Raw genomic sequence first — 121,896 nt, 5'->3', positions numbered from 1 at the left:
GACGTAAAACATGTTAATGCGCGCATTCCAGGACAATTTGCAATGTTTCGGTAATATTTGTGAGAGAGGGAAAGCGATTTTTAAGTACAGAATTGCAGAATGACATTATATGATAAAGAGGTTATCACGCTTGTGTGTTTTGGCGATGGTAAATATCCTATATTAGGAATAAACACTATGTATTTAGCTCGCCAATGCCCGCTAAATACAATGTTTATTCCTAATGCAGGATATTAACCATCCCCAAACACACAAGCGTGATAACCTCTATATATAATTGTAAGAGGCATGTGCATTTGCAGCTATTTATTAACAATTAAACTTACAAGTGTATCACACATTGTGCTATAAGATGTAGTATGGACAAGGCTATTTTGGGTCATCAGCCGACCATAAGAATGGAGACCTAGGTAGGTAGAACATTGCAACTGCACACACCGTGTACTTAGCTCTCAGATGGATAATCTTATCCCGATAGACGCTACTAATATGTACGAAAGTCCAGAGGTACATACACATCATGTATGTACCTCAAAACTGACTATTATTGAGATATGATTTTAGTTTGTCCGCAAGTTCTTGCAGTTGACTAGGATCCACTGCGAAATACCATTTTGCAAATCAGGGTAGCCTCGGAATATACGTTTTGAATTACACTTGTGATGAAAACACTATCTAACGAAAACTTGTATTGTCGTCTGTGTTTTCAAACCCAAACAAATAAAAATTTCAAGCAGTGATCAATAGCGATACAACAACTATTTGTGCTTCACGATTGATATTTTACACTGAACGTTCCAAATAATTATTCAAAATGTAATCAGATTGAAACCAACATTTAAAACCTAATTCGTTATATACCAGTCGGCTGCATTGTGAAGGGATAGTAAAACTATAAATAATACATAAATAAATATTCTCGATAAAGACGATAAACACATACCTGCAGTTGCTGCGCTTGCTGATAGGATCAGTGTCATGAGCAACGTTGTTTCAAACAACGACATCGGAGGCGACATTCTGACTACTTCCATGCACAAAGTCAATGTAGTTATTGCAGTGTATGTGTGGGTAAGTGGACTGCACAACGCCGTGTTGTCATGGTGGCATCAATACGTTCCTCCTGACGCTATTGGTGTTGATGTGGAGACAATGAAACGTTGATGCCATTCAGATAGTATACGGCTTAGTGTGCTTACTTCAGCACACTCTTGTTGAGCAACATATAATCAAAAAAACAAAAACGTTGATCCGTTTGTCTGATACTCTTTACAAGTAAGTAATTCGGTAATTAATGCTTAACGCCGCAAAAGCGATCATGCAGCTACGCAGGTATGCAAACGGGAAATGAGAATTTTGATTACTCCAACCTAGACTATGAAAAAAACATGAAAAAAAGTAGAAACTGTTTTTCGAATCGATATACAGACGCCATACATCTATCACTTCGTCACAGGCAGACATGACCCAACGCGCACCGATATGCTTAATCCAACTCCTCAGATCTTCAGCCTGTGTCTTGTCATTTGCCTTCAAGTTTGTTGACACCTTCTCCGCATACCAATCAGTGAACTGATTCATAAAAAGCGATCCCAAATTGCGTGGATCGATGTTCATGATGTAAATCACAGGATTGTCTGGTCGAGACTCGATTATTTACAGACCGCCGTCATATAGTTGGAATATTGCTGAGTTCGGCGTAAAACAACAAACTAAAATCATAATGTTTGTGAACACTATTAATGCAAACGGGAAGTAAGAGATTTGTTTACACTAGCTTGGGGTGTCTACTCAGACCAGACTAAACAAATGTTTAAATTCAACCTCATGGCAAGGGGCAGTTTATCTTCACACGCCCAGCACATGCGAGTTCACAAGATATGGTTCATAATGTCCAAGTACATCTCTCTGTCTGCAGCAGTTCCGTTCCTCGCAGCCAGTGAAGTGCAAGATGCTAGGATGGGGATCGTGGAAGATTTTCCTGCCATTAGACAGACACAGGAGTTCGTCGCTATGTGACCAAAACTTGGGATGATGACCATGGACATTTCTGCCTTGGGATCTGGAACCGCCATCACAACCTCGATTCTCGCACAATCATTCGGAGGGTTGGCACTCTCATCGCAACAAGGTGGCCCAGAGGGCAGATCCTGACATAGGTGCTCAAGGTGCTGAGGAGATTGGAGAAGACCATGAGAAACAAGTATGACAAGATAACCCATGGCGCCAACTCCACAAGAGGACTTACAGTGAGACTGACCAGAGTCTGACAAGACTCAAAGACCACATCGGAGCAGTTTTGGATACTCCTCTGAGTTCCTGACTGCCGCCGGACATGTTGTCAAGATCTCTTCATGACTTCGAGTGTGCTATTGTATGTCTGAAATATCACATGAACATAACATTTCAAACATCCTATACTGTTTGGTACAGACCGGTACATGGAATGGTATTTTTTGCAACCTAAAAGCATTTATTTTTCGACACCTACCAAACCTTCACACGATTAGCCTTGATATTTGCAATGAAAATGAAGTGATTATGAAAAGACATAAATATGTTTGAACTAACTAAAATGAAAATGATTACGTTCAGTGAGTGAGCTTTTAACATTATTCCAGTTATATGACGGCGTGTCAGCTTAACTGATTACTTTGAGTCACAATTTAACCTAGTCAATGTAAACTTACCTCTTACGTCACAGAATAACATATAAATTCCTTATTAGCAATGTTAATGCGATCTTACCTAAATTATACAAAGACCACGTTTACTTTGTAAACCTGTTCTCCGTATGAAACTTCAATTGTTGCCATTGACATTGTTTTTGTGACTTTCAAGCGTCGAAATATTTTTTATTAATTTTTTCACATCATTTAATGCTTCTTAGGTATGTTCTCTGTTTATATAACATATGTTCTGATACAGAATGAATCATATTTCGTTTTTTATTATCCCAGCGACGCTTTCAGAGGGTCCCGAGGGTTACTGAAGAAGTGAAGCAATTATGATAATCAGGGAATCTGTATGATTCCCTCTCTAAATGTATTCCTTTGAAGGACTGTTAATAAGTTTGGCTTTTGGTATTGGTACTATTTTTACACCACAAGGTAAATCATTAAAAGCCTTGTCAACCGGTGCATACATTGAAAGTGGTTCAAACGATATTTAGTCCCATATTAGTATAAACATTGGTAAATTTGCACCAGCAGAAACTAACAGGCAACCTCTGGCCTATGTCACCGCCAAATGTGTCACCGCCAATTACGAAAGTTGAGTGCATTGCAAAATTACGATGTCACTCAACAGGTATACATATCAATATTTTTACACCACAAGGTAAATCATTAAAAGCCTTGTCAACCGGTGCATACATTGAAAGTGGTTCAAACGATATTTAGTCCCATATTAGTATAAACATTGGTAAATTTGCACCAGCAGAAACTAACAGGCAACCTCTGGCCTATGTCACCGCCAAATGTGTCACCGCCAATTACGAAAGTTGAGTGCATTGCAAAATTACGATGTCACTCAACAGGTATACATATCAATAGAATCAATTTCGTTGTATAATGTAGAAATGGGTGAATTTGAAAGTAATAGTTGACTTAGTTCACTATAACAAGTGAATTCACTAAAGTGGATATTCGAGCTGTCACAATTAATTCAAAATGTCAACGCCAGTGATTAATCAGTCTCGACTATCCGATTCCAAAATGGTGAAGTTATATGAATGTAAAATCATAAGTGAAAACAGGTGCACCCGCAAAAATTCAATGTAGGATATACACTGAAATGCACCCATTATCCCCTACTTTTGTCCATTATAACCGCGCCTGATCATGATGGATAATAGAAAATATAAACATCAAGTGCTGGACAAATTATACGTAATCGATGGTTTATGACAGACACCTCATTAATATACAGTATTTATACCGGCTTTCATCGTTTTTAGAATAAACGCGTGCCTCAGGACTTCATTGTAAAGCTTTAATTGCAGCAGGTAAGTAACAAAAAATAGTTAACTGTATGCTAAATATTGAATTGATAATGAGAATGCCGCACACTAATGTATTTCACGTTGACTCGTCATGATGAGTGGCAATGATCAATACCATCTACACAAATATGTTATTATCCCAGCGGCAAATTTAGTTGTGCTCTGAAGATCAATAAACCTACAAAATATAAAATAATTGTCCTCAAAGTACTTCAGGGAGACTGTGAGTCACTTTATGTAACTGTAATATGTGAATGAGATAGGAAATAACAAGGTTATAAAGTAATTAGCAGTTTGGGTAAATAACATCTCCATACATGTGCTTCGACGTGACAATATCTTATATCGACCTGTGAAGATTCGGGATAGAATATGTCTTCAGCAATCTATGCTTGCCGTAAGACGCGACTATGCTTGTCGTAAGACGCGACTAACAGGATCGGGTGGTCGCTGAGCGATGCTCATGGTGTCAATCACTGGATTGTATGGTCCAGACTAGATTTTTACAGACCGCCGTCATATAGCTGGAATATTGCGGACTGCGGCGTTAAACAACAAACAAAACAAACAAACAAACAAACAATACCTTACATCGAAAAACAACACAGTGTGGCAGGGTGCAGATGGGCCAAGCGTCCAAGAAAAAACAATTACTTGTAATGGTGTTTCTTTTGTCCGTTCGTGAATCTATTATATTATGTGGCAGTGAAATATGGTTTGTGAATAGATTTGATAAACTGTAAATATAACTGCATGTGAGAATGTTATTAATATCAACCTCTGGTTGTACCAACTGTCATGGAGTTGAAGACACAAGCTGAGTTCAATAAAATCGTCCGAAAACAGAGTAGATTGTACGATACAGACTATATCATGAGAATGTGTTTACGATTCACTATCAAAAGGTGACAGTACCAGAGGAGAGAGGAGAGCGGGTCCTGCACAACCGTTAGTACTCATCACAGACACATGCAAAGGGAAGTCAATTGTTCACCTGAGTTAACATGTACAAGTCAAAATTGGGAATTGCACCTGACATCATTTTGTCACTGATGCAGTAAACTTGGAAATGTCCTCCACATGACCACCATAAAACGTTTTTAAAAGCTTTGAAACGTTTTGCTGAGGCCCTGAATAGTTTGATTTGAATATGGGTTTAGGTTTAGGTTTCATGGATTTTGTCTGGAGACAAGATATTTCTTTTAGCTGCATGAAAAATCCCTAATATGTTTTATATATATTTAAAACTACGACCGTGAAGTGTCTTTTACAAAAAGCACCTTCTCACAACGCCGGCAAAATATGATTTCTGATATTTCAACAGTAAGAAGGAAACATTTGTTTTTCGAAAGAATGGTCACCACTTCTTGGATTTTTCCTAAGACCACACAGAAATTTTGAAATAAATCTGTACATGTTATGTTCAAAATACCACATTATAATTTATTGTTGGCCCTGCGTACCTCAGTTTTGCAACGTTCAAAACTAAGGTACGCAGGATCAACAATAAATTAACGTGGTATTTTGAATCAAACACGCAGCTGGTCAATGGCTCTATTAGTATGATCCCGTCCTGGTTTCGGTATCGGAACAACTATGCTGGTAACTCTTGTATTAATTTACAATCACGGCATATCATTATCACTGAGATGCTAGTAATTTCGAATCATAAATCCTTCTGGTGTCATTACGCTGTTACACCAGCTAGAATAGCATACCTTATGTGAATGGAAATGCGAAAGAATTTGGATTGCATTGAATAAAAGCGACAAAACTCTTTTCATCTTCATGAGAAATCTGTGCTAAAAGCAGGAGCAACACAATTAATTGATAATAGATATAAGAAATCTCCGCAAAAAGCTCAATTCATTTAAATCATTCAAATAGTGACGTTACCTGGTGTTCGCTATAAGGTGAGCATATCCTCCCCCATCGTTGACATTCGTTACAAAAAACATACACCTGGAAAGGCAAGTCAAATATCATTTAAAGAATGATTGGATGTTCGTTTTATAACGCACGTTACTTTTCCAGGTATGTAAGCACCTGTCTACACAAATGGGATACGATAACATACATCAACCAAATCAGCAAACCTGATCACCTGGTCGCGTCAGTTGCCCCAAGACTAATTCTAACACGAAGTCATGGGGGAAACAAGAACAGGAATTGCATCGGACATACGTTTCGTAACTGAGGTGTCAAGTTTGAAAATGTCCTCCACAAGTCTACAATAAATCGTTTTGGAAATTTTAATAAAGCATTGCATGTTGTAACCCTGATCAGATCAACATTTTGAGCAAAGCCGTAAGGAATCTTTGTAGTTTTGAAAGTCGTTCCTAAATTATTCATTGTGATATATAATTGGTGCGGAAACAGATAATCAATAAAAATGAAACAGTATTCCTCTCCAGATTAAGTGTTTGTGATGGACATTATTCAGTCAGTACGTGTTAGTGCCACATTAAAGACGCATATTGATCTTTGTTATCCATTTTATCTGACTTTTGATCAACAGTTTTACTGACGTATGTGTCAACATAATATTTATTGGTACATCTTTGAATCTGAGTTACTAAAACGTTCGTAAATAAAACGTGCTTACACTACACGATCACCATAAAAGCTCATGTCCATCATTTGAGTTGCAGTTAATGACTACATAGAAATGGGAAATCATTTGTATTTCTACCATTAACACTGATTGAACATATTTATTATGGTGTTGGCAGTCACAGTGAGGTATGTGTGAACAATAACAGAATATAGCAAAGCTGTGGCCTGCCATTCGAATTAGGACAATCACATTTCTCTTAATACATGTACTTGGTGCTATAGTTAGGATTTGAAGAATAATCGATAATGACAAGAGACTCATAAATCAACTATAATATTCAAGTGTTGATACCTCAGCAACATGACCTTATTTAGAGTAAAAAGATACGGAACACTGACATTATCACATATGACAGCATATTATCAAAAAATCAAACACATAACTGAACATCTGAAAACAAATAGGTACCGTTAGGTTATCTCCGTAATCAGACATGAAGAGAGGGGGTTAGACAGTTAGTTAGGGGGTTAGACTGGAAAGTAGACGAGTGTGTGAGTGAGTGAGTGAGTTCGGTTTAGCGCTGCTTGTAACAGTATTCCAGTTATATCGTGGCGTGGCAGCTTAATGTGGGAGGAAAGCCCGAAGTGATGCAGGTCTCAGACGTTTACCACTTCGGTGAAACCCACGAGCACGGGTATGGTGCTGACAAACCTAGAAACATAATCGGGGCGAACGTGGATTCGAACCCACAATCATAGGTTTCCGGCGTGCCCAAGGGACGCAACTCTGCACAGCGAATCGCGGCGCCTTAGACGACTGGGCCACCCGTGCCCCCACGAGCAATCTTAAATGTCTCATCATCAAGTCGTGTCTATTGAATCCAACGATATTATATTTCCTTGGTGCCAAATACTAACTCCATTGCAACTGCTTCATCAACAGCAATTGCTTATTTTCAGGAAATGTTCCTGGCGGCAACCCATCAATGAAGAGGAAACCAACTTACTGGCAGATAGAACTACGGGGCTCCACGTCCTCACCTTTAAGGGTGCTTGGGATCATGGGGTTTGCGAAGCTACAGGACCTACTGGCAGCTATTAAACAATGTGATTGTAAGTGACCAGGCTTTAAGGATGGCCCTGTGTCCACCAGTGGTGTAATGAAGTGTAGTAAACGGAGTTTCTATGTTCATGTTCTATGTTCATTGTTCAATTGTGCACATAAATACGCTCATACCACGTATTAACCTTGTTTGTTTGTGGCTTTACGCCACACGCTGTATTCCAGTTATATGACGGTGGTCTGCAAATATTCGAGTCTGAACCAGTCTGTTGGCGACTTTCCTCGTGTTATTGTTATGTACAGTTGATCAATGATGGATACCATTGACAAGTTGTTGTGCTTTACAGATGGACCAGGCAGGCTTGGATGTGAATATGGAGAGTTTGTAAACTAGAACGCCAGACAAAAATGCCTAAACTGCCTAGAAATAAATTCACACTAGTATGAAAATAACGGGTAAGCAAGAAAGGGAAATGAGCACAAAGATGATGCCTGCTTCTTGCTCAAATGGCATGTCCCCAAATTTCACACAGATGTTATCAATGAGGAAATCCTGCATTTCACATTTTGCTTCAGAGAAAACAGCTCACGGATAGATAATATGATGGTCGAACGATTTTCGAACCAAGAAGTTCCTCTGATTTCTTCTGCGAACGTTTTTGCTAAGCTCTTTTGCACCATTAGATATATAACATATTAAAGGCATGATACAGCAATAATTGATATATTAATGGGACATGTTTTCAAAGAATTGGCCCTCATGAAACAGCTGGGATATTACTGGAAGGAGGCATATATAACATTCTTTCACAAACTCTAACAAAGGCTTAACCAGTCATTAATTAATTAATCACAGTAACCATGACTGTGACGTAATAAACATGAATGTTAATTAGCAGCAAATTTCCTTTATTATGTACTTACAAAATACACATTATAGAATAATTGGATGATCAATAAAATTATTGACATAAGTACATCTGATTAGCACCACCCGGGGCTCCAAGCGTCTCCATACTTTCTGGGGTCAGATGCAGGATCCTGTCTGGGGAAATTGGCTGGCATCATCGTTTTCTTGTATTCCTCAAATCGGGCACGTAACTTTGCCACCATGTCCGGCATCTGCTGTGCAAAGTCGTAGTGCTCAGTCGGATCCACTGGATATAGATCAGGGTATTTGTTAACAAGGGCCAGAGAGCTCGTAGCAATATGATTTCATCTTGATATGTAGCTCTAGGCTCTGGTAACAGTATGCAGTATGTGGACTGGATGAGTCAGCCAGTTGGGTTTTACGCCGATTTAGGCAATATTCTAGCAATATTAAAATGGGGACTACAGAATAGTTGTTCACAAATTGTACCTACGAGGAATCGTCACGATGAGCGAGCGCCTTAAACCCCAGACAACCTCACAGGATTATGTGTGTGATGGTGATGCTGCATGTAACGACAGATACATTTAATGACAACCTAAAGCGAACCGGGTATTTTGTTCTACTTGGTATTGAATGCACACTATTGGGGGATCGAGCCATAACCAAACACACAATAAGTTGATCATCGGGCAGAGCATATATGTGCTCATATCTACTGTGGAGGCAGTGGGGGGATCTTGTAAAGACTCGAATTTTACTCAGACCTTTAAGTTAATTGTGTACCTCGAATGTTGAAGAGCTGGACTGGTTCGTCTCCTTTGGTGTAAACTCTCTCTACATATATGTCATCCTGGGTTCTGTTCATGGGTTTGTGCCAGCCATCAGGACCTCCAGGGTACCCCAGGATCAGCTTGTAGTCTCCTACTCTGAGACACAAGAATACAGACACAGATGCCAAACATGGTTATTTCTTTGATAATCATTTGACTGCATTCAATGTCATGTGATATTGCATTTGAAGAAGGTAGTTGATCAGTCATGTGAATATCCAGATCACTTAGGTAAAAGCCTGTTGACCGTAATGTTTTTAAAGGAAAAGCATGTATGAACTACCTTATTCCTGCATGTCCTTCCACTGGAACTTCAAAGTCGTCAATGTTGTAGATAAACTCCGTCCTTGATGAGGGGAGACCGTTTCGAATAGAATCCCAGTGACTCATTCCATCAATGTTAGTTTCTGTACCCCAGATACAATGTAAGGCAGTAAACATTACATTGCCAGCGATTGTTCAGTTTATCAATTTAACAACTCACACAAAATCATCTCGCTGATTCTTTCATGACTGCAAGTGTGACAATAATCAGGGACATCTGAAAGAGAATCTCCCTACCTGGAGTTCCCCCAGCAGCAGACACTAAGGTGGGCTTCCAGTCGACAGCGTGGATCATCCTGTTTAGAGGAACGAGCAATTCAAATATGAAATAAGCCACATGCTTAAATCCACAAAACATTGACTACAGCATTTCAATTAGTTTTAGTTTATGCACTAAATAATCAATAAGGGGTATACAAATAATTTCATTAAAATTCAAATATACTATCATGCAGTAAAATTACTACAGCGAGATTACAGTTGTGTCACAACATGTCCATATGTTATGGAATCATGAACATTGATATACTGCACATACTACTTTTCCTGCATTCGGGTTTCGATACGGAGTTAGATAGAGCCGACAGTCTATTACTGACTAACCATATGTCTGTTGAAATACGAACTTGGATTATCATTTTTTTTTATATTGGAACGTCATCACCGGAAGACTTTAATTAAAACACGGATTCTTGAGTTGGGTCTGATTGTATTATGTGGTGTTACCCATCGTATGTAGTCCCTCTCTTCTGGAGTCCAGCACCGTACATGAAGGATGTCCCCCTCGTTCCCCCCTCCCAAATTGTGTGCTTCCCTCCTCTCAGGGGCCAGTTATTGGCATGCCCATCAATAGGGCCTCCATTCTAAAGGATCAATATGTTTTATTCCAATGGAGCATGAAATGATTAGCAATTTCATGAAAGATATCCATCCAGATAAGAAATTCCACATATAAGGAAACTTTACGTAAGCCTGTTTGAATAAATGAAGCAAATATGTTCAAACAGTTTCAATGTGAAATGTGTAGTATTTCTAATGTTTCAGAGAACTGATTTGTGTCTTGTTGAATTTTAGCCATGGAATTGCACTTGTTTTTATTCATGATTTGATACCCATTACCAATGAATCAAAGATGTAATTTGCTGCCTAATATTGCATTGTTTCGGCAAGGTATATTTAATGATCAAGAATAACCATAACTAGTTATAAATAGTTAATTGAACATTCACACTGATGTGACTACTTACATCTGTGGTGAATAGAATCAGAGTATTTTCAAACAAGCCCCGATCCTTAAGGGCCTTGGTAACATTTCCCACTGCCTCATCCAAGGCAGACACCATTCCTGTTTGGAATGACAGTCGTGGGTCAGTGGTTTGAACAGTACTTCAGATATGTCATGGTGTATGAACTGAATGCAGGTCTACAGAGAAGTGTACAGTTCCAAGGACTCGAACGCCCAGTCAGAGGATCCTAACTCGCGTAAGGATACGACTCAAAACTCGACAATAGTTATTGTAAAAGTAATATAAATTTGATCAAAACAAAAATTGATCGACATGCTTTCCGAGATACAGAATATGAGGATTCAAAAGGCAGTTGTTTAAATATAATATTAAACGTCGACACCAGAGAATAGTCAGTCACGAAAAAGATGGAAAATGCAGACATAAACTTGCATACCACTTAACGTTCTTCGTCCTTCATTAATCACGTTCGGGTACATATCCTCATACTTCTTGGGCACCTATGACGTCAAACGTTTGGGTACATTCTTTGGCAAACGGAACATGTTCATATGCAATGTAATGCCATAAAGATACATAATCACCCTCAGTGACACAAAATCATGTCAGCAAAAAAAATTAATTGAAATTATAATGAGTTATTCCAATCGTATCTATCTATCTATCTTTCTATCTATCTATCTATCCATCATATGTACACCATTCTAAAATAATAAAAGTGACAGGAATGTTAAAAAGACTGATTTTTGCTGGAGAATGCAACTAAATTTCTTAGATAGTTCATAGAGACATGGCCATGTTTAGCATACACTTGGCTGAGTCAATATCACGTATTCAGCTCACAAGAATGGTTGATGGAATGTAGTATGAAGACATTTTCAATACTGTGACTTTCATTACCTCAAGAGGAGCATGCACGTTCTGATAAGGGAGGTACATAAACAGAGGCTGTGATACATTATGTCGATGGATGATGTCAACGGCTCTCTGGGCAAAGGTGAACTAAAATGATAATAGGAATGTATACAATCTTCAGACCAATTAACGATTTGCCGATGGTTTAGATATGTTACAAAAAGTATGTGTTTGAAACGACAAGTGGGATTGATGTTAAAATTGTCAACTGCAGTTAATAACAAATTGCCCTCGCATACTTACAGCAGAATATTCTCCAGAATAGTTTCTTGCCGGAAGTTCATTGTCCCTGTAGTCTAGATACCCTCCTGAACAAATATGAAGTAAACTTACATCAGACTATCTGCTGACAATGTTTAATTGAAACGTACATACATGAAACCAAGTTTTTAATACACTTCCTGACAACACGACAAGAATAATAATTCGCACCAACAGTGTGAGTGAAGTAGTCTTCAGCCGCGTTATAGTAACCAAAGTAAGTATCAAACCCTCGGAACGTTGGCGTACACTCCCACTTGCAGAAACCCAGGTGCCATCTGAAATTGTATTGCATATAATATTCATACACTTAGTAATGCAACTTATGTATCATAATGCATGCACTGTGGATTTAACATAAACACTTCTCAATGAATCTTAGAATGAGGATACACATCCCTGGTTGTTATCCAAAGGTCTAGTTATTATATTATGTCATGCTTTCATTTGGTCCAGTTAATGTCAATAGTTGTAAGTAGCTTTACTGAAACACAACACCTACTTTCCGATCATGTGTGTAGCATAGCCGAGTTCCTTCAGTTCCTGGGGGAGGAATGTATAGTTGAGGGGCACACACACCGCTTGGCCATTCATCAGTACCCTATGCTGAATATGATTTTGTCTGTGTGAGAAATTCTTCCATGTTCTCAGGTGATATATAATGAAATTCAGTTTCATCAGGAACGTGAATTATGAAAGAAGACTAGATGTAAATGAGTCATTTCACCCTTGTGGTAACGTGTAAGCAATTTAAACAGTACATCTTGTGAGATATTGTATTCTACTATAGAGCAGATCGAGCAATGAGTGAGATGGGATTAAATTGGAAATTATCCCTCACACGTTTTCGGGGATTTCCCGCATGTGTCTTGATCTATAGTGTGACGATCTTGCTCAGTCCGATTATGCACGTCAAGATAATAATATTTTCAACGACATAATTACCTGCATGCCGACATGGAAAGGAAACATTCCACTCATAAAGGCGGTTCGGGAACTGAAACAATGAGTGTACTGATACCTACATGTACATACCTGTATGTAGTATGGACATATTGTTACACAGGTAATTCAACAATACAGATCCACCTAAAACCAGTTCATGCTTAATTTGTATCCGAAATTGTTTTTTGTTTTGTTTTTAAAAACATATATACTTTATGTTTTGAATCTGATTTGGAAATTCGAAACTGCAGCATACAACGAGTTTTATGGATAAGTGTATCTATGGTCTGCGTGAACATGAAGCAAATTAGTTTGAGATAATTGTCTGCTGTTAGTTATTTCTGTTTGTGTCATATTTTGTATCATGCAATTGAAGATGCAATCAAAGTATTTTCTTATGTCTCAATAATTAAATTTTCGTTGTGCTCATTGTTATTCCTTCATTCTGATTAGCTGAATTGGTCACGTGTCATTGCATTCATTTCCCAATGAATGTAACAAATTAAGCCACGCCCACCGAGGCGTACAACTTTTATTACTATGGAATGTCAGGGAATCCCAATATTACAGACGAGTGAATTCCCTTTCTCCTTATGGTTATCGTCATCACAGGACAATTAGCGAAATTCAGGCATATTCATTGTCTACCCTTTCAGGCCGAAAGTCGAGTAGGAATGAAACAGCAAATGTGCAGGCTCGCTTGCATGTTTTTCCCCTGAAGACGTAGGTCCACAAATTTCGTGTCTTTGGGTTTCAATTCGAACCAGTCTTTTTCCAACTATGTCTTCCCAATCTCAGGGAACTAATATTTGAATATGACGGTACCTGACCATGTCATTTGAAACAGCCGCCTTCTCCCGGACATATTGTTCCGGTTCGTTATGACCGCCTCCGTGGTCTAGTGGTAGAGCGTCCGCCCGGAGAGCGGAATATACGGGGTTCGATCCCCGGCCGCGTCATTCCAAAAGACGTTAAAAGATAGTACTTTTTGTTACCCTGTCTGGCGCTCGGCATTTAGGAGTTAAAACAAGGACTGGTCGGCTCGGAGTCAGTATACTGTGTCTGAGTGGGGTATTCATGTTAAACTGCGGCATGGTATCTCAGTGGGCTAGCACTATAAATCAGTATCAGTCCGGTCTAGTACAAGCAGCCACACACACACACGTGCATGCACGTCACTATATAAGTGCAATAATATTGGACGCGACGTTAAACCCCATTTCACCTCACCTCACCTCCGGTTCGTTACAGTATGACTGTTGCAGTTCTTTTCGCGGTCAATACATAGTCAATCCTTAATTAAAATAATATGACAACAAATTACGGGCTACACAGAGGCTGGACATATGCATTTTCGAAGATGATTCCTTCTGCGGCCAGTCTGTCGATGTTTGGGGTCTTCATGTCAGGATTCCGGAAACCAACATCATTCCAGCCTGTATGAAAACACAGTTTTCCCTGAACATTCGGCTTTGGCGTTTTTAATTAGTCACCATGTGAACATCTATACTTTAAAATGAGACACATTTAGAGTGACATATTTGAGGATGCATTTCGCTTCAAATAATTTTTTTTATGCCTGCACTATCTACACTCACCTAAGTCATCTGCCACAATAAAGACGATGTTAGGACGCTGTGCACGTGCTGATGACAATGATAGGAAAAACAGGAACAGAGCAAGGAGCTGTCGAACATCCATTACTTTCGTTTGTCAAACAGAAAAAAGACTGCTTTGTACTGTCTGCCTGTATATAGACACTTCAGTGTCATAGACCAGACTGATAAAGCATATTTATATCTCAGCCCTGACCTACATGCTCTGGTATTTGAGAAAATCACGTTTATTTTAGGGTATTCGATAACATAGGAATGTTTTAACACACTTAATGAGATTTAGGGAACGTCGAGAGGTATATATAAAAATTGGATATGTGTATATATATACGAGTGAAATATATGAGGAGATGAGTACTAAATCGCATAGATTGGTAGCAACGACTATGACATACATTCCTGTTAGATAACAAAAGTATGTCGACATTTGTACTCTTCAGTGAACCACAAGCAATGTCCAGCTATATTCCGGCAGCATTTGAAATAAATATTCAGCCTGGACGAGATAAACATGTGCGTGATATTGTGAGAAACGCCACACACTGGAGGGTTTGAATGGCAATGAGTTTTTCGTCACCGAGACGGACCCTCATATGAATTCAGTAATTTAGTCGTATTTTGCAGCATGCAGAGGCTTCGAGGTCCCTATTGAAATCTTGAACCACCACCGGACCCCCCAATCTGTGACACGTAATTGCCTAACCTTCGGAACGTATGGTTCTCCAGGTTAGTAATGTGAAGATGTCTTTTGGGGCTAAGTTAGGAGTTAACACTCCTTACTTACACGGTGATATAAATACAGGTACATGTAATCACTTTCAAATCTTAAAATCACTACAACCTTTGAAAATCAAGTTTGGATGCGAGAGAAATCATGCAAATCGTTTTTTAGCTTGGCAAGGCAAATGAATGGATTTGTCTGTTGTGTACACATATGCCATATGGATATATTGATGGTGTAAAACAATGTTGAACAGATCCGGCTGTTTTCTTCGACTTTGTTATCATATTTATGTTTCCTATATAATTTCCGTATCTTTTTGCAAATGTCCTTTTACGTGCTAAGCTTTAATTGCGTACAATGCTTGTTCAGAATAGCCAATGGATTTCTGACTCCGAGACAACGACTACAACAGTAGTCACGTCATCAAAATGATAAAGGCTAAATATAAACATCACTCGACAATGAACTCGATTATCAACCAATACAGATTATACAGATTCTATCGGGCGTAAGAGGAAGCCGGCGGTAACAAAATTATGAATGGATCGCTGAATTGGTTGGTTGGTTGGATGGTTTGTTGTTTAACGCCGCACTCAGCAATATTCCAGCTATTTGACGGCGGTCTGTCAAATAATCGAGTCTGGATCAGACAATCCAGTGATTAATATCATGAGCATCGATCCACTCAATTGGGATCGATGACATGCATTAACCAAGTCAGCGAGCCTGACCACCCGATCCCGTTAGTCGCCTTTTACGACAAGCATAGGTTGCTGAAGACCTATTCTACCCCGGAATCTTCACGGGTAGCCACGCAATTTGGATACGATGACATGCATCAACAAAGTCAGCGAGCCTGACGACCGCTCCCGTTTGTCGCCTCTTACGACAACATAGTCGCCTTTTACGGCAAGCAAGGATTGCTGAAGACCTATTCTACCCCGGATCTTTACGGGTAGCCACGCAATTGGGATACGATGACATGCATCAACAAAGTCAGCGAGCCTGACGACCGCTCCCGTTTGTCGCCTCTTACGACAACATAGTCGCCTTTTACGGCAAGCATGGATTGCTGAAGACCTATTCTACCCCGGAATCTTCACGGGTAGCCACGCAATTGGGATACGATGACATGCATCAACAAAGTCAGCGAGCCTGACGACCGCTCCCGTTTGTCGCCTCTTACGACAACATAGTCGCCTTTTACGGCAAGCATGGATTGCTGAAGACCTATTCTATCCCGGATCTTTACGGGTCTAATCGCGGCAATCCCGGCAATGTTTAGCCTACAGATGGAACTCTTTTGACTAAGAGAGAGGAAAGCGTCCGGAGAGTGCAGACGATAATAAACGGCGGAGTGAGCTCTCGGCTACACAGGGCATTACAGAAGCATCGAAAAAGAGACGGCCAAAAAGGAGGAGTCTTTATTACTGGTGGAGCTAGTTGCAGCCACAAAGGTGGTGCTTGAGGGCAAAGTTGGACCTAGCATCACCTCCTGGCGTACTGAGTGTTATTTTGAGGGGTTTACTTGACATTTAGCTGCTGTCATCCCTAAATTTACATACATTTGTAGCAGACAAGGATGTAGTGTTTATCAAGGAATACTTGTGATGGAATGATAACCTAGACGTTTTCCAACCTTCCATTATTACACTTCGTATGTTGAATATCACGGGAATAATACATGTCGGGCATATTGAGACATTCAGACCCAAACAATTTCTTTTCGTTTTTGTCAAGTTGTACTGTGATATTTATCATCTCCGTGGTAGGCCTATTGTTTTATTGTATACGGAATGTGGAGATTGTGTTGCCAACACAACTCTGTACCTAACATATCCGGTGATTTTGTACCCAAAACAGTATGTCATTTTGTACCAATTCTGTGTTGCATCAGGCGAGGGTTTCTAAAACATGGAGTAATTTTAGTATCCTTAATTTACATTACTCGCTCCATCACTTTACTATCACAATTATACAGTTAATTAAGGTTTAACTGATTTAACTAGCCTCTTTTTTTACAGTAACAAGATGTCACTTTCTTATAGAGACAAATCAATGTCTTCCTGTGCATCAATTAGTAATATATATAGCTATGGAGCTCAGGCAAGCTCTATTGCTGCAAAGTAACATTATGAAATTGATGAATTTATTTAATTATATTGATATTCTATGCACTATGGATGTAAAAATATATATACTAATATATACTGAAATTCACCAAGGATTTTGGATCCAAATCACTTGGGTAAACATTTGTTTTGGATACAAAATCACATACAATTCTTCCTTTCATTGACATACTGCACTTTAGGGATGTCAAAATACGACTTTCCCCTACCATGATACAAATCGCAATACTCTGTTCACGATACAATATGTACCGCGATATTTCAATGAGCATTATTCCTATCAAAAAGGCTTAAAACGTCATGAGTATCTAGTCTCATATTGAAAACAGAAATGTCTTATTTCAATCAATACATTATTTCAGAAAAAGAACTTAACTGTCATCACCACTCAGAAATTCGTAAATGTGTCTTAAATTTGTTTACATGTACGATGTAGATATAGCATAAATTAATAAGGATAAAATACATTGCCAGCAAAGTCATTCAATTACTGTTTTTAATCGATACAGGAAAGTGGCTATGGCGTACCAAATCGTCTGAGAATATTAACGATATTTTGTTGAATCATGACATTCCTACTGCAAATTACAATTTAAGGAAAGAATCGAAATGGCTGAAAATGGAAACATGTCTTTTTTTGGCCTTATGTTATTGTCAAAATAAAAACATACGTATACAGTACTTACACTTGATAACAAGTGCCAATGCAATATATCAAGTCTGAACACATTGATTGAATATCTCAATGTAATTTGATGGATTTGTTATATTTACATTACACATGATTACAGACACCTTCGATGCCAGTTTTATGCGCAAGAGGACCAGGGAGGAGGTGGGGAAAAAATGAAAAAACTTGAACAGCCTATCCAAGCAAGCTTTCTCCAATTTCAGCAAGCAAATCATTGCTACGGGTAAACGTACTTATGGTTACATTACTTTATTTTAGTTTAGTTATTAAGTAGTTTTGATTGATTACAAAAATAACCAAAAATTATATAGTTGATTAATAATCTTAAAGTGAAAACAAATTACCAACACAAGCGAATGTCAATGTTTCAAGGTAAAAAGAGTATTTGCCTCTATACTTTGTTTGTTTTGTGATAATTGCAATGAATAATCGAAATCGGTAGATAATCATATAAAAGTAATGGGGAATACAAGGAAAAGATGCTACATGTACATGCTCAGCGATAGAAACTAACATTTTTAATTCATTAGTTACTATAATGATAACATACAGCAAACACCTTGAAATGTGACAAATGTCTCCCAGTCCTGATGATACCTTAGCTACGGGCCGTTTGGCAGTAGGAGTTGTGCCAATTTCTATCGCTGCTTCTTGTAATGTGTGTGATTCATAGAGAATCTCACCCGAGTGTCTTTTGATATCAAATATATCAACACGAGTTGATAAAAGTGGAAAAATTCCGAGGCTTGCCGAGGATTTTTGCCACTTTTATCAACAAGTGTTGATATATTTGATGTCAAAAGACACGAGGGTGAGATTTTATTTATCATCCAACATCATTCTTCCAACTTTTTCAATTTGGAGACAGTAATTAGCAGTGTCTTCAGTGTAAAAAGTACTGCTAACAGCTTCAGTAGCAGAGCCATTAGTGATGTCATTTGATTGTGACGTCATGGTAACCAGTGATGTCACAATGGTCTGCAAAGCATTGTGATGTAATTTCATTGCAGCGATATCTACAGTGTAGATATCGCTTGATCTCATCCAAGCGATATCTCCTGTGAGAGCCAGTTTTGGATGATAAATTATGCTTCACATTTTTCATACATAACAGATAGGTGAAAATAAATATCAATTATTTATTACAAATGAATATATATTAAAAAACATCTTGTTTTGCACAAACATATTTTTTTAACTGATTTTCTACTTTAATATATTTTAATTTACGACCATTAAGTAGGAATTACACGGAATGTTGCCCTATTAATACTTTTCAGCAGAGATGCGTACAGTTACTCTTTCATTTCATTTTTATGTTTGAGACAGACCTCCACCTCACCAGGGGAAGGCACTCTTTTGCTTAGTGCTCGTAGTTAACTGAACGAAGTAATATTTAAACCTGTTGTAGTGTGTCTGTGTTCCTTGGAGAGGACGCAAAAATGGTGTCAGGATCCATCTCCGACAAGGGTAGACACTGTCGCTAAGCCAATGAGAGCTGACTGGTAACCAGTTCCTCTCAAACATCCGACATAAACCTCTTGAAGTCAAGATGCGGGAGTCGTGTGTTCACCCAGGATCTTTTAGGGAAAATGGCCGTATGTATAAATGGTCCCAGACAATTTGATGAAAATGACCACAAGTTTTAGGGAAAACGGCCAAAATTTTCGTTTCACTTGATCGCATTATATGAGGGTTTCCATACTATATTATTTTGATTGGTTAGTGTTTTGATTGAGTGTAGTATTCGATAGGGCGTGGGCCTGTGACGATTAGAAGTTTGCTGTGTCTGGTTGTCTCAGCCATTTTGAAGGCTATATATATATATATATATATATATATATATATATATATATATATATATATATTTAAACATCGTTACATATTATTTGAGCCAAGTGAACTTCAATCAACATTTTGTTACAGCTTACTCTATTCAATTGAAGGTCAACCAACATATTGTTAAATATAATTTGCTACAAATGAATCGAAGATCAACACCATCCGGGACTCCAGGCGTTTCCAAAATTTCTTGGGTTAGATGCAGGATCAGGAGGAGGGAAAAGGGCGGGGACCATCTGCTTCCGGTAGTCATCCATCCGGGATCTTAGTTGGTCAACAATGTCCGGCTTCTTTGGTGCATAGTTGTAACGCTCAGTGGGATCCGCTGTAGGATGAGATCAGAATATTCATTACATGACAGATTGTCATGTATGTATATGATGACGACTTTTAAAAAATATATTTCTTATGTCTTTCTATATTGAGCAAGGTGAATCGTGCCTAAAATTTTAATAATGGTTTGAAAAAATAATTTGTGTAAATGTATAGGTATTATTATTTTCTGCACCTACAATGTATATTGAACAGCTGCACTGGACGGTCGCCTTTAATATATATCGTTTCATCATAAAAATCATCCTCTGTCTTGTTCATAGGCTCGTGCCAGCCATCAGGTCCTCCTGGGTAGCCCAATATCAGCTTCCAGTCTCCAACCCTGCGAACAGACAATACCACACAGGTTCACATGTAATCAACTGCACACTTTTTGTTCATAGTATGTATTGTTAAGAATAAACGTATATAAGACACCACTCCGAAATGAATTCCAAAGGTTAAATTTAGTCCAGCTTTGGAAGTCTCAGATACCTATTAGCATAGTATGTGCATAAGTACTTCTCTAACTGTTCGTCCCTTGTGTTGATACATCATGGACGGATACAGAGGGGGGATGTGGGGGTGCGCACCCCCCACCCCCATCCCCTTTTTTTTTATTTCGAAAAAAGTCTTTATTTCTGTATAAATTACCACCAAAGACAATAAATAGATCTTTATTGTGCACCCCCCCTTTTAAAAAAAGCTGTATCCGCCAATGTACATACCCTGCAAATGATGGATGCTTTGAAATCTAATACCTTATTCCAGCATGCCCTTCCGTTGCAGGTTCAAAGTCGTCCAGATTGTATATGAACTCGGTCCTTGACGACGGAAGGCCATTCCTGATAGATTCCCAGTGGCTAATACCGTCGATTGACGTCTCTACAATATTGGTGGATTAAAATCACAAAAACGAAATTTCGTCGAAAAGCAACATAATCTGGTCTGAATGAAAATAGACCATATGTTTTGTCCTTTCAAATTAAGTTCATCGCATTGCCAGAGTTTACATTTTCTCATCTATTCGTCAGGGCAAAAGATATATAATAAACTTTTCCGAAAAGGAAATATACATAATGTTATTTATATTGCCTGAAAATGTGCGGGCAGTTTAGTCATGAATGTAATGTTGTACGAGACGCTGGTTACATTGCTTAAGGGAATGAAATAATCTTTGTTGGAACATGCCAGGTTCACACTCGAAGAGTGAGTGAGTGAGTATGTTTTCTACGCTGCTTTTAGCAATATGCCGGCAATATGACGGCGGGGGACACCAGAAATGGGCTTCACACATTGTACCCATGTTGGATTCGAACCCGGGTCTTCGACGTGACGTGACAAGTAGGCTACCCGACCGCCGTAAAAGGCGAATATGCTTGTCGTAAGAGGCGACTAACGGGATCGGGTGGTCAGACTTGGTTGATACATGTCATCAATCCCAATTGAGTGGATCGATGCTCATGATATTAATCACTGGATTTTCTGGTCCAGACTCGATTATTTACAGACCACCGTCATATAGCTGGAGTATTGCCGAGTGCGGCGTTAAACAACAAACAATCACAATTATTACCAGGAGTTCCACCAGCTGCTGACACCAAGGTTGGTTTCCAGTCTACGGCATGCATCATTCTGTAATAACATGGGTCTGCGATTAAATGTGGGTTTGAGATATTCTGTACTGTCTGATCTCTGTAAACCAACAGCGTTAGTTCAGAGGAGGATTAATCTCCTTTAAAATAATACCATTCTTCTCACAGATGTCTACGAACCCATTATAAGTTGTCTTGGTTTTCTTTAGCCCGGTGCCATACATGAAGGATGTCCCTCTCGTGCCCCCCTCCCAGATTGTGTGCTTCCCTCCTCTCAGAGGCCAGTTGCTTGCATAACTTGCTATAGGACCGCCATTCTGGAGTGACACAAAATTGCTATTATACACCTATTACCATTCCAAGGTATAATGAAGTGCAATTGATCTCTGAAATCAGCTTATTCTGCACAATCAATGACACAGCCGTTCGAGTATTTGTATGATTAACGTTGATTGACTATGTACTCATTAACGACAACTTTCATCGAGAAGACGACCTTTCTTACATCAGCTGTGAACAGAATGAGTGTGTTTTCAAACAACCCCTTCTCTTTAAGTGCCTGTGTAACGTTTCCAACTGCTTCGTCGAGGGCAGACACCATTCCTTAAAATAGATGATATCAGCATTCAATTCTGTAATCAAGCATTTTGTTATCATAACATCTATTCGCATTTCAGCAATGCCCCAACACAGGCACATTATACTTACTCCTTGGCGACAAGCCCTTGCTTTATCCATTTAATGCCTATCAAGAGCCAGGATAACAACAAGCAAGTACCATATTTTAAGGACCATATCATTTGGCATGATGGAGACAGGCTATCGAATCTATCTATCCACTTCACGGAGGTGGAACAGGGCACGCGTAGAGGAAAGTGTGTAATTACAGCTTGACCAGAAATTGAGTACCTGAGTATGTTCTGCGACCTTTGTTTATCACATTAGGATACATGTTGAAGTACTTTTCGGGAACCTGAATTTAAAAGATTGGCAAATAAGAATATGAATCATCATGAGTATCAAATGTCTCGTGAATTTGCAATTATTTTGTGCGACTGATAAACATTTCAACTAGTTGACTCATCAAGGCACACTTTCAAGAAAACTAAAAGCATTTGCTAAGCATATTGTACTGTCTAGACTTTCTCAATTCATTTTGGCTACTACTGCACCCCTAGGTCTGTTTATCTTTATGGCCAAATCTGTTTGCATTCCTCTCAGAAGTCGCATAGATCTTGTTTAAACTAGGATTAGGCCCATCTTCTTGAAAAGATAAGAATTATTCCATTTTTCGGAAGATGTGACGGAAGATGCACGTTTTTGTCTTGTAACTAGTAAATGGTGCTTTACCTCAATTGGAGCGTGTACATTCTGATAGGGCAGGTACATAAACAGAGGCTGCGAGACGTTGTGTTGGTGGATGATGTCAATAGCTTTCTGGGCGAATGTGTACTGAAACAGAGAGACAAGAAGAGTATATCAGATACAGTGTACTCCATGCTCCTCCTCTACAAAGTCCGGAAATGCTGAGCATTATATTGCTAATGTTTTGTATCATATTTTGGGTGTTGTAGGGTAGCCGAGTGCTTTAAGTGTTCGCTCGTCACTCTAAGGGCGCGAGTTGCATATCCCACATGGGTACATTGCGTGAAGCCAAATGTTGGTGTCCACCGCGTGATGTTGCTGGAAAATTGCTAAAATTGGCAGAAAACCATACTCACTAACTCACTCAATTACTATTATGCTTTTAATCGCTTTTCGTCATTGTGCAATTTAATTTAAATGTTGTAGACGACCATTTGTTAAAATAGAAAGCGTATCTGTTTCATTTGTTGGTGCAAGTTGTAACACTCACTCATTGACTACTAACTCCTTTCGTTCTAAATTCTGTAAAAGTTCTTTCAGAAGGGAAACATGTGTAGCTAAATGTAGCCAAGCGACTTGTTTTATACATATGTACAAATGTCCGCTGGCAATTGGTTGGAACCCACCACAGTATCACTCACGGATTGATGCATTTCATAACTATGCCAAACTCAGTGACCAATTCTGCTCAGGAAATCCCCAAACACTTACTCAGCGTCACATATTTTGTACAGCATCACTGTTGTAACGCTGATCTTTTATAATACCTGGTTTGACAGTACGCTCACAGTACAAAAAATAATTAAAATGATAGTGGAAGAACAAAGAATGAAATATAATGTTAATATTGCGTATATGTTATTATACGATTTCAGTTGTTGAGTTACGTTCAGTCAGAAATATTCTGGTGTACAAGGATATTCCTTCCCTCGGAATATCCTAGCCCCACTCCCCATATTAAAATATTTTAGCCATTTCACAATCATTTTCCGTCAGAGTGACTTAAAGTTATCAACAACATTTCATTTTCATGTTGCAAATTAACTGATGGACCCCATTCAGAACCTTAACCTATAGATTTTTATATCGAGATGACAGATATCATATCTGACAAATTATGATATGCCATACATTGTGATATAACAATATCCTGAATCCGCATTTAACACTTCAGATAATTGCATTATAAATGTTAAACCATGTTTCAGTGCAATTATCATGTTTTTGATGGAGCAACTTTCAGTGACATCTTCAATATATCTATTTTGACAAGAAAAACACTTGAATTTCAGTTGGACTCAAGGAGGTAACTCAGCATAAAAACAGGTGTTATTGTTTTGCATTTGATTTGTTGAAAATCTCATTATTTCATTACCTAAACAGAGGGATTAATAACAGCGAGTAATCCTTCGTCATACAACAATTTCATATATTTAAGTTCCTCCTTTACTAGAATTACGTCATTTTGCCATGTGCATGTCAATAAAGCCATTTTTGAATAGTACAGAGAAATGAATACAGATAGAAAGTTTTAGGATCATTAGCATCATAGAAGCTAGACATTTGCCAGTCATTAATGAACATAAACATCTTCATATTCCACAGTAATAGAACTAGAAACTGTTCCATAATGGATATATATCTAAAATATTTTAAGATGAATATGAAGCTTCCAAAAGAGAATATGACAAATATGGTTTTCCAGAATAAATCCACAAGGTGGGAAACTTTGTCTCAAAGAACATGTCAAAACATGTTTGAAGATGTTTGACCACGGTGGATAAGAACTGGGCTAGGATGAGATATAACTGGCCAAGGTTGGAACCCAGAGATCTGGCCTGGGCTGAACCTTCCAAAGAGAAGAGCTGGTCAAGGGGATGTTTCGGCCTGTTACAGGGGTTTTATCATGATAGGGATCGGGGCCAGGGTAATTAGTGGTCGATACAATCAGGGTCCCATTCCATCAACATACGATGACACACAATGACCCAAGTCAGACCACGGATCCATTTAGTCTCACCTCTTCCGACAAGAATATGTTTTGGCCTAGGGATGTTTCTGACCTTGTTTTTTTCCTGTGACTATCTGAAGCGGTAGAAGAACAAAACTTTGTACATTTCAGATTCACAAAACTCCAAGTCTGCAGCCAGTATCATTGCCTTGCTGGAATCTGGAACATGGTCATCTTTATTGACACCATCGTCCAATATCGATATACTAGTATTTAAATTTTAGAGGTGATTTCAGTGGACATTACTCACAGCTGAATACTCTTCCTTGTAATCCCAAGCAGGAAGTTTGTTATCTCGGTAGTCTAAATAGGCACCTGTAAAATACATCAACGAACACAGATAGCCACAAAATGTCTATGCATCAGACCCCGGTATCTGTTTTGTAGTTAATGCAGGCAGGTAGGCACACGTTTATGAATTATCAACGTCATCAGTACTATTATAAGTAGGTAAAAGATGAGTCACATGTAGATTTGATGTTGCGCCCTAGTCATACATCAACAGATTTCGAATAAACTCACACTCACAAAATGTATTATATTCAAGCATTTAGTAATACTCAGCCATGTGTTTACAGTTTAAAGAAATATGCAGGGCACTTATAGTAAAGTATCTTTCAGATCTGTTGTTTTTTTAAACAACCACTTGGTGGTGGAACATTAGCATAGTAGTTAAAAGCAAGGAATGTAGTTCTAATTTGGGATGTCAATCCATGTGCTTTTTTACAAAGATGTGAGTACTCTGTTGCAAGTACTGTTAATTCAGGTCGATAATTTTAAGTTATTTGCGCTCGTCAGAATTATTTCAGACAGCCAGCATGTTTTCTATAAGATTCCATATTGCATATCCCATCACCTCAGGAAGACAGTGTTCTAGATGGAACTAAGTCACACATGAAACGATTACCTTCAACCAAACAGTTTGAATGGTTTCACTTGATAGATGATTACTTCCCTGTCTGTACATGCATAAGTTTGTTTCATTTTCTAGTGATCAAATTTGATGTTGATTCGTAAAGGGTTTTTTCGCGTTTATTTAGATCAATGTTAAGAATAGTATTAGGTTGTTTGATTCAGATCCCAGGTGATGAACTCTGGGCCTACTATGAAAAAGGACCCCATTAGAAATTATTTGAAAGTAGTGGTTTATTTGCCTGGTTCAGTGGAAGTTTCTTACAGAGCGTTGTTTTGGTTGATGAATACTTGCCCTTGCTATGATTGAAGTAGTCCTCCTGTGCACTGTAGTAGCCGAAGAACGTATCAAACCCTCTGTACGTCGGTGTACACTCCCATTTGCAGAAACCCAGGTGCCATCTTGAAAACGATGGGAGGGTGTTGCGTTGTGTAGCATAGTGTAATATGAGACTGTTTCGTATATGGTGATAGTGTGAACTCATTTATCAATCACTCTTATCAATCATTTTAAAGAATTATTTCAATTCCCCGCATTCCCGTGAAGATCCGTGGTTATAATAGATCTTCAACAACCCATTCTTGTCCTAAAAGTCGACTACTTGTGGTAAGAGGCGACTAACGGGATCGGGTGGTCAGACTCGCTGAATTGATTGATGCATGTCATTGTATCCCATGATCAATGCTCATGATGTTAACCAGTGGAATGTCTGGCCCAGATTCGATTATTTACAGACCGCCGTCATATAGCTAGACTATTGAAGAGTGCGGCGTTAAACAAGTAACAGACAAACACAATTCCTTGCGAACACAGAATGCATTCATATACATTTGTGTCACTTACTTGTTATGTATCCGAGATTCTATTCTTCCTTGTTCTTATATATAGTAAACACTGATTACGTCAGACAAGACGCATTGTATCAAAAACTTTCATTGGTACATCAACATAAACAAATGGGCAATATCACACTCAGCAGAGGCAGCTGTGTTCTAATGCTAAACATACTTGCCGACCATATGGGTAGCATAGCCGAATTTCTTCAACTCTTGTGGCAGGAAGGTGTAGTTGAGAGGCACACATGCGGCCTGATCATCGATGAGAACTTCGTGCTACAATGTGAAATTAATATATCGCACCCTATGACATCAAACTAGACAACAGTATTCACTGTATTAATTACACTCTTGGATCATGGGGCGCTGACCTCCAACCGAATCTCATTGGTAACAGTTAAAAACTGATTCACAAAACCATATTTGTTCCATCATCGTAAATTTAATTATGTTATGTCTAACTTCAATTTGTTTGGACAGGGAATGGGAATCTGTTTGTTTTACTTACCTGCATGCCCACTTTGAATGGAAACATTCCACTCATGAAGGCCGTGCGAGACCTGTAAGTGTTAAACGTCATGATCAAAGCCAGAGAAAAGCGAGTGTCGATTATCGATAGTGGATTAGTGAAAATCAGTGATAATGGAAAGCATGTCCTGTCCTACTTGCAGCACCCATTACACACACAATTTGCATAAAAAGTATGTTTCATTAACATATTGACGAGGACGAGATGGCAATTACCAGTGCACGTATTAACAACCGTCAGTAGTGCACATATCTTTATCAATCTCATCTCGAAAATCCTTCTTATATAGTACTCATAATTTTCAAGATTCAAAATCAAAGGCTGATCAGTCTACAAATACATTATGACAATAGATATCTTACATTCGTACACCAACTTTTGATGGGTTTGATGATAATTGGGAAGAAGTTGTTGGGATACGATTGCAAAACTTACAAGCTTGGGTGATGTAAAAAAGCAAATGATATTTACGGGCTGCAATAAGGCTGGACATAGGCGCTCTCGAAGATGATTCCCTCTGTAGCCAGTTTGTCAATGTTAGGAGTCTTCATGTTTGGGTTTCGGAAACCAACATCGTACCACCCTTGTTGTAAGTAAACGTGACACGTGATACAGCTGGGTGTGTTAGGAGTTTGAGACAAATACATAACACTGTCAGGAATAACGATTCTCGTCATCACATATATTCTATCGGCTGATGCATTTAAAAATCTGATGCATAGACATATAATTTGACCTTGCATGATAAACTGATCATTTCACGTCCCAATTAGAACGAATAGAAGAGCGTAGGCACTCTCTCCATGAAGAAAACGGCTCACCTAAATCATCTGCAACTATGAAGACAATATTTGGGCGTTGTGTTGCTGCACAAGACACGAGGACCGAGAGGAACACAAGGACGAACTTCTCCATTTCCACGGTCATACAAAAGTGATTACACCTCAGACGTCCTTGTCAAGTTTTATCAGGTGGCCTTCGTTTTCTTATCAGGTTGATAGATATGATCGTATGGGATGTGTGGACAATGATGTGATGGAAAGAAGGTAACGTGATTTATTATGTCAACACTACAGTCATTTAGATTTCAGTTGGTTTAGATTGGTACAGGTAATATTCCATGTCTGACTTCTGATTATTTTGTATCACATGTCATTCTGTGTCCACTTGCATTTGCGATCTAAGTTCTAAATCTGTATTCTGTTGAGGATTGATACCTAAATTATAACACAGATGTTGTAATATCACAACACCTGTTTTTCCAAATAAATTGACATGAGGACATTAACGTGATGGGTAGGAGCTGATATGTGTCAATACGTCAACACCAAATTCTTTTGAATTTGAACTAAATTCTTTTAAATTTCACAACTAGATCATTGACATACATGTAACACCCTCTGTCTTAAGTTTTACTTTCAGTCAATGTTTCGCCAATTTCAGTCACACAATTTGCTACCACATGCTGTCATTCGTAGTCCACCTGTACCAAGCGATAACTTATTACTTTTCTGTCTCGTTAGGTATTGATATTATCCTATAACCTTATTTATGACTGTTCTATTGGTGCACAAAATGTGTGCTCATTATAAGATGGATCTTTACGGTTTTGAATGTGTATTGGCTTTTGTTCATGTTTTTGTTGGGAACACTCAACTGGTGGATACACACTGACGGAAGTCAAGTAAACTATGTTGAAAACTTGAATAACTTTGGGACCACTTTATGTACTTGTGTGCAATATGTTAAAAACACCCTTCGTGAGATGTGTTCCATTTCTTGATGCATACAAAGAACACTGGGTATTATCGATATACCATACCATGTGCGATAAACATAAGCATCTGACAGTATCCTTCTCGGTGACGTCAATAATAGGTTGATTGGTTGGTTGGTGTTTATGCATAGATATAGGTACATGTACTTTACATAGATTCATTCAGGAAAGGAGAAAATGTATAGCCTTGCCCTTGTGGATACAGTCAGTCTCTTCGTGGGTTTGTGGTCATGTGCACTATTTTGGAAATCACGTCCAGTATTGATATTAATCGCGGGTATGACTGATGTGTCATTTTTCGACGCAGAGTTGAAACTACACTTGAACCCCTTTGTCGATATGGATTCAAGGTTACGTGATGCTGGGTCTGGGTTACACATCACATTGTTGTCAGTGTGAACTTACTTATAAACTTGTAAAGGTCATTCACTCTCATTGGGTAATTGGACTCTGGCCTATGACTTTACCCCATTTCACAAGCTATTTCAACAGACCATGTTCCGCTTTTCACTACAATCGGACCATATATAATGCAACATATCCGACAGTTTCTTTTACATGAATTACAATTGTGCCTCAAACACAAAGTCTTGTCTTTTGTTATTAGTACACACGATTCCATGTTTTTACTTACCAGGCTTCATGAAGCACCTCATTACGAAATGAGTTTTAGTTTATTTTAAGGTTGTTTTCGAGTGTTAATTACTCTACTATTGGATATCATTTTGAGGATTTTGATTAAATGTAGACACACACTCATTTCGTCTCTCTTTGGTCTGTGTAGCCTGAGTGTTTTTAGGTGACTGATGTAACAAAGACACTATTGTTCTGGAAATTTGGAGGTAATACATCTGTTTTAATTATGTTAACAAATATTTCTTCAGACTACTATCCTAGGTACAGTGACATGTGCACAAATGTTGGATGGTAGTACTCATGCCAGCAAACAAACACGGAATACCATGTTCAGTGTGGTTAGAATGGAGGCAATGAGTTTATATAACTGAAGCATGTCCGTTGGACAGTCTCTTAAGTTCCATTCTGTCTTACATCAAGAAAACTGCTGTTCCTTGAAGGAAAACAATCAATAATCGAGCAATCTTTTACAATATTGTTCATCCTATTCCTATAATGCTTTTTTTCAAATACAATTGATGATACAAATGTTCCTTAAATATCCAATTACAAATGTATATTTGTTATTCCTTTTTCCCGGCAATGTATTTTCCCAGGTTGTTTACAAATGGAATCCGTCCATCCGTCCGTCACGTTCGTTTCCGGAGCAGAACCAAAAAAACATGAGAGATATATTAACCAATATGGCACATAGTGGCTTTTGATACTTTGGGATTTTTTTAAAATAAATTCCCTGGAAATGAATTTGACTTGGACTGAAAATCACCATACGTGGCACAGATCTTGAAAACCGTACAATATTTCTTCACCAAACTTGGCGTACAAATAGGTCTAGTGGTAAACTGATGCCTTTTGATAGTTTGGGAATTGTTACGAATCATTCCTTAGTAAGACCATAACTCAGAAATCGTTTACGCATTCTACAAAAAACATCTAAGCAGGGTTGTCTGAGAATTGTTACCACAATTATTTAATTGAGATGTATACCACTTGCCAAAGGAACTTGGACAAGGTATATGGTGATTTATTGTGAAAACACAATTTACAAGTGGTACCCGAACCAGCCTACTTCCTCGCAGTGCACGGTGGAAACATGAAAAAAATGAAACTTGAAGATTTCTTTAATGTGCGGAAGATGACTCTACCCATTCACTCTCAAACTTATATGAACACTTCCTCTGCCTGAACTATATTTATGATTGGAATTAGAGTGTCACATGTGAACAAGCTGGTTTCTAATGCATATCTATATTTTCTAAAGATTGAAGTGGGTTCTAACAGTGAAGGACTATTTGGAAGTATCTGCTGTCAAGCTCCATACCCTGACCATAGTCATCAGAGAGTACGATTCAAACCACGTCACGAGTATACGTGGAAGTAACACTGTCAAAAAGTGACGATACCAGGTGTTCTCGAAAACGTGAATGTATCCCGCCCCACAGGTCACAAACAAACGCAAAGTCAAGTCAACTGTTGACAAAACGAGATCGGGTGGTCAGACTTGCTGACTTGTTTCATGCATGTCATCGATTACAATTGAGTGGATCGATGCTCATGATGTCAATCACTGGATTGTCTGGTCCAGACTCGATTATTTACAGACCGCCGTCATATAGCCGAAATATTGCTGAGTGCGGCGTTAAACAACCAACCAACCAACCATCCAACCAACCAAATAATTGCGTACCTCGAATGTTGAAGAGATGGACTGGTTCATCTCCTGTGGTGTAAACTGTCTCTTCATATTTGTCATCCTTGGTTCCGTTCATGGGTTTGTGCCAGCCATCAGGACCTCCTGGGAACCCGAGGATCAGCTTGTAATCTCCTAGTCTGAGACACAAAAAGGAGACACAGTTACATAAACTCCTTACTTGATTGCTTTAATTACAGGTCCTATATTAAGCATAGCACATAATCAAATCGCAATGACAAATGATACTGGTAACACACCTTATTCCAGCATGGCCTTCGACTGGAACTGGAAAGTCATCAATGTTGTAGATGAACTCTGTCCTTGATGAAGGGAGCCCGTTTCGAATAGAATCCCAGTGACTCATTTCATCAATGAAAGTTTCTATTACCCATATACAATGTAAGATGGTAAAAAACATTTCGTAGTACCTTGCCGATGATTTTAGCAATAGTTTATCGAACGAACGACACATTCAAAATTGCCTCACTGATTCTTTGAAGTTAGAAAGTAATCTTTCGTGATTGCAATTGCGACAAAATATTTGGAAACATGAAAGAGAATCTCCTTACCTGGAGTTCCCCCAGCAGCAGACACTAAAGTCGGTTTCCAGTCGACGGCGTGGATCATCCTGTTTGAGGTAGAAGCGATTCACATTTACAATAAACCACATGTTTTAATCCAAAAATTGACTACAACATTTCAAATAGTTTTAGTTTATGTACTACATAATCAATGAGTGGTATAACAAGAATGTCATCAAAGGTGCATTTTTGATACACTACCAGTCATAACATTGCCATAGTGATATTACACATATGTGGCGATGTGAACATGGTTATGGAAGCATGAACACTGATAATTTTCATAAGCTGTTTTCCTGAATTCGAGTTTCAATCAGGATGTGTCCATAGTCCTATATTAACTTTCTAAATCATTTATTTTTTTCTTTTGGATCATCATTGATAAACTTTTCTAAAATAGGATCACTGAATGTGGTTTGATTGTATCCACTGGTGTTACCCATCGTATGTCGTTCTTGTCTTCTTGAGGCCAGCACCATACATGAAGGATGTCCCCCTCGTTCCCCACTCCCAGATGGTGTACTTTCCTCCTCTCAAAGGCCAGTTGTTGCCATACTTTTCTATATAGCCCCCATTCTGTAAAATCAACGGTTTATTAAACGGGAGAATGACATGATTATCAGTGTTATGAAACATGAGTATCCAGCTGAACCAATAACATATATTTCATCTTTCATAAACTGAAATAATGGGAAAGTTCAATGTATTTTTTACTTACAAATTTTCAGCGGGAAAGGTGTTATGTTCCTATTGTATAACATGGAACTGCCTTGGTGGCTGTGTGTGTTTCATTTTTTAGCTTTGCACAATGCCGTTTCTTTCATACATCACAAGAAAGAAAAGATCTTATTTGGCTGCCGTGTATTGTAAAGTGTCATAAAGTCAAACTGTCATTGGTGTTAAGCAAGCCATATTTATTGTTAAAGATTGCGAGAACTATAGTCTGATTACAAAAAAAATCCACCAAGTACAGGATACGTGAATCATTCTGTAAAATAATGATGTTGATACTGCGGCCAACCTTTAAAATACAGTACCACAAACCTTTCAAACACGTCACCGTATTACGTAATTTGTAGTATTTTGTTGCCAGTCACACCAGCGAAACAATGCCCTGTGACGTCAGGGGTCATCGCGTGTGCATAAGCTCCCCCCAGGTGATCTATCATCTCTACACGCAATGTCATTGAATACGCCCAGGGGTGTTGAGAGTTTTGAATATTTGTTTACAAAATATAGCCCGCGGCGGCGCATTTTAGAGCAAGCGCTAGTTTACGTTTTTCTCCTGATTCAAATGGCTAAAATGGTTAATATACATATATTATTTTTTCGGTTCATTTATTTTCATTATTATGCAAAAGAATGCAGTTTATTAGGGATATTATTTTGGCGCTGGACACAACCAAACGTCGCCAGTGTTAGGGTAGGTTATCCAAAACTCTATCCTTAGCCCTTGGATCCCCTCTACGATCAATCACACCTACGATCATTAGGGTTAGATACCCGTTTATTGGCTATTAGATTACTCGAACTCTGTCCTTAGCCCTTGGATCCCCTTTACAATCATTAGGGTTAGGTACCCTTTTAGTGGATGTTATAAATTCTATAGCGGCTCCTAATATTCTTCACACAAAACCGTTGAGTATAAAGGATGAAATGGTTTTGTGTCGAATATTTTGGCTACTGGAAACTGTCCTTGAACATTCACACAAGCCACTTTCACCGGCTAGAATTTTTAAGTACTGATTCAAAAGCGAACTCACCGTTGCGTCGTCACCAGCCATGCTCATGCCTCCCTCGTTCCTTACTATTATCCACATCATTCTTACAGTGTTCCCTACCCCACTTTTCTGTCACAAAATCCGACCGACGAATTATTATGTCATTCATGCGTACTCGCAAGTTCGATGTCTGACGTCTAACGCCTGGAGCCGTTTTTAATTCGCGCCATATTGGCTCATTCCTGACCACGGACCTGTAGATTACGGAATGGGACGAGTGTGCCAAATGACATCGAGATCATTCGTAAATGTCCGTAGACTTAAGTCACGATCGCGAGACACCGTGCCTACCCGTAACCTTCGTAAGTGTCCGTCACCTATTCGACCCTTTTTGTTCAGTTCCGTAACGTCATAGGCATGACTAGGTAAATTTGCACTTATTTTCACAGTGTGGACGTAGCTCGGTCGGTTAGCTGTCGGGCTAACAATCCGAAGGTCGCGGGTTCACGTCCGACGGATTCTCACAAAAACTGTTTGCTTGTCTTTGCGACATGTGACCTACGGCAGAAAACGTCCTCACGAGAAGTTGTGGCACTGTATTCTAAAGGTGCTCCGATACTGCAACTGCAACTACTTACGTCTGTGGTAAATAGAATCAGAGTATTTCCAAACAAACCCCGATCCTTCAGGGTCCGAGTAAAATTTCCAACCGCCTCATCCAGGGCAGACACCATTCCTGCAGGTAATGAAAGTAGTGGGTCAGTGCTTTGAAAATTATTTCAGATATGGTATTCCCCTTATGTAACTCAGCTCCACAATAATCCAATATTACTTGGCACTATAATAATTTTCTTTCTGAGAAACACAACATGAGGTTTGAGAATAAGAGTGAGACAATTGCATGAATGAATATATAGGAAATACGGACATTAATGTGCATACCACTGAACTTTCTTCGCCCTTTGTTAATCACGTTCGGATACATGTCCTCGTACTTCTTGGGCACCTGTGGTGTCCATTGTTGAGGTACATACATTGACAAACTAAACACATACATTGCATTGTGAATAAATAGAGCATCTAGAGCATAGTGACACAACTATTATCATATTAGCATAATCATACTTTGCCGCTTTCAACAGTATTCCATTTATATCACGGTGTGTCAGTTTGATATTGGAAGTGAAGTAGGTCTTTTTAGTGAAACCAACGAGCACTGGTAAAGTGCTGACAAGACCAAGAAAAATAAGACTGGGCCGCCGTGCCGCCGAAATGGTAATGAATTGATCCATTCGTGACTATGTATATGCCATGACACTCTTAATAGCAACGTCTTTCGGAAATAATAAAACTGCCGTTAATGTTAAAACTGGACATAATACAGACTCAACTGTAGGCGGAGAATCTAAACGTATACTCATTTTCAATACTGTGATTTCAATTACCTCCATAGGAGCATGTACATTCTGATAAGGGAGATACATAAACAGAGGCTGTGATACATTATGTGGATGGATGATGTCTACGGCTCTCTGTGCGAATGTGAACTGAAAGGACAATAGGAATGTACACAATGATCAAACCAAAAAAGACTTTAGATTTGTTACAAAACGTAAGTATTTTAAAAATATAATCGTGATTGATATAAAGATTGTCAGCTACACTAAACGGCAAATTGCCCTTGCATTCATACAGCAGAATATTCTCCAGAATAGTTTCTTGCCGGTCGCTGATTGTCCCTGTAGTCTAAGTACCCCCCTGTTGGAATATTAATAAAAATAGATCAAAATACATCTGCAAAGAATGTATATAAAAAACGTAAATTCACGAAGCGACCTTTAAAAGAAGCTTTCTAGAAACCTTACAACCAGAATAATACGCACCAACAGTGTGATTGAAGTAGTCTTCAGTTCCATTATAATAACCAAAGAAAGTATCGAAGCCTCGGTACGTCGGTGTGCACTCCCACTTGCAATAACCCAGGTGCCATCTGAAATTGTAGTGCATATGATAAGTGTTCAGCTACATACTGCCACTTACATACACAACACAATTCCCGTGCACCATAAAAGCTTGAAAGCTTGAAAGGTGTGTTTTTTCTCATAATCATGTACAAACACTTTGTCAAAATAACCCATGATGACCCTGAAAAATGCACGTGCATCTCGGGACATTGCATGGACTAATCCCTCGAGTAGGAATTTCGTCACACATTCACAGTACACAGTCTGTAAAGGTCATGCCACACCTATCCTAAAATACGCGGTTGCATGCAATTGGAATGTTTGAAACTGTAATTGCATTAAACGTTGTTGCTAGACATTTTTGTGTTCATCGTAACGCCGATCATCCAGTCTTGGAACACCAGGGACCTACCACCATCTCGACATCTCGGGTAATCTCACGTTGGCAAGGTCATCAAGGTCAACTTTATCTGCCCACATCATCCCTGGCTTATCTAAGTGCAAGTACTGTGAGGAATTGACGATGAGAGCATAACGACGTTTACGTTTGATGCAACGTCACTGAACTGTACGCCTGTCATGGTCAAGACAACATCTAAGATTCAGGGGCGGACGGGTAGCCTAGTGGTTAAAGCGTTCGCTCGTCACGCCGAATCCCGACATGGGTACAATGTGTGAAGCCCATTTCTGGTGTCCCCCGCCGTGATATTGCTGGAATATTGCTAAAAGCGGTGTAAATCCAAAGTCACTCACTCACTCACTCACTCTAAGATTCAAGTTACAGGACTAGTGGTCCTCTTTAAGGATTTGTCCAGGTTACATTTTGACAGCAGTGAAGATCGTCAGCGTGTTTATCGACGCCGAATGGCGTGTTCAACGTAGTGCATTTCGGTGGCGGGAGTATTATGGGATGGAAAGCATCACTGCACACCACTGGACCCCTCTAATGATCATCCTTCAGACCCATGGCCGTCACATCATTATACATCATGACAATGCACGCCCTTAACTTCGTTTGCACACGAGAGCTATCGCCCATTGAGCATGTGTGGGAAGAAAATTTACGCCTGTTTCCAAACCTATCAACATTGGTTCAGCTGTGATGGTCCAGAACTGAAATGACTTCACATAAATCTTCCTCAAACATCATATGTTGTCAAGTATGCGCCGTTGTCAGTATTTTGTCACTGCTGATGGTGGTCCTACCAGATACTGACTTGTGAACTGACACAAGTAAGGTATAGTTGAGGGGCACACACACTGCTTGGGCATGGAACACTGTCTTATGCTAAATATGAATTTGTCTTTGTGAGAAATTCCTGCATGCTCACAGTTGACATTACATGAGATCAGTTTCATCAGGAACGTGAATGATTAAGGATCAGAAGTACATGTAAACAAGTCATACGCACTTGTGGCTTTAACAAACATTTAAGCTAGCATGACAATCCGATCCCATTAGTCGCCTCTTACGACAAACAAAGTCGCCTCTTACGGCAAGAATGTGTTTCTGATGGCCTATTCTAACCCAGAACTTCACAGGTGAACTCTGACTATATATCTTGTGTGTTTATTCGAAAACATGGTCAATTGAACATTGTGAAGGGTTTCTCCTTCAAGAAGCGGGAGAATATCCCTAAATAAACTGTTCAGGAATATATTGCTCAATGCGTTTTTGTACGTCCTAATATTTATGAATTGATCGACATAATTACCTGCATGCCTACATGGAATGGAAACATTCCACTCATAAAGGAGGTACGGGATCTGAAACAATGAGTGTACTGATATTTGTGTAATATTGTAATGCAATTACAAAGGCATTTCGACAGTACAGCTCCACCTAAAACCTGTTCAATATTGTTTTATCTATTGGTATTTGTTTTATTAAATCTTGAAAACATGTTCGTCTCCATGTGCATGGAATGAATGTCTGCTGTAACTTATTTGATTATTTATATTTTGTTGAATTGCAACTGAAGTTATAATCAATGTCTTTTCTTATGCCTCATTAAAATGAGAATGGAACAATATAACCAATTTACGGGCTGCACAGAGGCTGGACATGCATTTTCGAAGATGACTCCTTCTGTGGCCAATTTGTCGATGTTTGGGGTCTTCATGTCGGGATTCCGGAAACCAACATCATTCCAGCCTGTATAAACACACACTCTCCTATGAATACTCGGTTTTATAGAATAATTAAATATTCTGCTTAGAAATGAGATGCATTTAGAGTGGCATACTGTTTCAGTAGGTATTTCACTTATATCACTTTTTGATTACCTTTACTATCTACACTCACCTAAGTCATCAGCCACAATGAACACGATGTTCGGACGCTGTGCTGATGCCAATGAAAAATAAAATAAAAATAAGAACAGAGCAGGGAGCTGTCGAACGCCCATCATGTAGTTTATTGAGCAGAAATGAGACCGTATGATGCTATATGCCTATGTATAGATATTTCAATGTCATTGACTAGACTGATAAAGCATATCTCCACTTGACAGATATGCTCATATCTCCACTTGACAGATATGCTCTGGTAGGTGTCACAATTTCGTTTGACCATGCTTAATTAATAAGTAGGAACGTTTTAGCATACTTTGTGAGATTGATGGAACGTCGCGATCGCATATTTTAGTCCAAGAATCTGTATGAAACAGGTTTTAAGATCACCATGATCCATGGAATGGTCATAATGACTGGGCTATACATTCCTGGCAGATAACAAAACTATGCAACAAAAACTGTGATATAAATACCAGTCAGATTAAACATCATGTTCACATGTTTATTGTAGACATTTGCAGCCTTTGGCAAGGGTAGAATATCGATACATACATTTTGCTTATAAAATACAATACATATTTGAGAATGCCAAGCTGGTATGCCAAGCTGGTCAGGTTCTCTAGGAAGCATTCAAGCTTATGTTGGTGTGTTTGTTGTTCATTGCCACACGCCGCAACAGTCCAATCATATGCCAGCGACCTTTTGGGGGAATAGGTATGCAGTATTAGAACATAAGGAGTGTCCTTGGGTCCTTAAGGAATGTTTCTATATTATACCTCTCTGGGTCGTTAACATTGTGCACAAGGCTTGTTACCCTTTGTTTTCTTGCGTGGGGTACCGAGTCTCTAATCTAACCTGAAACACACAGGGACCCATCAATCTGAAACACATGATGGCTCCATGAAACTCAATGTTGTGTTTTGGGATCGTGAAGATGTAAACACTTATGGATAAAGGTGATCCTCATGACACTAAGTTTGTATTAAGTATTATACAGTATACACGTATACACTGTAGTGTTATTGTAAGTTCCTGTTCCTTCCTTCATGAGATGGCTTCATATAGTCACGTGTCATTGTATTATACGTTCACTCAAGCATCAGTAGTTGCCGTCTCCTTGTTCTGATGGGTATTATCTGTAAACCTTTACTTTCGGTAGGGAAGGATCGCCACAGATAAGTAGTTTTATCATATAATGGGTAGGTTTCTCGGCAGGATAAAGCCAACGGTTAAAAACGATATCCGTTGGGGCCGTATGCGGATAGAGATGCAAATATCAAAGGTCAAGTAGGGACTACTTTCAGTGTTTACAAACAACATGGCGTCGCCCTTGTCATTCGGCGATCGAGTCAGAATTAACCATCGGGAATCTGGATAAACTAAAGGGATAATTGCTATCATTATCAAAAGAACAGTCTAATATACTGAAAATTAGTGTCTAACTGTGATGTAGCTAAGGCATTTTATAACTTTTGGCAACTTTGGAGATATAAATTTCGAAACAATTTTGCGAGGGCACTAGGCCCAGCCAAGCGGGATCAGTAGCCATAGCTGTGCTTGTCGACCTCTGCGGCTTGAAACCTTTTCCACAAATTGAAATAGTTGGATTTGGCCGAAATATGTTTGAATTGTTACCTTGTTTCGTTTTGTCGCTCTGTGTACATCTGACTGTACTTGACGTTATGACAGGACAGACCGACTGTCAACAACGTCTGAACGTGGCCGTGACGTCTCAAAGACTAGGGTTAGAGTAGCTTCCCTTTGACAAAGGGCAGTTACTCTAGCGGACAGACCGATGGATTGCCGCGAAATGCAAGTAAAAACAATTGTTGTTTTGCGTATATGTTGCTTCGCCACTGTATAAGAAACAGATTTTAGTAGGAGCTATATTTGCTACTGTCACAGTCCGACTGACACATCACTTACCATTTGACGTAATAAATATCAATGCGCGCATTCCAGGAAAACTCGCAATGTTTCGGTAATGTTTGTGAAAGAGGGAGAGCTATTTTCAAGCACAGAATTAAAGAATGACATTATATGATAAAGAGCTTATCACGCTTGTGTGTTTGGGGATGGTAAATATCCTGTATTAGGAATAAACACTATGTATTTAGCTCGCCAAGGCTCACTAAATACAATGTTTATTCCTAATGCAGGATATTTACCATCCCCAAACACACTCGCGTGATAACCTCTATGTAAGTAGTAGTACACACGATAGTATTAGGTTCTTGAAGATCATGTAAACATAGAATGATTGAAATGCCTTCAAGTATTTATCTTGTATTTTACATATGTCACGTCTGTTCACATCAATGATGGGCTTCACACATTGAACCTACTGAATTATGTCAGCCAAGAATTATATAATGACAATTATACAATGGCTATGCACGTTTCCACACGGAGAACTAGAACTAGAACACAGAGACAATTCTTTGATAGGTATTTAGAAGTTGGAGTAACTTCTTTATTACAATTAAGAGTGACGGCGTAGGTTCTAAAACCGTTTTCAAGCAAGTAATATACAGAGTATGGTTGACAAGTATATATACAGGTAGGAGGCAATGTTTATACAGTAGAGTAGTTATCAGATGTAGTTATACTGGAGTGGATAAGCCTGTTATGTACACAAAAGGGTAGTAAAGACAATTATCGACGAAGTCGGTAACATAAACAAAAGGATGAAGCCAGTAATATAAACACCAAGATTATGGTTGATTAGCTGTAGGGTCTTTGATGAGTTGATGGTACGCTGGGGGTATGTAATAGCCTTGGTCACGGTTGAAACACGGTTGGAGTCATTTGATGTTGATGGCTTCTTGAAGTTTTCTGATTTTGAAGTCTTTGAGGTTGGTGGTGAGGGCTTTCACTTTATCCAACTGAATGCTGTGGCTTGGGTTGTCACGGATGTGGTCTGATAGAGCTGATTTAGTGTCATCTTTGGAGACTGAGCTTTGATGTTCTTTAATTCGGGTTTTGTGGGGCCTAGATGTTTCTCCAATGTAAGTTTGTCCACAATTGCATGGTTCTAGTTTGTGTCGGGATGGCGGTTTCCCTGTGGCTGTTATTGTGTTCTGAATGGTTTGACTTCTCTTGAAAACTACATCAATGTAGGGGAGGCTGATCACAAAGGGTGCAGACTGTTGAGATGAAATGATGCCGCATGCTACTATGTGACTTTAAATATACCTTTAATGTCATAGACTAGACTGATAAAGCATATCTATATTTCCACCTTGACCGACATGTTCTGGTAGTTGTCATTATCGCGTGTGTTGAAATGGAACAGTTTTAAACAGCTATCTGAACCATAGACTGTTAACAAGGACTGTGCTATACATTCCTGTCAGATTACGAAACAATGCAGCGACGACTGTGACATAAAGTCCTGACAGATAAAGAAAATGTGTTGACATGTTTGAGTGGATAGTAATTGGGGATTGGTAATTCAGGGACCTGCCTGCCACTCCACATTATCATTGTGCATGAGGTATTTATGACCGAATGATGACTGCGTGAACAGCAAACTCATTTTTGAGGATGTGAAGATGTAAACCCTTCATGACTAACGTTAGCCACAACAGACGGACTTAGTATTAAGTAGAGCACACATCCTTACTACATTATCATTGAAAGCGAATACTCCTTTTTTCAATTCGGGAAGATCGGTACATGTAGTTACGTATAAAGGTATGATACCATCACCAAAGCATAAGTAGGCGTCATCTCGAAGCAGGGCAGGGACCGTATTACTTTAACAACTTTGTTTTGACTGAAGCACTTCAGTTTTTTTAATATTGCCCCAGGAAAGTCAAAACAAGTAAGTATTCACGAAGCGTCTAAATATACACATAAATCTAAAGCTAAGTCTCACGTGTGTAATGAGGTCCATTTCACCGACATGTCATCGCTTTTTGGTCATATTTAAACATTGAGACTCTGTCTTGAACTGTAACTTTTATCATCATCATGGCACGCCTACTGTTTAATTTTATTTAAATGTGGTGATTTTGTAGACCAAGCGAATTTTACCCAAAATGTCCGGTGATTTTGTACCCATTTTTTTGTGGCATCAGGCCAAGTTACTTAACTATGTATTAGTTTTATTATCCTGAGAGGTTACATTACTAGGCCTATCACTGTCCTATATCAGCATACTATTAACGCATGTAGGTGATACACTTTAGCCATTGACACACAAGTTTGTAGAGATAGGGGGTCAGCTCAGACGATGGTATTAGCCATTTGGAAAAAGACGACAGAAATTCGCAGGACACGGTACAACTCAGTTGCGTTATGAACCTCAACTCCTACTCATCAAGCATATCACCAAGTGTGTGTGTGTGTGGGGGGGGGGGCGAGGAAGTGTAAAGGAAGTCGTTTAAATAAGGCACTTGGTGAGGCCAGAGGGTGGCTGGCTTTTGGTATTAAATGTTGGCAGTGTTCTATGAGGGAGTGGTTTAGTGGATCTTTTTCATCATTTTCTGAAAGAAAACATATTTCTTTGTGAATATCTGGAGTGAATTGGTGGTATATAGAGGGGCTAAAGATTTTGAGTGAATGACAATTTTTAAAATGGTTTCACCGAAGTGGTCACCGTACGTCTGAGCCCTGCATCACTTCGGCCTTTCCTCCCACCTTAAGCTGACACGCCTCGATATAACTAGAATACTGTTAAAAGCGGCGATAAACCCAACTCACTCACTCACTCACTCAACAACATGCCAAGATTAACAGATCGCTACATCCGACTGAGCCACGTCCGTGAAAGGACGAACACAGCCACCCCAACCGCATCTTAAATACCGGGACTGTGCAGAATCTTCAAACAGACAGTCCGAAACCGTTTAAGAGCAGCTGGTCTAAAAGCAAGACGTCTTGTTCGACGCATCATATTGAGTCGACCACATCGTCAACAACGACTGCATTGGTGTCCTCAACACAGGGTATGACTTCAACTGCGATGGAGAGATGTCTGGTTCAGCGACTAATCAAGATTTCTCCTCCGCCGAGGGAATGGAAGAACACAGGTCTACAGACGTCGGGGAGAAAGTTACGCTGGAAACTGCGTACAGGAAGCGGACAGGTATGGTGGGGGTAGTATTATGATGTGGACGGCTATCGCTTATCATGGCAGGACAGGTTTGGTCCATATCAAGTGCAATTTTACGGCTCAACGATACATCAACGAAATTCTCCTGCAACACGTCCTCCCAATTGCAACGGTGTATTCCAGCAGGACAACCCTCGACCGCATGCAGCACGGATCACAAGAGCCTGTCTACACAACAGCAACGTTGATGTCCTCCCCTGTTCCTCCAGATCCCCGGATTTGAACCTGATAGAGCACCTGTGGGATGAATTGGAAAGACGGCTACGCCGACGTCAACCACAGCCCCAGACGTTGCATCAGTTGGCCTTTGCGTTGCAGGCCGAGTGGGCTACTATTCCCCAGGTTGTGATTCGCAGACTCGTCTCTTCCATGGGAGATGTCAGGCCGCTATCGATTCCAACGGGGTACGTACGCCTTATTGATGGTAGCTGACCTTCACCTTGGACTGTTCCTATGTACCGATAACTGAGTTGACTACTATCACCAAATGTTCTCTCAACAACATTTTGGCTCAATACCCTGTATGGTTCCCCCGTATAAATGTATTTTCCTGCCTTACATAAATCTGGCTTTGCTTTTCTTTTTTTAACAGTATATTTGTGCGTGGCTGTAAGGGGATAAGAGTGTGTGTGTATATGTGTTTTGGTGTTTTGCCTGAAATGTCTTGATGTGTTGTCTTTTATGTTGTAAGAAGAGTGTATGTAAAGTACGCATGTGTAGAATATATGTTGTTTTTATAATATTTGCATATTAGACAGAACCAAGTGGAATGGCGATAGTTGATTTTTTTCATGCCCACCTATAGTCTACAGGGGTGGTATTTTACGTAAATTGCCTGAAAGATTTACTTCAGAGACTTGTGCATTTATTATTTAGTGTGGTCATGTTGTTGGGGAAGTGTGTAGTCGTTTGAACTTTTCTTGTGTTAGTTTTTCAGGATTTATATCCCTGTTTGCTATTTGTTAGTCGGTAGTAAATGCACATGTTTTTCTTGTCTGTTTGTCCGCTTGGTCTGCGTTTTCATTTCCTGTGATCGCATAATATGAGCGTATAGGTTTAGGTAATTTCTATTTTCAATGGATTACATTGAGCTTCGTGAATCTTTGACGATTTGAAGTATATATATATATATATATAATTGCGGTTGTTCCTGCAGTATATTTGGATAGGTTGTTTGGGATGAGTGCTAATGTCTGCCTAACATATTGCAATTAAAAATGCCTAACATGTTGCAATTAAAAACGCGAGGAAAATGAAACATTTACTTACAGTTAGCATAAGCAATAAAATACAAGGGATGGTCCATCTGCATGGAACCTTGCCACATGTTTCTATCTGTAAACTTTTTCTTTCAGCAGGGAGGGATCAGTGTACAGGGTAAGAATAGGTTCTTGAGGGTCATGTACATGGAGAATAAATGCACGCCAGTGGACTACATTGAACATCCATGGCAAATGCAGTCAGTCAAGAATGATATAATGACACCTTTTATTATAACGATTATCTGAAGGATGATGTTCGGTCCGCAGCTGCTTAGTTTCTGTGATGAAATGTCCGAAGGGTCCCCAATTTAGCACATTCTGTCAGAACCATATCTTTGCTGGTGGGTTTCAGCAAAGTGTTAAAACATGAAGCATCTACTTATTGGGTCTCATTTAAAGTGCCGTTCAATTCCACCTACCAATCGTAGCAGTGAATGATCAGAGACACTGGAAATTGACACTTTTTATTTGTCATGTGATATAGTATCAAAATGAATTTCAACCAACACATTGTCACATGTTTTTTTGCGCCATGTGACCTTCCATCAACAAAGTGTAACAGCTTACTCTATTAAATTGAATTTCAACGAACACATCATAACATATGATATAAGCCAAGTCAATTTCAATCAACATTTTGTTACAGATAACTCTATTTAAATGAAGATCAACCAACATATTAATATATATTATTTGCTACAAATTTATCAAAGTTCAACACCATCCGGGACTCCAGGCGTTTCCAAAGTTTCTTGGGTTAGATGCAGGATCAGGAGGAGGGAAAAGGGCGGGAACCATCTGCTTCCGGTAGTACTCCATCCGGGCTCTTAGTTGGTCAACAATCTCCGGCCTCTTTATTGCATAGTCGTTACGCTCAGTGGGATCCACTGTAGGTGAAAACCAAAATATTCATTACATGACAAGTTTGACATGTATGTATGTGGTTGACGGGTTTCACATAAATAAGTTTCTTATGTCTTTCAATATTGACCAACTTGAATAAAATTTGAATTATGGTTAGAAAAAATAATTTGGGTAAATAAACAGGTATTATTACTTTCTGCACCTACAATATATATTGAACAGCTGCACTGGACTATCGCCTTTAATGTATATCGTTTGATCATAAATATCATCCTTTGTCCTGTTCATAGGCTCGTGCCAGCCATCAGGTCCTCCTGGGTAGCCCAATATCAGCTTCCAGTAACCAACTCTGCGAACAGATAATACCACACAGGTTCACCTGTAATCAACTGCACACTTTCTTGTTCATAGTTTCTATTGTTCAGAATAAAGGCATGTAAGACACAACTACATAATGATTTCCCAAGGTTAAAGTCCAGCTTTTGAAGTCTTAGATAGCAATTTCTTAGTCCATAAGTACTTTTCTCAGTGTTCCTTCCCTGTTTTGATACATACCCTGCAAATGATGGATGTTTTGAAACCTAATACCTTATTCCAGCATGCCCTTCCGTTGCAGGTTCAAAGTCGTCTAGATTGTATATGAACTCAGTCCTTGACGACGGATAGCCATTCCTGATAGAATCCCAGTGGCTTATACCGTCGATTGAGGTCTCTACAATATTGAAAGATGTGACTGACATCAACGTAATGAAGTCTGAATGAAAATAGATAATACGTTTTGCCCTTTCCAATCAAGGTCATCTGAACAAGTTCCAATTTTCTCATCTATTCGTAGGGATAAAAGATATATAATGAACATTTCCAAAGGAGAAATAACATAATGTTTTGTTTATTACGTGAACATGTGCGGGCAGTTTACTCATGAATGTATTGTTGTACGAGGCGATGGTGCTATTGCTAAAGGGATCCACTCTTGAAATAATCTTTGTTGGAACATGCCAGTTTTAAGTCGCACTCGAAAATACATACTGAGATCAATACATCTGCAAGAGGTGTTAGCCAGTGTGATAAGTATACAGGTGCATGCTGGTGACACGTGTCTTGCTGTGGGAGACTATCTTGGTCCCCATAAAGAATTGACCTGCAACAGCTCATGCTTGTCGGAGGAGACGACTAATTCACGACTGTTCAAATTCCATGACATTGGTTGATGCATGTCATCGATCCCAGTTGCATTGATCGGTGCCCATGATGTCAGTCACTGGATTGTCTTGTCCAGGCTCGATTATTTACAGACCGCCATCATATCGCTGAGTGAGGCGTTAAACAACAAGGAAGGAATTATCAAAGAAGTATGTCCTTATTACCAGGAGTTCCTCCAGCTGCTGACACCAATGTCGGTTTCCAGTCTACAGCATGCATCATTCTGTAATAACATGGTTCTGTGATTACATGTGTGTTTGAGTTGTTGTGTACTGTCTGGTCTATATAACCAAACGTCGTTAGCTCAGAGGAGAATTAATCTCCTTCAAAATAATACCATTCTTCTCACAGATGTCTAATACTAAATTCATGGCACTAACGAACCCATTATAAGTTGTCTTGGTTTTCTTTAGTCCAGTGCCATACATGAAGGATGTCCCCTTCGTGCCTCCCTCCCAGATTGTGTGCTTCCCTCCTCTCAGAGGCCAGTTGCTGGCATAACCTTCAATAGGACCGCCATTCTGGAGGGATAAGGTATTGCTCACACTGAATGATTCAGTATATAGTCTAATGAAGTGAAATTAATCTCTAAAACCAGCTTATTCTTCAAAATCAATAACACCACAACCCTTTGGGTATTTGTATGATAACCGATGATTGACGATGTACTCATAAACCATTATTTTCATTCTCAGTATTTCGTTTGATAAAGAAGACAACCTGTCTTACATCAGCTGTGAACAGAATGAGAGTGTTTTCAAACAACCCCTTCTCCTTAAGTGCTTGTGTAACGTTTCCAATTGCTTCATCGAGGGCAGACACCATTCCTAAAAATAGATCATATCAACATACAATTCTGTAATGTTAGCAAAATTTTTTATCCACCACACGGAGGTGGGTCTGGGCTCGCGTAGAGGAAAGTATGTGTAATTACAGTATGACTGAGTACCTGAGTATGTTCTGCGACCATGGTTTATCACATTAGGATACATGTTGAAGTACTTTTCAGGAACCTGAATATAAAAGATTGGCAAGTAAGAATATGAATCAGCATGAGTATCAAATGTCTTCCAATTTTGCAAATATTTCATCTGAGCGATAAACATTTCAACTATTTGAAGTTGATTCATCGAGGCACATTTTCAAGAAAACAAAAATGCATTTGCTAAACATATTGTACTGTCAAGACTTTCACAATTCATTTCGGCTACAAAATCACAACATTCACTTCTTAACTTCTGATCTTGTTTAATCTAGGATCAGGCACATCTCCTTCAAAAAAAGAAGAAGAATTAGACTTAGACTTCTTTACCTCAAAAGGAGCATGTACATTCTGATAGGGCAGGTACATAAACAGAGGCTGCGAGACGTTATGTTGGTGGATGATGTCAACAGCTTTCCTGGCGAAAGTGTACTGAAACAGAGCGACAAAACGAGTATATCAGATACAGTGTGCTCAATGCTCCTCCTCTCCGAGGTCCGGAAACGCTCAACATTACGTTGCTAATGTTTTGTATCATATTTTGGGCGTGGTGGGAAAACCGAGTGCCTGAAGTGTTCGCTCGTCACTCTGAAGGCCTGGGTGGATATCCCACATACGTACAATGCGCGACGCCCCTTGCTGGTGTCCCCCACGTGATGTTGCTGGATTATTGCATAAATGGGCATTAAACCATACTCACTGACTCACTGACTCACTGACTCACTTCGTATTATATATGAGTTAAAATTTAACATCGCATCGGCATTATTTCAGCTTTGAATTACATTTCGTCATTGTACAGTTTAATGTTGATTTAAATATAGTAGACAACCATTCGTTCTTTGAAATCGAAAGACTATTTGTTTCTCATTGTGAAAACAATTTCAGTAGAAGTACATGTTTCATTTTTTGGTGCAAGTTGTAACAGTCTTGTAACACTCACTCATTGAGTATTACCTCCTTTAGTTATAAAGCCTGTTAAGATTATTTCAGACGAGAAACGTGTAGCTAAATGTAGCCAATTCTAGTTACCGCTACTTGATTTATTCATATTTACAAATGTCCGCTGCTCAAACATTACTCACTGCTGAATACTCTCCCTTGTAATCCCAAGCAGGAAGTTTGTTATCTCGGTAGTCTAAATAGGCACCTGTAAAATACATCAACGAACACTTATATCCACAATAAATGTCCATTCATCAGGCTTGAGCATCTGACATGTCATTAATGGAGGCAGGTGTAGCAAACGTTTAAACACATTCCTGAATTACCAACGTCATCAGTACTAAGTAGGTAGGTGATGAGTTAGATTTAATGTTGCACCCAAGTCATACATAAACATAAACTGGTTTCGAATTTACTCAAACTCACAAAATTTATTATTTACAAGCAATCAGTTATACTCAGACAATTATTTATTCTTCAAAGAAATATCCAGGGCAATTAAGGGAAAGTATCGTTCAGATCTACAGGTTTATTAAACATCGGCAGAGTCCAGCAATATATGTATCTCAAAACATGGAATACATTTTGGATGTCCATCCACGTGCGTTTTTAGCGAACATCTACGAGTACACCGTTACACCTACTGATAATCCATGTCGATATTTAAGTTTATTGTGATAATCGGAATTTATTTAGGCAGCTCGCATGTTTTGCCTAAGATCCCATGTTGCACATCCCATCACTTCTGTAAGACAGTGTTGTAGATCCAACTAAGTGACACATGAAACGATAACCTTGAACTCATCAGTGAAAATGATTCACTTGATCATTGATTTTTTACTTTTTGTCATTTTCAAGTGATCCTGGGTAGGACTATTCTCCGACTTCACCAACTACCACCAAGTTCGATGTGCTGCATGTTGAGTCGGAAAAGGTTTATGTCGCATTCTGGAAAGGGTTTTTGTCGAGTTTGTTTAGATCAATGTCAAGAACAGTTATATGTGGTTTGATTCTGATCCCATGTGATGAACTTTGGGTCTACTTTGAAAAAATACTCATGTGTGTTGTGTTGGTCGTTAAATACTTGCCATTGCTATGATTGAAGTAGTCCTCCTGTGCACTGTAGTAGCCGAAGAACGTATCAAACCCTCTGTACGTCGGTGTACACTCCCATTTGCAGAAACCCAGATGCCATCTTGAAAGCATCAAAGAAATGGCGTGAGGGAGTTGTGTTGCATGGAATAGTGCAACCCGAAACTGCTTCGGATACCGCGATAGTTTGAACTGATTTGTCAAAAAAGAAATCTGAATTATTTCAATTCGTTGCATACTCGTGAAGATCCGGGCTAGGACAGGTCTTCAACAACTCACGCTTGCCTTGAAAGGCGACTATGCTTGTCGTCAGAGGCGAATAACGGAATTTGGCGGCCAGGCTCACTAACTTGGATAACGTTAATAAGTGGATTGTCTGATTCAGACTCGATTATTTACAGACCGCCATCATATAGCTGGAATATTGGTGAGTGTGGTGTTAAACAACAAACCAAACACAATTCTTTGCGAACACAGAATGCATTCATATACATTTATCTACCTTGCTTGTAACATTTCGAGATTCCATTCTTCCTTGTTCTCATACGTAGTTCATTCCGATCACTTCAGACACATTGTATAACAAACCCTTAAGTGTACATCAACATAATCATATAGGCACTACCACACTCTACAGAATCAGTTGTGCCCTAATGCTGGACGTACTTGCCGACCATATGGGTAGCATAGCCGAGTTTCTTCAACTCTTGTGGCAGGAAGGTATAGTTGAGGGGCACACATGCGGCCTGAACGTCGCTCAGAACTTTGTGCTACAATGTGAAATTAATATGTAGCCCTAGGACCTTATGACATCATACAAGACAAACTTACACACTACATTAATGACACTCTTGGATCAGGAGGCGCTGTCAGGCGACAGAATCACATTTGTTAACGGTGTTTAACAATAACTGGATCACAAAACCTTTATTTGTTTCTTCACCGTTAGATTTAAATATGTTTGCCTAACTTACATTTGTTTGGACAGGGAAGAAGAAACCTTTATTTACCTGCATACCCACTCTGAATGGAAACATTCCACTCATGAAGGCCGTGCGAGACCTTTAAATACAAAAAAAAAAACAGCCGTCAGTAGTGAACTTATTCGTATCAATCTCATCTCGAAAATCCTTCTTATATAACAGTTATAATTTCCAAGATTTTACAAATACATCATGACAAGAGATATCTTAGATTCATACATCAACATTCGATGTTTTGATGATAAATAGGTGGAACATGTTGGGATACGAGTGTTATATGTACAAGCTTGGGTGATGTAAAAAAGCAAATGATATTTACGGGCTGCAAAAAGGCTGGACATAGGCGCTCTCGAAGATGATCCCCTCTGTAGCCAGTTTGTCAATGTTAGGAGTCTTCATGTTTCGGTTTCGGAAACCAACATCGTGCCATCCTTGTTGTAAGTTAACGTGACGGGATAATATTTGGATACATATGCGTCAATGAAGTGTAAATAAGAATCGTTTTGAGGGTATAACTTCTCTATATTCTTGGATGTTAGCCTTCGTAGTAACTTGTTTTCGCATATATGTATAATTTGTTAATGGAATTGTTAACGTTATATATTTTAGTTTTTATATACAAATACGTATGTGGAGAATCAGTCCTCCTGGTCAGAATTGCCTTAATATTGACGGAGACATGCGTATATTTTCCAAACATGTGTGATAACATTTCATATTTGGGTGTGTTGGGAGCTTGAGACGAACATTCAATACTGTCAGGAATAACGATTCTCATCATCCCATATGTTCAATCGGCTGATGCATTTAATCTTTTGCACAGATATATTATTTGACCTTGTGTGATGAACTGATCATCTGACGTGCTCATCAGAACGAACAGAAAAACGTTGGTCCTTTATCTGTGAAGAAAACATGCTCACCTAAATCATCTGCAACTATGAAGACAATGTTCGGGCGTTGTGTCGCCGCGCAAGACACAAGAACCGAGAGGAACACAAGAATGAACTTCTCCATTGCCACGTTCAGACAAAAGTGATTACATCACAGATCCTAGTCACATTTATCAGGTGACCTTCGCCTGCTTATCAGATAGATAGACATGATCGTTTGCCATGTGTGCACATTAACGTGATAGGTAGAAGCTCACGTGATATATTACGTCAACAATGCATTGTTTTAATTTCAATTGGCTGGATAGGTACGGGTAATATTCCATTCTGGGTCCACTTGCACCAAGCAACGATAGTTCTAAGCCTTTAAGCTGTTACGGGTAAATTTCCAAATTAAAACGCAGATGTTTTAATATCACACCACCTGTTTTTCCAAATGCATTGACATAAGGACATTAACCTGATGGATAGGAGCTGAAGTGTGTCAGCACACTTACTCCAAATTCATTTGAATTTGAACTAATTTCACAACTGGCTCATAAGGGTACACTAGCTATCACATGTTGCACCAAGTTCCTACTGTATAAAGACAGTCGAATCCAAGGATTTTTTCTTGTCATTCTATTGGTCGACTTCATTTAAAGCTATTAGAGGGATGGTATTTTTTTCTCCAATAGCCTATCTTTGATGCCAAGGTTTGAGTGATTTTCAGAATTGAAATGTTAGTAGACACAATTGGAAATATTTCTGTTCATGACCGATCAATGCTGGTCGATAATATCTGATGTTTCTCAAACATAAAGCAATCCACAAAGGCTACATTCAATGCCATATGTGACGTTTTCATTTTGACATGTCAGGTCTTCAAAAGGTTTTGTGCAGTATGTTTTAGCTGTAAAGATAGATTTGAATTCAGGATCAGTTATCAAAACTACACTTGAACCCAGTCAAAGACATGCATTCTAGGTTACATGATTCTGGATTTGGGTAAGACATCATTGTGGTCAATGCAAACTTACTTATAAACTGGTAAAAGTCACTCACTCTGATTGGTTAATTAGACTAAGGCCTATCCCTTTACATCATTTTACAACCTATTTTAACAGGCCATTTTCCACTTTTTCTAATGCAGTTTGCTTATGTACAAATTCCAATTTTGCCTAAAAGAGAAAGTATTTTACTTTGTTGTAAGTATACACGATCCTATGTTTTTACTTATCAGGCTGCGTCAATCACCTAATTTCGAATGAGTTTTCAGAAATTTTGAGGTTATTTTTGAACGCCAGTTACCCTACTATTGGATATCATTTAGCCATTTTTAGTTTTGAGTCACAGGCACGGTACTTTGTGAATGGGATTAAATGTAGACACTTTCGTTAATCGTTTCGTTTCTCTTTGGACTGGCTAGGTTTGGGTGTTTTAGGTGACTGATGTAACAAAGACACTTTTTTCTTGAAATTTACAAGTAACAAAACTGTTTTAATTATTTTTTAATAATATTTCTTCTGACCACCATCCTAGGTAAAGTAGCATGTTTTCTACTGTTGGATGGCAGTACTCATGCCATAAGCCAATACAGAATACTATGTTCAGTTTGTTAAAATGGCAACACTAAGTTCTCATGTGTGATGCATGTCCGTTGGACTGTGTCACGAAAACTGTTGCGCTTTTAACCTTGTTCCATAGGGTCATTTTAAGGATATACAGAACCAAGGATATGTGACCGTGGTGTATAGACTTATAAATTGGATTTCTCCTATCAAGGCTGTGGTTGCTTTCAAACGGCTATTAGCTGGGTATGCACTGACCAGAACATTTTATATCAAATAGATGCTGACATCTGCACTTCATCTTCATCAGCTTTACAAACTGAACCGCTGCTAGAAGCTGTACTTTTACCAGAACCTGCCATTCAACTAGACTCTGTACAAGACCCCAAAACTAATACACATCTCACAAACAAAGAAAATAAACCACGACGAAAAGAAGCAAGGGCCCTTAAACGTGTTGAGGAGCCTTTGTCATTGAATGTTCTTTGGACGTTTATAACACATTTGAACCTCTAGATATGGAGGTCACCCCATCGCTACCATTACAGCGTAGAGGACCTTCCCCGCTCACGATCTCTTATTTAGCCTCCATGAGTTGCTCTCCCAATTTATTACAATGGAATTGTAGAGTATTTCGGAACAACCTTAGTGACCTTCAGTTCTTAATTCAAGATTTCAAGCCATCAGCATTTTGTCTTCAAGAAACCTTCTTCAAAACCATAATTTTGATTTAAGACAGTACGATTATTACCATTGCTTTTCCCCTCCAGGGGATAAAGCAACAGGAGGATCTTCTGTTTTGGTGAGGCAGGGCATCCTTCACAGTCCTGTTCCTGAGGCTCTAGAAGGGTTTACGTCTTCACGACCCCAATCAACAACATTGAGTTGGCTGTTTTTCATGGGACCATCGTGTGTTACAGATTGACGAGTCCCTGTGTGTTTCAGTTTAGATTAGAGACCCGCTATCATGTGCAAGACTTCAAGAAATGTTGATAAACCTTATGCACATTCCTCAAGGGCCCACGGACCAACCTATTTTCTAACACGGCATACTTATTCACTCGCTAGATTACTAGGTAATCTTCACATAAAGTAGTATCCTTCATGCAGCATATTATGTAGGATATCATGTCAAACAGAGACCTGATCTTCAAAACTGTTTCATATCGATTCTTGCACTAAACTATGCGGTCGCGAGATTCCCTCAATCGCACTGAATTTGCTAATACCTTCCGACTTTATTGATGCTTCCCTTCTATCTGTTCTGTCCCGGTTGATGAATCTGGGTTAGAATATGTTCCTCCTGTTACATACGGTTGTTAAAAGGGGCGACTAAAAAGATTGAGTAGGCAAACTCAAAGGCGGCATATTTCATTGCTCATAAAACCATCACTGGTTTGTTTTGTCCAGACTCGATTATTTACAGATATCTGGCAAAAACTGGACTGTTGCTGGGTGTAGCGACAAACGACAAACACGTCAATATAGGTTGAAGGTCCAGCATGGCATTTTGAAGTATGTATTATATTTATGAACACAATGTAAGTATTTATTATCCTTCCTTGCTGAAAGACTCAGATGTCTGCAATAAACATGTCAGCATGATGTTTTATCTGACCAGCATTTATGTCAAAGTTGTTGCGTAGTTTCGTTATCTGACAGGAATGTAAAGCGGAGTCGTTGTAAACATTCCATTGCTCATGGTGAGAGATTTGTTTTCAAAAACTGTTTCATATCGATTCTTGCACAAAACTATCCGATTCCCTAAATCTCACTTCTTGTTCTAAAACGTTCCTACTTTATTGATTAAGTGAGAACAAACGTAATTGTGACAAATACCAGAGCATGTCGGTCAAGTTGAAATATGCTTTATCAGTCTAGTCTGATATTGAAAGGTCTATATATAGGCAGTGTCATATGGTCTCATTTCTGCTGGACAAGCCAATATAATGGTGGTCCGACAGCTCCTTGTGGCTGATGACCTTGGTGAGTGTAGATAGTGAAGGCAATCAGAGGGTGATTTAAGTGAAATACCTACTGAAACAGTATGCCACTCTAAATGCATCTCATTTCAAAGCAAGGGGGCACGGGTGGCCCAGTCGTCTAAGGCGCCGCGATTCGCTGTGCAGAGTCGCGTCCCTTGGGCACGCCAGAAACCTATGAAACCTATGATTGTGGGTTCGAATCCCGGTTCGCCCCAATTACGTTTCTAGGTTTGTCAGCACCATACCCGTGCTTGTGGGTTTCACCGAAGTGGTAAACGTCTGAGACCTTCATTACTTCGGGCTTTCCTCCCACATTAAGCTGACACGCCGTGATATAACTGGAATACTGTTAAAAGCGGCGTTAAACACAACTCACTCACTCATTTCAAAATAGAGATATTTATTCTGTACAACCCGGTATTCATAGGAGACTGTGTCTTTGTACAGGCTGGAATGATGTTGGTTTCCGGAATCCCGACATGAAGACCCCAAACTTCGATAAACTGGCCACAGAGGGAATCATCTTCGAAAATGCATATGTCCAGCCTCTGTGCAGCCCGCAAATCGTTCTAATATTGTTTCATTCTCATATTAATGAGACATGGTTTGTAACTTCAGTTAAAGCTTATTCTCACGCTCATGAAGATGTTGTTTTACAAACAAATAAGTTATTAAAAAACAAATACCAATAGATTAAAATAAAGAATGAACAGAATTTAGATAGAGCTGAATTGTAGAACAACCTATATAATTGCATTACAATCTTAAACAAATATCAATGTTTCAGAGCTCGTACCGCCTTTATGAGTGGGATGTTTCCATTCCACGTTGGCATGCAGGTAATTTTGTCGATCAATTCATAAATATTAAGAAGTGCAAAATCCCTGAAAACATGCAGGTTTTATTTAAGGTTATTCTCCCGCTCCTTGTGGCTTAATCCCTTCACTCATTTTTCAACTGACCCTATTGTTACTTAGATGTTTCACCCGTGAAGATCGGGGTTAGAATAGGTCTTCAGAAAACCATTCTGCACGTAAGAGGAGACTATGCTTGTCGTAAGTGGCGACTAACCGGATCGGGTGGTCAGGCTCGCTGACTTGGTTGATGCATGTCATCGTATCCAAACTGCGTTTATCGATTCTAATGTCAATATCACTGGATTGTCTGTTCCAGCCTCGATTATTTAAATTCCGCTGACACATAGCTGGAATATTGCTGAGAGCAGCGTTAAACAAAAAGCAAAACACACAAACTTAAATGTTTCTTAAAGCTATAAAGTTGCCACCAAAGTGCATGGCTTGTTTACATCTACTTCTGATCTTCTTTAATCATTCGAGTTCCTGATTTCACTGAGTTTCATATCATGTCCCATGCGAGCTTATAGAAATTGCTCATAAAGACACATTCATATTCAGCATAAGACTGTGCTCCATGGCCAAGCAGTGTGTGTGCCCCTCAACTATACCTTCCTGCCCCAGGAACTGAAGCAACTAGGCTATGCTACGCACATGATAGGAAAGTGGGTCTAATGTCACATTGAAACTAAAAATTTGTACAATCATTCAGACAGACAGAGAGACAAATATATTCGGTACTTCAGGCCACCGGCCCATAATACAATGGAAATATGTACTGTATATATATTTGCATGCTGAGTAGATACAATAATGATTTACCGTTTAACACTGTGTTTCCGTTCGAATGTTCATGACTTGGAAGAGAAATTTACCTAAGCTTTTTATAATTTGTTCGTTTTCAGCTGACATAAGTCTTATAAAATTCTCAATAGAGGGAGGGTTAACGAAACGCTTGGGAAAAGAGTTTCTTCTTGCTCTAGAATACTGGTCACAAATCATAAGAACATGGAATTCATCTTCAACATTGCAGACACGTTCATTATATAGGATGGTGTTGTGACGCCCCAGTTCAACAACAAGTCTGAAATTATTACACCGGAACATGGCTATAAGTCTACGTTCGTAAGAAGACATATCACAAGTAATATATGACTCCACATTTAGTAATGACTTGAACTGTGAGTAGTAATTGCATTTCGTTGATTATGTCAGGGAAAGGTGCCACTATTGAGTGAGGTAGTCGTAAAATCTACGTTTAAAATCTGTCATGAAATATTGAATATTACCAATGTCTTGGCTTAGCCAAACAACACCAAATCCAAACAGGAATAAAATCATTCTAATATGTGATGCCCAGGTAATTTTGCCATTATCATCAAGAGATTTTAGTATATAATAAGCTTGGATGGGTAGCCTGCGTTGTTCCATATGAATGAGTCTGCACCAGTATTTGACTGCTCTTGACATGTAGTAGTTATAGTGTAGGGAGATCCCGCCACAGTCTCCTAGAATCATGTTGTTATTGGTGAACTTATTTACCTTCAAAACGGATTTGCAGAATCTGTTATGGACACTCTCAATAATGTTACAGTAGCTGGTTCCCTCTGATCTCTGACAACAAACAAATTTGGTGACATACTTTGAAAAAATATACGGACCCTTTAGAGCAATACACGTTGGTTTCTGCTAATGTAAAACTTACAGTACATATATGATTACATACCAGTGGACAAACGGTCCTGTTTCTTACTGACTTGCATGGGAAATAATTAATGAAAGCAAATAAAGGACGATGTTGCAACAGAACAATATTCCGTGAAGTCATCATGACCTTGTCAGTATAATACATGCTGAACCAAAAATATATAAACGTATAAAACGGCAAGGATACAGAATATTCAGTCTCGGTTATCAGCCGAGAGTGATCCATTTTGGAATAAAAAGCATAGACGTGCATGTGATATAAATGGATCACTGGAAATGAATTATGACACCAGGTGTTCACGATAAAGGTAGCATGTTTTGCCCTACCGGTAGGCCGCTCACACAGTTTCCATAAAAGAGTTGGGTAGGTTGTCAGTTTCACAAGTCAGTATCGGGTTAGACCATCATAAGCAATGACAAAATACTAACAACTTGACGACATGAGATGTTGAGGACGATTTATGTACAGTCAGTTCAGTTCTGGACCGCGACCTGTCACAGCCGAACCAACTTCAGTAGGATTGGAGTTCGGTGTACATGACGTTTTATTTCATCCCACACGTCCTGATATAAAGTGATGTGACGGCCATGGGTCTGAAGGATGATCATTTTTAGGGATCCAGTGAGGCTTTCCCGTCCCATTATGCTCCTGTCACCTAACGCACTGTTGAAATACGCACGCGTAAACGTAACGTTCCATTCAGGGTCGATACACATGCTGAAGATTATCACTGCTGTCAAGCTGTAACCTTGTCTCATTCGTAAAGAGGACCTCTAGTCCTGTATCTCGAATCGTAGATGCTGTCTTGACCATGACAGGCGTTCCGTACAATGACGTTGCATCAAACGTAAACGTAGGTTGACCTCATGGTCGGATGTTATCTCTCATTATCGCTTCCTTACAGTCCTTGCACTGAGGTAAGCCAGGGATGCTGAAACCCATTTTCTCAAGTGAACCAGATGGATAAGATGATGTGAGGTTACTCGTGGACGTCCAGAAGGTGGTCGGTCCCTGGTGTTCCCAGGTTGAATGTTCGGCATTACGATGAACATCAAAACGTCTAGCACCAAAGTTTAGTGCAATTAGGGTTTTAAACAATCAAATAGCACGTAACCGCGCATTTTCAGATAGCCGTGGCTAAACCTTACCGGGTTTGGCATTCCAAATTATATGTTTTTGGTAGTAAAAGAATTTACGGCCTAACATGTAATGTGAATGTGTGACGAATTTCTTACTCGAGGGATTTGTACATGCACTGACCCGGAAGCACTTGCATTTTCAGGATCATTATGGGTAATCTTGACGAAGTGTTCTTAAATGTGATAACCATACATGATTCTTAACAAAAACATCCATGCCAGTTATGTTTTAATGTGATTTGTATAGTGCACAGGAATTGTTTTCCGCTGGGATATGAGAATTGCATTATGAATCTGTACATTTGTCATTTGCACATTAATTTCAGATGGCATCTGGGTTTCTGCAAGTGGGAGTGCACACCGACGTACCGAGGCTTCGATACTTTCTTTGGTTATTATAATGGAGCTGAAGACTACTTCACTCACATTGTTGGTACGTATTGTTCTGGTTCATGGTTTTATGGAAAAGTTCTTTATGTGAATTTACGTTTTACTTATACATTGTTGGCAACTGTATGATGATCTTGTTTTGTTTTTTTAATATTTCAGCAGGGAAGTACTTGGATTACAGGGACAATCAGCTTCCGGCAAGAAACTATTCTGGGGAATATTCTGCTGTAAGTATACAAAAACAATGTGTCATTAATTTTAGTGTAGTTGACATGTACACACAATTCATATCAATTCCGATTGTATTTTTTAAACTGCTTACATTTTGTAACATATCAAAGTCCTCAGCGAGTCGGGTTTTGTTTTGGTTATTGTATACAGTCCTATCATCCTTTCAGTTCACATTTGCCCAGAGAGCCGTTGACATCATCCATCGACATAACGTATCACAGCCTCTATTTATGTATCTCCCTTATCAGAATGTACATGGTCCTATTGAGGTAAGGAAATTCACAGTATTGAAAACGAATGTCAGTTTAGTTCCCCAGCCTTTCTTATCGGTTGAGTCTGTAGTACATACGTCACGTATTAACATTAACCTCAATTTAATTATTTTCGAAAGACGTTGCTATTAAGAGAGTTATATTTAAAGTCCAGAATGGATCAATTCATAACCAGCGGCACGATGACCCAGCCGTGGTCCTATATTTCTCGGTTTTTGTCAGCACACTACCAATAAGACCTGCATCACTTTGGGCTTTCCTTCAACAGTAAGCTGATACACTGTGAAAGACCTGGAATACTGTTGAAAGGGCCAATTATGATTATGGTAATACGATAATAGTGGTGTCACTGAGGGTGATGCTCTATTTGTTCATAATGCAATGAATGTGTTCAGTTTGTTAATGTATGTACCTCAACAATGGACATCACAGGTGCCCAAGAAGTACGAGGACATGTATCCGAACGTGATTAACAAAGGGCGAAGAAAGTTTAGTGGTATGCACATTAATGTCGGCATTTCATATATATACATATATTCCTTATTCTCAATCCTGACATTGTGTTCCTCAGAAAGAAAATAATCAAAGCTCAAAGTAATATTGACTTATTGTTGAGTTGAGTCTTATAAGCGAGTTTTGCCCCAATATGTAAGTTGGTTTCATCCGAATGGTAAACATCTGCACTATATATCAATGTTTGACCCAGAATAACCTCACCCACCATGCCATATCTGAAATACTTTTCAAAGCACTGACCCACTACTTTCATTACTTACAGGAATGGTGTCTGCCCTAGATGAGGCAGTTGGAAATGTTACCCAGGCCCTGAAGGATCGGGGCTTGTTTGAAAATACTCTGATTCTATTTACCACAGATGTAAGTAGTTGCAGTTTCAATATCAAGATCGGAGAGAATCTTCAATCATTATTTTACAGAATGATTAACGTTACTTGAACTTGGTGGCAATCATTGTGATTGATTGATTGTTTGTTGTTTAACGCCGCACTCAGCAATATCCCAGCTGTATGACGGCGGTCTGTAAATAATCGAACCTGGACCAGACAATCCAGTGATTACCATCCTGAGCATCGATCCACGCAATTGGGATACGGAGACATGCATCAACAACCCGATCTCGTTAGCAGCCTCTTACGACAAGCATAGTCGCCATTTGCGGCAAGCATGGGTTGCTGACGACCCATTGGTCGCAATCTTTGTAAAGCATGAGTAATCAGAATATGTTTCTAACTATTCTCAACAATAAATATACCTTGCCTAAAACCTATGCCAGTATGACTTTATGGAAGATGGAAGCAAATGAGATATTTTATTTCTTGTTAATTATTGCATGAAAGAAACTGCATTTTGCAAGACTAAAAAATGAAACAAACACAGCAACCAAGCAGTTCCGTGTTTTACAGTGGGAACATTACACCTTTCCAACTCAAACTTTGTGAGTGAAAAATATGAACTGTTTAATTGTTTCAGTTAGGAAAGGGTGAAATACAGTATCAGCTGGATACTCATGTGTCTTTAACCTGCTAATCATATCGTTCTCCCTTGTTATAAAACGTTGATTATACAGAACGGAGGTCATATGAAAAAGTTTGGCATTAACTGGCCTTTGAGAGGAGGAAAGTACACGATCTGGGAGGGGGGCACCAGGGCTACATCCTTCATGTATGGTGCTGGGCTCCAGAAGACAAGGACGACCTACGATGGGTAACACCAGTGAATACAACCAGACCCAATTAAATTATCCTCTTTCGGAAAAGTGTTTCAGTGATGACTCAAAAAACATATATGATCCTAGTTCGAATTTCGACAGACATATAGTGAATTAGTAAAGGACTAGTAAAGGACTTTTGTCAGTGGGTATCTGGGATGGCCCAGTCGTCTAAGGCACCGCGATTCGCTAGCTGTGCAGAAACCTATCATCGTGGGTTCGAATCCCGGATCGACCCGATTATGGTTCTAGGTTTGTCAGCACCATACCCGTGCTCGTGGGTTTCACCGAAGTGGTAAACGTCTGAGACCTGCATCACATTAAGAAAGGAAATTGATTTTGTTTTTCTAGCCGCGAATAGCTGGAATATCGCTGATGCGGCTTAAAGCAACATTTACTCACTCACTCACCAACATTAAGCTGACACGCCGTGATATAACTGGAATACTGTTAAAAGCTCACTCACATACAGTCGATACTTCCAAATAGCCTTCCACTTTTCGGACCCACTTCAATTCATAGAAAATATAGATATGCATTGGAAACCAACGTGTTGACATGTGACTCTCTAATTCAAATCATAAATATAGTTCAAGCAGAGAAGGTTTACATTCAAACTTGTCATACTGACATGCGGCAATTCAAAGTTATAAGTTGTCTCTAATTATATATTTGCGTGATGTCATTGCCCGAGGGGGTTTCACAAGTCCCTGTTATTTCTAGTTCAGGTGACCAAATCAGTCGGAAGGAGTTGTCCATTTGACAATTATTTAACTTTATCAGATCATCAATTTATCTACAAGGTTAATAACACAATTTGACCAAATTCCCTTGTTATGATCGTTCCAATCAAAGCAGAAATTCTGAATTCGTCAAACCGGTATTGATTTTAGAAAACAAATGCATGTGTTATCTGCCTTTGGTGTTGTAAGATGTTTTATTTCAGTAAGAACACTGTACTCGCAACTTTGAATATTTAAACATTAACAAATATAATGTGCACCATCGGAGAATAGTTACAGGTCATTAAAATAATTGTTTTTTGATGACAAAGCTTTTCAAAGTAGACCCAAAGTTCATCACATGGGATCAGAATCAAACCACATATAACTGTTCTTAACATTAACTAAATAAATACGACATAAACCTTTTCCGACTCAACATGTCAGCACATCGAACTTGGTGGTTGTTGGTGAAGTCGGAGAAATGTCCTACCCAGGATCACCTGAAAATGACACAGGTAAAAAATCAATGATCAAGTGAAACCATTTTCAATGATAAGTTCAAGGTTATCGTTTCATGTGTCGCTTGGTTGGATCTACAACACTGTCTTCCAGAAGTGATGGGATATGCAATATGGGATCTTATGTTAACCATCCTGGCTGAATTAATTCCGATAATCGCAATAAACTTAAAATAACCATTATCGACCTGAATAATCAGTATGTATCACAGTGTACTCGTGGATGTTTGCTAAAAACGCACGTGAATGGACATCCAAAATATATTCAACGTTATGAGATGTTAACTACATACATTGCTTGACAATGCCGATGTTAATCTTCTATGATGCCCATGATATTGATGAAGTTTTTTGTGTATTAATTTCTCTGTATTATTCAAACATGGTTTTTTTTACATTATAATGGAAAAATGTTCGCAACTCAAGAAGAGGTGGATCTTTCTAAAATGCCTAATTGCCGCTAATGTATCCCTCTGTTTAGGTAATGAAATAATGAGATTATCAACAAAACAAATGCAAAACCATAACACCTGTTTGTATTTTGTGTTTCCTCCTTGTGTCTAAATGAATTTCAGGTAGTTATATGTCAATATAGATATATCTGATGATCAGATGTATCTGAAGTGTTAAATACGGTGGTTGTACTGATTACTGCTCATTCCATACTGTTTTCATTCACTAAAATATTCAGGCTTTTATAATATCACAATGTATGGTGTATCAAACCTGAAAATTTTGTCAAATACTCATTCTGTTGCTCTGTTTCAGTATACATTCGCACAGAAAGCTGTTGACATTACCCACCAGCACAACGTCTCCCGGCCTCTGTTTATGTACCTGCCCTATTAGAATGTACATGCTCCTATTGAGGTAATTAGGAAGTCTTTTAGCTAGCTTCGTTACATGACAAAAACCTGCATCTTCCGTCGCATCAGTTTTGTCTGTCTGTTTGAAAAAAATATTTCTGGAACAGCTCCTTCTTTTTCATGGATATGAGCAGGATCCTATGCCATGCGACTTCTGAGAGAATGCGAACAGGGAGATTTGGGAATTAAGATGAACACAATTACACGGGCACTTGAGGAGAAGGGGTTGTTTGAAAACACACATTTTGTTAACAGCTGAGGTAAGGAAGGTCGCATTCTTAATCAAACGAAGTAATGAGAATGGAAAGTGTCGTTAATGAGTGCGCAGTCAGTCATCGATAATTATACACATTTTCGAATGGCTGTGGTGGTATTGATTGTGCATCATAAGCTGATTTTAGAGATTAATTATGCTTCATTATCCTTTGAAACAGTAAGGTCTGCAGACTGAGTCATTCAGTGCGAGTTATTCAATATCACTCCAGAATGGCGGTCCTATTAACGCTTATGCCAGCAACTGGCCTCTGAGAGGAGGGAAGCACACAATCTGGGAGGGAGGCACGAGGGGGACATCCTTCACTGGGAATCAAATAAGATTCATATAAGAACTTCAAGAAATGATTGAGATTTATCTACGAACATGAAACATTTTCTGTTCGGGATATTCGTGGTCGTAGTGAAATGGCAGCATAAGAGCATATTACGACACTTCCTCAAATGTTGTTTGATCTGGACCATAGGATCTACGGTCACAGTAAATATTATGGTAGACATATCATTTTGAGGACATTTCCAAATTTGACGCATCAGACACCGAAATGATGTTTGATGCAGTTGCCTATTTTGACTTGTACCATATGTTTCTCGTTTTTTGTTCAGGTGAAGATCTAGACGAGACTTGCCTTTGTATGTGTCAGTGACGGGTGCCACCGGTAGGGAAAGCTACGCTTGAACACATGTTCGCGAACACCTGGTATCATCCCTATTTCATTGTGGTTCATAAACACATTATCAGGATATAGTCGGACCGTAAACATACTCTGATATTTTGGCGCTTAGGACCGTCTCAAATATGTACAAAATTCTAAACTGTAAACATTCGAAATAGTTCTTGATGAAAGTTGAAATTACATATGCTGGTACCGTATTTGCAAAAGACATTTTAAGGGTATTGTGACATATTCTCCGATTTGTTAGTTATGTCCATCAGAGAAGTAAGAGAAACAAAAACACGACATTGATATCATTTCATTGTGTGGCCGACTTCCAGTCACCGATTCAAAGCCTGGTCACACTACTGGATCACATATGAACAAAATGTTTTTGATTGATATTTAATATTCTAAGGACTGAAGTGCGAGATATTTTGGAAGTATATGTCCTGTTGCTATAATATGAAAGCGACAAAACCTTTTCTAAAATCATACGATAGTCCATTGTACGATTCCAACCATATCATACACCAATCTCATTATAATCAGATTCTAGTTTTCGCTACCGCTAAACAAAGATCTGAGGACATCCCAATAGTGGTCACGTCAGAACGACCTTTCACGAATTTTGACCGGCCAATGAAATGACTGACAAGAAATCGACATTAGCAAATCAGAAGGTAGCTTTGTCGAGCTTTACGACACAAGTTTCAAACTGGCGACTATGCTTCGAAACATATTTTGACGTATTCTCGATTACAAAAAGTAAACTGATAAGAAGAACATTCTGGAATGGCTTATAGATGGCCTAGATTGTATGGATATAATCATAAAACCCGTTACTGTCGTTCGGAATACCCAGTGTTAAATATTTCGTGGTTGCATGATTAGGAAACACATTCCGACTGTCACTTTCATGATCTGGTAAGCGACGCTCTGATTGGTTGGATGAAAGGTCGTTCTGACGTAACCCTAAACGGGAGGTCCTCAGATCTTTGTTTAGCATTAGCGAGAACTATGATCTGATTTTAATGACATTGATCATACGCATACAAAACAAATTTTACTGTGGCCTTACTTGTTGTAACATTTATCAACCAACTTTTTTTAAGCCAGAGCCATATGTCACTCAATGAAACGGATGTTCGATTGTACCTCACAAGTTGTGAAATGTAGACAAATTTAAGACTGGTGCTGGAGTAATATTTCTCGACATGAAGGAAAGTTGACGATTGCAAAGTAGAAGTCATCACACTAAGGGTCTTGTTTGACACAGAAGATGCGGTTTTACCTTTCTCGTTTATCTGTATTTGGAAGGGACTTGGCTATTTGATCATTATTCGTTTTGTTTGGTGTGTTGTTTTACACCGTACTCAGCAATATTCCAGCTCTATGACGGCGGTCTGTAAAAAATCGAATCTAGACCAGTGATTTACATCATAAAACATCAATCAACGCAATTGGGATCGATGACATGCATCTACCCAGGCAGCGAGCCTACCCACCCGATACCGTTAGTCGCCTTTTACGACAAGCATAGTCGCCTTTTAAGGCAAGCATGGGTTGCTGAAGACCTATTCTCCCCGGATCTTCACGGGCCTTTTTGAAAATTATTGAACAATATCTGATCAACTATATACATGAAGGTTAAGGTAAAGGTCAACGTTGTTGCCAACGTGTCCTAAAACTCAAACACATGGATTTTATCTATGTAGTTAGCACACTCAAAGGCAAGTCAGTTGTTCACCCAAAATAAAAATTAGATTTGTTTGTTTGTTTGTTGTTTAACGCCGCATTCAGCAATATTCCAGCTATATGACGGCGGTATGTAATTAATCGAATCTGGACCAGACAACCCAGTTATTGACATCATGAGCATCGATCCACGCAATTGGGATCGATGACATGCACACATGTACAAGAAGCAGAAATTGACGTCCTATTGGGACTAGTCAAACGTTGTGGACCGGGATATTTTAATCTTATTTGTTGGATGAGTTCTTTATATAGTCAAAACATGAGCCTCTGCAAACTTTGAGTAGCAGATATATTAATGAAACATAAAGTGATTTTCGAACGATTTTCGATTTCAGAAATTTCACCGATAACATTCCGTGCCATTGTTAAATGCAAACCTTTGTGCTCAGCGTGTGTGCATCATTGAATGAAAGAAATTCCCAAAAGTGTACATTTCTAGAATGTATACCAATGACATATTTGTATTGCAAGTGTCGTTAAAGTATTGGCCGGAATGATATACCTGAAACATTACAGGATACTCTGGGAAAAGTCTTGATCAGTCATTAATTAATTACTCACGGTAACCATGGCTATCCTTTGATAAAAGACTTCGTCATTAAGTCACGCTTATGTTAACTAACACATTTTAATTTATTATGCGCGTACGAAATTAACATTATACCATAAGAGCATGATTCATATTGACATTAGTACATCTGCTAAGCGCCACCCGGGGCTCCAAACTTTTTGGGGTCAGATGCAGGATCCGGAAATTGGCTAGCACCATGGTCTTCTTGTACTCCTCAAACCGGGCATGCAACTTCGCCACCATGTCCGGCATTTGCTGTGCAAGGTCATTGTGCTCAGTCGCATCCTCTGAATGTGAGACGTAATATGTGTTAACTTAGGGGAAGAGAGTTTTATAAGCAATGTTTTCATCGTGATGTTGCATATATTTCGGAGCACGAATCAAGTTTAGTTATGATGGGATGATGAGATCCTAAAAGACAAGTCTTGAAATGCATCAGAATGAGAGGGTTCTACTAAGCGTTGAATGTATACTATTATGGATCGATCAAAATTACTAGCCGAATCCAAACACACAGTAAGTGACTTTGCAGTTTTGCAGCAGTACACATAGGTGCTGATACGTACTGTGTGCCCAACGCTAAGGAGGACTACTAAAGACAAATGACATTTACTCAGATTTATATGTTAATTCATAGCGAACCTCGAATGTTGAAGAGATGGACTGGAGAATCTCCTTTAACATAAACTGTCTGTTCATATTGTTCATACTGGGTTGTGTTCATGGGTCTGTGCCAGCCATCAGGAGCCCCAGCGTATCCCATGATGAACTTGTAGTCGCCTACTCTGATACATAATAATGCAAATAGGTATTTCATTGCTTTTAAGATCACGACTGTATACAGTGCAGTGGCGTGTGATATGGTACTTGAAATAGTTCATTGATTAGGTATGGAAATATGCAAATCGCGGTACACCATGCAGGTAACTCAGTCAAGTTGTTGCATTTAAACTTATTTGATGACAAGACGTCCTAAAATACCTTATTCCAGCATGGCCTTCGACAGGAATTTCAGTGTAGTCAATGTTGTAGATGAACTCTGTCCTTGATGAAGGAAGTCCGTTTCGAATAGAATCCAAGTGACTCATTCCATCAATGGTAGTGTCTGTGCCCAGTATGCAACGAAAGGTGTAAAACCGTTGTGTTGTACCTTGCCGATGTTTGTTTTTGTTTTTTTGTTTTTTTATTTGTTTGTTTGTTGTTGTTTTTGGGGGGTTGTTGTTTTTTCTGAACAGTTTATCAATCTAATGGCACAATCAAAATCATCTCACCAATTCTTTCAAGTTACAAAATAATCTTTCATTATTGCAATTGTGACACAATTAAGGGAACTGTAAATGAGAATATCCTTACCCGGTGTTCCCCCGGCAGCAGATACTAAATGGGGCTTCCAGTCCACAGCGTGGATCATCCTGTTTAGAGGTAGAAGCCATCAACATATGAAAATATACCACCAGCTAAAACTCCGCCAAACATTGGCAACAACATTTCAATTAGTTTCAGTTGATGTACTAAACAATCAATGATTGGTTTTGTTTAAGGCTGCACTCAGCAATATTCCAGATATATGACGGCGGTCTGTAAATAATCGAGTCCGGACCAGACAATACAGTGATTGACATCATGAGCATCGATCCACCCAATTGTAATCGATGACATGCATGAAACAAGTCAGCAAGTCTGACCACCCGATCTCGTTAGTCGCCTCTTACAAGCACAGTCACCTTTTACGACAAGTATGGGTTGCTGGAGACTTATTCTACCCCGGATGTTCATGGGTCGTGTGTATAAAGTGAATTTTATTGAAGGTGTATTTTGAACAAACACCAATGGAATAAAATGAGTATAGTGAGGACAGTTGTTTACCAAAATGTACGTGGTTATATGTCTTTTAATAACCATGTTCTGTCGTAATTATTGCCAGGATAATCTAGTGGAGTTTTGGTTTATCACTGAGGTACTAAACATTGAGTTTGGTCTTATTGTATTTTATGGCGTTACCCATTTGTATGTAGTCCTTGTCTTCTGGGGCCCAGCACCATACATGAAGGATGTCCCCCTCCGTACCCCCTTCCCAGATCGAGTGCTTCCCACCTCTCAGGGGCCAGTTGTTGGCACAAGCTTCGAGAGCGCCGCCATTCTGAATGATCAATGTTTTATTTAAAAAGAGAATGACACGATTATCAGTTGGATTCTTCACGAATACCGTTGAAATGGAAATCGTTTGATGTTCCAAATGTATAACATACAACGGTTTGGTGGTTTGTGCGTTTCTTTTTAGACACGCAATTGCACTTTCTGTCGTTCACGATTCATGATCACAAGAAATAGAAACAATCTAATTTTTCTTTCCTCAACTGCAGAATGACAAGCCATACTTTTGTTGGTTTTAGGCAAGGCATATTTAATTATCAAAAAACGGAAGTCAAGGGGGATAAGTCAAAATTAATGAAGCTGTTCACAGAGTTCAAGATACGAGTAGCATTCTGTACAAAATTTACAGAAAACCTCTAAACAAAACTTCTCCATGTTTTGATACAGCAGGTACTTACATCTGTGGTGAATAGAATCAGGGTATTTTCAAACAAGCCCCGATCCTTCAGGGCCTGGGTAACATTACCCACTGCCTCATCCAGGGCAGACACCATTCCTGTTGGGAATGAAAAAACTGGATCGGTGCTTTAAACAGTATTTCAGGGGTCCCATGTGACGGTTATGCGGATCAACTTAATAAAAGTAATTAACAATTGATTGGAACTATGATCATAATACTTTCTTAGGAATACTTTGTGAGGATTTCAGAGACAAGTGTTCGAATAAAATATGAAATACGGACATAAACTTCCATACCACTCATCGTCCTTCGCCCTTTGTTAATCACATTCAGATACATATCCTCATACTTCTTAGGAACCTGTGATGTAAAAAGGTAGAGGTACACATATTGACAAAAAGTACATGGTAATTGCATTGTAATCAAATATAACCTCACCTTATGTAACACCACCACCCACCTAAATTTCTTGAAATGGTAACGAATTCATCGATTGAACATATATATGTCTTAGCAACGAAGTCTTTCGATAACACTGAAGCTGACGTGCATGTTAAGAAAACTCACATCATGCGCACTCAACCTACAAGAGTGAGTGAGTATGGTGTTACGCCTTTTTTTAGAAATATTCCAGCAATATCACTGCGGAGGACACCAGAAAAGGGCCTCAAACATTGTACCCATGTCGGGAATCGAACTCGGGTTTTCTGCGTGACGGGAGAACGCTTCAACCACTAGGTTACCCGACCGACCCTCAACCTACAAGAAGGGCACGGGTGGCCCAGTCGTCTCAGGCGCCGCGATTCGCTGTGCAGAGTTGCGTCCCTTGGGAACGCCAGAAACTATGATTGTGGGTTGGAATCCCGGTTCGCCCCGATTATGTTTCTAGGTTTGTCAGCACCATACCCGTGCTCGTGGGTAAACGTCTGAGACCTGCATCACTTCGGGCTTTCCTCCCACATTAAGCTGACACGCCGCGATATAACTGTACTACTGTTATGAGCGGCGTTAAACCCAACTTACCCACTCACTCAACCTACAAGAAAGCCTGGTAGCATTAACCGGGAACACGTTCTCAATACAGAGAATTTCGTTACCTGAAGAGGACCATGTACGTTCTGATAAGTGAGGTACATAAACAACGGCTGTGAAACATTGTGTCGATGAATGATGTCAACGGCTCTCTGGGCGAATGTGAACTGAAATGGTAATAGAAGTGAATATAATGTTCAGGCAAATAAATGATACACCGAGGATGTAGATATGTTACAAAAAGTAAGTATTTTAAGAATATAATTGCGATGGATATGAAGATTGTCAACTCAAGTTTGTCTTTTCCCTTGCATACTTACAGCAGAATATTCTCCCGAATAGTTTCTTGCGGGAAGCTGATTGTCCGTGTAGTCTAAATACTTTCCTGGTGAAATATGAATTATACTTAGACCATAATACATCTTACATCATATTCTTACATCTACTAACAATGAATAGGTGAAACGTTTATTCACGAAATGACGTCTAAAACACGCTTCCATAAAACCCCACAAGTTTTTTAATGATACGCACCAACAGTGTGATTGAAGTAGTCTTCACCTGCGTTATAATAGCCAAAGAAAGTATCGAATCCTCGGTACGTCGGTGTGCACTCCCACTTGCAGAAACCCAGATGCCATCTGGAGTCACAAAATGCTCGTATCGTTCAAAATGCAACTCATAAGTAATCATATATACTACCGACAAAAACTAAGGGATCTGATGCTTTGAATATAGCTATCGTTTAGGTGTACATTAACAATACTGAACGCAACATCTAATCATAAATAAATTTCACATCATACATGAACAGTACGTGTCCCAGGAGCACACTTAAGACAAAGTGTGTGCGCCTGTGGGTGAATTCATAATCACTAATGGAATATTGCTAGGTACACGCCTAGAATGCCTCAATTAACAAATGAAATGACGTCAATATTCCAAGTTGCCCAAATGTTTGTTCAAATCGAAATGTTTCATTTCAAGTCTGTGGGACTAGTGCCATCAAACAGGTCGGGTTGCAATGAGACATGGTCGTGGGAGATGTAACAACGACAACTAGACAAGATCGTCTCATTACATCAATCATGCAATAGATACAAATCTGCTCCTGGTAGCAATAGAGAATTTCGTACAATAGCAGGGGGGCGAATTTCAACTTCTACCTTTAAAAAACGGAAAGGAGCGCATTCTGTGAAGTGTGTGGATCTTACAGCTTATCATAGGCGGGAAAGATTGAGATCGGCTAGATAACTCTAGGGACGGCGTTACGCCCAGTTTGCAGACGATTAAATGTTTTGCTTCCCTTTCACAGATGGCAGAAAACGTGTTTGGCGACGTAGCGGTAGTGGTAGTGCCATGATGTTGGAATGTGTGCCACATGAAATGAGAACTGATTTGGCTATTGAGAATAGACATTTGAATGGACATCGATATATTAACGACATATTGCGTCCTGTCTCTGTTCCATTCGCTAGACTTATTGGCAGAAAGTATTGAACTGCACGATAACAATGCCACATCATGCCGAGGTTGTTACCGATTACTTTCAAGGAGAAGGCATATGAACATTGGACTGGTCCGCCAGTACGCCTCCTACCCGGCACCCGCCAACGTCGCTCAGCCTGAGAAACACCTGATATTGATCTACTCGTCCGAATTTAATTTAACAGACATGTATCGTCATTACACCTTCACGATGATTTCATTTAATACTTCATTTCTCTGGAGACCGGAAGGTCCGCGGTTCGATCCCCAGCCGCGTCATACGAACAGACGTCAAAAGATGGTACTTGTTGTTACCCTGTCTGGCGCTTGGCATTAAGGGGCTAAAACAAGGACTGGTCGGCTCGGAGTCAGTGTACTGTGTCTGAGTGGGGTATTCATGTTAAACTGCGGCATGGTATCTCAGTGTGCTAGCACTATAAATCGGCATCAGTTCGGACTTGTACAATCAGACACACACAGACACACACACACACACACACACACACACACACACACACACACACACACACACACACACACACACACGTGCATGCACGTCGCTATATAAGTGCAATAATCTTGGACGCGACGTTAAACCACATTTCACCTCACCTCACCTTCATTACCCTGTACAGATGTATCTAAGAATGATATCTCTTCCCAGAAGACACATGTCTCAAGTTGTCATCTGAAGGTTTAATGATTGTGTGTCGTGCAATATGTTTTCATTTATTCCAGGTTATGAATGCTTAGCTTCAATGTAACATAATACCTACTTTCCGATCATGTGCGTAGTGTATCCGAGATTCTTCAGTTCCTGGGGCAGGAAGGTATAGTTGAGCTAGCTCCCAAAACCCTGTGCTAAATATGATGTTCTCTTCGTAAAAATCCTATACGCTCAAAGGTGAGGGGGCACGGGTGACCCAGTCGTCTAAGGCGCCACGATTCGCTGTGCAGAGTTGTGTCGCTTGGACACGCCACAAACCTATGATTGTGGGTTCGAATCCCGGTTCGCCCCGATAATGTTTCTAGGTTTGTCAGCACCATACCCGTGCTCGTGGGTTTCACCGCAGTGGTAAACGTCTGATACCTGCATCACTTCGAGCGTTCCTCCCACATTAAGCTGACATGCCATGATATAACTGTAATACTGTTAAAAGCGGCGTTAAACCAAAGTCACTCACTCACTCACAGGTGATATGAAATGAAAATCATTTTGATCAGAAATGTGAATCATGAAAAGCTACCAGAAGTACAACATACTATTTACGTTAGTGGCTACCTTTTAAAAGAGCAAACAATTAAATCTGACGATAGGTCTTGTAAGATAGTTTATTCTAAAACAGGACTAATCAAACAATGAGTGAAGGGATTTACCCTCAAGGAGCGGCAGGGTATCACTCAATACAACTTGTATTTTTTCAGGGACTTCCCACTTGTATCATGGGTGTCTATGCTTGTCGCAAAAAAAGGCGACTAACGGGATCGGGTGGTCAGGTTCGCTGACTTGGTTGATACATGTCATCGATCCCAATTGCATGGATCGATGCTCATGATATTAATCACTGGATTGTCTGGTCCAGACTCGATTATTTACAGACCGCCGTCATATAGCTGGAATATTGCTGAGTGCGACGCAAAGCAACAAACCAAACCAACCAAACCAAAACTTGTATCATGATTTATAGTGTGTATGTACGTCCTAATATGCCAGTATGACGAATAGTATGGGACATAACCAGGCAGTTGATAGATGGCTGCTCTGACCATGTTGAGAAAACGACGACATACATACCTGCATTCCTACGTGGAATGGAAACATTCCACTCATAAAGGCGGTTCGGGATCTGAAACAATGACTGAATACTTGAATGATATTGTTATTACATAGGCAGTTCAGCAATATAGCTCCAACCCAAACCAGTTCAGGTCTTGGAAAAGGCATTCAGAAGTCATACACACGAGGAAGTGAATATATGGATGTCAACTTCTTTACTATGAGGAACAGAACGTTTTGGAATATATGCTTACTCCTTCATCAGTGAGTGAGTGAGTGAGTTGGGTTTAACGCCGCTTTTAACAGTATTCCAGTTATATCACGGCGTTTCAGCTTAATGTGGGAGGAAAGCCCGAAGTGATGCAGGTCTCAGACGTTTACCACTTCGGTGAAACCCACGAGCACGGGTATGGTGCTGACAAACCTAGAAACATAATCGGGACGAACCGGGATTCGAACCCACAATCATAGGTTTCTGGCGTGTCCAAGGGACGCAACTCTGCACAGCGAATCGCGGCGCCTTAGGCGACTGGGCCACCCGTGCCCCCTACTCCTTCATCAGGTGAAGTTCATTCTTCAAATTCATCCACTGCTGTTCTTTGCTTCTGTTTATGGCTTTTTTGAAACGTATATGTATTTTTTATTTTTTATTTGATTTGGATAAAACAAGTTACATGTATATGTCTTTTCTTACATCTCTTATGTTTTCTTAAAATCAGGATGAAAGAATACAAGAACACCTTACGGGCTGCCGATATGCTTGAGTTTGAGATAAAATCTGTTGGACATTTTTCAAAATTTGTAACACAATAATAAGAAGTATTGTGCAAACGTATATATGGTCAACTTTCTAAATCATGGTTATGTGGTTATGTCTTCTCTAAGTGATCAAAGTTTTGTTCGTGTCATATTTAGTTTCATTTCAATCGATGTCTTGTCATGGGTTTTCATTAAATTGAGGACGAACAAATATGGCATATTTACGGGCTGCACAGAGGCTGGACATATGCATTTTCGAAGATGATTCCCTCTGTGGCCAGTTTGTCGATATTTGGGGTCTTCATATCAGGATTCCGGAAACCAACATCATTCCAACCTGTATGAACACAGGGTTCCCTGAATACTCGGTTATGAAGACAACACCACCATGTTAACATCTCTACTTTGAAATGAGACACATTTTGATTGACCTATTTCAATAATTAATACACATTAATTCAATGTCTTATTGTCTTTACTACCTGTACTCACCTAAGTCATCTGCCACAATAAAGATGATGTTTGGACGCTGTGCTGATGACAATGGTAGGAAAACCAGGAACAGAGCAAGATGCTGTCGAACGTCCATCATGCTTGCTTGTTCAGCCAAAATAAGACTTGGCTCCTATCTGCCAATATATATACCTTTCACTTGCACATACTTGACTGTTAAAGCATATCCATATCTCAACCTTGACCTACAGGGTCTGGTATTTGAGACAATCACTTTTGTTCAAGTTTAACAATAAAGTAGGAACGTTTTAATACATTAAATGAGATTTAGGAAATGTCACAATCACAAAATTTCATGCACAAATCTGTATGTAACAGTTTTCAACATCAGTGTCCTGGCTAAGGAGCTATAGGATGTTCACAACGACTGTGCGATACGTTCCTCTCAGATAACGCAAATATGCAACAACGACTGTGATATAAAGTCATGTCATGTATCTATTCAAACTTAGAATCAGCACAGGGACAGAACAGACAGGAGGGAATCGTGCTGCCTGAAGGAGGCTACTACAAATAAAGAGAGTGTTTGGTAATCTAGTGAGTGAATAGGTGTATGCATTGTTATAAAAAAGGAGGGTCCGTGAGCAATATAAGTATATTATTCACATTCAGGGACCTCCCTTGTTGCTAACATTGTGCATAAGGTTTATGAGCCTTTGTCTTTAATTATTGCATACATTTCTGTTACTGGGCCTCCAACCTGGAATACGCAAGCACCTCACACTCTATGACATATGCTTGCAAAATAAACGCTTCGTGAACAGCCTACTTAACGTTGGGGTTGTGAGGACATAAAGCCTTCTGGACAAACGTGAGGCTCAACAAACAAAATGAATATTAAGTAGCACACAACTCTGTTGCTCAATATGAAAGTTATTTTGCCCTCCTGCAGAGACTAACTCACGTGTTGCTTTACGCCTATAGCTAAGGTCTTGGGCGTTACGACTTGCATTTGTCATTTAAACATAATGTCCGCTGGATGTTGGTTGAAGTCACGATAGGATCATACACATGTTGGTGCATTTCATCACCTTGCAAAACCTATTCTTTTCTAGGAAATACACTAAACTCTCTCTCGTACTGCAATTGGCGTTACATAGTTTGTAAAGCATCACTGTTGTAACTTTGAGTTGGGGCGTTAAGTGGTTAAAGCGTTCGCTCGTCACGCCAAAGACCCGGGTTCGATTCCCGACATGGGTACAATGTGTGAAGCCAATTTCTGGTGTCCCCCGCTGTGATATAGCTGGAATATTGCTAAAAGCGGCGTAAAACCTCACTCACTCCCTCATTATACATGGTGTGACATGCCATTTACAGTTCAAAGTCAGTATGACCCTGATATTCAAAGAATGAAATGCGATGTTAATATTGTGAACAGATCAGAGAGAGAGAGAGAGAGAGAGAGAGAGAGAGAGAGAGAGAGAGGCTGTGTCTCGATATAGATTAAACGCTGGAGAAATCTGAGGACTTCACACTGGCTGTCTATCCCATGTCTCTTTGAGCCGCAATATTTGAGGCGTTTCGGCTCAAACCAAGAAAGAACTGACATCCTCTATTTTGTATTATATTTAAATGACTTTGTCCATACATACCCCAAATAGCACTGTCGTCCATGGCTATGGGTTGGACCATTGATTCATACAGGTTTGTAAATACATCATAGGTGAAGCCGTCTGCATCTAGATACTACAGTGCACCTCGCGCGCGCTGATTTGCCTACCTTATGTGTTGCAACTGCAAAATCTAATTGTTCCTTATGCCACAACCCAATATATTTATAGTTATTTTAGTAATCAATATTCTCCTCGCCTATTGTGAAACGCAGCACAACTTTCTGTCTTAATTGTAAAACATTTAGTGATATACTGAACCTCAAATGAAACGTCACCCCAAGTAACATTGCATGAACAGTTGTCATTTAAATATCTAGGTACGTTTTGTCAAAGTTTCTAAAATTTAACATTACCTTGTCCGGAAAAATGAAATGTGATGATAAAAAACCCAAAGCAGATGACAATAAAACCGCATCAGGGCAACGGCCATGGTAACCCGATGCACGTGAGTTCCGTGCAAATTGAAATGCACATGCGTTCCCCCATTTCATGCCCTATCGGATCCACCCAGATCGGATAACATACATTTGTTATTGATGTGCTACCACATGCCATGATTGACAATAAATCAGCGACACAAAGCGCTTGGACGATTGCAGGCTGAACAAACCGCCCGGCAAGTAGCCAATGCATTTCACGACCACGTAAGGACCATATACAGACTCAAACAACGGTTCCAGACCACCAACACTACAGATGACCGACCACGTAGTGGAAGACCAAGGGTCACCACCCGACGTCAGGATCGTCAGATCATGCGACAGCATCTTCAAGATCGCTTTGTTACTGGTGCGAAAACTGCTCGACAGACCACAGGAACACCAGCGACACATTAGTGCGGACACCGTGCGTCGACACCTTCACTGTCACAGGCCACACCGAGGACCCATTCTGTCAAAACGTCATCGCCGGGACCGTCTTCAGTGGGCAACACAGCACCAGCATTCGCGCCATCAGCAGTGGAGAAGAGACCTCTTCTCAGACGAGAGCCGTTACTGTATCTCAACAGCAGATGGCATAGAGAGTCTGGAGTGGGGAACGTTAGTCGGTACATTGATCAAGTCTTGAGACCACACGCCATACCTCATTTGACACGTCGCCGCAACCACATGCAATTCAGCATGATAACGCCCGTGCCCGCACTGCGAGAGCAACAAGAGACTTCTTCCTGCAGAATGGCATCGGAACCATGCAGTGGCCTGCCCTCCCGATTTAAATCCCACTGAGCACCTGTGGGACGAGATTCAAATACGGCTGAATGACGTCCGACCAAGGCCGACAACTGCAGCTGAACTGTGGGCTCAAGTGCCTATGGCCTTCATCAACCCGGCCTCATCCATTCCATGTATCGACGTTGCACGGCAGTCATCAATGCACATGGCGGACACACGAGATACTGACTTGTGAGGCTTCCTTTCAGTGGCGTTATGCTTATTATCTGTCACCTGTATGTTTCCTGTAACATATGTTTATCTGGTTCCTTATGTATTATGTTAACACAGGTTTAATATGCATCGAATAGACTTCATTTTCAGTGTGGTATTTATTTCAATTATCTTTACCAATTAATGAGTCAGGGACAAATGTTCTCTGTTGATATGCATTTCAGTACCTCCAACATGAATGGTGCGTGAGTGAGTTGGGTTTGACGCCGCTTTTAACAGTATTGTAGTTGTATCGCGGCGTGTCAGCTTTAAGTGGGAGGAAAGCCCGAAGTTATGCAGGTCTCAGACGTTTACCACTTCGGTGAAACCCACGAGCACAGGTATGGTGCTGACAAAACTAGAAACATAATGGGGGCGAACCAGGATTCGAACCCACAATCATAGGTTTCTGGTGTGCCTAAGGGACGCAACTCTGCACAGCGACGCCTTGGCTGAAACAAAACATCTAGGTTGTTTGCACGAGATGAGCATGAACATGAACACATGGTGACTTCACTGCTTTCTAATGTTGGCCACAGGGTATCTTCGATGCCCCTGTCAAGAACAGTGACCTTGAAAACACCAATAAGCGCATATTTTATAAGCAACCATTTCACCACCAGAGCCACGTCGTGCCTTTTTTGTCAATATGTTTTCTGTACCAAGTGTAGCCTTTAAACTTTATTTGTACCTTGTCCCTTAAGAAAGTTTCACATAAGATATGATATCATAGAAGTTAGTTTTGATCACATTTTCCCTGGCACAATCTGATATCCTAGTTTTTAACACTAGTATGTCCTCTTATATTGTAGCTGTCCTACTTGACCAGTTCCTTAAACTGTAATAAGGCAATGCTGTGTCTGTAGTTCTGCTTTGGACATACCGTTTTCTATGTAGACTCTTATATATTTGAGTGAGTGAGTGAGTGAGTATGGTTTTACGCCGCTTTTAGCAATATTTCAGCAATATCACGGCGGGGGACACCAGAAATGGGCTTCACACATTGTACCCATGTCGGGAATCGAACCCGGGTCTTCGGCGTGACGAGCGAACGCTTTAACCACTAGGCTACCCGACCGCCTCTTATACATTTGAAGTCTTTCAACTTTCATAACATAATTAAACCTGGACTTGTCCCTGTCCTCTGTTTTCTTTCGCAACTCTCACATTCTGTAGTTTCAGACCATCTTTCATTGGGGAACTCACTTTAATTTTCAGTGATGTTGGGGTCCTTTTCTTCATTATTTGACGTGGGGGCATGGGTGGCCCAGTCGTCTAAAGCGCCGCGATTCGCCGTACAGAGTTGCGTCCCTTAGGCACAACAGAAAACTATGATTGTGGGTTCGAATCCCGGTTCACCCCAATTATGTTTCTAGGTTTGTCAGCACCATGTCCTTGCTCGTGGGTTTCACCCAAATGGTAAACGTCTGAGGACTGCATCACTTCGGGCTTTCCTCCCACATTTCGCTGATACGCCGTGATATAACTGGAATACTGGTAAAAGCGGCGTTAAACCCAATTCACTCACTCACTCACTCATTATTTGTCGTAGGAAGATTTTTAACAACGAAAGCATTGTCAACTGAAGCAACAGACGCATACGAATTTCCAGTTATATGACGGCAGTCTAAATAATCGAATCTGGACATGACAATCCAGTGATTTACATCAAAGGCACCTACCTACGCAATTGGGATACGATGACATGCATCTTCTATCCTGAAAACCAGATCCCGATAAACGCCTCTTACAAGCATGGGTTGGATTCTAACCCTGATTGTAACGGCTCTTGTGCGATATGAGCAGTATGTGATACTAGTAGGTGATATGTGATATATGTGTGGGGAATTTCTGAGTAATATTTCATTTTCTGCTCAGCACTATGACCCCGGTCAATGGATTAATGTGCACTCGAGTTTCATGCTCAGCTCCCTGGTTGATATACAGTCCACTCAGACCGTAAAGCGCCCACGGGTTAACAGTCACCTTACCATGTCATCTTACCGGGTACCCATTCACAGCTGGGTGAAATAGATGCATATTTCAAACGAAATCCATTGCATAAGGATACATGACATACGACATTTTCACAGAACACATCTTTTATTCTATTTAGTTATGTTCACATGCAATTTCAGGAAATTCTTTGGAAACAAGATACATGTCAGTACTGTTCATATGAATTACACAGTTATCTCTATGCTGCAATACAGCTCTTGAATCGAACGTCTAGAAATTACATGCAGTACTCTGTACTTTTGTCCCAGGCTGATAATACAAACACGACGAAAAATATGATTAAATGTACATGCGAAATAACACAAGTAAAGATCCGTGTTGGAAAAGCTTTTCAGGAACCCATGCTTGTCGTAAGTGGAGACTATGCTTGTTGTCAGAGGCGACTAAGGGATCGGGGGTAGGGGGGAGAGGGGGTCAGGCTCGCTGACTTCGTTGATGCACGTCATCATATCCAATTTGCGTAGATCGATGCTCATAACGTCAATCACTGGATGATCTGGTCCAGCCTTGATTATTTACAGACCGTCGTCATATTTCTGAAATATTGCTGACTGCAGCGTTAAACAACCACAAAAAAACACGATGCTGAATAAGCAGCGTATTTACAATATGTGTAACATCGATGAGTATTGTATTTCTCATCTTTGGCGCTTGAAAGGAATTTACATAAACGGTTAATATATTGCACATTGTCGGTTGACATCAGCCATACAATAATTATATAAGCCTTTCTACTGTTGGTGAATGGATGAGAGGATTGGGAATAGCTGTCACATATCAATTGTACATGGAGTTATCCTCTGAATATACCAAGTTTCTCATATGGCAGAATAAACACAAGCATTCGTTATGGCAGCCACGTTGACAACTGCAAGTCTCAAATTATTACACCGAAACATTGTCAGCATTTTACGTTGACAAAGGAGAAGGTCAGAGTTTAAATAGGTTCCACACTCAGCAAAGATGTAACTTCAGAACAATAAATGAAGTATTTTGTGAATGGGTTAAAAAAATGTGTTTGACGATGACCATGATGAGAAGATGCAACCAGTGTCTTGATACATATCCACGTATACCCAAATTCATATTTAGATAACATTTTCTCACATGAGACAACGGGATCGGGTGGTGAGACTCGCTGACTTGGTTGATGCATGTCATCGATCCCAATTGCGTGGATCGATGCTCATGATGTCAATCGCTGGATTCTATGGTCCAGACTCGATTATTTACAGACCGCCGTCATATAGCTGGAATATTGCTGAGGGCGGCGTTAAACAACAAACAAACATGCGACACCCACTATTAGCATTAACATCAATAGTAGTAATTGTTGTATATATGCTAGGTGACGAAGTCTATGATGTGGTAGGTCAAGTCTGGACCAGTACTTGACTGATCTGAATCTATAATGATACTGCATGTGGTGTCAGACATAATCTGTGGTTTATGATTATTTGCACTCTCCCAAAGATGGTACAATAAGTTTTTGTTTGTTTGTTTGGTGTTTAACGCCGTACTCAGCAACATTCCAGCTACATGGGGCGGTCTCTCAACCTGGTATTCATAATATCACAATACACTTTACAGAGAAATGCCTCTTTAAGTGGACGGGTGACATCATGAGCATCGAGGCACGCAACTGGGATACGATGACATGCATCAACCAAGTCAGCGAGCCTGACCACCCGATCCCGTTAGTCGCCTCTTATCTCCGATCCCGTTAGTCGCCTCTTATCTCCTATCCATAGAACAGAATAGGTGTGATCATTGCATAAAGACATGTTTAAAATGAAAAAGGCTATTTAGTAATATCTCGAAAATGTTACTTAAAGTTGGCGATTGAGAATATTGCTTTTCTCGCTTGAGATAGTTAACTTCTTTTAGTCTTTGTCCATGACAATTTAGCTGGAGAATACAACACCAATATGTGTGTAAATGTTGACAATTTCTAATTCTTCTCCATTTCGGAACCGTCGACATCACAGGGAAATCAACCTCTATTTCAAAAGACTAATATTATAGTTGAAATTAAGTTTCAAACATTTATTGTTTTGACGGTGTAAAGTAGTTGGTGAGACGTTATGATCAAATAGTAATGAAAACACATCAGCGACATTAGGAGATTTATAAAATACCTCTCCAACCATCCTCCGCCCAAATTGTTGCAAACTGGTTGAGGAAAATTATTAACTTTGTTAGGGGTTCAGTATCTTTGAAATTAAAGTGTCATTAATGTTGAGTTTGTGTAATTCTATAAACAAACAAGGGACTTGTACCATGGGTGTCATGGCATTTTTGTCAGTTCTTCATTATAGCATGGTATAGAACACTTAGACTCACCTAACAGGCAAGCAATTACTTGCAGATACACCAGTTAGACACATTTTTTTAGGATAATGCTTTAGCAGAAGTAGATGCTGCACCATTGCAAGAAAAAACACAAATGCTTAAGTTTGATGTAAGGCCACAGGTTTATATATAGAAAAGTACAAGGACTGGAGAACACTCCTGTGCTGGGAGACGCTAAACACGGCTGACTGTCAACCCGAAGGTGCCCGGACAGAACAGCAAACGCGGTTCCGAGGGTAAATCCATACAGAACCAAATGATGGGACCCCCCAGGAAAAGCGCTTAGGGGTCTACAACCACCATTATACAATAGGGCCTAGAGGGTATGCCTCAAATACCCCCAAAACACCAAAATCACTACTCCCAGCCCAAAAGTGTTCCGCGACGCATACAAACCATTTGTCGTGCGATGTAATGTGTAGAATGTGCTAGTCAAGGATCTTCACCTGCTGTGCACATACAAACCCCTGTGATTTGTTTGACGCATGTTTATGCCAGGACAGCTCTTGCCTCGCATCATTCTCATTAAAATCAGACCTTAGTTCTCGCTACCACTAAACAAAGATCTGAAGACATCCCATTAGGGATCACGTCAGAACGACCTTTCATCCGACCAATCATTGCGTCGATTACCAGATCATGAAAGTGACAGTCGGAATGTGATTTCTAGTCATGCAATCTCGAAAAGTTTAACATGGTGTTTTCCGAACGATACTTACGGGTTAAACGACTGACTCCTTACAATCTAGATCATCTATTAGCCATTCGGAATGGTTTCTTTGTTCAGGTTTCAAACTTGTAATCGAGAATTTGTCAAAATATGTTTCGATGCTTAGTCGCCAATTTGAAATTTGTGCCGTAATGCACGAGAAAGCTGCCTTCTGATTGGTCATTCCATTGGTCGGTCAAAGTTCGCGCAAGGTCGGCCTGGCGTGACCCGTAATGGGATGTCCTCAGATCTTTGTTTAGCGGAAGCAAGAACAAAGATCTGATTTTAATGAGATTGGCCTCGCAAAAACTGAATTGTCCGAAACTTGCCACAACTACAATATAAAGGAAAATAAGCAGCAGTACATTTTCCTGATACATACAAATACTTTAAATTAGATTAACTATCAACTGAGGAGGAAATGTTACACAGATATGTACGTTTGAAATGAGAAGTAATGAGTGAGTGAGTGAGTTTCGTTTTACGCCGCTTGTAGCAATATTCCAGCAATATCACGGCGGGGGACACCAGAAATGGGCTTCACACATTGTACCCATGTCGGGATTCGAACCCGGGTCTTCGGCGTGACGAGCGAACGCTTTAACCACTAGGCTACCCGACCGCCCCGAGAAGTAATGGGTGGGATGGGAGGGAAAGAACATGTTACCGGTGTGGTTGTGTGGACGAAAAGAGGATGTAGCAACTAAATTCAGCTGTAACATGGGTTACTTCCTTTGTTTAGAGCATGTGAATAACAATTCCTGAATAATACACTGATAAGGTGCCTTGCACTATTAAACCAGGAAGAGAAGCTTCCCTTGCACTATTAAACCAGGAAGAGTAGCTTCCCTTGCACTATTAAACCAGGAAGAGTAGCTTCCCTTTGACCGTGGAACACAAATTCAGGGGGAGAAAGCCCCTTGAATTGGAATATTGTAAGATTACCAAAATAATGCATTTTATTAATTGATAATAAAATTAAGTATACTTAATGAGCCGAAAAGTCCCTGTTTTTCGATCATGCCGACCGCTAGGCAGGGTTACAAGTGACGTCTTTTAAAGTCTCTTTGGAAGATGATTCTGTCACCGACCTTCCGGTCTCCGGGCAGACGCTCTATCCACTCGACCACGGAGGCGGGGATACTAAAGAGCAACTGACAAGTGTTTACAAATATTGATTTATTTGAAAGTTGATGAACATATACCTGTATCAAGTCTATAACACGTTAGTGACAGTAGAACATGGATATAACGAACTACAAGGGACCGGAGAAATCAGTTCGTTTTATACGTTGTTCGTTATATACGTTTCGGCTCGGAAACGTCCGCCATCTTGGCTAAAACAAAACACAATACACATACGTTTACACACTTTGCCTCCCGCATCTACCGGTGATTCAGTTGAAAAGTACCCAATGATAGAACTTCAAAAAATATTGATGAAAACATATTTCATCACACATCACACATCACACATCCAAAATGCACAGTGTCCAGGCTTGATCCAATACATTACTGAAATGGCGAGCGATCCTCTTGTCCAGAACACTATGTGGGCACGTTATGTCTGGGAATTGTCAATGGCGATCGCCGCGATGGTCGCAAAATTGACTTCCTTTTTTCACCACCTTTTTGATCCCAGTGAAAGGAATACGACAAATTTATATCTGATATCATAAAAAATAAACTTTTTTGGTCAACTTGGGAATAACATCGGGGAATTGTCCTTGCCATTGCCCATTGCAGTTGACTACTCTCCTACCCTTGACTCGTCTCGTTACTTCCGTCATGATATCTGCTAGATGATCGCTGCAAACATTCATTGAACAAGTGATTAAATCAAGGACTGCAGATGGAACACCTAAACACCTGTAACAAGATGTTCTGAGATCTAGATGCCACAGTGAAACTGTTCCTTCGATCGTTGCAAAACGTTTTCATCTAGCATTTCGCGATATGACTGCAATATTGCCGATGCGATGTAAAATTTTAACTCTCTTAACTCATCTAGCCTTTCTATCAAAGTGACATGATATGAAGTCTATATTCAGTATGTTTATACATAAAGCTTCAAATGATGGTACAGACTGTGAACAGCCAGATGTCAGTTTCATCAAATGAGTGACAAGTTACTAGTAGTTTATAAGACCAATAATACACATGGTGTTATTGTAAAAAAAACAGTGGACACGGTGGATATGTATAATCGGAATTTCGAATCGGCATGTGTAGTGGCAAATATATAATGCTACACAATGTTTTCTAACAAATATTAGACCCTTTTACCTGCCCGACAGCTCAGTCATTACTTTTATAAATTCGTCAGTGAAAACATCTCCTGTCTCATTGTTTCGATTTGAACTTTCACCAGGTTGGGCAGCATAGCAGAAAAAGAAGTCTTCAAGAGCCTCAATATCGCCACGAGGCTCATTATCGCTGATAGGAATTTCTGGAAAATGAATAAAATCAGGCAAAGATTACCCATTAGATCCAATCACATGCAATCAGTAACATTTCACCTCCTAGAGATATTTTATTTGCGTTTGGAAGGAATGTGTTTACTAAAGATTCAGGTACTTGAAGGAAGATACTCTCTCTACGTTATCTATATGTATATATAGATATACACAAGGAACTGCGGTACAACTACTGTTGCTCTGATTATGAATTGTGAATTACTGAGGAAGATGACCCGTGAAGATTCCGGGGTAGAATAGGTCTTCAGCAACTCATGCCCGCCGTAAAAGGTGACGATGCTTGTCGTAAAAGGCGACTAACGGGATCGGGTGGTCAGGCTCGCTGACTCGGTTGATGCATGTCATCGATCCCAATTGCGCGGATCGATGTTCATGATATTAATCACTGGATTGTCTGGTCCAGACTCGATTATTTACAGACCGCCGTCATATAGCTGGAATATTGCTGAGTGCGGCGTAAAACAACAAACCAACCAACAACTGAGGAAGATAGACAGACTAAAAACTCGGTTGTTTAAATCAGAATTGAGCATTTGCATATTTCATGATAGATTCACAGTTTTATTTTCAACTCAAAACAGACACAAATTCACGTATGTGCAGAACGTGGACACTTAATACAAAACATGAGGTTGTAGCATATATTCCAATTCAGTTAAACTTTACCACTCATACATTGTGGGTGTGAGACATTATGGATAGTTCATACTTACCATTGGGCTTCCTACATGCGTCAATGAAAAACAGCTTTGGTTTCCCTTTCAGAGTGGGACACTTGTCAGGTCTAAATTGACGTGCAATGTCTTTGATACAAATCATTTTGAGGTCTGTACTATATATTACCCCTTCTCTTCCATGTGAAGAAATAAAGACCACAAAACAGTCAATATCGACATTGTCATCCATGTGCTTGCCTGCATCCTCAAATATCTTCTTTATTTCTTCTGCCCTCTTATCAGCGTGTGACCAAACTACAAACTTCAAGTTCTCAAATAATGTTTTCAGTCTCTCTGGAATTTAAAACATGTAGTTGTAAAACAATAATTATGATGTGTAAATGATTCATATCACACATGAAACTTTTGTTCCAAAGTCTTAGCTCATTATTTATCACCGCACAACAATTGTCAGTCATGACAAAATATATTTAAGGTTGATAACAACACTTCACATCTGAACTGCTCCATGTTTGCAATGGAAGTGTCCCGTGGAGAAGTAACAGACGCATGTGTGTAAAGGTGAATGTTACCGAAGTAGTAACACATTGGGAAAGGACATAATAATTAGTATAACATAATGTAGCAACAAACCATTTGCACCAGCAGCTGCATGTCTGTCGAGGTCTCCCTGTTCATGGTCAAAATGTACATTGTTGAGGATGACACAAAGTCCTGAAAAGTGTTGTATTAAAATCAGAATGGCTTAAGCTGTCTCCAAACATTTGCGAACAACGTCACTGTAAATAAGATTGGATTATGACTGAGGAAAGTGTATAGGTTGGGAAAATTATAAGTATACTGAAGCATAATAAGTTAAGTTAAGTTTTACACATCAAGTTCCAGGGACATGTTTATGATTGTTGAATTTAAATGTACAAGAGAACTGAGGGACCGACCTTTTAATGCGGAGTGGGACGGAGCGGGGCGTTATAATCTCTTACCCGAAAATACTAGAAACCAAAATTTGACCTTACATTTTACAACAGCAAAATCGTTCACTGGACTTGATTTTCTGAATAAATAATGAGGCACGCACCGGCACAGGCACATACAAACACACCCATGGCCACATAAACGCACACACACAAGCTCACACAACAAACACATGTGCACACAAACACACGAATAAATACAAACACACACACGTACGCACTCACACACACACACACACACACACACGCGCACGCACACACACACACACACACACACACACACCAATAACTTAAATTAGCTTTTCCATTCTATATCAAACAGACATTCCGGCCCACCCTCTTAAAATGGAAAAATTAAATAGTCAGTCCCAGGCGATATTTGATGTAATTCCTTTTCATGAAACACATCATAGAACACGTACCTCTTGGATCAGATGTCATTTTGTAGCAGCGATCACCTGAAAACGAATATGGGTACGAGTGTTTAACCTTAACCTCACAGCAAGAAACTTTTTTATATATATATATATATATATATTTGGCCAATAACACTAATAGTGTAGACTAACAGATTAGTTCCACATGAACAATTAAGGGCTCGCATAAGGGCAGTTTAATTTTCAATCAAGAGTCTATATTTCTTTTATTTGGACAGCTACTGCATTTGCCAAGGTAAGATTAGGAAATTGCAGAAGAATAGTGTCGTTTTACCTGAAGATTGTATTGACAGGGCCGCCAGCGGTACTTCCACATCACTGTTTCTATGTCTTGTTATGATCTCTACAACTTTCTGTTTCTTTGCTTCAGTGACAGGCTCTATCCAATCAACGGAATCTAGAGCTTCAAGGCCAACTAACGGCTCTAGGCTGCTGTCGGTGCAGAGGGATCTGATGTAATCTTGCCTTTTATGTATGCATATATGGGCAATAGCTTCATTGCTGGTAAACCCGACTACAGCATCATTTGTTGTGTTACGTGTGTGCAGAATGAACACTATACCGCATTTTGAAGCGATCTTTCTAGGTCGCTGTACTTTATTTGCACCAAAGCATTCGTCTTTCCAAAATTTCACAACCAAAGCAGTACCATCAGCTAAAGCAAGTTGATTCATATCTTCCACAATTTTCAGCGCTAGATCATCATCAGCAGATGCAGATACAATAGCAGCATCAAAACACTTTCCTTTGTCTAAAGACCTCTCACCGAGCCTGTTGTAGAGGTTCGTCCGTGAAGTTGCAGGTTCGACCTCTTTTGCCGTTTCAGGAACAATATCTGGGCTAGACACGCCCCTATTTGAGAGCGTTTGTGCAGATGTGATCCCATGGATTTCTGCTGGCTCAGCATCTTCAATGAGGTCGTCGAAATCATCACCTCCTTCCGCCATTCTTACTGGTCTGTAATGACAGTAAACCGGTTCGGTTGCATGCATTAAGGACATAAAGGTACTACAAAGCACCCCTGTCAAATCACACCCTTCTCCCCAACCCAGTCACCATGGAGCTATATTCCTCCTATTCACTCAACAAATAAAGCCTTATATAACAAGTGGCAATCTACCACAGATCGTGAGATGAAGCTGAGGTGCATATATATGTTAACTTCATTTGTATTAAGTTACATTATAAACAAAAGAACCTTTTAAAGCCAAGTGTGATGGTGATGACATGGTCTATAGACTTTGAAATAAAAGTTGTCATTACAAATATTAACAGTCTACACATATCATTACATTTGCATCTGTTGGTTACAATTGTATGTGGGGCCTTCGGGTAGCCTAGTGGTTAAAGCGCATGCTCGTCACGCCGAAGACCCGGGTTGGAATCCCGACATGGGTACATTGTGTGAAGCCCATTTCTGGTGTCCCCCGCCTAGATATTGCTGGAATATTGCTAAAAGCGGCGTAAAGCCATACTCACTCACTTACAACTGCATGTCATTGTGCCATGATGACTCATGCAATGCCTCTCATGGATATAATGCACTGAATTGAGTTCATCTGACCCGTGCCTTGTTCAGATTGTTAGTGAAACACCGCAACCACGCGATGAATAGCACACCAACAAAGCCATGTGAAAAGTTTATTAATTATTTACAATAAACGATCGATAAGCAAAGAGAAATTAATGCATAACATACACATTTCCAATACATTAAGTTTAAAATCAAAGTTTTTATACGAACACGAAAGTTGTGTTATCAACTTTGCTCGTGTCATTGTTTACACGTGTATTGGGCTTCAACATCTGATTCCTTTTCTATTCTATCAAGTTTTTCTTTTGACATGGATCACGTTAACAAAAGAAGTCATATAATGTAAACCGTTCACAATTAATATTATTACAATGTGATATTATTCCAAAGCATGACTGTATTCCAAAGGAGCTGTTAATTATGTTTATAATATTATGTTTATATATTATGTTTGTGTTTATAATTTTGTTTATAATTTTGCAAATATAGGTAGGTAGGTAGGTAGGTAGGTAGGTAGGTAGGTATATAAATATATCATGTTTATAATATTATGTTTATATATTAAGTTTGTGTTTATAATTTTGTTTATAATTTTGCAAATATAGGTAGGTAGGTAGGTAGGTAGGTACGTAGGTAAGTAGGTAGGTAGGTAGGTAGGTAGGTAGGTAGGTAGGTAGGTAGGTAGGTATATAAATATATCATGTTTATAATATTATGTTTATATATTAAGGTTTTTTTTATAATTTTGTTTATAATTTTGCAAATATGACCTACATGTATAATTGTGTCTATTAGGCTGGTTTAAAATGCACGACGAGAGAAGATTGGGCTGGTTTGTCAAAGATAATAACCATATATTTCTGTATTAACGTTTCTACTTTAAAGACAAAACAATAACCAATTTATCAGGGTTTAAGTTGCAAGTTTTGCAATATTAATTAAATAAATTGTGGGCCCGTCATCTGCGTTTTGACTATGCCTAGTTGACCGTGTCATCACACAACTTAAAGGCGTGATGTAGAAAATATCAGAGACAGATGAAAACAAAAATACAGAATTATTTTCTTTTTTCGAATGCATACAAGGGAGACAACTGCTAGGGACTTGTATCAATGTTTACAAAATCATACGTGATTTTAATTTTCAGGGTTTTCTGTGATAGCCAAACAGTATTATCGTTGCTGCAGAGTGATCAAGCTCTGCTTCCTCGAACACATTAGGCAATTGTGACAATAGACTAAGCCGGTAACTCCTTGTAAATACTGCATTATTACGCCTGGCAATTTTCTAGTTTCGTTTCGATGTTTGACGTAATGGAGTGTGACGAAACATGTCGCAATATGTCACCGTGGTGTAATTCAGTGAAATTGTCTATGCATATCATCATGGACACCTCTTCATGATTTGTAATATAAATGACAGGACAAGCAGATAATCATTCAACATAAATATACCAACAAAACAGAACATAAAAGATCTCACGTGTCCCGGATAACTATCAACGTACAGTGTATACGTATAACTGCAGCACTGCAAACACCTCCCTCGCCGTCAGACTGCACTAAAAGTAGGTCAAGCAGGTGTGCTATAATACTTCCTGTTCAGTGGGAACTGTGGCGACGGGTAAGGCTATCAGCCAATGAACGCCACTATTGATACAGTATCGATAACTGTTGTCTAATTATGACAACAAACAACAAACTGCAATGCATTTCCGTATTATTTTCACATATATGACTATTAATATTTCGTAAATTTTTTCTTAGTTATAGAAATCCATACAAAATCACTAACTCAGCCTTTAGGGACGAGCTATTCTGACAGTTTTCTCAACAGTGAAATCTCTTTTAATGCACATGATAATGTCTACGACTCACTAATATGCTCAAATGTGTGTGTGTACTCGTTACATGTCCCATACACTGTATTGTTCAAGTAATTGTAATTTCTAAATTTTCTATTACAAATTCACTAGTACTGTTACGATTGTTCACTGACAAACTATTGATTATCCTGCTAGTTAGTGCAAATCATTGAATCGGAAGGCCAACAATGAGGGCAGCACCATCAAACAATACGTTTAATGAGACCATAATGTATACTTTGCGCGCGTGCGTGTGTGTGTCCGTGTGTGTGCGTGTGTGTGTGTGCGTGCGTGGGTGCGTGTGTGTGTGTGTGCGTGTCCGTGTCCGTGTGTGTGTGCGTATGCGACTCCGTGTGTGTGTGTGCGTGTCCGTGTGCGTGTCCATGTGTGTGTATAGCTATGTTACTAGGCATCCTTATATAGTTTTAGGTATTTATAGGTTTCTGCAATATGCAAAGTATGTGTGGCGGAAAACACTATGAATTGGCGCATGTCTATACGACTGTGACGTCATACCTCGACGTGTACCATATGTGCCCATGTTTGTTCAGTTGACCAATATGCTTGCCTTTGCGTGTGTTTGGGACGGTGCCACGGCGAGACAGGATAAGCTTACATTTTTGTGAACACCTGGTATCGTCACTAATTGATAGTGATTGCTGACCACATGCTTGTGATTGAATCGGAATCGTAAAATTCATTCAGCAGAGATTTATTTTATCTATGGTAATTGTTTTGTCGCTTGTATTTGTTGAAATATATGATGGGACTGGGATTGGATTGATCGTGTCAGGGGTATGAGAGAATAACGATGACAATGGACGATGACGATGATAATATTTATTATCTTACCAAGCTCTTACAACACTAATACTGATATGCATCGCGTGATGTTTCTGGCTGGGGTCAGTGTCTACTCCAGCACATTGGCTACATTGTGTGTGTGCAGCTTTAATGACCACCATATAAAATGAAAACCTCCTGCAAACCCAGTTCCTCAGGAATCGCTGCGTTCTTGTAAAACGAGAGTGAAATCGTTATCTCTGCATATGCCACGATACCTGGCACGCTTTCAAAACATTCACAACGCACTTCCCTCAAAGCTGATACAGAGTTGTTGAGCACAAACTAAATATCCATCTGGGAATCTGTCTAACTAGGCCCGCAAACATAAATGCCTGTGAATACCACGAAATAACACTCAGACACAAACTGTAGATATCATACACACGCCCCCGTTACACTCAAACACAGTCTGTATGTATCATAAACACGACTATATTACACTAAGACACAGTCTGTATATATGATACACATGTCCCCGTTACACTCAGACACAGTCTGTATACATGTATGTCATACATGCTCCCCCTTTACACTCAGACACAGTCTGTATATATCATACACACGCCCCTGTTACACTCAGACACAGTCTGTATATATCATACACACGCCCCCGTTACACTCAGACACAGCCTGTATATATCATACACACGCCCCTGTTACACTCAGACACAGTCTGTATATACCATACACACACACCCGTTACACTCAGACACAGTCTGTATATACCATACACACACACCCGTTACACTCAAATACAGTCTGTATATATCAAAAACACGCCTATATTACACTCAGACACAGTCTGTATATATGATACACATGTCCCCGTTACACTCAGACACAAACTGTATATATCATACGCACGCCCCTGTTACACTCAGACACACTCTGTGTATATCATACACACGCCCCCGTTACACTCAGACACGGTCTGCATATATCATACACACGCCCCCGTTACACTCAGACACAGCCTGTATATATCATACACATGTCCCCGTTACACTCAGACACAAACTGTATATATCATACACACGTCCCTGTTGCACTCAGACACAGTCTGTATACATGTATGTCATACCCGCTCCCCCTTTACACTCAGACACAGTCTGTATATATCACACACACGCCCCTGTTACACTCAGACATAGCCTGTATATATCATACACACGCCCCCGTTACATTTAGACACAGTCTGTATATATCATACACACGCCCATGTTACACTCAGACACAAACTGTATATATCATACACACGCCCCCTTTACACTCAGACACAGTCTGTATATATCACACACACGACTCCGTTACACTCAGACATAGTCTGTATATATCATACACACGCCCCCGTTACACTGAGACACAGCCTGTATACTGAGTATATGATACACAGCCTGGATATATGATACACACGCTCCTGTTACACTCAGACACAAACTGTATATATCATACACACGCCCCCGTTACACTCAGACATAGCCTGTATATCACACACACGCCCCCTTTACACACACACACACACACACACACACACACACACACACACACACGAACTTCTATTGTAATTTAAGGTAACATTTAGCTTGTCTATGCATCACGGCCCCACGTCCATAGAAACACAAAGCCGGGTTAGTGATGTGAGACATTTTCATCTGGCTTGTTGAAGAGTTTTTGTTAGTCCGTAAATACGCTCTCATATAATATCCGTGAGAGAGAGGGGGCTTTCCTTCCATGTGCGAAGTTTGTGATAACTCGACAGGATGTCACATCGATAGCCAGTACATATACTCACTGTACTCGTGTCTGCCTACATCGTCTTTGTTTATAAGTTATATAAAATTACTAAAATTAGAAAAAAACATCACTTTTTCAAACCGAAAGGAAAACGAGTTGGTGGTTTACATGAGTATTGAAACGAAAGTGAAACAAGTAGATTCGAGGTCTCATCTTTTCGAGGTCTGCAGGAGGAGGAGGAGGAGGTCCGAAAACAAGGTGAGTATTTATTGTTTTACGGGGTAGAAGGGAGCAGTAGTGGAATAAGGCTTGATAGGACAGAATAGGAAAGGCAGCATAGACTGGTGTGAATGAGAGGAGCAGTACAGAGAGGAGTGAATGAGAGGTGCTGTGTAATGTATAGTGAATGAGGGGGGCAGTACAGAATGGAGTGAAATGGAGGGCAGCACAGACTGGTGTGAATGAGAGGAGCAGCACAGAGAGGAGCGAATGAGAGATGTTGTGTAATGTATAGTGAATGAGGGGGGCAGTACAGAATGGAGTGAAATGGAGGGCAGCACAGACGAGCGGATTACATGTAATGACAGTAGAGAGGGAATGTATGAGAGGGGCAGCACAATGGAGTAAACGAAAGGGGTAGAGTAGACTGGATTGGAGTGAAGGGCATCTGAGTAAATCAGAGAGGCAGCATAGATTGAAGTGAATGAGGGAGGCAGCACATACTTTAGTAAATGAGAGAGACAACACAGAATAGTGAATAAGAGAGGCACGACAGACTGGATTGAATGAAGGAGGCAGGGCAGACTGTAGGGAACGAGATGGGCAGCACGGACTGGAGTGAATGGGAGGGGCAACACAGACTGTCTTGAATGAGGGAGGAAGGACATACTTTAGAGAATTAGACAGGCAGCACAGGCTGTAGTGATCGAGAGGGGCAGCCCGGACTGGGGTGAATGGGAGGGGCAGCACGGACTGTAGTGAATGGGAGGGGCAGCACAGGCTGTAGTGAATGAGAGAGGCAGCACAGACTGGATTAAATGAGGGAGGCACGACATACTTTTGAAAATGAGAGAGGCAGCACAGAATGTAGTGAGCGAGAGGGACAACACAGACTGTACGGAATGGGAGGGGCAGCACAGACTGTACGGAATGAGACAGGCAGCACAGACTGTAGTGTATGAGAGAGGCAGCACAGACTGTAGTGAACGAAAGGGGCAGCACAGGCTGTAGTGAATGAGAGGGACAACACAGACTGGATTAAATGAGGAGGCACGACATACTTTAGAAAATGGGAGAGGCAGTACAGACTGGAGTGAATGAGGGGGCAGCACAGGCTGTAGTGAATGAGAGAGGCAGCATGTGGTAGTGAATACGAGTGGCAACATAGACTGGAGTCAGTGAGAGGGGCAGCACCGATTGCAGTGAATAGGAGAGGCAATACATGCTGGACTGAATGAGAGAATCAGCATAGGCTGGCGTGAATGAGAAGGGTAGTCCAGAAAGATCTTAATGACGCAGGCCGTACAGAGTGGAGTGATTCCAAGGGTCAGTTCACTGTGGTTTATTGATAATCGCAATATAAATTGCATTCCCTAGACTATTGACGTATGTGCTACTTCATGGGTTGACACTATTTCTGTCACATATGTTTCAGTAATACAAAGAATGTCATCCCTACTTAATCCCGAAGAACAAGAAATGTTTCAATCCGAATATGACACAAGGTATGTTTTCCACATTCAACACATGGTGATTTAAGTTTGCTTTGACCTTAATCGTCCTTTGACGCTTCGTTTCAGATGTACTCATATCATGGTGTGAGTAGTACAGTATCAATCATCTATATACACTGTACTGTATTAAACTGTGTGTAATACATAAAGTGATATACAGAAAACTTGATATTACTTGATAAGTCACAAGAGTTTCAAAAGAAAGATAATTGTTAGAAGAGTTCAAAACTGAAATATAAAATCTTATCTGCGCATTAATGTTTTAATGAATATTCCTAAGCAAAAAAAATATATATATATAAATATAATGACTGCATTCTTCTTAGTATGAAAACGTTTGGAGTTTCTTTGTTTTTCTCTGTCTCAGTTATTAAAACAGCCTTGTCATTACATGGAATACAATTTGACAAATGCTGTTCATGAAATTTGGACATATCTCAGAATTAAAACAGTCACGCCAATGTATGTTTCTGGAATCGGGAAATGTTACTAAAGAAGAGTTACGTATGATAATGTTTTGTATCTCTCACATAATCGATTCCAAACATTAGATATATATATTGTATATTGATGTCAATGTGATCATGATGTTCTGAAAATAATAGCGTCTGTCCAGCTTTTCACATTTCTAACAAGATCCACCCCTGTCTGGGTATGATGGCACGCAATAAAGTTTCAGAGCCTAACCACGCGATCCAACGTGACATTTACGACAGCATAGGTTAATTGGGACCGTTTATAACCCAGAATCCAACGGTGAACTTATACCTCTAACCTTCTGAAACGCACTTTTTATAATCACTTAGTAAAAACTGAAATGTCACTTCATACAGCTAAAACGGAGACATCGTTGAACCATTACCTTACAAGCTGATCTTAAGAAGGAAAATTATATTATGATGTTGTCATTGTTGGAGTTAATCATCGTCTTCAAACACCATTAGGCCATACAATAATCAGTGAATGTGAATATGCTGCAGACGGAGAATGATATACTGAATCAAGCGACTCCAAAGCCAATGTATGGACTAGCTGTCAGTATGTTTGTTTTGTTTGTTTGTTGTTTAACGCCGCACTCAGCGATATTCAAGCCATATGTCGGCGGTCTGTAAATAAACGAGTCTGGACCAAACAATCCAGTTATTAATATCACGAGCATCGATTTACGCAATTGGGATCCATGATATGCATCAACCAAGTCAGCGAGCCTGACCACCCGATCCCGTTAGTCGCCTTTTACGACAATCATAGTCGCCTTTTACGGCAAGCATGGGTTGCTGAAGACCTATTCTACCTCGGAATCTTTACGGGTCTATTGCATTATGTATAAGTCATTTTCAACTAAGATATGTTTCGATACTTGGTAGGGGTTGCTTGGTATACCAAGTATCGAAACATATCTTAGTTGAAAAGGACTGATACATAATGCAATAGACCCGTGAAGATTCCGGGGTAAGATAGGTCTTCAGCAACCCAGAATACAGGCAATATCTTTATTTATCCTGAAAAAAGTCAAACCGAAAGCATGTAGTTGTATATAACATGATGTGCGGAAGACTATACAAAAGTCTAATGAATTCAAGTTCTGATATTAAACTTTACTTCTTCTCGTTTCCAACTTAGAAATAATACGATTCATCAATTGTACAAAGCCATTTTAATACTTCTACTACAAGTTAGTGGTAATTGTTCATTTACCCTTGTGTTTTTTTCCAGTAACCATGTAATCTATATATGGATGCCAGTTGGAGTCAGTCAGGTCGGTCATGCATCGCTGCGTCTGAGTAACGGTGTATATGTAAGCTGGTGGCCACAAGATAAGAAATCAAAATGTGGGTTTAAGATGAAAGAATATAAATGCAATAGTAGCCTGCAGGGAGACATCAAAGAAGAGGGCATGGATCCTGACTACACGTTTAAGATACCCTCCACAAAGCTAGATCTGACTGATATGACAACCTTTTGGAATAAACAAAAAAGCACTGGTCACTATTCCTTACTGGATCAAAACTGTTGCTGGGTTGTGTACCACGTCCTCCGTGCAGGCGGATCCCCTATGAGTCCAACAAATGTTTGGAGACCAGAAACTTTACGGAGGTATCTGGTCATTTACCTGGGAGGTGGATCAAGATTTAGGACTTATTTGAACATGCCAAATTGGGATTCATGTATCAAAGGTAAATGTAACAACCATATATTATGTCTTTTATAATATCGACACATCGTCAGCAAAGATTCCAAAACAATACCTGTATTTACGAACTAATGTTAGTTCCATGTTCAATATCTTAATCTTCCTGGTACCTGAAAGTTCAAACAAAATGAACAATTTAACAAAGTAAACGATGACTCAGGCTTTTTACTGTAGCACCTCTTTGGGCGTCAAGTGCGAGGTCACTAATTATTGTGATTTCAATCATGTAGAAATGACTGCTTTGTGTTGAGATTATGCCATAAACACTCTTTCTGTTTCAGAAAAAATCACACTGTATACTTGGAATGCCAGAGGTGGGAGGGAAAAACACCATTCACTATTGCTAGATAACTCAGTATATGTAAGCTGGTGGCCACGTCACTCTTTGTCAGAAGGGCATGCTTCGTGCAGCTTAGAAGACGATCGAAGAAAGATGGGCAGAGTGGAAGATGAGGCATATATCCTTCCTGACATGAAGTTGGAGTACCACCTCATGAGGAGACGCTGGAAGCAAATGATGACAGAGGAAATATCGGAAATGTGGGGAGTTAAGTCGGACTGGGTCATACGACAAATTCTGATTGCAGGTGGCGCTCCTATATTACTGCTAATGGGAATAATGACGATGCACACTTGACTTTCTGAAAATAATCAACATATGACACATTCATTGGATGACTGGATGCGGAACAATACATAAATGTATTACAGCTTCTGTTTTAATTCTCCTGAAGTTTGTGACGTGTGCTGCAAATAGACTTTTGTTGCAACTTTGTACTCGCATCTGAAGACAGTCAATACTCGATTTAGAAATTACCGACAATAAAGGCGGAACAGAAGAGTTTAGGCAGAGTTTTGTTTCAGTATGGAAATCTTCTCAACGACAAAAAGATGTGGTTGGTCAATTATTTTATGCAGGAATAGGTTTGTTTCATCTGGATATAAATATGATCTTTGCTTTGATATCTCCCGAGAATAAATATACATATATACCAGGACAAAAAAGGAACAGTCTGGGCACACTTGTAACAACACTTTATGACTGAATAATATATAACCTACGAGCAACGAGAGATTATATGTGCCTTGTGAATAAATTTTGTAAATTCTGAGCCTTAGTAATTATGCTGTACATTACCTGTGGTCTTTTTCAACGATAAGTTTGAAAAATGGAGTTTCCTTATTCCAAATGGAGTTAATTTGTTGTTAAAACCACGCAATCTTCAATTATTAGCGACAATGCGTTCGATCACGTCACGTGGCTGTGGTAATCTTCGAAAATCATGAAAACAATGGTTGTTCCATTGTTTTCATGATTTTCGAAGATTACCACAAAGAAACTCAAAAGAAAGAAAAGAAACTTACCACAATCCCAAAGAAACTCTATTTGTAGCCAATATTGGATCGCATCTAAGCGTGGTTTATTTAGGAGATAAACCTACTGTGTTTGGAAATTTGATGTAGTCCCACTGTAGAAGAGATACCTCTTTAGCGAGGTTCCTAATTAAAATAAAGAGGTATCTATTCTACAGTGGGACTACATCAAATTTCAAAATACAGAAAATCTCCTAATTATAAACCTCCAGTGATGCATTACCATTGTTACAACAGGTTGTTCTTTTCTCCGAAAATCCCTCTGCCCACGGGATTCTCGAGCTATGGGCTTTTGACTGAGAACCTTCGAGTGCTATAATTGAAATTTCAGAATTAAAGTTATCTCTTGTAAACAAAAAGCATCTTCATATCTGTCGGTTTATGTATAGGATATACGCGGGCTTTTCCTTTGCCGGACTGCATTATTTTCGCGGATTGCCCGCGGAGGCGGTTTATATCTTATACATAAACCACGATTCGTTCTTCGTTGTTCTTTGCAACTAATCGCGTATCTATCTTATACACGAATATCATAAACTTCACAAAATAATATACTAGCCACATAAAGAAACTGTGCATGGAGAAAATAAATTCTGGATTGAAATACAACACAGCAAGAACAAAATGATGCAGACGCTGTAGCAGCTGAATGATCGGACCATAAGAAAATGTCAACGGGACCTGAACAACATCTGTTGCGATGACGTCAGAAGATCAAAATGTAGTAGGGGGTCAAACGACAAAGTCACAATGTCAATAACGGGTATGACCACCCTGTGCGTGAATCACAACAGTGCATCGGCGACGCATGGAGTCCACCAAATGGGCATGGAAGGCTTGGGGCATGGCCTGCCATATCCTCCTCAAATCCTGTGCCAAGTCACGGACGTTACCCGGAGGATGTGGAAGACGACGCAGACGGCGCTCCATTTCATCCCACACATGCTCTATTGGGGAGAGATCTGGAGAATTTGCAGGCCATGGCAGTAACATGACATTGTTATGGTGAAGGAAATCCATTGCGACCCTAGCCGTGTGAGGACGAGCGTTGTCCTGTTGAAATGCCAATCCCAGGCCATGACGTTGCAGGAAAGGAATGACCACAGGCCTCAGAATCTGATCTCTGTGGCCAACACCGGTGTGATTGCCCTGAACAACCACCAAAGGCGTTCGGTGCCGTGCTGTTATCCCACCCCAAATCATCACAGAGCCACCTCCAAAACGATTCCTCTCCACAATACAGATGCGTGCATAACGTTCTCCCAAACGCCGGTAGACACGTTGGCGCCCGTCACTGTGGGAAATGTTGAACCTCGATTCATCTGTAAAGACAACATTTCTCCACCATATTCGAGGTTGGCGAACATGATTTCGACACCCATCTTAGACGGTTGTCTCGATGACGGTGTGTCAGGATGGGACGTATGGCAGGGCGTCGTGGTCGAATCCTGTACTGACCTAAACGATTCATGACAGTATTGGGATGGATACGGCGCAGTCCAGGCATTGTCTGGTACGTCGTTACTGCCGTTTGGAACCTGTGTCGGAGATGTGTAACTCGAATCCATCTGTCCTGTCTTGGCGTCGTTACTCGTGGACGTCCTGAACGTGGGTGGTCGGCAACGTCATTTGTGTTCTGATAACGCCTCACCAATACCGATATTGGGTTACGATGACATTGGAAATGTGTTGCCACCTATTGTTGCCTCATTCCCGCTCGGATCATTCCAATGGCTTCATGACGCTGTGCAGCTGTCAATCTTGGCATGATTTGCTTGTGATATGCTTGTGTCTGCGCCTGAGAAGTTTTGAATTTTGAATGACCACAGATCATGCTTTCCAAAGTGACACCGAATTTTGATTTGCACATACTGTGTACAGCTGCACAGGATGCACCTGCAGTGACACATTGCACGTCCATAGGCCCCCATAAATGACGTCATATCGCATGGCACGTGCATGAGCGTTTGAATGTCTCCAATAATTGCTGTCTTCAAACCTATATTTCATATATGGACGGTGTGCCCTTATATCTATATTTTCTCCGTGCATAGTTTCTTTATGTGGCTAGTATATATGCCGTCACAGGAGGTTTTTGAGATCACACTACAGCTCCTTTTGCTTGATAGTTCATGTCTATGAGATATAACTTTTTATGTCACTGTGCCCATTAATCATCCCTTGTGAGATCGTGCCACACTTTTGTGCCGAGGACTTGTGTTATCCAGACAAATTATATTGTGACGTATGTCACAAAGTCACGGGTGATACACCAGCAGAAGGTTGTTTTGCACAAACGGTGTCGGGAATCCACGGCGGCTTATGGACAGGATGCGACTCAGAAGTAGGTCAGTCGTCACTGAAGTCCTCTGTGACCTTAGCGCCCATGTCAGTTGTACGTGAATATCTCGATTGTTGCAGGTTATTGGCTATGTGATCATCTTGATGGTCCTGTAGGCACGTGGACTGCTAGATTATCATCTGGGTTGTTACAAGTGCACATCAATTGCTAGATCATCATCTAGATTGTTACACGTGCAAGTGGATTGCTTATGGTAATGTGGAATGTTTCATACGCAGATGAGTTGCTAGATGATGATATGGATTGTTTCATGTGCATGTGGATTGCTAGGTGATCATCTGTATTGTTCCAAGTTCACGCCGGTTTTATTTGATCACTTGCATCGTTACATGTACATGTGGGTTGCTAGGTGATCATCTGTATTGTTCCAAGTACACGCCGGTTTCTATTTGATCACTTGGATCGTTACATGTACACGTGGGTTGCTAGATGCTCATCCGGATTGCTACATATGCACGTTGATTGATGTACGTCATCTGGATTGGTACAAGTGCACATGGATTGCTAAACGATAATCTTTTACTATTACAAGTGCACATGGATTGCTAAACGATAATCTTTTACTATTACAAGTACACATGGATTGCTTGATGATCATTTGGCTTGTGTACAAGGATTGCTTGATATATATTATGGATTGCTACATATGTCCATAGATTGCCAGATGACCATCCTGATTGTTACATGGACACGTGTACTGCAATCAGTGCAGCTAGACTGTTACGTTTCAATGTCGCCCTAACGTTTAGTGTGCATTGTATTTGTAACCATAGCGTCAGAAACAGTTGATAAAATCGTATGTCCACTCAGGCAAATATCACTTCATGCGAGCCAGTGTTTAGTTTACGTCATCCACACGTCATTGTTGACGTCATTCGAAACTTTTTGTGACGCAAGTTCGGAATAGCGTCACACGAATGAATTCATCGCTGAAGATTGCTAACGTTATTCCAAAATTTTGGTTTTCTAAGACTGCGGTCGTGATCAGTGGGTTTTACTCAAGGGGAGCTCACAGGGATTGAAAAAGGATTTTACGAAGCTTGCAACCGTGTATGAAGTCACGTATTACCCTCGCTCTTGCTCGGGAACTACAAGGATTCTGACACTCGTTTAATACAATCAATATGCCACACATACTCTTGTAATAACCTATATATGTCCATTTGGATTCTTGTGTGTAAGGATTATTACATCTGCACATGGATTGTTGCAATTTGTTGTTAAGTATGTATGTGGATTGCGATGTTTGCCAAAGAACTGTTATGTTTGAGGTGGGTTGCAATGCGTGTAATTACTGGCCCGCTGTGATATACATGTAACATCAGTGGTGTTAAACTAGAGTCACTCACTCACTCAACCGGTCTTTCTAAATGGATCATCATGCTTTCACGGAGGACCCTCTCGTCTAAAGGCGTCGCAAGTAGCTGCGTAGCAGTGCGTCTATTAGATAAGCCATAACCCTATGAATTTGAATCCTGTTTCACACTTATAATTTCTAGGTTTGTCAGCTCCATACCTATGATTGGGTTTAACGACCAAGAACTACGTCACTGCGAATCTTTTTCACACACCGCGTTGTTATTTAACTGATATGATATCAAGTGGCGTTGAAGCCAACTCACTCACTCTACCCCAAGTACTCGAATGTTATCCCTGCAGACAGCTACACTGGCAGCCACAGTAAGAAAAATCTTCAGATCCGAAGAGTGTTGCTAACGCTGGACACGTAATGGAACACTTCTTCTTGCGGATAATATCAGCAAGACTAGCACCTTATCATTATTCGTTTGTTACTGACCCTTTACAACTGTTTATCATGATCAGACTGCATTGTTTCAGACTCTAAGGGCCATGTAGGGCGCCCAGGAAAATGACACTATCGCACGTTGTATCTATGTCACAGCTACACAACTACTAATCTGATCAAATATAGTTTCCTTGACTGCCTCTTAATTGAAGTTTTTTTCTACGCCATTGATGATGCGTATTTGTTTCCTGGTTGTATATGTAATTCACAAAAGCATACAATAAGCATCGACATCACTATTCAACCAAGCGACATTACAGATCTAATGTATACTCTCTTTACCTAAATATTTCTGGAAACTGAAACGCCTGTTGATCATTGTTCTCGAAAATTGTTCAGTGCGTTAAAGACACACGACTCGCACACCGCAATCACGAGACAGCCACTACAGGTGCTGTGGGGTCAACCCAGATTCAGTCAACCCAAACATGTCCTTATAACAAAACAATAGCCCTGCAGAGAAAATTAGAAGCCTAACTTGTTTTAACCTCTGAGGCATATTTCCAGTCAAGTCCTTATTTAGGAATACTGACAGGCCACAGACCTATCCTACAAATCAGAGAGAGAGTAGATGTACAGACATCATTCTCATTGTGTTTATCACTTCACATCATTTTCTCTTTTTGCATGAAATTTATATTAAGCTTATGAGGACAATGATACCTTGATGTTTACAGACGAATTTTTTCATGAAACTTAAAGATGTTTGGTATATTGGCACATTATTGGAGCTGAGTATTTACAAACTGACAAGGAGGCGTTGATGAAATGAGTGAATGAGAACAAGATGGCGCTCGCCTTCTATCAACAACAAATTACACATTTTTCGCAATCTACATTCGTGATTGTGGTGCGTCTTCCTAATGCAGGAGTCAATGCTCGTGATGAGAATCTAAATCAGAAAAATGCAATCTCATTTCAAAAGACAATGCGAATGAAGTGTCATTTTTGTATATACATATTTTTGAGTCTTGGACTACATTATCGGAAGAATCTATATTTGGGTTGGATATCCATATCAAATTCTTACGCGTTGATGCTTTTTTCCTTTCCATTGTTGTCAAAGAAAAACGTCATATGATTACATTTTCTTGCATATCTATAACTCTGCGTACTTCTTAGCCTTAGCTAAGATCTTAAGACTTTAGCATGTGCATATGTTTATAATGAACCTCCCACATTCATCAGATACAACTGCATTTGACGTTTATTTCTTAACACCCAATAATCTGTCACAGAGAGCAAAAGAGAGACAGAGACAGAGAGAGACAGACTGTATCATGTCCTAAGTGTCACTAGTCTAACCAGGATTGTCCCGACCTAATACTAAAAGGACAAACAATGTCATGAACCCCGAAATTTGAAACAAACACTATGCGATTTTTGTATGTTTAATGTTTGGTGGGTTTTTTTCAAAAGGTACATAAAGCATTTACTTTCAATACATGTTGCATCTTACATCATTTACATTCTGTTCAAATTTCTTGGAAAGACGCATGCTGCTTACAACTAAGCTTTCCAATTTATTTTTAACATCAAAGGCCAGTTGGAGTTGTATGGCAGACAATTCAGAGGAATATACCAAATTTGGTCCGTCGCTTGGCTACGTGATGCGCGGACCTTTTCAGGACATTTACTTTGAAAATGAAAATATGGTAATTGGTGGATGCTATACGGTAGGAGGGGCGGTCGGGTAGCCTTGTGGTTAAAGCGTTCGCTCATCACGCCGAAGACCCGGGTTCGATTCCCGAAATGGGTACAATGTGTGAAACCCATTTCTGGTGTGCCCCCGTGATATTGCTTGAATATTGCTAAAAGCGGCGTGAAACCCTTTACGTGAAAACCGCATATCACCACTGATGTTCAGTGGTCCATTCACATAATGATCATCACTATTTTGGATTGGAATGTGGGGCTGCAATTTGTTCAGTTCTAGAACAAAACTTTAGTCTTCACAGCCGCATCAAGTGGTCCCCTTTGCTGCAGTTTTAGGGACTGATGGTAAATGTGGTTTGATCAAATCTGCCCCACTAGGCTGCAGATGCCCCTCCCACAACGACTGAAGACACTCTTTGGTAAGTTGGCTAATATATGTTATCATTTGTCAAATGCATCTTTTTATAAACTCCAATAGAGTCTTATATACCCCATACTCTGAATGTCATCATCCAGATCAGTGCCATTGGCGGTTTCCATTCCATTCGTGGAGCGATGAATTTTTCCGTCTTTAAGCTCTTTCTTATGTCTTGGCCACCAACTTATGTAAGTGACATCGCTCAACTATGGAGACACGTGTCCGATCTTCAAAAACGTTGTTGGCATCCATATATAAACCTCATGGGACCTTGAAACAATACATAACTGAAACCCATAAATAACCGAATATGATCATGAACTCAACAACTAATGCAGGGCCAAAAAGGCCTGCAATCATGTTTTAAACAATGTTAGACCCACAAAGTCCAGGTGTCAAGACGTTTTAGTGTTTAACGACCCATTCAGCAATAGTCCAGTTAAAAAACGACTGCCCTAAGTAAACAGGTCAGGCAAGGATCAAACAAACCAGTGATGGATGGTATAAACACCGTTCAACGTCTTCAGGGTATGATGACACGTAATCAATCAAGTTGTCTAATGGTAGAGGCCCGGAGAGCGTAAGGTTCAGGGTTCGATCCCCGGCCGCGTCATACGTTAAGACGTTTAAAGATTCGTCGGCTTGGTGTCGTCGGCTTGGTGTTTGAGTGGGATATTCATGTTAAACTGCGGCATGGTATATCAGTGGGATGGCACTATAAGATCGGACCCGTGAAGATTCCGGGGTAGAATAGGTCTTCAGCAACCCATGCTTGCCGTAAAAGGCGACTATGCTTGTCGTAAAGGGCGACTAACGGGATCGGGTGGTCAGTTTCGCTGACTTGGTTGATACATGTCATCGATCCCAATTGCGTGGATCGATGCTCATGATGTCAATCACTGGATTGTCTGGTCCAGACTCGATTATTTACATACCGCCGTCATATAGCTGGAATATTGCTGAGTGCGGCGTAAAACAACAAACCAAAACCACTATAAGATCGGCATTAGTCCGCACACTCTACAATTAGACACACATCCACACACACACACACACACCCTGTGCATGCACGTCGCTATCTAAGTGCAATAATCCCATTTCACCTCACCTATTATAACCAAGAATCCAGTAGGCGTTTAGAATCCTCTATTTTAAGCTTTACATTTTCAGATATATTTTTCTGAGATGACTTTAACTGTTTCGAAATAAACGTAAACGTCACAATAGCGTTTCTTGCAATAAGAACCAATACGTCAATCTTACTTTCGGCCTGCTGCCATGGTCAACTCGTCACTTGTCTCGGAGGTAGATGTAAATTGCATTTACTGTCCACAGGTAATACATGCTCATCCACGTAACAAATCACAAGCATTTTGTTCATAAAGTTGACATGAAATACATGTAAAGCTGTTCTACTTACCCCAATGCAAAGTAGATGGTGATGACTTCACAATAAATTAAGTCTAACTGAGACTCGAGACATCAAATAACGTGCTGTCTTTGTCAGCGACATAGGTAACAACAAACGTCAGTTTACATACGGTCACAACACATTCTTGTCATACTGAACAGACGTCCACTACCGACGTGTTAGATTGCTAGATGTGCGTGTTATAGATGTCAATCTGTCTGTTGAACATTGTTGACGTCATTACCTTATGCCTTTGTGTGCGTTTCTGCATGGTGACACAGAGAGCTCAGATGAACTGACAGAGACTTCACTCAGTGCTATGACTGTAAATCAACTACAGTCAACGAAATACTCTGTTAGAAACACATATAAATTTCATACAAACAATTGCTGAAGATATTGTTTTGACAAGCCCTAACATTCATTTTATTTATGAAATTGGCCTTGTTCCGAGTTTTGTAATTACAACAGCCTCCATTATGAATTAAATGCATTATTCTAATCTGATTTTTAACTATTTTAATGACTGGCTGACCACCACTGTTGTCACCATTGAATTTTAGTGATCCATATAAATATATACATTTTATTGCCAGTTTTCCTTCTCCGCCCTTCGGGAACATGTTGCAGGGCATATTCCTGATTGTTTATGCTCTGATGTTTTGGACACAAACTGACTTGATATCGTAGATTGTGTGTTTTGTCTGTGAAACGAAAATACTTCCGCATTCATTCAGTTAGTCACCTCACATATCACATTTCACGAACCGCGCTACCTCCGATGCCTTTTATGTGAACACAATAAACAAGGTAAACGTCAAGTAGAGGTTTTCCGACAGTTGTCGTTTTAGGTCAAATAAGGTATTTTCCTCTGCACTGATTGTAGTTATAATACCGTGGATAAGCTCCTACCTGCGTCACAACTGACATGTTGTATAAAGCGCCGTTATGTGTCAGTCCCCTCCACCATACATGTATTGAGAATAGGCCATGTGAGATAACCACGGTAAAACGAAGCAGATACACTAACAATGATTTGGTAAATTTCTGTTTCATTTCACCAGACGCCATGCGTAACGCCAAAGCGGCTTCTACCTTCTTTACTTCAATTATTCTTGTTTCTCCTGATTTAATGTGAATATCTAAGACAGTGTTGTCAAACATCATAAGTAGAATGGTATGATGTTCCCTATGAAAATGGCTTATAATGTGATCAATGAATTGCCATTTCATAATGATTCGAATTACGTTCTTGAACATGTTTTCATCATGGACGATTTATGTTGATAACTTTGGGGATAGTGTAAAATTGTGCAAATCTGTATTCTTCTCTTCAATTATTCTTGTTTCTCCGGAGTTAACGTGAATATCTAAGACAGAGTGGTCAAACATCATTAGTAGAATTGTATGATGTTCCCTATGAAAATGGCTTATAATGTGATCAATGAATTGCCATTTTATAATGATTCGAATTACGTTCTTGAACATGTTTTCATCATGGATTGGTCAAATATCGACCATTAGTAGAATTGTATTTTAAGCCTAATGGTGAGGAGTCAGAGTAACAACTTAATACTACCCCGCTACTACTATTATAACTACTACTACTACTACTACTACTACTACTACTACTTCCCGTGAATATTCCGGGGTAGAATAGGTCTTCAGGAATCCATGCTTGCCGTAAAAGGTGACTATGCTTGTCGTAAGAGCGACTAACGGGATCGGGTGGTCAGGCTCGCTGACTTGGTTGATGCATGTCATCGTATCCCAATTGAGTGGATCGATGCTCATGATATTAATCACTGGATTGTCTGGTCCGGACTCGATTATTTACAGACCGCCGTCATATAGCTGGAATATTGCTGAGTGCGGCGTTAAACAACCAACCAACCAACTACTACTACTACTACTACTACTACTACTACTTGTCCTTGTGTGGATCTATGCACAGGGAAAGCAGGAAACATATGATGCAGGTCAACCTTTGATAGTATTCCCTCTGAAAACCCTTGACAAACTTGACGAACTGGGCAAGAATCTACCTCAGCCATGATCACATGAGAAGACAGTTGTGAGTATGGTTGTACGTATATTCCTTGTCAGTTGTCAATAGTGTAACACATAAAGCACCTTCAGTTCTAGACATTTCCTTTATAAAATGTATATAAATGTTTATATATGTTTACTTCAACTTTACTAAATTCTGAGTTTTAGTATTTGCTTGCTTGACATTTTAGTTTGTCTTTCCCTTCGCCATAGCCTGATACAGTACCTCATCTCACAGGTGTTAAGACTTCCTGTAACAGGAGGGTCCAGTATTCAGGACACAGTCAGAAGAATTATGACAGAAGTTGTCCCGCTTGGCATCGCCCTGCAATTCAACAGACTTTGAAAAGGAAACAAAAAAGTATGTGGTAGCCTGAAGGTGAGTCCGATCACTACCAGTAAGAATATGTGGTGGTTTCTGTTAAATTCGCCTTAGTTGTGTTTCCGTGGTAACGGCAGTTAACACATATATTTAATAGGTGATATATGTATCGCTATACCAAATTCCTGATGACGAAATATATCGAAACATTTGGGGCTTTTGGTCAGTGGGTATCTGCTGTAACATACACATATTGTATGGTAAGTTTTGTTCTGTAGAAATGCAAACTGTCTGACCCTATGGCAAATTGTGTGACTACCCTGGTCTGTAAGAAGATGTATTACGTGGGAACAATATGTATATATGCTGTGTTTGGAGGCAATACCAACTTCCCTACTACCTGCATACAGGCAATTTACCAGAAACTAAGTTTAAACTTGTTGTTTACTTTTTCTTATGGACCAAATGACTGCGCAAATATTGAACAGATACTTTGAATCCCGTGCACAAATACTTTCGTCTAAAAAGTATCTATCTTCACAAGCAAACATATTTCCGTGACAAAATCGTATTTTGTTACATGCAAAGCGAAATATGTATTTTGTTGTTGTTTCCAATCTCGGTGCCAGATGAGTATATTATACAAATACCAATTTATTTATGGTTACCATGCTCACATACCCGAAGAATGAATGACAACGTTTTACCATTAGTATTCTATAAATTGCAACTATATTCGGAATGGTACAATCGACTCTCTTCAGGGCAGAGATTTCTTATGAATATGGAAAGGGATCTGTCGCTTGTATTTAATGCATGATAAAAAGACACAGGATATATGGAAACAACTGTTTCATTGGAAATGGGAATATGGGAATATATATTACAATGGACACTAACGAAATGTCGTTTTGATGTTAAGAAAACTACGAAATGACATTCTTGATCTTCTAATAACAGTCAAATATAATCTTTATAAAGTTAGAACATGTTCGTTTGTTCGTTTGTTGTTTAACGACGCAATCAGCAGTACTCCAGCTATATGATGGCGGTCTGTAAATAATCGAGTCTGTACAAGACAATCCAGTGATTGTCATCATGAGCATCGATCCACACAATTGGGATCGATGACATGTATCAACCAAGTTAGTGAGCCTGACCGTCCGATCCCGTTAGTCGCCTTTTACGACAAGTATAGTCGCCTTTTACGACAAGTATGGGTTGCTGAAGACCTATTCTACTCCGGAATCTTCACGGGTCTAGAACATGTACGTTTCCATTTGTAACAGCTTAAACCGAGGACTATGCGTAGAACATGTACGTATAGTCCTCGACTTAGGCTGTTACAAATGGAAATTACTCATGCATATAGCATACATACATACATGCCTTTCCTACTTGTAAATACACCGCTTTCGTGAAAGTCTGGTCTTTTTGTCATCTCCCATTCCTTAATCTTTCTTTTATTTATTTTATTCGTATTCAAAGGTAAATGTTACTCTTCTTCCGTTGTAACTGGGGACCCGTGAATATCCGGGTTCGAATAGGTATTCAGCAACCCATGCTTGCCGTAAAAGAGACTTTGCTTGTCGTAAGAGACGACTAAGGGGATCGGGTGGTTAGGCTCGCTGAGTTGCCTGATGCATGTCATCGTATCCAAAGTGCGTGGATCTATGTTCATGGTGTGAATCACTGGATTGTCTGGTACAGACTCGATTATTTACAGACTGCTGGAATATTACTGGGTGAGGTGTTAAACAACAAATAATCAATCAATCATATTGTAACGGAGGAAAGTAACCACTGACTCATCTCTACAAAGTGTACGAATTTCGTAATTTTGTACATGTCTCTGTTGTCTATTATTTTGAACTTCGATATCACCTTAGAGTTGTTATTATTCCATTGTACAATGTGATTATATATGTTCATGAATACCTAGAAAATATACCAAGACAATTGTCTAGAAACGTCATTAATACGTTACGAGGCTATGACAAAATGCATCACCATCGCATCAACAAAACTCATCCAGCTGAATCTAACAATATATTCAATTTCAACCCAACGTTTTCTTTAAACCTATATGATCTAAAGCTGCGCCTAACTATACACTTTTACACCAGGATACTTACAGAAATAAATCCGTTCTTAGACTTTCATTCTTGGCATCATTATGAAATTGAGCGCAATATTCCGTATGGGCTTGCTAGGTCTATGAAGAGCTACAACAGTTGTATTACTATAAAAAAAATCAAGAAAACTTTCTGACAGCATTATGAAATTGTCTTAATTACCAGCTGATTTCCAAATTGAAACACAAAGGTTATCCCAGAAATATGTATGTACAGAAGAAGAAGAAGAAGAAGAAGAAGAAGAAGAAGAAGAAGTTTATTTTTCATGAATGAAGGCCACATGGCCCAGAGTTCATTAACAGGAATAATATATACTATGCACATGCACAAATTTTCTTACAACAAACGTTCATCTTTTTTGACATTTGTATTTACATAGGTAAATGTTTCTTTAAATATATGGACAGGTTTTTAATAATACAGTCATTTCTGGTAGATAGAAGACTGACAAATTTTGGGACAGATGGTTGCACATAGTAACATTTTGGAATTAACACCGCTTTTAAAATATTCCAGTTACATCACGGCGTTTCAGCTTAAATGTGGGAGGAAAGCCCGAAGTGATGCAGGTCTCAGACGTTTGCCACTTGCGGCGCCTGAGACGACTGGGCCACCAACATAGAGTTTCGAAATGAGGTGATTCACGCAGACGTGTTAAAACTTACCATCGTTAGAGATAACAAATGACAAGGCTTTCTGTAAAAATCGTAATGGTTACATAAAAGAGCGTGTGAGCATGTGTATGTAGACTATGATGAACAGAACTCTTGAAAATATTAAACATGTCTTGCTTCTACTTCAGTTTGTGACAATGACATACTTTATGTTTAATACTGAGATGCTCTCGGGATAGATTGCCAGGCCTACAATCTAACCAGTCAAGCTGACACCTGACCTGATAATAACCTACCGTCAAAGAAACATATCGGTAAAAGGTAAATTTAAAAAAGTTGTAATTCGCCATGAACCGCCCAGGTAAAAAGCCAAGTATCGACGCAGAGTCTCTGGCCACCATAGTATGGTTGCACTGACTGGTGCCCCACCTGCACGCAGGATCTTGTAGACAACCTGGCAACAATTGTCACCGAAAAGACTGTAATGGCCGACATTCAACCAACTGTTCCACGCGACCACCATTTCTTCTTCATCTAAGTTTTCCCCCGGTATAGTGAATGTATGATTCGGGTGACGTCCCATCTCGCGAATATCTTCCTCAAGGCTGGCGTTGGTTGTGGAAGACTTCTTACCTATCCCGCATTTGGATTTCTCTTTTTTGCCTCCACGTGGCCACCAGCTGACATATTCGCCGCTGCTCATCTCCAAGGAGGCGTGACCAACAGAACTTCCTTTTGGCATCCAGATGTAAACTTTATGCGCTCTAAAGAGAATCGAAAAGTTAAAGTGACTACAAACGCTATTGGTGTACAGTTTACATGCAAGTCAAATAGGAAAGGAACGGCCTTTTATCGTGTGGGCAATAGCCATGCAAAATGAGTATAAAAAACATTGAAGCAGATGGAGAGTGTGGAAATTTAAAGAACATTTAAAGAACATTTGGCTAATGATCTTGCGCACATTTCATCGGCGCATCCGGTTCCTGAGGGTGACCTCATCTTAGCAAACGACATTTTGACTTAGCGGAATTAAAGCTCGCATACGTCAGGGGGGTTTAGAGATGTCAATGTTGACGGATCAGTCCTGTACGACGTTAACAGCACCGAGACGGACAATAAATAACGAAACTGGAAGGACAGCAATACATGCAATTAGACAGATCAGAGCCTGTCCATCAAATTCAGTTATTTCACCTCTTCGGGCGGTCGGGTAGCCTAGTGGATAAAGCGTTCGCTCGTCACGCCGAAGACCCAGGTTCGATTCCCGACATGGGTACAATGTGTGAAGCCCATTTCTGGTGTTCCCGCCGTGGTATTGCTTGAATATTGTTAAAAGCGGCGTAAAACCATACTCACTCACTCACTTTTTCACCTCTTGCAACAAGCACTGGGGTTCCGAGGACATGTTTTTTATCTTGGGTCGTAATGGGTGCTAATGTGGCGGAAGCAGTGTCACAGGTTGTCATGCACATGTACGCAGCTCATTCTAAGTACCATTATTTGGCCCTACAATGCCATAATAGTCACTATATGGATGAAATATTGCTGATGTGACTTTAAATATCAACTCACTCACTCACTCACTCACAACAATGCCATATTGTGTTCTTAAGTATATCCCTGCGATAATGTGCTGCTTAGAAATCAATTAGGGTGTTCTCTTATAAACGAATGATTTGGTTGGTCTGTTGTTTAACGCCGCACTCAGCAATATTCCATCTACATGACGGCGGTCTGTAAATAATCGAGCTCGTACTAGACCATCCAGAGATTGATATCATGAGCATCGATCCACGTAATTGGGATTGATGACATGCATCAACCAAGTCAGCGAGCCTGACCACCCGATCCCGTTAGTCGCCTCTTGCGACAAGCTTAGTCGCCTTTTACAGCAAGCATGGGCTGCTGAAGATCTATTCTACACCGGATTTTCACGGGTCTCTTAACGAATGAAACAAAACAGACCTTTTCATAGTCTTCCTGTTCGTCGTCCTGTTCATTTCCTGAAATGAAAACATGGAAAACATACAGAAGATTTGAAGGTTTGTTAGTTACTTTACATGCATATGTTATTATCTTTTTTCCAAATTATGTTATTATTATTTAATTCGCGTTAACGAATTACTAATTGTCATTGTTGGGGATAATTTACCACATACCGATGAATCTCGAATTTAGCGGGACATTGTTGTAACGTCGAGATATCATGGACATTCGAGATAACGAGGCGCGGACACCCAGACAGATCAAGCCACAGTATTATAGACAAATAGCAAAACGATTTCATACTCGAGAAATTAAGAACGCAATACCTGTGTGTACGATGAAAAGTTTAAATGTATTTTGCTGGGAATGATTAATAACATGTGTGACACATTATGTACCTTAGGCATAGCAGCAATCACTATTTAGTCTATCTTGACAAAAAAAAACCTTTTAAATTAACCGTTGCTTGGATATTGCAAGTTGCTTTGAATAAGCCTAGGTGTTCCTGGTAGCAATATAGGCACATTCGACTATTTCTTTTACATGGCCTGGCCATACGTGATTGTTGCTTGACATAGTTCCCTAACATAACGGACCGCCTCCGTGGTCTAGTGGTGAGCGGAAGCTCCGGGGTTCGATCCCCGACCGCGTCATACCAAAAGACGTTAAAAGATGGTACTTGTTGTTACCCTGTCTGGCGCTCTGCATTAAGGGGCTAAAAGAAGGACTGGTCGGCTCGGAGTCAGTATACTGTGTCAGTGTACTGAGTGGGGTATTCATGTTAAACTGTGGCATGGTATCTCAGTGAGCAGCACTATAAATCGGCATCAGTCCGGACTAGTACAAGCAGCCACACAAACACACACACGTACATGCACGTCGCTATATAAGTGCAATAATCTTGGACGCGAAGTTAAACCCCATTTCACCTCACCTAACAAAACGTTCAGCTAGGCATAAATGAAAGCTAAATGTGTCACATAATGTGTCATATCCCTGTTGGAACAATCTGTCTTGTAACAAACGCGTACCAGAAACATGTATATTTATATATTGTTACATAATGAGTCTTTTTAAACGTCTTCCGGTAGACAAGGGGAGGACATTTCCATTCTGTGCTGTCCCTCCCATCCACTCCAGTCTGTGTTGTCCCTCTCATGCACTCCTCTCCCTTCTGCCCCTCCCGTTCAATCAATTTCAGTCTTTACTACAATATCCTCTCGTTCACTCGTGATCAACGGGTACATACAAATGCAAGAGCAGGATCAAGACACTTTGATATGCATATAGATCTCTTACCAAGCCTGTTGTAGACATTGTTACAGTAAACTACGGGTATAACGAACTCAAAGGGACCACTAATTTAAATTCGTTATAATCGTAGTTCGTTATAAGCACATAAACAGCACATATACAACAAATGGTCCGGACTAAAAAATAAGTTCGTTATATCGGTCCGTTCGTTATAAGCGTGTTCGTTATAACCGTAGTTTACTGTATATTATTGTACATATCATTACATTTGTACTGAGTGGTTAAAATTATGTCATCGGACCCTGGTAATGGATAATATTAACCAACATGCTAAAGTCTTGTTCTTATAGCTGAGTTTACAGTGCCTATTATTATATTGGCTGATTGCAGTCAAGGTATGCACGCAAGGGAGACAACTGTGGAAGACTTGTAGCAAATGTTTACAAAAGTAATCAAGATCTTCATGTTCAGGGTTATGTGTAAATAACCCAACAGGGTAACCGGAGATCGCCCCGACTCTCTTTCCTTGAACACATGAGCAAGATGAGACTTTAGACTAAGCCAGTTTGAAAATTCAAAGTCGACAACCCTTGTAAATAACAAGTGTACTGCATCATTACACCTGCCGACTTCCTGGTCTCGTTTTGATAAAGGGTGAGACGTGGCGAACTTCGGAAGATGAACTACGGAACATCACCCTATTCATATTCAACCCCAAGTGTACAGTAGTATCACATATATGTGATGAGTGGCAATGGTATGTCAAAATACAGTCACCATTTTGTGAACATCACTATTTGATATAATTTGAATAAACACATGAGCCCAACATAGCCATGTCATCACTGATCATCACTACGCAGCGGAATTGAATCATGACGTGTAAACGTCCTCCTGATTTGTAACAGTCATGACAGTGCAATCAAAGATTTAACCAGAACGAGGATAACAACATTACGTGGCCCAGTTACCTATTAACGTCCACGTATTACTGAATGCAGCACGGCACGCCCGCCTCGCGTCGTCAGCTTGCTTTTGGAAGTATGTCAAGGTGTTCTATAATACTACGTGCAGCGTGACAACATAAACAAACCACAGTCCGTTTGACTCCAAATGAGAACGATGAATTGCAAAATAACTCGAAATACAGAAAAGTGTATGAAACATCAATACGGTACTTGACCATGAATACCCTGTACCCAACAACATCTAAATTTTGTTTATTGTAAGACCCATGACGGATGAAGTTCTTTAAGAAACTATCATGTAATTGTGTATAGAAATGTGTACATGACACGTAGGGGGGACAAGCCGTGGAAGGCACAGCGCAAGCACAGTCTGCACGTGCGACACAGTGACCGTGTTCATTCAATGACAAGTTGCGTTATTCAGCAGATGTTAAACAGTTGATGTTGAATGTGTATGATTTCTTTAGAAGTGAAGCAGAAAGAGCAAAGCCTTTTTATGCAATTAATAAATTCTTGAAACGAGCTTCAAAAGCTCTTGGTATGTCCCCTAAGAAACTCATTCGACGAGATACAAATAGTCAGGCCAAGGACGTAGGGAACATGTCAAAACCACGCAAGGTTGATCAATTAGACAGCTTTCAGAGGGATCAAGTCAATTGTTAAACTGCACTCAGGAAATAAGTACCTGTCCCCAAGAATTTTGAAGAAACACCTTGAAACGGACCATGATTTAAGTGTTACAAAGTACTAACTATGGCAGCTGTTGCATACATTTGGTTACAAATACAAAAAGATAACTGGAGAAAATAGGGCTGTGTTGTGTGAACGGTCTGACATTCTTCGTCTCCGAAATCATTACCTTCCTACCATCAAGCAGAAACGTGAAGAAGGATATGAGCCCGTCTTCTTAGATGAGAAATGGGTAAATGCGCCACACACAGGCAGCAGGCAGTGGGTACCCAGTGGTGACTGTAAGGAGTCTTGTAAAAGTTACCAATGGGAAAGGGTGAAAGACTCATAGTTCTCCATGCTGGTTCTGCTAGTCAGGCTTTTCTCCCAGACTGTGACCTCGTCTTTAGAGCCAAGGCCAAAGACAACAGGGACTACCACACAGAAATGAACGGCAATGTATTTCTGGAGTGGGTGAAAGATAAATTAGTCCCTGCTTTGCCTACCAAGTCTCTCATTGTCATGGACAATGCACCGTATCATAGTGTGCAGGATCCAGAAAGCAAGACTCCAACCTCTAATAACCGTTAAGGAGACATGGTTACTTGGCTGCAACGGAGAAACATTACCTTTCCTTCACGAGCGACGAAACCACAGCTCTATGAAATCATGACCCCGTGTATAAAGTTGACAGTTACATCAAGGGTCAGGGTCACGCTGTCTTACGACTGCCACGGTTATATTGTATCCAGAATCAACAAATTCAGGTGATTTCTCTGACTTAAACCATGTTATAATTTTGCAAATATGAACTATAATTGTGTCCGATATGTTGGTTTAAAATGCACGATGAGAACGGTCAGTGAATGCCTGGCTCAGAATCAACATTCAGCAACAACAATCATCCACCAACATTGGATGTCAAGCTTCTTGAGGCAATAACCACATGTTGTTGTATTAACTGTTCTAATTAAAAGACAAAAGAGGAACCAATTTATAAGGGTTTAATTGCAGGTTTTGCAATGTTATTTAAATGAAATACATACTCTGTTGCTTGTAAATTCTGGGCCCTTTATCTGAGTTTAGACTATGTCTATTTGGCTATGTCATCGCAAAACTAAAAAGCGTGATGTAGAAAATATCAGAGGCAGATGAAAACAAAAACACAAAATTGTTTTTTTCTTTTAGAATGCATACAAGGGAGACAACTGCTACAGACTTGTATCAATGTTTACAACATCATACGTGATTTTAATGTTCAGGGTTTTCTGTAATAGCCAAACAGTATGATCGTTGCCTAAGATTGACCAAGCTCTGCTTCCTCGAACACATTAGGCAATTGTGACAATAGATAAGCCAGTAACTCCTTGTAGATACTGCATTATTACGCCTGGCAACTTTCTAGCTTCTTTTTGATGTTTGACGTAATGGAGTGTGACGAAACATGTCGCAATATGTCACCGTGGTGTAATTCAGTGAAATTGTCTATATATATCATCATGGACACCTTCATGATTTGTAATATGAATGACAGGACAAGCAGAAAATCATTCAACATAAATATACCAACAAAACAGAACATAAAAGGTTCTCACGTGTCCAGGATAACTATCAACGTACAGTGTATACGTATAACTGCAGCACGGCAAACACCTCCCTCGCCGTCAGACTGCACTAAAAGTAGGTCAAGCAGGTGATCTTACTTCCTGTTCAGTGTGAGCTGTGACGACAGGTAAGGGTATCAGCCAATGAACGCCACTAGTGATACAGTATAAATAACTGGTATTATAACTTATTATGACAACAAACTTCACCAATTGTTATGTTTATTAGCAATGCATTTCCGTATAATTTTCACATATATGACTATTAATATTTCGTAAATTATTTCCTAGTTATAGAAATCCATATCAATCACTAACTCAACAATTAAATCTCTTTAAAGGCACATGATAATGTTTACGACTCACTTATATGCTGAAATGCGTGTGTGAAGATTCCGGGGTAGAATAAGTCTTCAGCAACCCATGCTTGCCGTAAAAGATGACTATGCTTGTCGTAAAAGGCGACTAACAGAATCGGATGGTCAGGCTCGCTGACTTGGTTGATACATGTCATCGATCCCATTTGCGTGGATCGATGCTCACGATATCAATCACTGGATTGTCTGGTCCAGACTCGATTACTTACAGACCGCCGTCATATAGCTGGAATATTGCTGAGTGCGGCGTTAAACAACAAACCAACCAACTTGTTGCATGTCCCATACACTGTATAGTTCAAGTAATTGTATTTTCTAAATTTTCTATTACAAATTCACTATTGCGATTGTTCACTGTCAAACTCTTGATTATCCTGCTGTGCCGAGGACTTGTGTTATCCAGACAAATTATATTGTGACGTATGTCACAAAGTCACGGGTGATACACCAGCAGAAGGTTTGTTTTGCACAAACGGTGTCGGGAATCCACGGCGGCTTATGGACAGGATGCGACTCAGAAGTAGGTCAGTCGTCACTGAAGTCCTCTGTGACCTTAGCGCCTATGTCGGTTGTACGTGAATATCTCGATTGTTGCAGGTTATTGGCTATGTAATCATCTTGATGGTCTTGTAGGCACGTGGATTGCTAGATTATCATCATTGTTACACGTGCAAGTGGATTGCTTATGGTAATGTGGAATGTTTCATACGCAGATGAGTTGCTAGATGATGATATGGATTGTTTCATGTGCATGTGGATTGCCAGGTGATCATCTGTATTGTTCCAAGTTCACGCCGGTTTTATTTGATCACTTGTATCGTTACATGTACATGTGGATTGCTAGGTGATCATCTGTATTGTTCCAAGTACACGCCGGTTTCTATTTGATCACTTGGATCGTTACATGTACACGTGGGTTGCTAGATGCTCATCCGGATTGCTACATATGCACGTAGATTGATGTACGTCATCTGGATTGGTACAAGTGAAAATGGATTGCTAAACGATAATCTTTTACTATTACAAGTACACATGGATTGCTTGATGATCATTTGGCTTGTGTACAAGGATTGCTTGATATATGTTATGGATTGCTACATATGTCCATAGATTGCCAGATGACCATCCTGATTGTTACATGGACACGTGGACTGCAATCAGTGCAGGTAGACTGTTACGTTTCAATGTCGTCCTAACGTTTAGTGTGCATTGTATTTGTAACCATAGCGTCAGAAACAGTTGATAAAATCGTATGTCCACTCGGGCAAATATATCTTCATGCGAGCCAGTGTTTAGTTTACGTCATCCACACGTCATTGTTGACGTCATTCGAAACTTTTTGTGACGCAAGTTCGGAATGGCGTCACACGAATGAATTCATCGCTGAAGATTGCTAACGTTATTCCAAAATTCTGGTTTTCTAAGACTGCGGTCGTGATCGGTGGGTTTTACTTAAGGGGAGCTCAAAGGGATTACAAACGGATTTTATGAAGCTTGCAACCGTGTATGAAGTCACGTATTACCCTCGCTCTTGCTCGGGAACTACAAGGATTCTGACACTCAGTACACTTAATATAATCAGTATGCCACACACACTCTTGTAATAACCTATATACGTCCATTTGGATTCTTGTGTGTAAGGATTATTACATCTGCACATGGATTGTTGGATTGTGATGTTTGCCAAAGGACTGTTATGTATGAGGTGGGTTGCAATGCGTGTAATTGCTGGCCCGCTGTGATATACATGTTACATCAGTGGTGTTAAACTAGAGTCACTCACTCACTCAACCGGTCTTTCTAAATGGATCATCATGCTTTCACGGAGGACCCTCTCGTCTAAAGGCGTCGCAAGTAGCTGCGTAGCAGTGCGTCTATTAGATATGCCAGAACCCTATGAATTTGAATCCTGTTTCACACTTATAATTTCTAGGTTTGTAAGTTCCATACCTATGATAGTGTTTAAAGTCTAAGAACTACGTCACTGCAAATCTTTTTCATCCACCGCGTCGTTATTTAACTGATATAATATCAAGTGGCGTTGAAGCCAACTCACTCACTCTACCCCAAGTACTCGAATGTCATCCCTGCAGACAGCTACACTGGCAGCCACAGTAAGAAAAATCTTCAGATCCGAAGAGTGTTGTTAACGCCGGACATGTAATGGAACACTTCTTCTTGCGGATAATATCAGCGAGACTGGCACCTTATCATTATTCGTTTGTTACTGACCCGTTACAACTGTTTAACATGATCAGACTGCATTGTTTCATACTGTAGGGCGCCCAGGAAAATGACACTATCGCACGTTGTATCTATGTCACAGCTGCAATCCATACTGAACGCGACAACTATTAATCTGATCACATATAGTTTCCTTGACTGCCTCTTAAATGAAGTATTTATCTACTCCATTGATGATGCGTATTTGTTTCCTGGTTGTATATGTAATTCACAAAAGCATACAATAAGCATCGACATCACTATTCAACCAAGCGACATTACAGATCTAATGTATACTCTCTTTACCTAATTATTTCTGGAAACTGAAACGCCTGTTGATCATTGTTCTCGAAAATTGTTCAGTGCGTTAAAAACACACGACTCGCACACCGCAATCACGAGACAGCCACTCCAGGTGCTGTGGGGTCAACCCAGATTCAGTCAACCCAAACATGTCCTTATAACAAAACAATAGCCCTGCAGAGAAAATTAGAAGCCTAACTTGTTTTAACCTCTGAGGCATATTTCCAGTCAAGTCCTTATTTAGGAATACTGACAGGCCACAGACCTATCCTACAAATCAGAGAGAGAGTAGATGTACAGACATCATTCTCATTGTGTTTATCACTTCACATCATTTTCTAACTCTTTTTGCATGAAATTTATATTAAGCTTATGAGGACAATGATACCTTGATGTTTACAGACGAATGTTTTTCATGAAACTTAAAGATGTTTGGAATATTGGCACATTATTGGAGCTGAGTATTTACAAACTGAAAAGGAGGCGTTGATGAAATGAGTGAATAAGAACAAGATGGCGCTCGCCTTCTATCAACAACAAATTACACATTTTACGCAATCTACATTCGTGATTGTGGTGCGTCTTCCTAATGCAGGAGTCAATGCTCGTGATGAGAATCTAAATCAGAAAAATGCAATCTCATTTCAAAAGATAATGCGAATGAAGTGTCATTTTTGTATATACATATATTTGAGTCTTGGACTACATTATCAACAAGCATTTCGGAAGAATCTATATTTGGGTTTGATATCCATATCGAATTCTTACTCGTTGATCTTTTTTCCTTTCCATTGTTGTCAAAGCAAAAACGTCAATGATTACATTTTCTTGGATA

At 39.8% G+C, this 121,896-nt stretch overlaps 5 protein-coding genes and 2 pseudogenes across 6 annotated transcripts; 2 read left to right on the top strand and 5 right to left on the bottom strand.

The window, feature by feature from the left end:
* Positions 1 to 8,606: 8,606 nt before the first annotated feature.
* Positions 8,607 to 14,719, bottom strand: LOC139473200 (arylsulfatase B-like). Its single transcript, XM_071255723.1, has 14 exons — positions 14,617 to 14,719; positions 14,343 to 14,454; positions 13,019 to 13,070; positions 12,576 to 12,679; positions 12,245 to 12,351; positions 12,056 to 12,120; positions 11,798 to 11,899; positions 11,334 to 11,397; positions 10,898 to 10,995; positions 10,377 to 10,513; positions 9,888 to 9,946; positions 9,610 to 9,733; positions 9,280 to 9,422; positions 8,607 to 8,779 (listed from the first exon to the last, which is right to left on the bottom strand). The coding sequence occupies exons 1-14, from the start codon at positions 14,717 to 14,719 to the stop codon at positions 8,607 to 8,609; spliced, it is 1,443 nt and encodes a 480-aa protein (XP_071111824.1).
* A 5,343-nt stretch (positions 14,720 to 20,062) lies between these two features.
* LOC139473177 (arylsulfatase B-like) lies at positions 20,063 to 38,364 on the bottom strand (annotated as a pseudogene).
* A 6,716-nt stretch (positions 38,365 to 45,080) lies between these two features.
* On the bottom strand, positions 45,081 to 51,724 carry LOC139473185 (arylsulfatase B-like). The gene is made up of 14 exons (XM_071255701.1): positions 51,625 to 51,724; positions 51,021 to 51,132; positions 50,729 to 50,780; positions 50,385 to 50,488; positions 49,715 to 49,821; positions 48,767 to 48,831; positions 48,012 to 48,113; positions 47,649 to 47,712; positions 47,429 to 47,526; positions 47,084 to 47,220; positions 46,864 to 46,922; positions 46,085 to 46,208; positions 45,703 to 45,845; positions 45,081 to 45,519 (listed from the first exon to the last, which is right to left on the bottom strand). Exons 1-14 carry the CDS (start codon positions 51,716 to 51,718, stop codon positions 45,347 to 45,349), a joined length of 1,434 nt encoding a protein of 477 aa, XP_071111802.1. The 5' UTR covers positions 51,719 to 51,724; the 3' UTR covers positions 45,081 to 45,346.
* A 3,369-nt stretch (positions 51,725 to 55,093) lies between these two features.
* LOC139473139 (arylsulfatase B-like) lies at positions 55,094 to 63,541 on the top strand. Its single transcript, XM_071255657.1, has 7 exons — positions 55,094 to 55,130; positions 55,577 to 55,679; positions 55,917 to 55,968; positions 56,545 to 56,648; positions 59,157 to 59,263; positions 60,502 to 60,599; positions 63,461 to 63,541. Exons 1-7 carry the CDS (start codon positions 55,094 to 55,096, stop codon positions 63,539 to 63,541), a joined length of 582 nt encoding a protein of 193 aa, XP_071111758.1.
* A 3,408-nt stretch (positions 63,542 to 66,949) lies between these two features.
* LOC139473138 (arylsulfatase B-like) lies at positions 66,950 to 75,018 on the bottom strand (annotated as a pseudogene).
* A 9,311-nt stretch (positions 75,019 to 84,329) lies between these two features.
* LOC139473270 (caspase-3-like) lies at positions 84,330 to 90,700 on the bottom strand. Its single transcript, XM_071255807.1, has 7 exons — positions 90,641 to 90,700; positions 87,899 to 88,581; positions 87,610 to 87,645; positions 86,847 to 86,927; positions 86,250 to 86,546; positions 85,346 to 85,508; positions 84,330 to 84,868 (listed from the first exon to the last, which is right to left on the bottom strand). Exons 2-7 carry the CDS (start codon positions 88,569 to 88,571, stop codon positions 84,733 to 84,735), a joined length of 1,386 nt encoding a protein of 461 aa, XP_071111908.1. The 5' UTR covers positions 88,572 to 88,581; positions 90,641 to 90,700; the 3' UTR covers positions 84,330 to 84,732.
* A 2,916-nt stretch (positions 90,701 to 93,616) lies between these two features.
* Positions 93,617 to 98,641, top strand: LOC139473218 (uncharacterized). Of its 2 annotated transcripts, none has more exons than XM_071255742.1 (4): positions 93,617 to 93,860; positions 95,257 to 95,326; positions 97,052 to 97,512; positions 97,811 to 98,641. In XM_071255742.1, exons 2-4 carry the CDS (start codon positions 95,268 to 95,270, stop codon positions 98,164 to 98,166), a joined length of 876 nt encoding a protein of 291 aa, XP_071111843.1. In that variant the 5' UTR covers positions 93,617 to 93,860; positions 95,257 to 95,267; the 3' UTR covers positions 98,167 to 98,641. The 2 variants fall into 2 exon arrangements, with proteins under 2 accessions (XP_071111843.1, XP_071111842.1); XM_071255741.1 differs by lacking the exon at positions 93,617 to 93,860 and adding an exon at positions 93,916 to 95,147.
* The last annotated feature ends 23,255 nt before the right edge of the window (positions 98,642 to 121,896 follow it).

This window comes from Haliotis cracherodii, unplaced genomic scaffold, assembly GCF_022045235.1.
Source record: "Haliotis cracherodii isolate W230 unplaced genomic scaffold, xgHalCrac1.p SCAF_27, whole genome shotgun sequence".
NCBI classification, from domain to species: domain Eukaryota; kingdom Metazoa; phylum Mollusca; class Gastropoda; order Lepetellida; family Haliotidae; genus Haliotis; species Haliotis cracherodii.
The sequence above is the reverse complement of the archived record's forward strand: the minus strand, read 5'-3'. Positions and strand labels throughout refer to the sequence as shown.

Excerpts from the sequence above, each read along its gene's own strand:
- LOC139473200 (XM_071255723.1), bottom strand. The coding sequence starts at position 14,719 with ATGGATGTTCGACAGCTCCTTGCTCTGTTCCTGTTTTTCCTATCATTG. Across the intron at positions 10,996-11,333 it reads AGGACGAAGAACGTTAAGTG|GAATGGTGTCTGCCTTGGAT; the intron begins GTATGCAAGTTT and ends CATTCCAAACAG. Across the intron at positions 9,423-9,609 it reads GAAGGACATGCAGGAATAAG|AGTAGGAGACTACAAGCTGA; the intron begins GTAGTTCATACA and ends CTTGTGTCTCAG.
- LOC139473185 (XM_071255701.1), bottom strand. The coding sequence starts at position 51,718 with ATGGAGAAGTTCATTCTTGTGTTCCTCTCGGTTCTTGTGTCTTGCGCG. Across the intron at positions 50,489-50,728 it reads CATTCAGAGTGGGTATGCAG|CACAAAGTTCTGAGCGACGT; the intron begins GTAAATAAAGGT and ends TTCACATTGTAG. Across the intron at positions 47,713-48,011 it reads ATGTACATGCTCCTTTTGAG|GTTCCTGAAAAGTACTTCAA; the intron begins GTAAAGAAGTCT and ends TTTTATATTCAG.
- LOC139473139 (XM_071255657.1), top strand. The coding sequence starts at position 55,094 with ATGGTGGTCCGACAGCTCCTTGTGGCTGATGACCTTG. Across the intron at positions 55,131-55,576 it reads CCTTGTGGCTGATGACCTTG|GCTGGAATGATGTTGGTTTC; the intron begins GTGAGTGTAGAT and ends GTCTTTGTACAG. Across the intron at positions 60,600-63,460 it reads TGATTCTATTTACCACAGAT|TATACATTCGCACAGAAAGC; the intron begins GTAAGTAGTTGC and ends GCTCTGTTTCAG.
- LOC139473270 (XM_071255807.1), bottom strand. The coding sequence starts at position 88,571 with ATGGCGGAAGGAGGTGATGATTTCGACGACCTCATTGAAGATGCTGAG. Across the intron at positions 87,646-87,898 it reads CCTGTCAATACAATCTTCAG|GTGATCGCTGCTACAAAATG; the intron begins GTAAAACGACAC and ends ATTCGTTTTCAG. Across the intron at positions 84,869-85,345 it reads ATGACTGAGCTGTCGGGCAG|CGATCATCTAGCAGATATCA; the intron begins GTAAAAGGGTCT and ends GAATGTTTGCAG.
- LOC139473218 (XM_071255741.1), top strand. The coding sequence starts at position 95,084 with ATGAGAAGGGTAGTCCAGAAAGATCTTAATGACGCAGGCCGTACAGAG. Across the intron at positions 95,148-95,256 it reads AGAGTGGAGTGATTCCAAGG|TAATACAAAGAATGTCATCC; the intron begins GTCAGTTCACTG and ends CATATGTTTCAG. Across the intron at positions 97,513-97,810 it reads TTGGGATTCATGTATCAAAG|AAAAAATCACACTGTATACT; the intron begins GTAAATGTAACA and ends TTTCTGTTTCAG.